The sequence below is a fragment of the Emys orbicularis genome, chromosome 1, assembly GCF_028017835.1.
Source record: "Emys orbicularis isolate rEmyOrb1 chromosome 1, rEmyOrb1.hap1, whole genome shotgun sequence".
NCBI classification, from domain to species: Eukaryota; Metazoa; Chordata; order Testudines; family Emydidae; genus Emys; species Emys orbicularis.
The window spans coordinates 275,304,334-275,448,512 of record NC_088683.1 but is presented as its reverse complement, the minus strand read 5'-3'; positions in this window follow the sequence as shown (position 1 = coordinate 275,448,512).

Sequence of the window (144,179 nt, the reverse complement as noted above, 5' to 3'; positions counted from 1 at the left end):
AATAAAATGGATAGTGGGTCAGAGGAACAGACTAATGAGTCAGGGCTGGTTTTTTGTTTGTTTGTTTTTCCTTTCTCTCTCTCTCTCTTTGCTTTTTGGACTTTGGGTTAAACAAATTGCACGATATGATATGATAAAATAGAAATCCCCACCAAGTATTTATAATTCATTTCTAATTAATTATCTGACTATACAACATTTTAGGACAGGATATGAAGAATAAAAGCAAGGGACTATTAGGTAGGAAAAATGTACTAAGTAATTAAATTTAATTTTTAAAAGTCATCTCTTCTCTGGCTCCCCTCCCCCCCCCCCCCCCATTAAATGAAAATGTGTGCGATCACAAACCTAGGAAGTTAGGCAGACACTGAGTTGTTGGCATTGAATATCTCTCTCTCTCTCTCTCTCTCTCTCTGCCAAATTGTGGGGATTAGTGGGTGAAAAGTTAGGTGTATCAGTGGCTGGAAGGAGGCTAATTGGTTTTCCTGATATCACCCTCAGCCTACATTCACCGGACTTTCATGAGCATGGGCTGAGATTCTAAAACAAATCAGAGCTCAAGCCCTGATGGTCTCTTCAAGTCAGTTTCAGAATCTCATTATATCTGACTTAGTATAAAATGAGTCATTTAAACTTGAGTGCACCTCCATCATTTCAAAGCCCCCCAAATCTTTAGGACAACCCTGTGCATACTTGTGTCATCATGAAGGACATTGTTTCTTTTGGGTTATATTGTCCCAAAAATTATTTTGCAGGTCTACTCAAAATTGCTAACATTGGATTTGTTTTCTGATTCTGAACTGTGAGGCACACATAACAATGGGACACCTACTGGTTACAATTGACTGAATATAAAGCACAAGTGCTTTAAATACTCCCACACACACATACACAACATTTTAAATTGTTCTGGGTTTGAGTTGATGTTTGATGCCATTAAATATTAATACAGTAACTTTAAAACTACTGAAACTAATTTTCTTCAAACTTAGCTGTCATGCCAGGTTTCACAGAGTTAGAAATCAAGCCAAGATCGAAGACTCATACTGAACTATAACTTATTGTATAAGTTTGTATAAGAATTTCTAGTTTGTTTTAATTTGCAAATCATTTATATTGTTAGATAAAATCTATATTTTATATTAGCATAACTGAAGAAAGTTAAGGTTGAAATTTGGTTACAAGTTTAACAAGGCTTTCAAAGGTATTTTATGGTCAGAGGCTCTGCCTGTATCTGTCTGAAGCAATATGTATTTTCAGACAGATACAGATAATATGTTTTGCAAAATTATATTTTCAAACTTCAAAATTATAATGTATAGATCCTAAATATAAATGTCCTCACTTGTTTCAGATGACATGGTAGCAGTAGTTTAAGAAACAGTAAACAGCTTCCAGCAAGTCCAAAGCAGCTGGATGATCATTATTACCATGTCTTAAGGGCTTAAGACGAGCATTACCATATATGTGTTGTGATATGATGCCCTTTCAATAGCTAGTTATTTAGATTGGCTATGTTGAATAACATGTGAACAATTGTGACTATCCATCACATCATATTATATTATTAACTTTCTATTCTATTAGCAAAGTTCAATCACAACTTATTATTGTTGTGTTAACACTGTAATCACATTAGAGATTTTCATACTGTATTACTCAAAGCAAATATTTAAACAATAAAATACGATGAAAAACCACAAGAACAGATTAGATGCTTCGTACATGGCATTTGTTATGGGAACACTTTCTGGAAAAAAGTCTGTCTGTTCTGTCTCACTGACCACACTATGTGTGAGTAAAAGAGAAGGGATGAGATTCATTATGTTCTCTATTTATTTTGTAAATATAGACTTCCTGCATTCTACCAGACAGTATAATACTTTATTGCCTAATCAGATTCCATCCAAACTAATGTTTCATGATGTTGTCAGATCACCTGCCTCATTCTGAAATAAGGTTGGACTTTGAGAGGATGTATGCTATTACTGTATGAGTCAATGGTACCCATTCAGCAGAAATTCCATTGCAAGTGTAAGTGCCAACACCATCCAAGAAAGAAACATATCAGCTGTAGAGTGTTGTTGCCAGGGAGATACACAGATATTGTGAGGGCAATTAATCAAGTAAAATAAAAAAAATGAGAGGAACAGCCAGGACCTGGAGCTACTACAGGACAATTACAACAAAGTAACGTTAATTAATTATTAATTTATTTATTATAATAACAAGCATTTTTCAGAAAAAAATATTCCTATAGAATTTAAACAAGCATGATCACCTTTTAATCGGTCTACAAAATTTAATAGAAACGTATATCCCTCTTACAGAATTCTATAAAGTGATTCATCCCTGCTGAAAACATATCATTCGCCATTAAATTGTGTGGGTTTTTAGAGTAATTTATACTGAACTATAATACATTTCTATAAAACTCTATTGGCTTACATTAAATTCTGTTGGACTTTCTATAAAGGACGTTATTGTACTGTAATTGTATTGTGAGTTTTCGGAATGCAGCTTTAAAGCACAATGTGTGATTGAATATGCTGAGTCATGGATGTTTAGGGTTATTAGACTTAGAGAGAAACTCACACAATAAACGAAGAATTAGAGATAAGACAAAGTTAAATATGATCTAGATCAAGTCAAAACTAGCACAGCTCTGACCAAACCACAAGGTTACTCTTTTTTTGTCTTCTCCTGTCTCACAAGCACCCTACCAAATGCTGATGGAAATATACTGCATGTGTCACATTCTGTGGCAGCTGTTCAGAATTTTGCTGCATAATAACATGTAAAAGAATTTCATTCCCCTGCACCACATGGTTGAAAGAAAGGGAAAGGAAAACATTGCTCCCCCCTTCCTGCTTACCCTCAACTGCACAATTTCATGTTTTTACTGGAGGAATGGTGAACTTGGATACACAAAAAGAATTCAGTATCCATACAACTGTCCTATGGAAGAATAAGGCTAATTTTGGATTCACATGAAAAAGAAGATATGGGTGTGATTAATGATCATTTTTGTGTTGTATAAAAGGAAAAGATTTGGTATATAAGATAGAAAGTTGTTTGTATGATATAATGGACGGGGAGAAAAATTTAATTATAGGCTTGTTATTCTTTACCAGAACTACTTCAATCCTGTTCATAAGGGAGCAAGGAAGACAAGACTAGAGAATTTGCACATCTCCTTGCTGCTCTTTGCATCCTAATAACAGACTCAGCTTTTAGAAAATGGTCACTAATTCACTGATTAATATTCTTCTAGAAATATTTTTCCTTTATTCAATTTCCTTGTTTTGTGCCAATTGTGGTTTATATTGTATCTGGAAAAAGGCCAAAAGGAAAACCTTCAATCCAAGTCCACTTCCATGTCCCCATTCTCCCACTCAATTTTAAGAGTGGGAGATGTTTAAAATGTCAGTACCTAGACCCTCGCCAATCTAAGGTTGTATCTAACGTTAGAACCAGGGCCAGCTTCAGGCACCAGCTTGGCAAGCAGGTGCTTGGGGCAGCCACTCTGGAGAGGGGCGGCAGGTCCAGCTATTTGGAGGCAATTCGGCGGACGGTCACTCACTCCCGCTCGGAGCGAAGGACCTCCCGCCGAATTGCCGCCGCAGATCGCAATCGCGATCGCAGCTTTGTTTTTTTTTTCCGCTGCTTGGGGTGGCCAAAACCCTGGAGCTGGCCCTGGTTAGAACTAGCCTGTTAGCACAATTCTGTTAGCATGAGCTGCACACTGAACACACTTTTAGCATTTGGGGTCAAAATCTCACAAGATTTTAGCACTACTTAACCTGAATCCTAACCCTATTTAATCGTCAATTCCAGATACAAATTTAACATAGTCTGTATTCAGATTCATATGCTTCCCCTTAAACCCATCTCCAGTCACATTTTATCTATTTGATCTGTTGCATTGAAAAGCGATAATGTTAAAGTACATTTGGGGCCCAGTTTATCTAAATAATGTAATATGACTAATTTTTATTTACAGTCAACACACAAATATACAGCCACCACAGGTCCAGCAGGATATGGCACTGGACTTGAGATCAGGAGAGTAGGGTTCTATTGCTGGTTCTTCCAATGATCTTCTGTGTGTTCAATGACCAAATAGTCTGAGTGACTTAACTGTAGGAAAAGGGCTATCAGTGAAGCTCAAAATTCTACAGTTTTGACAGAGAGACTGTCGTAAGTTTCACCCCCACTCTGAACTTTAGAGTACAGATGTGGGGACCTGCATGAGAACCCCTAATCTTAATTACCAGTTTAGATTAGTATGCTGCCACCAACAAATCGTTTATGAGTCATTTGGAAACTCTGTCTTCCCCCCAAAATATCTCCCTCCCAAGTACTATAACCCTTCCCTGGGTAGCCTTGAGAGACTTCTCCACCAAGTTCCTGGTGAACACCGATCCAAACTCTTGGACCTTAAAACAAGGAGAAATTAACCATCCCCCCTCCTTTCCCCAACCAATTCCTGGTGAGTCCAGATCCAAACCCCTTGGATCTTAAAACAAGGAAAAATCAATCAGGTTCTTAAAAAGAAGGCTTTTAATTAAAGAAAGAAAGGTGAAAGGAAAACCTCTGGGAGAGAGCATACAAGCTTCTCTCACAGACAACAAATTCAAAACACAGAAGATGTTCCCCTGGGCAAAACTTTAGTTACACAAAAGAAATCCCAATTTGATTATCCCTCTAATGCACAAGACAAGTCACAAAAGAAAATAAACATAACCCTATTTATTTCTTCTCTAATACTCACTACTCTGATAAGAGGCTGATTCCTGGATCTTTTTTTTTCTCTCCGGCACAAAACTTAACTAACACTGAGACAAAGGAAAACTTCCCTCCTTCCTCTTGAAAAATCTTGTCCCCCCATTGGTTCCTCTGGTCAGGTGTCAGCTAGGCTAGGTGAACTTCTTAACCCTTTACAGGTAAAAGAGGCATTAACCCGTAACTGTCTGTTTATGACAGACATATAAACTCCTGGCACTGGACTAAACACTCACATCCTAGGAATGGTTTTAGAGGTTGGACATTCCTTTTGTTGTAAAATATCTGACAGGACCCTGAAGGGAAACATAACAAAGAATATATAGGTCAGTCTACATTCCTGGCAAAATTTCAAGAATTCCAGAGCCATTGTCAGATCATTATATATAGAGAAGCCACTCATGAAGCTTAAACTCATGGTTTGATGCAGTCCAACTCTAGTGTACAACAGCAGACTCAAAATTATTTGTTGTTGTCAGTAAACACCAATTTTACATCATCCCTATTAAGGTGCAGGATGCGCTTCTTTTTTCTGCTGGTTTATAGCCCCAACTACCTTCTGCTGCCACTAGTCCCACCACATGGGAGAACTAGCTCTGAAAAATTCTTGATGCAATTGTAGTCAACTTTCCTTGTTCCTTCCACCTACTATGCATCTGCACAGGGTACAACCACAAATTGGCCCTTTATAATAGAAAAAAAAGTCATAGTCTCACTAGTGTGTCTTAACCCACTAAGCCCCTTTTTGTGTCCTATGACTGCAGAGGTCTTAACAGGCCTCTTCATCTTGAATGATCTTTGATGGTATGTCTACACTGCAATTAAAAACCTGCAGCTGGCCTGTGCTAGCTGACTCGGGCTTGTGGGGCTTGGGCTAAGAGGCTGTTTAATTGTGGTGTAGACATTTGGGCTTGGGCTGAAGCCCAAGGTCTGGGAGCCTCACCCCTTGCAGGGTCCCAGAGCAACATCTACACCACAATTAAACAGCCCCTTAGCCTGAGTCCCATAAGCCCTAGTCAGCCGCCATGGCCAGCCACAAGTGTCTAACTGCAGTGTAGACATACCCTTAGAATATGTGTGAACTACTTATGCGAAACAATCTGCTCCACCTTGTATTTAGCTGTGACACTCTGTGTACCTTTCCCTGACCAGAATAAAAGCTCTGTGTAGCTTGAAAATTTGTCTCTTTCACCAACAGAAGTTATTACCTCACCTGCTTTGTCTCTCTTAGGCCTTAAAGAAAGATACATAGTCAAACTATGCAAGACCTGTAGTTTGGGTGCAACACTAGGAAATAAACAAACCCATGTAGGTTCCCTCTGAGGTTCAAATTTGATAAAGTAAATCACAAGTAACACAAGTGATTTATAATAAGGGCCTAATGGGAGAATGAAAACATTTATCTTCAGTTCTCCAGGGTATTCATGAGCAAAAGGAAAAAACATTCAAAGAAGGTTTTGGAAAACAACCTAAAATAGCTCCTACACTTTTGTTAATATCTGAAATCTTCCCTTTTCCTAAGTATGACTAGAGAAAAGGAGAAAGCTAAGGGAGAGAGGTTTGGTAATTTCAATGAGAATTTTACCTAAGGCCTGTATCAGAGCATCAGGATTTGGCCCCTATTGGTTAGAAAGGAAATATCTGCTATCAGGCTGTGTTTAAGGGGGAAATACAGTTTGCTTTGCAAACTAATAGTTCAGGGAAGGGGGAAATTACTGATACCATAAAACAATTTAGAAATTCACCTAATCCTAAAACCTTTGGTTGCAGACATATTTGGATTCTGTGTGCATGATCAGAGGAAAGGGGAGAGTCAAGACAAATTATTGGATCATTTTCATTTCAGAAACACTTTACAAGACTCACAGTGAGATAGATTCATTTGTGGCTTAGGGAACGAACATAGCCAAAAATATCTACTGTCAGAAGCTGAGCTCCTATTTAAGAAAGCAATAGAGATTGCAGCTATAATGGATGCTGCCTCTAGAGAGGCTTTGGAACTGCAGGGGAGATATTCCAGAGAACAGCTCTCTGTGTGTTTCATAGCAAAATTGTAAACTATCCTTGTGGTGCCAAAAGATGCTATAGATGCTAAAGACAAGGACATAATCCTCAAGAATGTAGTTCAACTGAAGAGTTGCAATTGTAACCAACCAACTAAACAAAAAACAACAACAAAGACCACCACCCAACAATAAAAACAGTTCTAGCAACAGCAACAGAGGGAAAAGGAGGAAAACTGAGCTTAAAAGGAAAAGCAAAACAAATCATTTATATTAAGCTACAAGACTGTGACAGTGAGCAGAAAGCACAGTCCTAGCAACTTGTGTACACAATAAAGCAGCACAACTGGGTTCCACCATGTTTCCATCCAGTAAAATTTACAACTATAAGAAGTTTGTTGTGAGTTAGGCCTGGAAAATGAGCTTTGCATGAAGTTTTTAAAGGGATGGCTGTGAGTATAAATGGGAGATGTAGCCCCAAACATTTGTGCTAGAAATTGCACCCTGCAATGCTCTCCCCCAGGGACCAACCCACACCATTCGCCCTGCATTGATTCTTTAGACCAGCCATACTACACACAGAAGATAAATAAGCAGTCACTTGACAGCAGTTTGTGGCTATTTTACACCACAGAAGCAGCATACTCCCATCTTACACTGGGGTCAACTTTAAGTTTTGAGATTATGGATAAAAGGAGGTAGAGAGCCATGGGTCCTCCTATGAATGGAGTCCATATAAACTCTATCCCCATAACCGGATTTATAGACTATAGATAAGCTGAGTCCATTTCTCACTAGTGCAAGTCTGGCAGAGGTGCAAGTGAAAGGCACAAGTGACCCTGAATCCCTGTGAGGAGTTAGCAGATGATCTTGAGAGATGCATACACTGTAGTATATGGTGGATACAGTCATTATCCAGAGGAGCCTGGCAACAGGTGCGCATCAGAGATGGATCCAGGGATCTGGCACCATCCTTATGTTCCCAACTATACAAAGTAATTTCTGAATGTCATATTTAGGAAGTAGTTTATCAGAGTAACTCAAACACACACACATATTTCACCAACAAAAAATATGAGAGAATTACTTGACAATATACTTTTCCCAATCTGTCTCATGTTTTTTGACTGCACTCATGTTCCTGTCTGGGAATGAGGAATCAAATGAGAACCAGAAGGGGTTATAGTCTGTCAGTGTACAAGTCCCCTGTGATGCAAAACCTCTATAGAGATGTTGTGGCAGAGTAACAGACAAATGGTAAATGCAAACAGGAATGGTTAATCATGCTAATGAGAAAATTGCATATGCACAAATTTGCAAGCACCTGCAAAAAAATTCCTAATATGAAATTTAGCTAAGGTTTTGTGTATATATTAGGCAGAAGTGCAAATGGGCATGCAATGCAGCCATTCTGTATGTGCTTGGGGCTGCACCACTTAGTGCTTTCTCTCCTTCAATGAAAAGCCATCCCTTCCAGCAGGCCTAAGAGCTTCCTATGTTATTAAGCAGGTTGCTCTCCTCCTGATATAGTAGATTTACAAGTGTAAATCCTAATCTCACACAAAACTTTATCAAAAATAAAGAATTTACCAACACCACAAATGCAATAGTAAAGTGACAATAATAACTAATGGGAATATTAAAATATAAGAATGAGAAAGAAGTTCATTATCATCATTCTCCCCCCCCCTCCCCCCCCGCCCGTCAGGTCTCACCTTTCCTCTAAACGTTTTCCTGCTCATGCCTTTAACTTTCATGTCCTTCATTTACTACTTATCTCCTTGTTTTTATGGGTATGAGTGTTATAAATAATGAGATAGATAACTACATTGTTGTTACTGATGACATCAATATGGGCAAGTTATTTTGAAACTAACTAGGGTGTCAATGTAAATCTATTCTACATCAGCTGCCCATTCCATACTAAGGGCTAGTCTACTCTAGAAGTGCTACATCGGCGCAGCTGAACCAATGCAGTTGCGCAGCTGTAATGTGTCTGGTGAAGATGCTGTATGCCCATGGGAGAGAGCTCTCCTGTTGGCATAATTACTCCACCTCAATGAGAGGAGGAAGCTATGTCGGGGGGAAAGCATCGCCCATTGACATAGCGCTGGTATGGACAGCGCTTAGGCTGCTGTAACTTGCGTTGCTCAGAGGGGGTGGCAGTTTCACATCCCTGAGCAACGTAAGTTATATCAATTTAAGTGGTAGTGTAGACGTGCCCTAAGTGTGCCTTTTCTGTAGTTTAGCTTAATCCACTTCCAAACTAGATTGAGCTACACCGGACAAAGCCCTCTCACTGCAGAATGAGAGGGTTCAAAAGGAGCAGCTATTGCAGAATAGCTGGGTGAATTGATTTAAATCATCAGTGTTAATGATTATTTAAATCAGCAAGCAGGAAACCTTGATTTAAATCATTGTTTTTAATTGTGTATTGCATTTGTACTTTTTAATTATTTTCCTAAATAAAGGTTGATTCTGATTGGTTAGTAACCATGAAAACATGTTGATGTGGAACTAAATATAGCCTTTTGGTGCTTTTTTTTTTTTGCTAACCAGGATGATAAATACATCTTTATAAACGTAATGTAAGTAATTATATCACTTAAACATACATTTAATCAGATGCTTCAATTTTACATTTTGTATTATGCTAGAAAACAGTGAATGATGCATTCCTTATTTACTAGATGCTAATTTTTTCCCTTGTGATTTGTGTCAAGCTTTATCTGGATGAAAAGTCAAATTGAATTAAAATGTACAAAAGCAGCTCTTTTTTGTAATAAAATTAACTTAAATGTGCTGGATACATAAGAAAAAAAGTTTATCAAAACACGTTTTGCATTTAAAACTAATTGATTTATTAAACAAAGGAATTAACTAATTATTATTAGTGAATTGAAATGATTATTTCTGATCACCATGTCCTTCAGTATTTTAGAATTAGTCAATTTAATCCTTTCACACAACATTTTTATTCACAGATTGGAAGAGAAAAACAACTTCCCTGATTTTTCAACTCTACTCAGTTTCTTAACTTTTTAATGAACTAGTCATTGAGCTGAAATGGTTGAATAAACTGAACTGAATATATATATGTATATATATATATTCTCTCCTCACCTGCAGGAGAGGCTACTAATGTCAAAAGCTGTCTTAGCATTTCAACAAAACCTGGTTCCAGGTTCTTAACTAATGATTTCCACCAGTTCAGTGATTTGTCTCTCTTTAAAACTTGGTAACAAATATGTACTACATTATATTACTTTTTTATTTAATTTCAGTTATTTTAATAGATCATGATAAGTTTAGACCTGAACATAGATCAATTTCAATTTTAATTTTAAATAGGTTTAAAAAAAAATCCTGTATTTAAGTTATATAAATATCAGTTTTAAATTTAAAAAAATATGATATTTTTATTTTAAAAAGCATTGATTTTTATCCATCCTGCAGTGATTTTTATGAATCCAATTTGTTTCCCCATGAAGACAATGTTTTAGCAACTAAAACTCATTTTAAAATTGTGCTCATTTTGGATTTGTTTTAATATGTCATGTTGCTCTTGGAAGAAATAATAGACTTTGTATTAGACCCTGAAAACTAAGAGACCTGATCTGAGTCTTGGCATTGGAAAATGCATCAGTTAAAGTTGGGAGAGGATTAAGATAACCTGCCAGCCCTTGGTTCACACATTGAGCTAGAGATGATGGAAGTACAATAAGGACCCCGGCGTCCATGCACAGTCCCACTGAAATTAATGGCACTCTGCACATGTGCAATATTTTAAGCTAGCAAGTTGTGATGCAGAATGTATCACATATTCATTTGGTTACAGTAAACATCCTAATGTTTGAACGTTTATCCAAAGTTTACCAGAACTCCTCCAACATCTCCCACCAAAATAAGGCTGGGGATGTGATGTGAATTTGTTATATTTTAAAATTTCTAGCAGTTTTGTTTCCATTCTTGGCCGGAAATACCAGAAGAACATTTTTTCTGATGATAATTTTGTCACTTCTGGATCTGGTCCCAGATGGAAACCGCAATAGGAAATAAAAAGCACATTGAAACAATTCAGGGTCTACAAAACTGGCAAGAATTCAAGACTGTTTCATATCAAAACAGTTCACCTAGCCCTAGTTTTCCTATTTCCTTTTTCACATAGCCAGTATTGAGAAAAAAAATCACCACAGAACATTCTTGTTTGTAGATGTACTATGCTGTAACTTAATCTTGTGATGCATGTCTAGCACACTTTGTTAAAAAAAATAAGTTGCAGGAGAAGATTCTCAAAGGTACCTGCTTAAATACATATGTAGGCACCTAGATAAGTAGCCTGATTTTCAAAAGTGATTAAATCAGTAGTAGATTCTGGGTGCTCAACTCTTCTGAAAATAGCCCCCCTATCTGCATACTTAATATGGTTTGGGGAGCCTAATGTTAGTCAGATTTTCCACTAGTTCCAATAGACACTACAGTTTAAGGGTGTTAAGATATACCTCTAAAAAAAAAAAGATGGCTTTTAAAGGGAGTAGTTTAGAAATAAATATCTTTGAAAATTCAGAATATTTGTATTTATTTAACTACCACATTCCTAGGAAACAGTTCCCAAAATGACAATATTAGAGAGACAGGCAGGTCAGGTAAGCTTGCAAACAAAATACCCGTGGGCGTCTCCTAAAATCTGGAGACGAAGGCGGCAATATGTCCCAGAACCTTAGCTGCTGAAAACTGGTATAGCTCCATTGGTATCAGTGAGCTATTGTGTGTCTCATTTCACCACCTGTTTTAAAACCATATTAATTATTAATTAATAAAATATAATGTAATAATAAAAATAATATTAATAATCAAACTTCCCTACCTCACATGAGTGTTGTGAAGGCAACCTCAATAATGTTTCTGAAGCACAGATACTATAGTGATGGGGGATATATAAAGTATCTGGATTTAGAGAAGGAGATTTTTAGAGACACAAAAGGCAGCTAGGGCCTAACTCAGACTGAAAGTCTATGGGGAACTGGGGTCTAACATTGGAAAATCCGCCCAGTTGTTTATTTCTGAATTAAAGACAGAGAGAGAGAGAGAGAGAGAGAGAGAGAGAGAGAGAGAGAGAGAGAGAGAGATTTCTTTAAGGTGGCTATTTTTCAGTGCCAAAATCAAAAGATGTATAGAAACACGCAGAACAGTTTGGGGTATTGTGTGCATTTTGTATCTGAATACACTTTAATAAGCTTTTCATTAAAGAATTGGACACCGTACATCTGAATCATCAAAAAGTACTAATCCTATCACTACCAGGCTCCATACTTAGTAGAAGTGTTTATAGTTTCAGAGATAAAACTGTTAAAAAAAGAGAATATATGTAAAACGAAAGTATCCTTATTCAGCTCAATTATAATGCAAGGGAGTCCCCTGCTGGCAGAGTTTTATAAATGCAGTCAGTGCTTCAGTAGTCTAAGGCCTTGGCTACACTGGTGCTGTACAGCGCTGCAACTTGCTGCGCTCAGGGGTGTGAAAACGCCCTCCCCCCGAGCGCAGCGAGTGCAGCGCTGTAAAGCGCCAGTGTAATCAGCGCCTGCAGCGCTGCACGCTCGCTCGCAGCGCTGCAAGCTGCTCCCCTCGGAGAGGTGGAGTACTTACAGCACTGCGAGAGAGCTCTCGCAGCGCTGGCGGCGCGACTACACTCGCGCTTCGCAGCGCTGCGAATTCCCAAGTGTAGCCAAGGCCTAAGCAAGCTATTTACTTGATGATCAGCAGTGAGGTGTATATCCTGCAGGAGCTGCATCTTCATCCCCACCCTTTCATCCTTTGCGTCAGATAGTTCATAGAGCCACTGTTTGTGTACATACATATGCTTCAGAACCCAGTGTTTCAAGTTAGTACTGCTACTATGCAACATCCTATTTGAAAGAAAACAGCTTCTGAGGAGAAAAATGGTATTCACCCACTTCCCATGCTTAGAAATCTGAGGTAAATGTTTAACACTTTCAAACAACTGAAAGCTGCAGCTTCAAATGCCATTAAAAAAGATGAGCAAATACTGTAGCTAGGTGAAAGGCTAGAAAAGCTCAAGAGCTTAAAAAGGAATTAATAGCTGTTTATGTATACATCACAAAATATAAATAATATCCTTTCAATTTGATTAAAACATCTAAATGATATAATGTGTGGGTGGTCTGTGTTTTATCGGACTTCCATTATACATGTATATTGTTTCTCCATTGACTTTGTACAATAACAAGAAAAATAAGAAGAGCATTTGGATTCTGAACAAACCTGTGCAAAGTGGGCCAGCTTCAAACCTGAATGAAGGCTATTCACAATATTGCAAGTAGGGTACAAATAGGGCCCTTTATTTTCAGTTTTTTTCTGAAAATTCCCAAGATTTTACAGAAGCTATTCTTCATTTTTTACCAATTTTCATCCAAATATTGGACCACTTATGTACATGAAAATGTTAAGAAAAGCTAATGCATTACATTAGGCAGATGTGATTACCATGCTTTAACAGGCACTTCACATTTACACTTAGACTAATTTATTATTAATATAATGTAGTGATAGATACACACACCCACACCCACACCCACACCCATGCATGTGTGAAGATGTTTGTACTGCTAATATACAGTTCATAAAATAAACCATAGCATTAAACTGATTTAACTTTCAATACTCTTACTTTTCTATATTTGTTGCTTTTTTTCTGTCCTCCTGTCTCCCAGTAGTAACCATAATATTTACCCACAATACTGTGAAGTTAATTTGTGCACTGATTTTCACTCATTTTTACTGATAACTTCCAGGGAAATTTTAAACAAAATAAAAACCGGGCGGGGGGGGGGGGGGGGGAAAGAGCCTTAGGTACAATGCATGTAGTTAGAATCTCATCATTACAGGCAAATAAAATTGTTTGCCTGTTCTTTTACATTAAGTTGTTGAAGAGATATAAACCCTCTATCTTCAGCACTTAAACCAACAGAGGAAGAAAATGTCCCTGTGGGCAGATTATTCCATTATTGTGCACTGTGGATTTTCTTGCACCTTCTTCTGAAGCATCTGGTGCTAACCAGTGTAAGAAGCAGGATGCTGGACAATCTGAACTTCTGATATGGCGTGCACTTCATTATGTGCCTATATTTTCCATGATTCACCAGGGTCTTATTAGAACACTATTTAATTTCAAGAAGAAAAAGCATAATATCAAGTACCAAAAAACCGTAAAACAAAACAAAAACCCCACCCTGAGTCTGAAAGAAAAAACAAAAGCACATGTTAAATAAACAGAAAGAGTAGAGCTGGTTGAAAATGTTCAAACATTCAAAATTTGGATGAAACTATTTGCAAAAAGATTGAAAAAAATCCAGCATTTACTGACCAATACAAAAAAAAAATTAGCAATTAAAGAAGATTCCATTGCTATGGCAAACAATTGGCAACTGATGACCCCTGCAAGTGAGATCCTGCAGATGGAGCTGCCTCGGTGTAACCTACCCTTTAGAGTCAGATGAAAACATGTAAATCTACAGACTGCCATCATGCATGGGAACCACCACATTGTGGATACACCTGAATTTATGAGAATAGATGTCTCTGTAGTTCAACATCTCAATTCTTATTTTTCTTTTCTTTTAGATTTTTTTAAAAATTTCCATCTCCTGTTCATTGTTGAGGAACCAAAAGGGAATTGTTATGATGAGACTTATGCATAAATATACCTGTTTGTTTTTTTCAAAATAAAGTTCACACCAAAATTCCATTTCTGGCAATCCTTCCACTTTTTTCCACTATCACCCCCCTCTCCCGCACCAATCTTTTTAGTCTTTCCATGAAATGTTGAGGTAATGGCTATTATTATTGTTATGTAAAGCCCCCTCTCAAATGTGATTGTAAGATCTGTAACTTGTATCATTAAGTTCTGCAACCTTTTTGCAGACTTTGTAACTTCAGTGATTGTTAGCATAGCCTTTGAAGTTTTGTAACCTTTGTAAGCTCTGTAACCTTTTCAAGTTACCACTTGTATGAACTTCTGAGCTTTGTAATATCCCGTCACTCAATCAGAGAGAGTGTGAACGAGGGAGTGTGTAGGGAAGATAAGGGGGTGTGAACAAGGGAGTGTATGTGGGACTGGGCGGAGAGGAACTGCAAGGAGAAGAGAGCCCGGAGACAGGAGACAGGTGTGCCTGATGTATTCTGCCCTGAGAAGGCAATCACGGAGTGCTGTAAGGAAAAGATGCATGAAAGGAACAGGGACTGGGAATGCTTCTCGGTGATGGACACAGAAGAAAAATTCAGTGTACGTGACAGTAGTGCCCAGTTCCAAAATACAAGGAACCAGCCATGCACACAAGTGGCTGCTCCTTGAGCTGCTCAGCAGCCTGGATTCGTGACCGCAGGTGGACACACCAGATCTACCATGCTTCGGCTTCTCGGCCTTCATGCTGTCTCCATGCTGTCTCCAGTAACTCTTCGCCTGTGTAAGTGTGTGGGTGCATGAGGGTATGAATGCAATGAATGTGTGCATGCATGAATAAGCTCTATCTCTTTTCTATCTGACCTAACAGCAGCATTGTAATAAAACTAATACAAGTGTGACCCTGGGTTGGTTTTTAGGGGAACAGAGGTAACAATTATTACATCAGGAAAAGTGTTGAAAAGTCACTTTGGCATGAAACTTTGTGCTGAAAAAATGTTGAACCAACTAGGATAGTGAACCACTCTTCTGAACTTTTATTTTGTGAGACAAAAGGGTGGGGGCGGAAATAGCATAGAACACATGTTGGGTTACATTCACCTGTAGCTTAAGCAGGCACAGCTCCAATGGCTTTAATGGAATAAGGAATGAATTTGATCACTAATCTACACAGAGATTTACACACAAATTATTTTGTGTTGATGAGTAGGAGGAAGAAGCTGAATTGAAAAGCGGCTACAAATGTAACTGACACTGGAAGAGAAGGGGCAGAGTGTACAAAGTGAGGATATTTAAACTTGCATGAGGAATTGGGCTTATGATGATATCCAAACTGAATAGAATATGGAAACGAGAATGGCCATGGTCCTGGGCCCTGCATAGGGTCTACAAAAACACAGCTGCACCTGATAAACACCCACCAATAGTGTTACTTTGCCACGTATCTGGATGCCCAGTCACATACCTCATCAAGCCCCTATTGTAGATGCATTTACCTAGGATAAAGTGGTAGGGCTAGCTGCACAGGTAGAGTTAGATGGATCTCACAGATTTGCTTGCAAGCAGCGTATCAGTCATAGGACTAAAAATTAATACAAAAATATAATAAAATAATATTAAGAAAGTGAAGCTGCAGTAGCAGCAAAACCACGCACCTTCACAACAGGGTAGCCCAAGCATTTCAGAGAACAAAACTTTCAGTGATAGACCAAATAAGTAATGTATACAATTAAAGTAATGGGAATGAAAAGAAAAAATGGGGCCATAGCATAATCATCACAGAGATGATTTATAGATATAAAGGATCAACCAAATGCAACCCTTGCTCTGGTGCATGAATATCATGGGTGGGGGAAGGTAAGAAGTTTTTGTATTTATGGCTTATAGGAATATGGAGAATTTTTGAAGGTGACTTATAAAAAATGGACCTTGGGAGAGGCAAGAGGAGCACATTTATTCCATCTCAGTTATTCCATAACAAATTTGCTCATTTTACTAATCAAATATTGTTTCTAGTTGGTAGTCACACAAATTCAGCCTTGGAGGTGAATATCAAGTTTTTGCATCATCACTAGTTTCAACAATTCTATGGATCAAACTCTGCCCTCAGTTATACCTGTGTGACCCTCTTGTCTTCAAATTATGCCCTCTGTTACACCTGTGCAATCCCAGTGCCTTCAAACAGGACACACAGCCTTAATTGAGGGCATTATCTGAAGACAATGGAGTTTCACATAGGGCCCTTCAATAGGAATTTAGTTCACAGTTCTGTTGATAGTGTGGGAGTCAGCTCAGCCTCCCAGTGGCATGTAGCTTCCACAAGGATGCAGTAGTAAAAAACAGCAAAACTTGTTTTTATTATTAAACTACGCAGATATGCTTTGCATCACAGAACTACTATCCTGAACTATTTTTTTTTATCCTAAATGGACAAATATTCATGTTTTGGTTTCCATTTTATTGCTTACCTTTTCTTTATTTGAGAAGAATTATTGAAAGAATTTATCAAAACCTTGACCAAAGAGAAAGTTGTGGCTATGCAAACTTAATACCCCTGCTCCCTAGGTTTGAATCTGATGCATCCATTTAACATTCACAGTTTCCAATTTCTCAAAAAAAAAAAATAATCAAACATGGTATTACAGAGAACAGTCTTTAGTTGTATCTTTTTTGAAAGTTAAAATGTAAAGAACAAATTGATTTTTTAATATTATCTTTTATTCATTATTAGCGAAGTCAAAAAGCCAGGCACCAGATATATATTTGTATAGTGACCTTTTGTTATACAAATGTACACACTTTTAGGTCAAATCTGGAAATCTTCACTATTTCTTCTTTGCATTAGTTCTGTTCCAGGGTTCTTTTCTTTGTTGTCATTTAGAGGTACTTCCTAGAAATTTAGGTTCTCCCCAAAGAATTTTTAGTAGCTGATTGCAACATATGTGCATCTATAAATAATACCTCTGTGATGAGTGTTCTGGTATTCTGCTTCTCAATACTTGCTTGAGTATTCTTAGCCTTTGTTGATCTAGGCCCTGTGAAAATTTTGCTTACAAGGTTTCTATTATCAGAGGGGTAGCCATGTTAGTCTCGATCTGTAAAAAAGCGACAAAGAGTCCTGTAGCACCTTACAGACTAACAGACATATTGGAGCATAAGCTTTCGTGGGTGAATACCCACTTCGTCAGATGCATGCCACATGTGGGTATTCACCCACGAAAGGTTTCTATTGTGAAGGGATCATCATTGAAGAGACCCATTTTGAGTGAGTGGCATTCATTTTCTTGAGCTGTAATTTGAAAATGTTAATGTGTGCAATTATTATTAATGGATAGTCTATTACAGCATCATAGACTTGATGGATGAAATTCAAAAAAGTGAAACAGGGTAGTATGTTAGACCAACATACAGCACTGATGCCTTTAGACATACATTACACTTGCTCTGCTAATGTGCAAGGGTGTCAAAGAGCTAACATACACATTAAAGAACCGGAATATGGTGTAAAATGGCATAAATAAAGTAACACAAACCATGTTTCAATTTATTTTTTGTTCTAGCTCCTCATCAGGTAAGTTACATTAACTTATAGAGTGGTGGAGTGGTTATAAGTAGGTGTATGGGAGTCTCTGTCAGTATAACCCAGGGGTCGGCAACCTTTCAGAAGTGGTATGCCGAGTCTTCATTTATTCACTCTAATTTAAGGTTTTGCGTGCCAGTAACACATTTTAATGTTTTTAGAAGGTCTCTTTCTATAAGTCTATAATATATAACTAAACTATTGTTGTATGTAAAGTAAATAAGGTTTTAAAAATGTTTAAGAAGCTTCATTTAAAATTAAATTAAAATGCAGAGCTCCCCGGACCGATGGCCAGGACCCAGGCAGTGTGAGTGCCTGTCAGGGTTCCCTCCCCACTCTGAACTTTAGGGTACAGATGTGGGGACCCGCATGAAAGACCCCCTAAGCTTATTTCTACCAGCTTAGGTTAAAACTTCCCCAAGGCACAAATTCTCCTTTGTACCTTGGATTAGGTAGACGCTGCCACCACCAAGCGATTCAAACAAAGAATCAGGGAAAGGACCACTTGGAGTCCTATTTCCCCAAAATATCCCCCCAAGCCCTACACCCCCTTTCCTGGGGAGGCTTGAGAATAAACAAGATGAGCACACACCAGCCTTGGGTTTTTAGGATTCTAAAAAACCCTATCAGATTCTTTAAAAAAACAGAACTTTATTAGAAAAAAGGTAAAAGGAGTACCTCTGTAAGACTAGAATGGAAGATAATCTCACTGGCAATTAGATTTAAAAAACAGAGGATTTCCCGCTAGGCAAAACCTTAAAGTTACAAAAAGAAAAAAACAGGAATACACATTCCCCCCCAGCACAGAGAAATTCACAAGCCAAAACAAAAGATAATCTAACACATTTTCTTGCTAAATACTTACTAACTCTATAGGAGTTGGATTGCTTGCTTCCTTGATCTGTCTCTGGCCTCCCCCCTCCCCCGATTTGAAAGTATCTTTTCCCCTTATTGGTCCTTTTGGTCAGGTGCCAGTCAGGTTACTTGAACTTCTTAACCCTTTACAGGTAAGAGGATTTTGTGCCTCTGGCCAGGAGGGATTTTATAGTACTGTATACAGAAAAGTGGTTACCCTTGCCTTTATATTTATAACAGTGCCACTGAAATCAGCTTGCGTGCTGCCTTCAGCATGCATGCCATAGGTTACCTACCCCTGGTATAAACATACAACTTATGCGTCAATTTATAATTTATATAGCTGGTTGGAAAAGGGCTTTTTTCCACGGAAAATTGTAAGTTTTTGATGAAAAATTAAAAACTGATTTTTTTGGCCATTTTCTTTTCAGTTCAGAAATGCTGACATTGTGCCTCATGGGAGTTGTTGTTTGGGTGTATCATACTGCCATTCTCCTCTATAGGCCAGGCTCCCTTATCAGACCACATTTCCCATGAGGCTTCACAGGCTAACCTTATAGTTAGGGAAGGCAGTTGTATCATGGCTGTCCCTAGAGGGCCAAGGGCCAACCCATAGAAGCACAGGAATGTGCTGAATGACCCAACTCATGATGTGAGAGGAAATCAGCATAGAAATAGATTTTAACTTATCTGTAGAAAAGCATTTTTCATCCCTGTACAATCCTCTAAGATTTCCTAGTTCTCTAAAATCATCCCAGCTTGCTCTGATATAATGGGCATCAAGATACTTTTAATTGTTCATACAGCCTCTTTGATGGGTCCAGGAGCAAAGGGGACACCCCACTGCCCTCTGTGTGGTGAGACAGGGAGAAATCTCAAGCAGGAGAAACTGGAAGCAGCACTACATGTGCTCCCCTTGGTTCCCCATCACTGTGGCCTACTGTATATTTATATAGTAAGGGGAAGGGTCCTGCTTCTCTTTTTATTCCCTCCACCCCTTCACAGCTGCCCACCCCACCACCACAACCCCACCTGTCCATGTTGCGGTGCAAGTTGGGGGGCAGGCTAACTCACATGGCATTCAGATACTTGAGATTGTCCCACCTATTCTTGCTGCCACTGGGCAGCCTGGGTCATGGTGGGTCAATGGATTGGCTGTCATCTACTGTGGTGAGGGTTGGGGGTGGGTTTCTGCTTGCTGTTGCTTCTGGTTAATAGCCAGATCAACTCTGTCACTGTATCGAGATTGTGCTGAATGAGAGTGTGGAAGTGGGCATTTCTGCTGCACAAGTGCAACCCACCTGCTTATTCTGTGGACAAGGGGGATCCAGTGGATACAGTGTATTTAGATTTTCAGAAAGCCTTTGACAAGGTCCATAACCAAAGACTCTTAAGCAAAGTAACCTATCATGGGATAAGAGAGAAGTTTCTCTCATGGATCGGTAACTGGTTAAAAGATAGGAAACAAAGGATAGAATAAATGGTCAGTTTTCAAATGGAGAGAGGTAAATAGTGGTGTCCCCCAGGGGTCTGTACTGGGCCCAGTCCTATTTAACATATTCATAAATGATCTGGAAAAAGTGTTAAACAGTGAGGTGGCAAAATTTGCAGATGATACAAAACTACTCAAGATAGTTAAGTCCCAGGCAGACTGTGAAGAGCTACAAATGGAACTGGGTGACTGGGCAACAAAATGGCAGATTAAATTCAATGTCGATAAATGCAAAGTAGTGCACATTGGAAAACATAATCCCAACAACACATATAAAATGATGGGGTTTCAATTAGCTGTTACCACTCAATAAAGAGATCTTTCAGTCATTGTGGATAGTTGTCTAAAAACATCCACTCAATGTGCAGCGACAGTCAAAAAAGCAAACAGAATGTTGCTAATCATTAAGAATGGGATAGATAATAAGACAGAAAATATCATATTTCCTCTATATAAATCCATGGTACACCCACATCTTGAATAGTGTGTGCAGATGTGGTCGCCCCATTTCAAAAAAAGATATATTGGAATCGGAAAAGGTTCAGACAAGGGCAACAAAAATTGTTTGGGGTATGGAACGGCTCTCGTATGAGGGGAGATTCATAAGACTGGGACTTTTCAGCTTGGAAAAGAGATGACTAATGGGGGATATGATAGAGGTCTCTAAAATCATGACTGGTGTGCAGAAAGTAAATAAGAAAGTGTTATTTACTCCTTCTCATAACACAAGAACTAGGGGCCACCATATGAAATTAATAGACAGCAGGTTTAAAACAAACAAAAGGAAGTATTTTTTTTCACACAATGCAAAGTCAACCTTTGGAAATCCTTGCCAGAGGATGTTTTGAAGGCCAGGACTATAACAGTGTTCAAAAAAATAACTAGATACATTCATGTTGGATAGGTCCATCAATAGCTATTAGCCAGCATGGGCAGGGATGGTGTGTCCCTAGCCTCTGTTTGCCAGAAGCTGGGAATGGGCTACAGGGGATGGATCACTTGATGATTACCTGTTCTATTCATTCTCTGTGGGGCACCTGGCATTGGCCACTGTTGGAAGATGGGGGATGGACCTTTGCTCTGATCCAGTATGGCCATTCTTATGTTCTTAACATGTGACTTTGTTTGGCCTAAAGAAAGGCTGAGAAGCAGTGGGGAGGAGATGTGAATTCTAATTGGAATAATCTGTTTCTCTGCAAAACACAGCTAGAAAGGCCTAGAAACATCCAGGTGTAGGGTGACACAGTTATCTGACATGCTCAATAGCTGCTCTGAGGTTGTATACAAAGTTTTTATTGTGGGCAATCCACTTGGCAGGCTATATCCTAGTCACCCTATGAGAGCTGAGCCAACCAGAGCACAAGGGGGGACAGGAGGGGAAGGTTATAAATATAGGAGTTAAAGACAGCCCTGTGGAATCAGCGGCTGAGTGATGCAGGTCCAAGAGATATGGCTGCTATGACAGCTAATCCTGTATGACTTTGGATACTAGTTAGTGTTATCCAGCTGCATGTACTAGGGAAACCTTCCATTAGGATAAAGTTTGGTCCACTGTGGATAGTGTGTTTTATGGACATACAGAGAAAGCACTGGGAAGGGAGCATTTGTTACTTGTGGAGGCTACATACTCTATGGAGTTTACATTTAGCTATCCACTTTAAATTGAGATTCTGTCTTAGCTAAAGTGAACAGGGTAGAATTCCATTAGGAGAAGGTCTGTAAATTCTTGCCTGACTTATCTGTGTATATGGGGGAAAGATAGTGCCCTGTAGAGTGAGAGACTTACAGAGATCCGGGGAATTAATATTTTCTATGCTGTTCCCCAAACTTGTACTACTTAGGATACAACAACTGAAAGGACTGGTCGGCTATTAACCCAAGGCCTCGGATGCTGCTAGCTGCAGAGCTCCCCAGAATGTTTGTTTGCTGACGGGGTTCTGAGAAGTTTGAAAGAACTGAGATGCTGCTATTTTCCCCAAGCTCAGAAGAGTCCAGGTGACACACAGTAAATATTATGACCACACAATAAAGATTAATCCTGGAGAAATCCTGTCTGAAAGATAATCAGAGGGGAACGTTTATATGCTGAAGTAAGAAGTAGACATGTTATGTTGAAACCTTGCATTTGAATATATATAACAGCAGCAAGAGGGAAAGTATTTATGAGGAACATGAGTAGATTTGCTGTCTAATAGTCTTTGTTTAATAGTTATTCATAGTCATCCAAACACTATTTACAACATTTTCTGTGTACATTAAGTAGGGTTTGTTTACTAAGAAGCTGTACAGTACTCTATCTTTGCACTTCACTAGGAACTATTAATATCGGTTATCAGGGTTTTACATACAATACCCCTGAGGATTAGCTCTCTGAAATGCTTTCTGAAAAGTCCTGAAAAGACAGAATTCTGGCCTGTGCTTATTCACAGGGCCTGCAAAAACCAGCTAGACCCCCCTTCTGCTCTATAGCAGGCTGTTCTCATTCCCTGAAGGTGATCGTTATTCACCTGGGGGTAGAATGATTTACACATAGCATAAGGGGTTAATTCGATTAGAATAAAGAGGGATGGGATTGGACCCACTTCCGTTCATCTCCAGCACTCCTAGTAGACCATTTGAGGATTAGCTCACCACGTGGTCTGATGCCCGTTCCTGAGGTTGATCAGCCTGCCCAGCCTCTCTCATTCTCCAGGAGCTGCAGCATTTTCCTCTTCATGGCTTAGCCCCCATCCACTGTATTATCAAAGTCTCTTTCCATACTTTCCCCGGCAAACCCCAAATATGCTGACCCAGCATGCTACTCCTAAAGTGACTTATAAGGGAACCTGAGTGCACTCTCTATACCGGGTTCCAATCCAGGGACTCTTAACTCAGCAGCTCAGGTCTTTATTCTCCCAGCCCTTACTGCTCCTTCCAGGTTTCTACTCTTCCTCCCCTTGCATCAAGGAGTGTAACTCCGGGCCCTCCTTCTCTGCTACCAGCTTTCTGTTTCTGCCTAGGTGAATTTCATCCCTCACTGCATCCTAGCTCCCTTCCAGGCGCAGCCTATGGCTAACTGGCCTCTCTGGGCCAGTGTAGGGTGAATGCCCCGTTACAAGGGACATCAGCCTTTTTCCATTGAGAGTTGTTGGTCTGTCCGAGTATGCTTTCTACCCAAGCATGGCAAGGAATAACTAGACCTGCCAAAATCAGTTGGAAGGAAGTGAACGAGGAAATTGATATGTGTGTGATAACAATAGGGGGTACAGTGATTTCCCACATGAGGATTAAGTTTACCTCCCCAGAACTGTTCAGGGAGGATGGAGTACATCTATCCGACATGGGGACAGATATTTTTTGGAGAGTCCCAGGTGGTGGGTGTATCCCTTTCTAGCTGCCTGGCAGAGTGGATGTCTCATAGACTCACAGATTTTAAAAAGGCCAGAAGGGACCATCATGATCATCTAGTCTGACATTCTGCATGTTGCAAGCCACAGAACCCCACCCACCCACTCCTATAACAGACCCATAACCTCTGGCTGAATTACTGACATCCTCAAATTGTGATTTAAAAGGCTTCAAGTTACATGCAGTCCACCATTTAATCTAGTTTAAACCTGCAAGCAGTGCTTAATTTGTACCAGGACTCAGCCCTGGCATCTTGAGGCTTGGCAGTTCATATCCCCAGCACTTCTGGGCTTGCCACCTCAATTATAACAGTAAAAAAATTGCATGAGCCCTGGCAACTAATTGCTTGAGCCTCAGAATCTCTTTCATTACAAATTAAGCACTGCCTGCAAGTGGCCCATGGCCCATGCTGCAGAGGAAGGCAAAAAAACAACAACAAAAAACAGGGTCTCTGTCAATCTGACCTGAGGGGAAATTCCTTCCTGAACACAAATATGATGATCAGTTAGACCTGAGAATATTGGCAAGACCCACCAGCCAGACCTGGGAAAGAATTCACTGTAGTAACTCACATGCCTCCCCATCTAGTGTCCCATCTACAGCCATTGGGAATATTTGCTACTAGTAGTCACAGATAGGCCACATGCTATTGCAGACAATCTCATTATACTGTCCCCTCCATAAACCTATCAAACTCAGTCAAGAAATCAGTTGGGTTTTTTGCCCCCACTGCTCCCCATGTAAGGTTCTTCCAGAACTTCACTCCTTTGATGGTTAGAAACAAGCCTAAACTTGTCAATGGCCAGTTTGTAACCATTTGTTCTTGTGTTAACATTGACAAGTAACTTAAATAACTCATTTCCCTTCCTGGTATTTATCCCTCTCGTGCATTTATAGAGAGCAATCATATTTCCCCTCAGCCTTTGTTTTGTTAGGCTAAACAAGCCAAAATCCTTGAGTCTTTTCTCATAAGGCAGGTTCTCCATTCTTCTTACCATCCTAGTAGCCCTTCTCTGCACCTGTTCCAGTTAAATATAGGCATTAAAGACAGCCCTGTGACAGCAACTGATTACTGCAGGACCAAGAGAAATGTCTGCTATGATGGCTAGGTCCTAATCCTTGTACCACTTTGTTGTCATACCCTCTGGTGGGTTCCAGTGTGTTGGTGGGTTAAAAAGGGTCCAATATGAGGTCCCTGTAACCCAGTGGGCTGCTTAAGCATGCACCCTGAGATCAGGTTGGAACTCTAGAGCATCCAGCCATGGTCCCTGGACAGGCCTGAGGGTATAGAGGGGGCATAGATCTCATACCCTCACTCAGGTATGGTGCCCAGTTGTAGACCTCACTAGAACAACCCTGCTATGAGGTTGGGGAAGTGGTTCCCTGTTGGTTAAGAGTTTTTAATAAAGTAATGGCTTCCACATTTAACCATGGCACATGTGTCTCACTGTCCTGTGTCCACATCAAATCTGTTATCATAGCAGGGAACATATCAGGATGTCATTAGCAAATCAGGTATTGCTAGAAGATTGCACATAGGAGAATATAATTTTATAAAGAATGTTAAAATGTATTTCTATGCTGAATGCCCCAAACTGCATAGTTAATGGGGGCAGTCAGCATACATTTGTAGGCTAACCTCAATTTTAATTTCACATTTGCAATTCACATTTAAGTTATTAACTTCAAGAGTTGTAAGCCCTAAGTCTTGTTATATTGGTTCTACTATGTTTGTCTTTCTGTTTCAAGGTTTTGAGTTGACAATGAATTATAAGCAAAATAATTTATCTTCTCCTTTCTCTCTTTTAAAATTTATTTTGTGGTTGTCACAATTCACATGTGGCATTTCCCTGCATTGCAGACTCTTGTGTATTTCAGTGGGGCAGTCAAGCATGCTGACACTGATGTGTAGTTTATATTGTTCAATGTACTTCCCCTGCACATTTGTGAAGCTTGCACTATTACTCAGTACTTTTCCTATGGTTTTGCTGCACCTATGTTACTTTATGGTCTGCTGAATGCACACTGGGAGTGGGGAGAATTCAGGACTACTCCATATTTAATGAAACTACATTGACCCCTTTCTGGGACCACTAGGGTTGCACCTAATTTTTATAAATATATACAGACAACCTTAGCAGCAGTGGGCATGGAAGAGAAGCCAACTGTTAAGAAATGCAGGTTTTCCCCTTTATAATATATGACAAGAATGAGAAGGTAGCTGCTTAACTCAATAATCCCGAGTCTGAAATTAAAAAAAATAACAAAGGCTCTAATTGTGCACTGAGATACATGTATGCAACTCCCACTGAAGTCAATGAGAGTTGTACATCCATATCTAAAGGCCAATTGGCCCAACATGTTGTTGATTGACACTGCAACATTGGTGATCAAAAGGAGTTGTAATGTATTATAATACAGAACTCAGTCTATTATCAGGCAAAGCATCAGTACATGTATATCAAGTCAGATATATGTAACAGATCACTACCACAAGGGAGCAAAGGGTTTGATTGGTAATTTTCTATGTTGTAGGGTGAGGGGGTCAGGGTATCAATAAGTGGATGGGGCACTGGACTGGGAGTCAGTGGATACAGGTTTTGTTCCCTTAAGCAATTGCTGTACCTTCATGTGCCTTTTTCCCCCCTCTCAAATTTTCTCTGTCTTTTCCGTTTACATTGTAAGCTCTTGGAGGAAGGGACTTTGTTTTGCTGTATGTTTGCACAGTGCTTTCAAAATGAAGTCCCAGTTGTGGTTGGTGCTCTAGACGTTACTGTAATTAATAAATGATAATCATCCCAGGCATGAAATGTCACCTTTGCCAATTATTGCCACCCAAAGTATGAATTTGCTATGATTTGATGGATCAGAGAAATAGAAATTGAATGATTTCCTTTATGTCCAAGTCAGCTGAAATCACAAGCACCAGAAATAGAACTGTTTGGGAATTTTCCCATAAAATATTTTTCCATCAGAAAATGTCAATTTGTTGAAACCAGAACTGTTTAGGGGAAGGGCTAGTTTCAACAAATCTCCTGATTCAAAACATTAAAATAAAACCAAAAGCTTTCAATATTGTCAAAATGTCCCATTTTGATATTTTCTGAATAACTTTTTGTTTCTAAATTTTAATGCATTTATATTAAAAAAACTTTTTAAAATTTAAAAGGTTGAAATCAAAATGAAACTTTTCATTGGACCCAGTCTGATGGGAGGTGGGGGAAAAAAAAGAAGAGAAACGGGACGGGAGAGCCCCAAATAACCAAAACATTAATTTTCTTAAACTGAATAGAAATTGGTTGTGTCACTTTGTTGAAAAATAGAAAAATGAACATTTTCATATTGTCCAAAAAACATTTTAACTTGGAAAAAAATCAACAAAAAAAATTGAACTGCCGTAAAATTGTAAAGGAAAATGAGTTAGTATTTCAGATTTTTAAGAAGCCATTTTTGTAATAATCTTTTCTGATGTTACTTTCTTATGGTATTTGTCATAGGGCACCTTTGTTGCTCCCCTGTATACCTTATTGCCTGGTCAGTTTGTGTGGTCTCACAGACACAAACACACACAGCAGGTTGTTAGTCTTTCACCATGTATGTATTTATTCTTGTCTTACAAAGTAGCACAGTACAACACAATCTCAGAGCAAGAAGAGATTCCCTGCAGCCTTCACTCTTCAGCTCAGCCTCCCCTTGCTTCCTGTTCTTTCCACTTATATCCTCCCAATTACAGCATTAGCCCAGTGATGAGCAGGTGCTCATAATCCCCCAACAGAAAGTGTTTAATTGCTCATAGCTGAGCCTGCAGCCTTCTTCATTTTGCAGCAACATCAGTGAGCAGGATGCTACTAAATACTGCCCTGTCATAGTATTACACATGGAACCATGAGAATACATATACACTTAGGGAAGTCAAGCTGTGCTTACAGAGGGGCCTGAGCTACAACATTTGTATCTATATTTTGAGCACCCTGAAATTTGGTAGTTTGAATCTAAGAGGTTGATTTCAGTTGATCCATTATGAAGTTGCAAAGTAGCGTTCTAAATATAGGCTCAGTTTCTGAACCCTTTCAAAATTTGGGGTTCTCAGACTAAGACTTTGTAGCCCTGACAATCTGAATGTGAGAAATCTCAAACTGTGTATACCTATTTCAAACACACAATAAAGCCTTCACAATTATCATCTATAATTTGTATTATGGCAATGCCTAGAAGCCCCAGTAATGGATCAGAGCCCCATTTTTTGGGCATTCTACACATAGAAAGCAGTGTACACTCTAAGTCTAAGATAAGAGACAACAGTTCGATGTAACACAAGGGCAGTACAAGAAAATATTGAAACAATATTGTTTACTGTGATAAGCAGCAGCCATAGCACACTTGCTGCCTAGCCACACCAAGAGGAAGACTTTTAAAAACCTGCCTTAGATTAATGTAAAATGAGGCATTTATCATATAGATGCATGATATTCGATACTTGGAGTTTTATAGGTTATAATACTAGTTTGATTTTTTAATTTTTCCAAGTGTAAATAATCTTTCTCCGTTAAATTGTCAAGACAAGGTTGCAATGAGAGCCAAGCTAAACTGAACAATGACTGTGTGGGAACAAAAAAATACCGTGCAATTAAAAAAACAAAAGAGAGAGGAAAGTAAAATTATTAAACATATGTAGTAGACATTTTAGTTATAATTTGTGTTCTATTAAACAATTTATTACCAGACTAGATACTAGATCAGGGGTAGGCAACCTACGGCACGCATGCCAAAGGCAGCACACGAGCTGATTTTCAGTGGCACTCACACTGCCTGGGTCCTGGCCACCGGTCGGGGGGCTCTTCATTTTAATTTAATTTTAAATGAAGCTTCTTAAACATTTTAAAAACCTTATTTACTTTACATACAACAATAGTTTAGTTATATATTATAGACTTATAGAAAGAGACCTTCTAAAAACTTTAAAATGTATCACTGGCACGCAAAACCTTAAATTAGAGTGAATAAATGAAGACTCGGCACCCCACTTCTGAAAGGTTGCGAGATACTAAACTACAGTTCTACTTTGAAGTTCTCAAACATGAACAAACCACTAAGGCTTATTCTCCTGGTTTATGATACTAACAGAAATGTAGTTTCATTACATAATTGGGGATAGGAAGATTTACATTATTATTTATATTAAAATAAAACATTTCAGATTAAATAAGGAAAATATGTCAGATATGACCTTAATTTGATCCACATGATGGGAATTAAACCAGGAAACAAAACAAACAAAAATTGCTGGGATTCATTAGTCGTGACCTGTTAAAGTAAAAACTATTGAAAACAATTAAAATGGGACTTCACAGAAATAGAAATATCATACGAGGAAGCACAAATTAAGTCTAATTTCATAAGTCTGAGATCCTGCATGATAATTTTAACGATATTTACCTTAATATTTCAGAAATAATAGACATACCATATATACTTTTATAAATGCATCATTGTTTTGTTTGTGGATAAGCTGCCATCCACCATTAGCACTCTCAGGCAATAAAGTGGTTTGCATGTGAGTAGCAATGACATGGGGAAATAATAGTTCAATGAAACAGTGAACAACTGACAGGGCTGGCTCCAGGCACCAGCTTGCCAAGCAGGTGCTTGGGGCGGCCACTCCAGAGAGGGGCGGCACGTCCAGCTGTTCGGCGGCAATTCGGCGGATGGTCCCTCACTCCCGCTCGGAGCGAAGGACCTCCCGCTGAATTGTCGCCGCAGATCGCGATCGCGGCTTTTTTTTTTTTTTTTTTTTTTGCGCCGCTTGGGGCGGCAAAAACCCTGGAGCCGGCACTGACAACTGCAACAAAAAACAAAAGGCAAACTAGAATTTATGGCCTGAAAGACATACAACTTTGGGGAATGCTGCCTTCAGGTCAAAAGCAATAAACAAATATATATAACTCTCTATATATCACTAATTCATATTAAATTAATGCTAATGTCATAATGACCCCAGACAAAATTGGGATTAAACCAGTAAAATCATATGTACTATATTCAAGGGTAATAGTCAACAGAGAAGACTAGGAAGTATACTTCAAATAAGAAAACAGGGCCTGATCCTGCCATTGTTTTGTATGCAGAAATTCCATTGATGATAAATGGATATTTGGCTGCTTATCAGCCACTTCTGTGTTATAGGATCATTAAAAAAAAAAAGTTGCTCATTTTGCTTTGTCCAAACTTCTTTTTTCAGCCTTCCTTCCTAATCAGATGCATTGATAACACTTCACTATCAAATATTCTCTTTAGGTCAGTTAAAGCATAGAATTCCCTACAGTTAAAGACATCTGAGAAATAAGACACATCTTATCTTATTTGCATATACTTATGAGGGGCTGGGATCTAGCTGCTGGCAACGAATAAAATCAGGATCCTTGTTGAAGTCTGGAGAAGGAATTGTTGTTTTTGTCACATTTTTTACATAGTAAGCATACCGTTGACACTCAGTAAAGATAATAAAAGTTATTAAAATGCAGTTAGAAGAGTGCCACTGAATATGATTCTATATTACTCTCTTAATGATTCCCATATTTAGAGTGCTCCATTTGTAAGAGAAAGAAATGACTTTTCTAACTGCTGACACTGAAAATTCAAGCGGGATCTGTGTTCTATTTAAGCCACTTACATTATACCCATAAAAAAAATATTGCAATTAGAGCTTAGTTAACCATTTGGGGATAATGCATGAGTCAAAAGAGCAAAAGGCAAAAAATGCCATTTGTGTGGTGCTACTGTGGGGGTTTGCAGGCACATTGGGAGAACTTTTGAAGATATGCATTTTTTCGAAAAATTTGCTCCTAAGTTTGTCTGTCAGTCTTGATCTCTCATCTGCATCTTGAAATGGATGGACAATTATCTTGTAATAATATCCAAATGATCTTTTCATTGGACACTGAACATCAAGCTCCAAATGTTTGGTGGATTATTTGTAGACCAAGGAATTAAAGCTACCTCCCTTTATATCAAAGATATATAACTACTACTATTTGGAGAACTATTGCATATTCATTATGTCCCCTATTGAAGCACACACATGAATTTTGACATATATATAGTCCCATTCAAGACAGTGGGATTACTCATGCAAATAAAACCACACACATACTTCAGTAGTGTGTTGAATTGGTGCTAAGTGTGTGCTATAAGTACTGTGCATACCTATACATTTATTACACTGGAGTCCTCCACCTCTGCTGCAGTAGCAACACACTGCAGTTAGGCTGCCTATAGTATAGACCCTGCAAAGCAGATTAATTATTTTACTAATTTGTAAAAGCCAAGGAAACATGGGGCACTGAAACCAATAACTATGTACCTTGAGGGGGAAAAAAAGCTGAGGCATATAAAGGAGGTCAAGCATGAAGAGAATCCATTAAAAATACAAATCATTCATGACTAACAACCCAAGAGGTAAAACTGTCAGATGGAAACTAAGAGCCAAGGCCTAAAATAAAAGTGCTGAAAGCAATAAAAAGTCTCAGGATAATCCACTGGTGAGACCGACTGGAGAAATATGTAGTTAAAACAAACTGCCTTTATTCTTTTTAAGGGTATGGCACAAACAAATGCATGTAAGAAAGTTAACACAACAAGGAGTCCAGTGGCACCTTAAAGACTAACATTTATTTAATAATAAATCTGTTAGTCTTTAAGGTGCCACCAGACTCCTCGTTGTGTTTATGTGGATACAGACTAACATAAGGAGGAGGGAGAAAACTTGTTCACCTTAGCCTCTGAGGATAGAACAAGAAGCAATGGGCTTAAACTGCAGCAAGGGGGGTCTAGGTTGGACATTAGGAAAAAGTTCCTAACTGTCAGGGTGGTTAAACACTGGAATAAATTGCCTAGGGAGGTTGTGGAATCTCCATCTCTGGAGATATTTAAGAGTAGGTTAGATAAATGTCTATCAGGGATGGTCTAGACAGTATTTGGTCCTGCCATGCGGGCAGGGGACTGGACTCGATGACCTCTCGAGGTCCCTTACAGTCCTAGAATCTATGAATCTATGAATCTATGGCTACCCCTCTGAAAGAAAGTTAAGACTCCCACCTTGTGCCTTTATCTTCTTGTGCATAATGAAGCATATATTGGGCATGATTCTAGTCTCACACTGCTTTTAAACCAGTATGCATACATTGAAGTCAATGGAATTACTCCTGATTTATCCTGGGGAAACTCTGATCAGAGTCAAACTGAGGATATCTATAGTCACCAACTGTTTCAAGAACTCTTCCTTCTTCCTGGTATTAACAGCCACCTCAGTGGACTATAATTGTTAAAATATCTAGGCATAAATTGCAGATGACCTTATTATCTTAACTCATTATTTCCTTGCTTTTCTAAGTTTGGGCCTCAATAACTGTTGTTTTAATACAGGGGTCAACAACCTTTCAGAAGTGGTGTGCCGAGTCTTCATTTATTCACTCTAATTTAAGGTTTTGCGTGCCAGTAATACATTTTAATGTTTTTAGAAGGTCTCTTTCTATAAGTCTATAATATATAACTAAACTATTGTTGTATGTAAAGTAAATAAGGTTTTTAAAATGTTTAAGAAGCTTCATTTAAAATTAAATTAAAATGCAGAGCTCCCCGGACCGGTGGCCAGGACCCAGGCAGTGTGAGTGCCTGTCAGGGTTCCCTCCCCACTCTGAACTTTAGGGTACAGATGTGGGGATCCACATGAAAGACCCCCTAAGCTTATTTCTACCAGCTTAGGTTAAAACTTCCCCAAGGCACAAATTCTCCCTTGTACCTTGGATTAGGTAGACGCTGCCACCACCAAGCGATTCAAACAAAGAATCAGGGAAAGGACCACTTGGAGTCCTATTTCCCCCAAATATCCCCCCAAGCCCTACACCCCCTTTCCTGGGGAGGCTTGAGAATAAACAAGATGAGCAAACACCAACCTTGGGTTTTTAGGATACTAAAAAACCCTATCAGATTCTTTAAAAAAACAGAACTTTATTAGAAAAAAGGTAAAAGGAGTACCTCTGTAAGACTAGAATGGAAGATAATCTCACTGGCAATTAGATTTAAAAAACAGAGGATTTCCCGCTAGGCAAAACCTTAAAGTTACAAAAAGAAAAAAACAGGAATACACATTCCCTCCTAGCACAGAGAAATTCACAAGCCAAAACAAAAGATAATCTAACACATTTTCTTGCTAAATACTTACTAACTCTATAGGAGTTGGATTGCTTGCTTCCTTGATCTGTCTCTGGCCTTCCCCCCCCCCACACACACACACACACAGATTTGAAAGTATCTTGTCCCCTTATTGGTCCTTTTGGTCAGTTGCCAGTCAGGTTACTTGAACTTCTTAACCCTTTACAGGTAAGAGGATTTTGTGCCTCTGGCCAGGAGGGATTTTATAGTACTGTATACAGAAAGGTGGTTACCCTTCCCTTTATATTTATAACAGTGCCACTGAAAATCAGCTTGCATGCAGCCTTCGGCACGCGTGCCATAGGTTGCCTACCCCTGTTTTAATATAATGGGGTTCTCAAACTGGAGGTTGTGTCTGCTGGAGGGATCCCTGGAGGTGTAAACAGGTCACAACCACCCTGTGCTTCCCATACTGCTAAACAACAGGTGAGTCTGAGCTTGATCCCCATTACATGGGAGGGATGTCCTGGCAGGACTCCCAGAATAGAAAAGGTCGAGAACCGCTGATATACAATATTTTGCTGCATGATTCAGCCTATTCCCAGTATAGACAAGAGGTGTATTCTCATGTCTGTCAATGAGATAGGTAATAGTTAGTCCCAATAGAGATACATCAGACCCACCAGTGAGCTTTCTGGATATCCCCTGTTGCAGGTCAACAGTTGTATCCTGCTATAGTAGTAAGAATCAGCTAATGCAACTGCATGTGCACAGCTTGCCTGCAGTAGATTTAAATCCAGAAAAAAGATGAATATGAAATAATTTTCAAGTGCCAGGAGGTAAAATCTTCTTTCTGCAAAAATATCCCCCTAGTCTCAGTCAGAGTTCATTTTTGTTCTGTGTGAGTGGCCAGAATAGTGTGTGGCTCCCATGGACTTGTCACAATGGTTTGCAAGGAGGAGCTGGGTAAAACTTTGCTTGTGAACTAGTCAGTAACTCAGGCACCATTGAGGAGGAGGAGGAGGAAGAGGAAGATAAAGCAGAGGAATCTCCTGCTGGAATCTCCTGCCAGATCTCTGCCTAAATGATCCATCACCACTGGTGAGTCTTTAAGCCTAAAGGCCATTCTCTGGATCGACACAACCACTGATGGCTCTCTTTTATCTCCCCGCTGGAACAATTACAGGTCCTGTCTTCTCCTCAGGAAGGTGCCTAAGAAAGCCACCTTCACTTTAGCTCCTCATCCTCCACCCTTTCTAGAAATTTTAGAGTCTCTCTTATTGGTTGACCCTGTTGTTTCCCATTCATCCCCTCTACTTAGAGGCCATAAATGGCATAGAAGAGGAATTAGATAATACAAAAATGAGCAGAATGTGGGTTCAAACTTGTATCTTACATTGACTAGATCAAAGCAATTTTGATTCTTTTCAGATTGATGCAAATTGAAATCATAGAAGATTAGGGTTGGAAGAGACCTCAGGAGGTCATCTAGTCCAACCCCCTGCTCAAAGCAGGACCAACACCAACTAAATCATCCCTGCCAGGGCTTTGTCAAGCTAGGCCTTAAAAACCTCTAATGATGGAGATTCCACCACCTCCCTAGGTAACCCATTCCAGTGCTTCAGCACCCTCCTAGTGAAACAGTGTTTCCTAATATCCAACCCAGACCTCCCCCACTGCAACTTGAGACCATTGCTCCTTGTTCTGTCATCTGCCACCACTGAGAACAGCCGAGCTCCATTCTCTTTGGAACCTCCCTTCAGGTAATTAAAGGCTGCTATCAAATTTCTCCTCATTTATAAAGACATTAAGGTAAGGCAATCAGAGTTAACAATGGAGATCACAATGTAACTTTAATTTAGGCAGAAGAGTATGAGTAAAATGTACCTTTCCTTAGAACTGGCAAGGTGATTATGGAGAGTGCATACAGTGAATTGACAGCAAAGATTCCACAGCAAGGTCTGTCCATTTATTATGTTTCCAACCATTAGCATGGGGGTTTTGAAATGTAACTAGAAATACAATATTCTTAGTAACATTATCCTCTTCATTGATTTTTTTAACTAAAAGTAAAACAAGTCACAATAATTTAAGATTGATGACTCCCTAGGCCAGATTATGTAAAATACCATGAGCATCTGTTAGTCAGCTAAGAGATATTCTGTTTCAATAATCTGTTCTGCATTCATAAAAGAATAAAAGGGTTTAAGTAAGTTTATAGAGATGACTGACTGTGTGTGTGCCAAGTCATTGTGGGCAACATGAACAATTTGTTTTGGGAGAAAAATTGTATAATCTGAACTCCACTGAATTTAAACAAGTTTACGAAATGTTACACTAAATCATTTATATTAAAGTAGTACAGTAAAAAACTTGGATTCTCAAAATATTTGCAGAGCTTATTCCTAATTAAGGTAAACAAGAAGTCTGACATGGATCTCCGAAACCATGAATGCAACTTTTCAGTTTTCCATGAAAGGAAATAAAGTATGGATAAAATTCCCTTTTCTTTGATGGAATTTAGCCACACAACTTCCACTGATATTAATGGAATCAACACAACTACATGATGCTTTGAAAATTTACACAAAAGAACTTAACATAGACTTCTGTAGGAATACAGAAAATCAGACAACTACAAATTAATAAAGAATAGAACATAAAGACGATGCTGCAGGTCCTCTCCATAGACACTAGTGCAGGGATCGGCAACCTTTGGCACGCGGCTCGCCAGGGTAAGCACCCTGGCGGGCTGGGCCGGTTTGTTTACCTGCCGCATTCGCAGGTTCGGCCAATCGCGGCTCCCACTGTCCGTGGTTCGCCGCTCCAGGCCAATGGGGGCGGCGGGAAGTGGCACCGGCCGAGGGATGTGCTGGCCGCCGCTTCCCGCTGCCCCCATTGGCCTGGAGCAGCGAACTGCGGCCAGTGGGAGCCGCGATTGGCCGGACCTGCAGACGCGGCAGGTAGACAAACCAGCCCAGCCTGCCAGGGTGCTTACCCTGGCGAGCTGCGTGCCAAAGGTTGCAGATCCCTGCACTAGTGTGAAGAACAAAGTAAGGAACAAAAATAAGAACATAAGAACAGCCATAATGGGTCAGACCAAAGGTCCATCTAGCCCAGTATCCTGTCTTCCAATAGTGGCCAATACCAGGTCTCCCAGAGGGAATAAACAGAACAGGTAATCATCTAGTGATCCATCCCCTGCGGCCTATTCCCAGCTTCTGGAAAACAGAGGCTAGGGACACCATCCTCCCCATCCTGGCTAATAGCCATTGATGGACCTATTCTCATGAACTTATCTAGTTATTTTTTGAACCCTGTTATAGTCTTTGCCTTAACAACATCCTCTGGCAAGGATTTCCATAGGTTGACTGTGAGTTGGGTGAAAAAATACTTCCTTTTGTTTGTTTTAAACCTGCTATCTATTTATCTCATCTTGCTCACACAACAACATCAGTCTGGTTTATACACTTGGGGCTAGATTCACAAAAGGACTTAACTGTCTAACTGCTGCTTTAGGCACCTAAATTCCAGAATCAGACTCCACTGAGATTCACAAATCCCCTGCTCAGTTGCCACCATACCCTGTAGGTAACTAAACTCTCTTGGTGCTCAAATTTTTGCAATAAAAGTTCCCTAGGCTTGGACGTTAATGCCTCTGTACATGCGCACTGCAGCCTCGAAACAGGCCTAAGCCCCAGAGCAATGCATGAACTGGGGAAGATAGACATCCCTCCACCTAATTCGCCTGGGGGACCCAATCTGGAAAGTGTGAGCTTGCCTAGGAGATTGGGACTCAATAGATGAGCTTGCACAAAATGGCTCACAGGCACAGGCACTGACTTTTCTTTTTCCCGGTGGATGCTCCACCCCCGCTCTACCCAGAGGCCTCACCCTCATTCTGCCTCTTCCCATACCCACTCCTCCTGCTCCCCCAACACCCTCCCTTACTCCTTTCTGCCCCCTATCCCCCAAGGTGCTTCCTGCCAGCCTCGAGGCCCTGCTGAACAGCTGATCCACAGTCAGCCCCAGAGCACACCAAACAGCTGATCTGCAGCCAGCCCCAGGGCCACAGAAGCACTGCATCTGGTGGGTAATGAGCACCCCCTATTTTCTTGTTGTGGGTGCTTGAGTCCCAGAGCACCCATGGAGTTGGTGCCTATGCTAGAGGGAAGAGTTCAAAGGGCTGAAGCCAGCTGACTTGGGTGGGGGGGAATAGTGATTGGGAAGGAGAGCAAATGCTCACTGTGAGAAACCTGGCTGGAGCTAGGGAACTGAGTTGGACTTCTGGCAGACAGCCTCCTCTGAAGGCAAGCAAGCAGACCAAGGCAGCTAGGGAGGAAAGCTGTAGGAAGTGAGTCCACCCAGGATTCTCTGAACTAGTGGAGGGGCCTGCAGGGAGCAGGAAGATTCCTGATGAGTCAGGGACTGTCCTGCCAGGGGAGTGAAGAAAACTCTCTTACAGCAGAATCAGTGGAGTGGTAGAAAGGGCTAAGGAACTCTGCAGTGAGGCTGGAGAAGAGGCTCAGAGAGAGTGACACTGACACATTCTGACCTTAGCATGAGACTGCGGAAAAGAACTAAGACAGGGAGGTAGGAAGTGGTCCAGGGAGGCAGCAAGGGGTCTGTGAGATTAAGCCTTGAGTAGTAAATTGTTCATTAAAAGGATTTTGATTATTAAAAGGGGCCCTGGATCAGGACTCAGTGGAGAAGGATAGTCTGGGTTCCCCTACTGCCCCTCTGAGGAAAGTGGGATGAAAATCCCCTTGTGCAAGGGTTAAGCACTAGTGAGTCTGGACTTAGACTAAAAGCCTCAAGTGAGGTGGGCAAACTATTTTTTTTTAGATTCTTGGTCCACCGTGGAAAGGGTGGAACTATATAGAACCCAGCGGGAGGGCTGTGTTGCATGATGAAGCAGATTGCTGCAGTAGCTGCAAATAGCTGGTTTCAAAGGAGGAGAGCCTTCTGTCCCCAATGGTCCCTGCTGGTCTGGCTCTGAGCCTGTCCCTATAAAGTGCTGGGCGGTCAGTGGGTCAAAGTCCATGTCCCCTGCAGCTTTTCCTGGATCCTCCCTCTCTTCTGAGCTGACCTGGGGCTAGGGCCCTGCAGAGCTGCTCTACCGGCCACTTCCTGGGCTCCTTTCCTGTCCCCTAGGGACACAGCCCCCTTGTAAGCATCACTGACTGACAGGCCAAGGAGTGAGTGGTGCCTGCTCAAGGGGGAGTGGAGAGAATCCCTGAGAGCTGTATAAGGCAGCAGCAGGAGCCTAGGGAGCTGCATAAGGCACCAGCTCTGGTAGAAGCTCTATGTCCCTCAGTGACTCCTCCAATTTGGCTTTAAAAATCCTTTCCCCAGTTCCAAGATCCACTGCAATCTCCCGCACTGATCTTTTGCTTGTTACTTTGCAGTAAAGCATTCACATAAGGCTTTGAACAGCTAAAGACCTTGTTTGGTGTACAGAACATGGTGTAAATGTTAACCCGCTGCTTCAGAATATAATCTTTCAGTTGCTAGAACAAGCTTTTTTGTGACCATCTTGGAGATAAGCACATCATACTCCAGCCATAAGAATGGCCATATGGGTCGAACCAATGGACAATCTAGCCCAGTATCCTGTCACCCATTCCCAGCTTCTGGCAAACAGAGGCTAGGGACACTTCAGAGCATGGTTTTTCATCCCTGCCCCCATCCTATCCATCCTTCATGAACTTATCTAGTTCTTTTTTGAACCCTGTTATTGTCTTATAGCCACAACTCCTCCCTGCTCCTCCCTTTCCTGACATGTCTCCTGCATGCACTACACTGGCTCTCTACTTTCTGGGAAGTCACGTAGGCTGGGTGGAATACCCAGCTAGAGAGATGTAGCCATCTCTTTGCCTATTGCACTGTCTGACCAGTGGAAAGTGGGGCAGCATTACCAGTACGGTACCCACAAGTGTACTTAAAATACTCTTGTTAGAAGGAAAAATAGCTTCCTTCCTTTTCAAATCCTTATTAATATGTTATATTTGTGTTATGGCTACAGGGCAGACTATGGTTTAGACCCTTTTTAGTCCCTCTTGAGTACATCCCTTTGGTTACAGGCCTGGCTTCTTGTACTTCACTCTGAGTGGAACTATGTGGTCCAGTCACTCACAGACTAGATTTCCCACAGAATCATAGAATAGAATAATAGAATATCAGGGATAAAAGGGACCTCAGGAGGCCATCTAGTCCAGGCTAATGGGGGCTACGGAAAGTGGCGTGCGTGGAGGGATGTGCTGGCTGCCGCTTCCCTCAGCCCCCAATTGGCTGGAGCAGTGAACCGCGGCCAATGGGAGCCGCGATCGGCGGAACCTGTGGACACGGCAGGTAAACAAACCGGCCCGGTCCGCCGGGGTGCTTACCCTGGTGAGCCGCGTGCCAAAGGTTGCCGATCCCTGATCTAGTCCAACCCCATCTCAAAGCAGGATCAATCCCCAACTAAATCATCCCAGCCAGGGCTTTGTCAAGCCTGACCTTAAAAACCTCTAAGGAAGGAGATTCCACCACCTCCCTAGCTAACCCATTGCAGTGCTTCACCACCCTCCTAGTGAAAAAGTTTTTCCTAATATCCAACCTAAACCTCCCCCACTGCAACTTGAGACCATTACTCCTTGTTCTGTCATCTGGTACCACTGAGAACAGTCTATATCCATCCTCTTTGGAACCCCCTTTCAGGTAGTTGAAAGCAGCTATCAAATCCCCGCCTCATTCTTCTCTTCTGCAGACTAAATAACCTCAGTTCCTCAGCCTCTCCTCATAAGTCATGTGCTCCAGCCCTCTAACCATTTTTGTTGTCCTCCGCTGGACTCTTTCCATTTTTCTCCCTCATCCTTCTTGTAGTGTGGGGCCCAAAACTGGACAGAGTTCTCCAGATGAGGCCTCACCAATGCCGAATAGAGGGGAATGATCACATCCCTCGATCTGCTGGCAATGCTCCTATTTATATGGCCCAAAATGCTGTTAGCCTTCTTGGCAACAAGGGCACACTGTTGACTCATATCCAGCTTCTCATCCACTGTAATCACTAGGTCCTTTTCTGCAGAACTGCTGCCTAGCCACTTGGTCCCTAGTCTGTAGCAGTGCATGGGATTCTTCTGTCCTAAGTGTAGGACTCTGCACTTGTCCTTATTGAACCTCATCAGATTTCTTTTCGCCCAATCCTCTAATTTGTCTAGGTCCCTCTGTATCCTATCCCTACCCTCCAGCATATCTACCATTCCTCCCAGTTTAGTGTCATCTGAAAACTTTCTGAGAGTGTAATCCACGCCATCCTCCAGATCGTTAATGAAGATATTGAACAGAACCGGCCCCAGGACCGACCCTTGGGGCACTCTGCTGATACCGGCTGCCAACTAGACATGGAACCATTGATCACTATCCATTGAGCCCGATGATCTAGCCAGCTTTCTATCCACCTTATAGTCCATTCATCCAATCCATACTTCTTTAACTTGCTGGCAAGAATACTGTGGGAGACCATATCAAAAGCTTTGCTAAAGTCAAGGAATAACACGTCCACGGCTTTCCCCTTATCCACAGAGCCAGTTATCTCATCATAGAAGGCTACAGTCCCCTGACTCCCAACCCTGTTAATGAGATAGGCCCAATTTGGTTTTGGCAACTGTAAGAGTTAGCAATGACACAGAAACAGCATCTTGAAAACAAATAATTATTTATTCATTTATCAGAGATACAAAGCTTATAGAACAAAGGGTAAAACAATGAAAGACTGATATGCCTTGATTGTATTTACCATTTTCCTTGCCAGCTTTTGTAAATACCCCACAACCCCACTGACTCCATTACTGGCAAGGAAAAGCAGGCCTTGCTCCTTCTTTACGTGTTTTCCAGCCTGTCAGCTTTTCACTGAAACACCCTGAACAGCCTCTCCAAGCTCAGACAAAACTCCTTCCTTTTTCTACGGTCTTTCAGGTTTAGGTTGCACTTTTATCCCAGGCTTCAGCCTGGGGAAGAGCAAACTTTTTTTAGCTTGGATAGAGCCAGACGGAGAGTTTCTTCCCCAAATGCCTTATCTTTGCCATTGTTACATTTCCTGCGTGTTCCCTTTTTAGGGTTGCCAGGTGTCCGTTTTTTGACCTAAATGCCCTGTTGAAAAGGGACCCTGGCGGTTCCAGTCAGCACCGCTTACCAGGCCGTTAAACGTCTGGTCGGTGGCACAGCAGGACAAAGCAGGCTCCCTGCCTGCCATGGCTCCGTGCAGCTCCCGGAAGCAGTGGCATGTCCCCCATCCGGCTCCTACTCATAGGGGCAGCCAGTGGGCTTTGTGTGCTGCCCCCACTGCAAGCACCGGCTCTGCAGCTCCCATTATCCGGGAACCATGGCCAATGGGAGCTGCGGGGGCGGTGCCTGAGATGGAGCAGCGCGAAGAGCCGCCTGGCTGCCTGTATGTGTCAAAGCCAGAGGGGGGACATGCCACTGCTTCCGGTAGCTACCGGTAAGCACCACCTGGAGCCTGCACCCCTGAACCCCCCCTGCATCCCAAACCTCTGCCCCGCCCTGATCCCCCTCCCTCCCTCCGAACCCCTTGGTCCCAGCCCCTCTTTCACCCCAAACCCCTCATCCACTGCCCCACCCCAGAGTCTGCACCCCCAGCTGGAGCCCTCACTGATCACCCAGGCCCCAACCTCCTGCCCCAGCCCTGATCCCCCTCCTGCCCTCTGAACCCCTCGGTCCCAGTCCAGATCACCCTCCTGCACCCCAAACCCTAATCCCCAGCTCCACCCCAGAGCCCACACCCCCAACTGGAACCCTCATCCCCTTCCTGTGCCCCAACCCCCTGCCACAGCCCAGAGCACCCTCCTACACTCCAAACCCATCATCTCCAGCCCCACCCCAGAGCCTGCACCCCTAGCCAGAGCCCTCACTGCCCACCAAGGCCCCAACACCCTACCCCAGCATGGAACCCTCTCCCGCACTCCAAACTCCTCAGCCCCAGCCCCCTCCTGCACCCCAAATCTCTCAGCCCCAGCTGCACACCAGAGCCCACACCCCCAGCTGGAGCCCTCAACGCCCCCTCCCCCCCCCCCCCCACACACACCACCCCCTGCCCCAGCCCGGTGCAAATGAGCAAGTGAGGATAGGGAGAGCAAGCAACAGAGGGAGGGTGGATGGAGAGAGCAGGGCGGGGCCTTGGAGAAGTGGCAGGGCAGAGGGTTTGGGCAAGGGTGTTCAGTTTTGTGCGAGTAGAAAGTTGACAACCCTATCCCTTTTACAGCTTCCTTTGAGTTAAATCTGTCCATTCAGGCGGCTTATTCTCACGCAAATAAACTGAAATGCATATGATATTTATATAAAATAATATAGATGTTTCCCAGTTCTCAGCAAGTTGTTGGTATTTTTATCAGATCCAGTGAAAGCCAAAATCAGTTTTTATAATTAGATGACATAATTATAGAAAATGGAAAAAAAAAAAAAAAAGAGAATGCTAGCATTTTATATTTTGGCAGGGAGTTACAAAGACAGGAGTATACATTTAAAAAACATAAAGATGTCTATCATTAGAATCCTGGAATTAGTAATGATTATTTAGTTTCATCTTAAATCAGGCAAGATTTAAGGAACTTGTTATGGGAAGAAGTGATAGAAGTAATACAGGAGAGATTGCTAGTATTACAGCTGACAAGAAAATTTAAAGTCTACAAAGCTACTTTCTGTTGCCAAAAAAAAAAAGAACAAAAACCGTACAAGACTTTAAAATCTTTATTGAATATAATTGTAATAACTGTTTGTATAATCAGAAAAATGCATATTATTTGGGGTAATATCCTCAGCTTCTGTGAGTCAATATAGTTCCATTAAAGTAAACAGTTATGCTAATTTATACCAGGAGAAAATATGTTCCTTTATTTCTGGATCTAGAGAGATGATGAAAATAATCATGTTAAAAAAAAAAATTGTTCAACAAATAATGCTAATTTTATCACACATATTGTTCTACATAAACTAATTGACTAAATCTATTTGAATGACAGTTTGTATTTACAGTTGCTTCAGTAATATTCTCATATGGTAATATAAAGTAAGATTTTGGGGAAAGAACAAAATCACAACATCCTTCCATTGGTAGTGAGTCTTTTGTGAAGGTACAGAAAATCTTTGATTTTTCTGTGACAAAGAAAATGAATCCAGCAATTCAAATGTTAAAACTTTGATAAAAATTCTGCCAAGCCTAGGGCTCTTGCCTAAATATAGTTGATGTACTGGTGTGGCATATCATTTTTATGAAGTGGGAATATTGCTACTTTTGTTGTGACTGCACCATTTTAAACTCCTTGCCTACATTTCTCAGTAAAAATTGATTGGAAGCCCAAAGCGTTCTGGTTTACATGCAATAGAATTTTATGAAAAAAGAATTTTGAGTGTCCTGGAGATATTGACTATCAAAATGCAGCTGAATGTGCAAACTTGCCAGCATCCTCTTACATGCTTCAGATATAAAAGATACTCAATATTTTTGCCCCATTCCACCTCCTTATATCATGGCTATGTAGTTTTCATTTAAACCAATGTCATCATGTCATTTAGTATGTCTGAGCCTGAACACAGACCCTGTGACTTTTGAATATTTTAAAGTCAAACTCTTACAATGTTAGGTGGGTAAACTCATCTTAGCGTTGAAACTAATGATTCAGCACTGAGGTTACTGCACACCCACAGAATTGTTACTGCACACCTACTGACAATCAGAATTCTAATGTGAAGAGGTGACTTTCAGTTTATAAAGTGGACATTGTTCTTTAAAACACCAGACTATTTTAATACACTTTTTTCAAAAGTACTTTTTCACTCATATATTCTAATGCCAGAAAGGAACATTGTGTTCTTCTAGTCTGACCTACTGTATAGCACAGGGTGTTGAACCCAAAATAATTCCTAGACTCCTACAGCATACCTTTAAAGGGAAAAAAAGTCCAATCTTGATTTAAAAATTGTCTGTGATGGATAATCCACCATGACCCTTTGTAAATTGTTCCCATGGTTAATTACACTAAAACATTTATACCTTATTTCCAGTCTGAATTTGTCTGGCTTCAGCTTCCAGTCATTGGATCATGTTGCATCTTTCTCTGCTTGGTTGAAGAGTCCATTGTCAAATATTTGTTCCCCATGTAGGTACTTATAGACTGTAATCAAGTCATCCTGTAACCTACTCTTTTTGTTTAACTAAACAGATTGAGCTCATTGAATCTATCACTATAAGGCAGGGGTCAGCAACCTCTGGCATGCGGCTCGCCAGGGTAAGCACCCTGGTGGGCCGGGCCAGTTCGTTTACCTGCCGCGTCTGCAGGTTTGGCCGATCGCGGCTCCCACTGGCTGTGGTTCACCAATCCAGGCCAATGTGGGTGGCGGGAAGCTGCGGCCAGCACATCCCTCGGCCCGCGCCGCTTCCCGCAACCCCCATTGGCCTGGAGCGGCGAACCGCGTGCCAGAGGTTGCCAACCCCTGCTATAAGGTATGTTTTCTAATCTTTTAATCATTCCCCTGGCTCTGAATCCTCTCCAATTTATCAATATTCTTCCTGAATTGTGGACACTAGAACTGGACACAGTATTTTAGCAGTGGTTGCGCCAGTGTCAAATACAGAGGTAAAATAACTTCTCTACTATTAATTGAGGTTCCCCTGTTTCTGCATCCTAGAATTTTATTAGCTGTTTTGGCCAAAGCATCACACTGGGTGCTCATATTAAACTAATTATTCACAACAACCCCAAAATCTTTTTCAGAGTCACTGCTTCTTGGGATAGAATGCCCTATCCTGTAAGTGTGCCGGCATTCTTTGTTCCCATATGTATACATTTACATTTAGACATATTAAAACACATGTTGTTTTCTAGCACCCAGTCTAACAAGCAATCTAGATCACTCTGAATCAGTGATCTCTCCTCTTTATCACTCCTCCAATTTTTTGTGTTATCTGCAAACCTTATTGGTGATGTTATCTTTTCTTCTATGTCATCTCATGAGAGATGGGGCCAGATGCTCCATTCCTCTTTTTCCAAGCTCACTGCAGAAAAATGGGGGAGAGGGGTATCACTGGCTTTAAAAATCATAGAATCATAGAAGAGACCTCAGGAGGTCATCTAGTCCAACCCCCTGCTCAAAGCAGTACCAACACCAAATAAATCATCCCAGCCAGGGCTTTGTCAAGCCAGGCCTTAAAAACCTCTAAGGATGGAGATTCCACCACCTCCCTAGGTCACCCATTTCGGTGCTTCACCACCCTCCTAGTGAAATAGTTTTTCCTAATATCCAACCTAGGCCTCCCGCACTGCAACTTGAGACCATTGCTCCTTGTTCTGTCATCTGCCACCACGGAGAACAGCCTAACTCCATCCTCTTTGGAACCCTCTTTTCAGGTAGTTGAAGGTTGCTATCAAATCCCCCCTCACTCTTCTCTTCTGAAGACTAAATAAGCCCAGTTCCGTCAGCCTCTCCTCATAAGTCATGTGCCGTAGCCCCCTGAGCATTTTTGTTGCGCTCTGCTGGACTCTCTCCAATTTGTCCACGTCCTTTCTGTAGTGGGGGGCCTAAAACTGGATGCAATACTCCAGATGTGGCCTCATCAGTGCCGAATAGAGGGGAATAATCACTTCCTTTGATCTGCTGGCAATGCTCCTACTAATGCAGCCCAATATGCCGTTAGCCTTCTTGGCAAGAAGGGCACACTGTTGACTCATAACTAGCTTCTCATACACTGTAATCCCCAGTCCTTTTCTGCAGAACTGCTGCTTAGCCAGTCGGTCCCCAGCCTGTAGCAATGCATGGGATTCTTCCTTCCTAAGTGCAGGACTCTGCACTTGTCCTTGCTGAACCTCATCAGATTTCTTTTGGCTCAATCCTCCAATTTGTCTAGGTCACTCTGGACCCTATCCCTACCCTCCAGCCTACCCCTATATCTACCTCTCCCCACAACTTGGTGTCATCCGCGACTTCCTGAGGGTGCAATCTATCCCATCATCCATATCATTAATGAAGATGTTGAAAAAAAACGGTCCCAGGACCGACGCCTTGGGCACTGCACTTGTTACCGGCTGCCAACTAGATATCGAGCCATTGATCACTACCTATTGAGCCTGACAATCTAGCCAGATTTCTATCCACCTTATAGTCCATTCATCCAATCCATACTTTTTTAACTTGCTGGCAAGAATACTGTGGGAGACTGTATCAAAAGCTTTACTAAAATCAAGATATATCACGTCCTCCACGTTCCCCATATCCACAGAGCCAGTTATTTCATCATAAAAGGCAACCAGGCTGGGCAGGCATGGCATGTCCTTGGTGAATCCATATTGACTGTTCCTGATCACCTTCGTCTCCTCCAAGTGCTTCAAAATGGATTCCTTGAAGACCTGCTCTGTGATTTTTCCAGGGCCTGTGGTTCCCCGGATTCTTCTTCTTCCCTTTTTTTAAAGATGGGCACTATATTTGCCTTTTTGCAGTAGTCTGGGTCTGGGACCTCCGCCAAGTGCCATGAGTTTTCAAAGATAATGGCCAATGGCTCTGAAATCACATCAGCCAACTCCCTCAGCACCCTCGGATGCATTGTATCTGGTCCCATGGACATGTGCATGCCCAACTTTTCTAAATAGTCCTTAACCTGTTCTTTCACCACTGAGGGCTGCTCACCTCCTCCCCATACTGTGCTGCCCAGAGCAGCAGTCTGGGAGCTGACCTTGTCTGTGAAGACCGAGGCAAAAAAGATCATTGAGTACTTTTTCCACGTCATCTGTCACTAGATTGCCTCCCCAATTCAGTAAGGGTCCCACACTTTCCCTGACCTTCTTCTTGTTGCTAATATACCTGTAGAAACCCTTCTTGTTACCCGTCACATACCTTGCTAGCTGCAACTCCAATTGTACTTTGGCCTTCCTGATTACACCCCTGCTTGCTTGAGCAATATTTTTATACTCCTCCCTAGTCACCTAAATTTCCAATTCTTGTAAGCTTCCTTTTTGAGTTTGAGCTCACCAAAAATTTCTTTAAGCCAAGATGGTCACTTTCCATATTTGCTATTCTTTCTGCACATTGGGATGGTTTGTTCCTGCACCCCCAATAAGACACCTGTGTACCTTCCTAATTCTGGCTTCAGTACAGTTGCAGTCATCACAAAACTCATTCCCCCAACAAATCTGCTATGGTTTAGATTGCCAGGTGCCTGGTTTTTGACCGGAACGCCCGGTTGAAAAGGGACCCTGGCAGTTCTGGTCAGCACCGCAAACTGGGTTAAAAGTCTGGCCAGCGGCACAGTTGGGCTAAGACAGGCTCCCTGCCTGCTGTGGCAATGCGCAGCTCCTGGAAGCAGCAGCATGCCCCCCCTTTGGCTCCTACATGTAGGGTCAACAAGGGGGCTCTGCACGCTGCCCCCGCCCCAAGCGCCGGCTCCACAGCACCCATTGGCCGGGAATCTCAGCCAATGTGAGATGAGGGGGTGGTGCCTGCAGACAGGACAGCCTGAAGAGCTGCCTGGTCACGCCGCTGCATAGGAGCCGGAGGGAGGACATGCCACTGCTTCCAGGAGCTGCCTGAGGTAAGGGCTGCCTGGAGCCTGCACCCCGATCCCCCTCCAGCCCTCTGAACCCCTTGATCCCATCCCAGAGCACCCTCCTGCACCCCAAAGTCCTCATCCCCAGCCCTACCCCAGAGCCCGCACCAGAGGCCAGAGCCCTCATCCCCCCCGCACCTCAAACCCTCACCCCAGCCCAGAGCCCCCTCCCACACTCCAAACCCCTCAGTCCCAGCCCGGACCCCCCCTCTTGCACCCCAAATCCCTCATCCCTGGCCCCACACCAGAGCCTGCACCCACAGCCATAGCCCTCACCCCCCTACACCCCAACCCCGTGCCCCAGCTCAGTGGAAATGAATGAGTGAGTGAGGGTGGGGAGATCGAGCGACAGAGGGAGGGGGGATGGAATGAGCAGGGCGTGGGACCTCAGATAAGGGGCAGGGCCTCAAAAGAGGAGTAGGGCAGAGGTCAGGGCAAGGTGTTCGGTTTTGTGTGAGTATAAAGTTGACAACCCTAGCTATGGCAAGGACAGAGAGGTCTAAAACAGACTCATTAGGCCAGCATCACACCATCCAGACAACCCACAGCGTCAATTGGGGTTTTGAGTGGATTGGGAAAGGGTTAATTTACATCTCCTTGTCAGAGTGATGTAAAGGGGCTACATCCTAAAGGAAAATCAAGGGCAGTGACATAAAAAAATCAATATTGAGAGAAAGGGTGGTCCAGAAATCTCTTCTTTAAAAAAAATATGTTTTGACAGGAATGAAGATGCAGTTAGAAAACATGTGGAATATTACAATGAACCTCAACTGAAAATGCACAGATGTCAGAGACTGGTGTTAGAGTGAACAGACTAGTCAAAAGGGACTACTGAAAAATGAATTGTTTTTATTCTCAGTCCTGAGAGATTAAAATGTACTTTTGTTTTTGGCAAAATCAAATCTTGGCATTAGTCTCTTTGTTTTAATTGCTTCATAATTTATAAATGAGATTCCATTTAATTTCACTCTGCAGAATCTGTAATGGAAAAGTACAAGTTGATAAACAATGCACAAAAAATATGAAACAACCATCTTCTCTGTTGAATGTAATGGTCTTCAATGGGACATAACAGAAGGCTATTTTTGACATTATGTATTCAGTAGAGATCCAATGAGATATTGTTATTCATAAGCCATAATGGAAGAAATAATAATAATGAGGTTAAATCAGACTTTATGAATAAAGAATAAGCAACTTTTATACATATACAGTACAGACCAGCAGAATTCCTGTAAACAGCACCAGGAAGTGACTCTGTGTTATTGGTTATCAGTAGAAAGCACAAACACCTTATTCTGTTCACATCAGAGTGCTTTTAAAGTAATATGAGGGAGGGATTCTGTGATTTCAAACCATGGATTATTGATTCTAGAGTTTGGCAGTCAAACTCTGTTTAGAGTTTTTATTTTTTTCCCTAATAAAACCTTTTTTATTGTTCTACCTGTTGGACACACTAAAAGCAAAGATGGAGGTCTGAAAGCAAAGTTATGAGAGGTGTTAGTGCCAAAAACATCAACATTTTGGGGAAATAACTGTGTACCTCTTGCTGCTTGTATTTGCTTAGCACTGGTGAGCACTGCAACACCTGAATCGCTTTGTGGATTTAGCACCTTGTTCTTGAATTTTTTTAACCCCTTATTATATACCATACAGATATGCACAAGTTCAGATTTTTGGGTGTTTATCCAAATTGAACTGCCAAACTTTTTCAACAGCTTTGTCTTGCAAGTAAAGAATGGAACTATTCACAAATAATTTTGACTTACGGAGCCCAAATTCAACTTATGAGCACAGATCTCTTAAGATCAAGGTTAAGGTCATAAATATTAAGATATCTGAGTGATCCTTGGTCTTCCATGACATCCACAAAACTTGATCCCAATTGCCAGGCAGCTTTTTAAATGAAAGCACGATTGGTTTGGGCATCCTGTACCATGCTTGTTCCTCACTCATCTGAGGCATATGGAAACTAGTAATAATTACTGAAGGACTTCTTGTAACATAGTTACGAAATTCCCTTGACATCCATACTAGTATGCAGCATGGAATACAGAAGGGTAATTAGCAATGAGCCAGCTGCGACATATTTAGGAGCTATGTTAAGGCCACATTATCTTAGTCCAGATCCAAAAAAATTTAGTAAAGAAACATTACAGACAAAACACCCATAGATCTGAAACTACTGGAACTTTTCTGCTGAATAAATAATTTAGTTATGAATATTTACTCCAGAGATGATCAGAAACTTATCAATGGATGCCTAGGACAGATCAAGGAATAAGTCAAGTCCTCCATCTTCTCTGTCCCAAATGATAAGTAGGGATCAAATAGAGGATTTTTTAAAGTTGTTTTGAAGATAATTATGGTCTGAATATGGGAAACATAACAGTGGAAGCATAGGGAGCTCATGAAAACATGGGCCATATTGTATGCTCATGCAGCTGTCGTTGAAGAGAGGATGCCATACATCCCTGTAGCTGTCCTTAACAAATTCTTCCCATGGCTGGTCCATATTTAATTTAGGTTTGGGAGTGATGGAAGACTATGTATTATTTATATATATATATTATCACTAGCAGCAGAAAGCCCATGCTGTTGCAGGGGAGTGGCAGTTGGGTGAAGTAAACCACCAATCTGTCCAGCTTCCTTCATACACCCAATTAAATTGTTACATGCTAATTAGCTGTAGAGTAATGGTGGTGATTAGTTGATACCTCTAATATCACAATGTTCTCAACTCTTGGCTTGTCATAGATATGTGCCTTATTGTAGCTATATACCACACAACTATAATTCATAAAGTCAAAATTTCTGAGAACTTAAAAATTGGATGGCAACAGCCCACATATCCCAGTGATGATCCAACTGGTGATATTCTGAACAAAAAGAGCTGTCAGCCATGCTTGTAGCTGTTTTCATCACTTCACACTGACTCAACGGACATTCTAGGTTTCAGAGGGTATACAGACAGGTGACAATCCTAGAATCTTATTATATATATTAATTTACAATTTGTATTGTTACCCCTTTTGACCCAAGCAGTTAGGTAAAGTTGATGTCTTGTAGGTTCTTCCAGTTAGGAACATAAGAACGGCCATACTGGGTCAGACCAAAGGTCCATCTAGCCCAGTATCCTGTGTTCTGACAGTGGCCAAGGCCAGGTGCCCCAGATGGAATTAACAGAACAGATAACCCTAACCTGAGGTCCCCCAGAGGGAATGAATAGAACAGATAACCCTAACACACACACACACACACACACACACACACACACACGTCAAACAATAGGGTAATTCAAATTCCAGGGCAACCTTGTACTTAGATTTGTTTGAGACAGAGACATGTGCCTGTGTTTTGGTTTTGGAGACTATTATTTCTGTTATATCACACTTATTCCCAACCAATATCAAGGTCTAACACAACCCATTACAATATTATGGTAGCACCGAGAGTTCCCATAGCTGAAAATCAAATTTAAATGAAAGGACATCAAAAAATGAAATGTTTTTGAAAAAATCCAGATGAAATTTACAAAAAAATTAAAAACTCCCATTTTTGACCAGTTGTATTAAGTATATATGTGTATAGTTCATTGTTATGTTGTAGAGTGTTCCTGAACAGCCACTGGGAAAATGTATGAGATATAGTTGAAGTCTAGAGCCCATCTCATAACCCTTACTTATGTGAATAATCTTTAGGCATTGAAATTGATGGGTCTACTCTTAAGAGCAAGGATTATTGATATGTATAAAGGTTGCATTATTTGACCTTTATTTCGGTGTTTCGAACAAGCTGAACCATGACAGAGATAGATGAATTCCTCCTTATATGAAGGGAATATGGCCCCAGAGTAGAACGTTATAGATTATTATTGTTGCCCTTTTATATATCACAGTTTTCCTTCAGGAAGTTCATTGATCTTCTTTGTTCCTGAACTACAATAGATTGTGGCTTTTACTTTATAGTGACATTTTTTCTGTCTACCTCCAGAGAGGCCAAAATATTGGAAATAGAGATTAAAAAACACAATTAGTACACACAAGACAGTGTAAGAGAAAAAAATGAAATATGCCTTCCCATTTTAATGCACAGAATGTTTATATATTGCAGGATCAAAAGGAGTTTGATATCTGTAGAAGATATAGTGGTACATGGCTGGAACAGAATGTCTTCAGAACTGATACTGTACATGAACGACAACTTAAAGGAATGTCATGTAGTATATACAGAATTTTCAAGCATTGTATGAAGAGCCACAGCTGCTTTCACACTTATTTTCAACACAGTATTTATATTGCAGCAGACCACCATCCTTGGCAATGTTCTTTCATTGTAATGATTTCTCATGTGGATTTTTTTCTCTCTCTAACCTATAGCACTTGCATGATATAACTGTCTATTGTGTATATTAATTGCTTCATTTTGTATTTTACCTCTTCAAGGTCAACCACTGGCCAAGCGCAGGATGAAGGTTGTGTGATGTGAACTTTGCGGTCTCATATGAATAAATGAGAGTGTGTGATATTTTCTTGAGTCTTATTTCTTTCTTTGAGACTGCTGAAATTATGCCAGAGAACAAAGATATTCAGTATTGTAAATTTAATTATATAAGATGTTCCTTGACAAATGGGAATTCTTGGTTGTTGGTTTTTTCCCCTGCAGTTGATAGTAGATGGTTACATTGAACCAATGTGTAGATTTTAGGGAACATCGCTGTTAATGGTTCAATACAGTTTTGCCCCTATATCAAGTTAAACTGGCAGCTTCTTATCTTTTCAATATGAAGTTGCATAGATACTAAACTAAGTAACTTAGTATCTCTGATTATTTTACTCTAGGGTTATCTTAAGTAATTATTGGGAGTTTTCCCATTGACTTCAAAGGGTTTTGGATCATGGCCAGCAAGACCATGTATGACTGTCTGATTGCTAAAGATCTTGGTAGTGATTTATAATCTGTCAACACAACAATATTATCATTCTATAGCCTTGCTATAAATCAACTTGGATCATTATTGTTTCTGGTATTGGGTTGGAACTCATGAGATGTGGACTTACTTCCCTGCTCTGTAACAGGGAAAAGCTGTGGCTGAAACATGATAAATTATGAATATATTTCTACAACAGATACAAGCGGTGACATCCTGAACCCATTGAGGTTAATCAGAAAACTCCCATTGACTTTAGTGGACCATGATTTCACTTAAGGATGTTTGATGGGTGTTATTCTGAGCTGATTAATCATAAATGAATTATACATATAACACAGTTAAGTCCAAAATGTATTAATATCAAGTATATTATGTGGTGTACAAGATCCGCTGTGCCAACGCATCCTTTGGAAGACTACACAAATGAGTCTTCAATGATAGGGATCTGAAAACAGGCACCAAGATCTTGGTTTACAAGGCAGTTGTCATCCCCACCCGTCTCTATGGGTGTGAGATCTGGGTAACCAACAGACGACATCTCAAGCAGCTGGAGTGGTTACAGCAGCACACCTCAGGAAGATTCTCAGGATCAGCTGGGAAGACCAATGCACTAACATCAGCATTCTTTCTGCAGCCAACATCAGCAGTATAAAAGTACTGGTCATGAAACACTAACTCCGCTGGGCTGGCCACTGTCTACGGATGCCTGACATTCACGTCTCAAAGCAAGTACTCTTCTTTCAGTTAAGTCAGGGAAAAAGGGCTCATGGAGGGCAGTGGAAGTGCTTCAAAGACACATTGAAAATACACCTTAAAAAGGGACTCATCGACCCAACAAACTGGGAGGACTTGGTGTGAACAGAACACAGTGGCACCACACCATACACCAAGCCACAGCTCTCTTGAGGAGAACAGATGTGCTCATGAGACAGAAGTGACAAAGGATGAAGGAAAGGGCACAACACTCCAGCCAACAACTATGTTTCTTCCAAGATCACACCCATCACTTCCATGGGAAAATCTGCAGGGCATGAATTGGGCTCCTCAGCAACCTAAAAACCCATCAATGAACCCCCCTTGGCAAACATCATCCTTGCATCAAGGAATAGCCAAAGATTATGTGGTCTAACCCAATGATGGCAAGGTTTAGCTCTGAGTGACAAAAACAAAGCTGTTCTTGGACTGAAGGCATATTAATAAGAATTCTTTAAAATAAAATTACTTTATTACTTGCTTAAAGTTATTAGCTTCTGCTACAGGAGATAATATTAGATAATAACCATCAAATTGTTTGGAATCACCCCATGTAGCATCACTCCCACAGTATTCTTGCCAGCAAGTTAAAAAAAGTATGGATTGGATGAATGGACTATAAGGTGGATAGAAAGCTGGCTAGATCGTAGGGCTCAATGGGTAGTGATCTTCAGCTCGATGTCTAGTTGACAGCCAGTATCAAGCGGAGCCAGTATCAAGCCCCAGGGGTTGGTCCTAGGGCCTGTTTTGTTCAGCATCTTCATTAATGATCTGGATGATGGAATGGATTACACACTCAGCAAGTTCGTGGATGACACCAAGTTGGGGGGAGTGGTAGATACTCTGGAGGATAGGGATAGGGTCCAGAGGGACCTAGAAAAATTGGAGGATTGAGCCAAAAGAAATCTGATGAGGTTCAGCAAGGACAAGTGCAGAGTCCTGCACTTAGGATGGAAGAATCCCGTGCACTGCTACAGACTAGGGACCGAGAGGCTAGGCAGCAGTTCTGCAGAAAAGAACCTGGGGATTACAGTGGATGAGAAGCTGGTTATGAGTCAACAGTGTGCCCTTGTTGCCAAGAAGGCTAATGGCATATTGGGCTGCATTAGTAGGAGCATTGCCAGCGGATTGAAGGAAGTGATTATTCCCCTCTATTCGGCACTGGCGAGGCCACATATGGAGTATTGCGTCCAGTTTTGGGCCTCCCACTACAGAAAGGATGTGGACAAACTGGAGAGAGGCCAGCGGAGGTCAACGAAAATGACTAGGGGGCTGGAGCACATGAGTTCTGAGGAGAAGCTGAGGGAACTGGGCTTATTTAGTCTTCAGAAGAGAAGAGTGAGGAGGGATTTGATAGCAGCTTTCAACTACACCTCTACCTCGATATAACGCTGTCCACGGGAACCAAAACATCTTACCACGTTATAGGTGAAACCGCGTTATATTGAACTTGCTTTGATCCACCAGAGTGCGCAGCCCTGCCCCCCCCCAGAGTACTGCTTTACCGCGTTATATCCTAATTTGTGTTATATCTGGTCGCGTTATATCGAGGTAGGGGGTGTACCTGAAGAGGGGGTTCCAAAGAGGATGGAGCTAGGCTGTTCTCAGTGGTGGCAGATGAGAGAACAAGGAGCAATGGTCTCAAGTTGCAATGGGGGAGGTTTAGGTTGGATATTAGGAAAAACTATTTCACTAGGAGGGTGGTGAAGCACTGGAATGGGTTACCTAAGGAGGTGGTGGAATCTCCATTCTTAGAGGTTTTTAAGACCCGCTTGACAAAGCCCTGGTGGGGATGATTTAGTTGGTGTTGGTCCTGCTTTGAGAAGGGGGTTGGACTAGATGACCTCCTGCGGTCGCTTCCAACGCTAATCTTCTATGTGTAGTATATGCCAATCAAAGGAGCACTTGTGTGTCTTTGCTGGCATATGCATTAAGGGCCTGATCTAATGGCACTGGATTAGGTCCTATGATCTAAATTCAGCACCGATGTAACTCCATTTACTTCAGTGGAGTTGCACTCTTTTACACTAGGCTCTTTTTGGCCACATGAATTATTCTAAAACCTTTGATCTTCAACCGAATCGAATAGGATTTACTTCAGTGGATTGATGCTGACTTACACCAGCGGAAGATCTTTCTCTCTCACTCTCTAAATACATATATAAGCATTCCAAAACCATTAATGAATAATTTTTCAACATGCCTATGAGGTAGGAAAATATTATCACGATTTTATCGATTGGAAAACGAGTCACAGAGATTAAGTGGCTTGCCCAAGGTTATGTTGGAAGTCTGTTGCATAACAGGGAAGTGAGTCCACATCTCGTGAGTCCCAACCCGATACCTTGAACAGAAGCCTATTCTGTCTCGTTGCCTACTGTAGAGTATCTCATCTACAGAAATTGGAGTTCTATACATGCATGGTACCTACAAAAATCTTGTTAAGCTGCTGGTGTGTAGAGAACATAGCCCATCATGCTGACCCATATTGTCTCATTGTTTCCTTGTACTCCCCTATCTGTCTTTATCTCCATCTTTTGTTTCTTGTCTCTTACTTACATTGTAAACTCTCTGGGGTAAATTCTCTGTTTTGTTTGTATAGTACCCACCACAATGAGGTTCTGGTCCTTAATTTGGCCTCCAAGGCACTGTGGTAACACAAATGAATGATATGTTGTGCTATTTCGCTGCACAGGTGTCCAAATTAGAAGCAGGGTGGAAGGAGACAAGCACAAGCACATTTTTTACACTTCCCTCAACACTAGTGCCATTAATCACCACAGAGTGAAATTACACCATCCTAATGGTTCACTTAACCAAAACTCTGGATCCAAACACCTCCAAACTTCAGAACGCTAAGGATCCATTTCTACTAGTACTTCAGTAACTCAGGGGTGCTGTGACAATTAATTAATGTTTATACAGCATTTCAAAGATGGACAGTATGTAATACAATCTAGCTATTGTATAATAAACAATTATGCTTTGTCTAGTTTTACTTTTATAAAATTTAAGTTGTAACATGTTAAAGTGAAATAAAATCAAGCAAAATAATAGAAAGATATTAGAAAGGCACTACTAGGAACTGTAACTTTCTAACTGGAAAAAAAAAAGGAGGTAGTCACAGTTTGCAAAGTTCCCCCTTTTCCAGCCTCCCTGGATATTAATTTCAAGTTGTAAATTGAATTGACATCTGAGGTTCGATGTTTTTCTTGATTCGCCACTGTCTTGCCCTTTTTAGTCAATTACAGTGGTGCAATGTGGGTATAAAATGCAACCAAAATAGAATTGGCAGCATTTTACATGCAAATAACTATACCCAGTGCAAGTACAGTAGAGAATCAGACCTATTCATGTTTAGCAGTAGCTCTTGAAGGTTATGAATTATTGGTTTACATTGCACACTTGAGACTAAATCCTTAGACATGCTGAGTATCTGCAATTCCTATTGATTTCAAAAGGAACATGGGATCTGTTGTACAAAAGGGAAATATACAATAGATTCAGTATTTATTGTTTTATAAAATAATTCTATTTTAGCAGGAGACAAAGTTTGCAAAACTTTCTACAAAAAGTGCAAAAATTCCGTGAAGACATCTAAACTAACATAACCTGCTGCTTGTCTATACTCTGGTATGTTATATCCATTTGCAATTTCAGGATAGGTTTATTCATAGACTGATAGATTCCAAGGCCAGAAGGGACCATTGCGATCATCTAGCCCGACCTCCTGTATAACACAGGCCATTGAACTTCCCCAAATAATTCCTAGAGCACATCCTTTAGAAAAACATCCAATATTTATTTAAAAATTGTCAACCATGACTATTAGTAAACTATTCTAATGGTTTATTACGCCTCACTGTCAAAAAATGTATACTTTATTTTCAGTCTATCAATTTATAGACCCGAATCAGAACTTCAGAGGTTCTTTACTGTTTGAGCCCTCTGAGAAGTCTCAGACCCTAAAATGTAATGAGTCTCTCTCTTTCTCATGTAACCTTTCTGCCAGGTGGAGCCAGCAGCAATCATGGTCTGGTTCAATATCTAGGGGTTCCTTTTCAACAATACAACACAGAACCAGCTTGAGCTCCCACCCAGTAACCTGGGGAAAATACACACGACCCCTGGATGCCTCTGAGAGGCAATACTTCCCCACTCACAAGCACAGAGTCTGAGTGTAGAAAAGAAACTTTTCATGCAAGGAGGGAAGTCACGCAACATTAATTAGGGAAAATGCCACAACTGGGATTCATAATCATAAAACTATGATCGGGACACCCACCCCAGAGTGCGTGGGGCAGTGCCTTCTGCCTCATGTTCTTGAGTTCTACAACCAAAAGTTCTGTTTCTGTGCCCCTCTCTGGTCCCTCACCATACCCCACTCACAGTGGTTGTTGTTGGTCAGAGACACCCAGGGGTCAGAGGTACATCTGTGTGAGTTCACCTCCCGCCTAGGGAAGAAGGCACCTTACTTGCCCCACCATCTGAGCACTTGCTCTGGCTGGCCACCCTGCCAGCTGCTGCTCCTCGCCACCTGGCCGCCCAGCCAGCTGCTGCTCCTGACTGCCTGGTCATCCCGTCAGCCGAGGTTACTTGTTGCCTCGCTAGCCACTCGTTCTTTAAAAGCTGCCTCCTTTAAATTGAGGGATCATGAAGCATCAGTTACTAATGTTCTCTGGCATTTTTTTTTGTAGATACTGGATTTTTAACATTTATTTCAACAAGGTGGCTACAAAAGCATTTTAAACACTCTTCCAATTATAACTACAAAATGACTGGCAGAGGGCCATGAGAAATGGCAGCTTTTGAATTTCAATATTATTTTATATGCATCTCTGCTGCCAAGGCTAAAGTTGTAATTAAGTGATAATCCCACAGCAGCATCAGGTGTACAAGGGAGTAAGCACTTCCTAGGCTCATGTTTATGTAGGCAGCTATGTGCATTCCTGAGTTATGCAGTGTCTCTGTTGAGGTTATCACAAATCTATTACAAGTTTTAATAAAGAACTTAATAAGCTAGATCGAAAAGACTTCTTTATGGCCTTTTTCTGAATACCTTACCCAGGCTAAACTTCCATTGAAGGGAAGGAGCCATCATGATTCCAGAGCTCCTTTCTGAATGCCACTTTCCGTTTATTTCTGTCTGTATTTTTTGCAACTCCCTCCCCTGTTCCTTTATTGAAACCAAAGTGTAGCACAACAAAGGCATGTGGGAAAGGTATTCAAAGGATCTGTCAGATTTCTCTGCATGGAAAGTTTTCTTGTCATCTTACTTGGTTGTTTTTTTGTTCTTGAAGCCTCTAAATTCAAGAGGAGGTGAGACCTAATTCTTAGTGTGCTTTGATGATTAGTGTATAGTGTTCAGTGGCTTAGTCCTTGCATTCTGTCAGTTTCCCTTGACACAAAGTTCTGATAAATGTGCTATGGGGAAATAAAGCTAAAGAAAGTGTGAAACGCCATCTTCTGTTTACCAGCAACTTCTACTTGTAATATAATTAATGATGCCTCCTGAGGGCCTGAACCTGTAAGGTGCTGTGCCTTGCACCTTCCAGGATTGAGGCCAAAAGAACGCCAGTTTGTGCTATGTCTTGACTCCCCATAAACAATTTTGTACTTTTTAAAGATACAGAACATGAGAGTAGACTGAATTTTGCTATTCCATTTTGTCAGTGTATTTCTCTTTGTGACTCACTGTAGCTATTATCTGAAAAAGTGATTACTCAGAACAGGTGTCACAGCTGGGACCCTGACCAATGTACAGGAAGCAGACATATGAATCCTGACAACGAGGGATGTTAGCACCTAGTAGGAGAGCCATAGGAATCAAGCAGAGAACTTGATGAGCTAGGAAGATACCCCATGTGCAGTAACTCCAGGGCATGACTTTTTTTACTTTCATAATGGATCCATCTGAATGGATTTAATGATAGGACCAATGGCTCTTATTATTTATTGTCCTACTTTTATTGCCCCATAACAGTAAGAAAAATAATTTAACAACCATAAAGTTCTCAGTTGTGGTAAGCATACCCTTTAAGGAAGTCTCTCCCAAGACCTCATAGTTCCTTTAGTCACCACAAAAGTAAGGAATATATAACGCTCAACTTTCTCTCTTGCTGCTCCCAAAATGTTAAGCAGAAAAGAGAAGAGCCAAATGTCAGAGCTGGTTAAAATTTTTCCATCAGAACAATTTTTACTGAATAGCTTTTGACCAAAATGAACCAAAAAAAAAAATCTGGCTTCTATTTTTCCTTTTATTTTTTTTAAAAAAAGGAAAATCTTGAATTTTTTCAACATTTCCTGTGAACAATAATGGGCATTGTGCAATCAATTCTACAAAATGGTGATAAGTTACATAAGAAGAATAGAGTATCTTTACTATCTGTAGGTACTGTATGGCTTACATTTTTCCAGCAATGGGGGAAAAAAGCAGATGTGTGAGTAACAGTAGTACTGAAACTACCTAGCTTTAACATTGTGCCAGTAAAACAGTGGTTGAATTCATGCAGAAAATAGTAGCTACTTCCATGGCTAAGGAACTGAAAGAAAACTTTATAAATAAACGATTATTGCCACTTGAAATAGGCAGGGTAATTTTGAAGTCTATGGTTGGTTGATGCTCTTCTTTTGCTGCTGTTGTGGAGCAATGAAAGCACAGCAAACACCTAGTTTCTGTGTCCCCAATAAATTCTTCCTCTTCGAGTATCCTATGAACATCACAATTATATTTTTATACGTTAATTAAGAAGAGACCAAGACCTCAGCTGCACCAATGAAAATCTAGATGAACTCCACTCTTGGTGTGCCTGAGGCCTGGTCTACACTACGAGTTTAGGTCGACTTTAGCAGCGTTAAATTGAATTAAGCCTGGACACGTTCACACGACGAAGCCCTTTCTTTCGACTTAAAGGGCCCTTTAAACCGGTTTCTTTACTCCACCTCCGATGAGGGGATTAGCAATAAAATCGGCCTTAGCGGGTCGGAATTGGGGTAGTGTGGACAGAATTCAACGTTATTGGCCTCCGGAAGCTATCTCACAGTGCTTCATTGTGACCGCTCTGGACAGCACTCTCAACTCAGATGCACTGGCCAGGTAGACAGGAAAAGGCCCGCGAACGTTTGAATTTCATTTCCTGTTTGCTCAGCGTGGAGAGCACAGGTGACCACGCAGAGCTCATCAGCACAGGTAACCGTGATGGAGTCCCAGGATCACAAAAGAGCTCCAGCATGGACAGAACGGGAGGTACGGGATCTGCTCGCCATATGGGGAGATGAATCAGTGCTAGCTGAACTCCGAAGCAGTAAACGAAATGGCAAAATATTAGAAAAGGTCTCCAAGGCCATGAAGGACAGAGGCCATAACAGGGACGCACAGCAGTGCCGCGTGAAAATTAAGGAGCTACGGCAAGCCTACCACAAAGCCAGAGAAGCAAACGGAAGGTCCGGGGCAGAGCCGCAAACATGCTGCTTCTACGCGGAGCTGCATGCCATTCTAGGGAGTGCAGCCACCACTACCCCAACCGTGTGCTATGACTCCCTCATTGGAGAAACACACAGGGAAGCGGGTTCGGGGTACGAGGAAGATGAGGATGGAGATAATGTAGATAGCTCACAGCAGCAAGATAGTGGAGAAACCGGTTTCCCCAACAGCCAGGATATGTTTATCACCCTGGACCTGGAACCAGTAACCCCCGAACTCACCCAAGGCGTGCTCCCAGACCCTGAGGGCACACAGGGGACCTCTGGTGAGTGTACCTTTGTAAATATTACACATGGTTTAAAAGCAAGCGTGTTTAATGATTAATGATTAATTTGCCCTGGCAATCGCGGCCAGTACAGCTACTGGAAAAGTCTGTTAATGTGTATGGGGATGGAGCGGAAATCCTCCAGGGACATCTCCAGAAAGCTCTACTTCATGTACTCCCAAAGCCTTTGCAAAAGGTTTCTGGGGAGGGCTGCCTTATCCCGTCCGCCATGGTAGGACACTTTACCACACCAGGCCAGTAGCACGTAGTCTGGAATCATTGCATAACAAAGCATGGCAGCGTATGGTCCCGGTGTTTGCTGGCATGCAGACAACATCCATTCCTTATCGCTCTTTGTTATCCTCAGGAGAGTGATATCATTCACGGTCACCTGGTTGAAATGGGGCGATTTTATTAAGGGGACATTCAGAGGTGCCCGTTCCTGCTCTGCTGAACAGAAATGTTCCCCGCTGTTAGCCACGCGGTGGGGGGAGGGGTGAAGTGATCATCCCAGAGAATTGGGTGTGGGGGGGAGGGGGGTTAGTTGGGTTTGTGCTGCATGTTAACCCGGAAACCACAGCCCCTCCTTTTACATTGCAAACCCATTTTAAATGGCCAACCCAATGGGTGCTTGATATGGGAAATGAGGGCGCTGCTGTTTGAAACCATTCCCACATGTTAAGAAGGTTAAAAAAGCCAAAAGACTGTGTCTTACCATGGCTGCCTGCAAGCCGAAATCTGTTGCCTGGCACTGCGTGAGTGATCTCTCACACCAAACCGGCAGGCCCTCAATATAAGAGGAAAAATGCGACCTTGTAACGAAAGCACATGTGCTGTGTAATGTGAACAGCAAAATTTAACGTGAAAGAGTGTACCCATTGTTCTCTAAAATGTGTCTTTTTTAACCACCTCTCCCTTCTCCTCCACCAGCTGCAAATGTTTCTCCTTCACAGAGGCTAGTGAAGATTAGAAAGAGAAAACGGAGGACGCGGGACGATATGTTCACGGAGCGCCAGATGTCCTCCCACGCTGACAGAGCACAGCAGAATGCGTGGAGGCAGTCAATGTCAGACTACAGAAAAGCACAATATGAACGAGAGGAGAGGTGGCGGGCTGAATCGCGGGATGAACAGAGCAAGTGGCAGGCTGAAGATGATAGGTGGCGTCAGCTTGCAGACAGAAGGCAAGAGTCAATGCTCCGGCTGCTGGAGCATCAAACTGATATGCTCCAGCGTATGGTTAAGCTGCAGGAAAGGCAGCAGGAGCAGAGACCGCCGCTACAGCCCCTGTGTAACCAACAGCCCTCCTCCCCAAGTTCCATAGCCTCCTCACCCAGACGCCCAAGAACACGGTGGGGGGGCCTCCGGCCACCCAGTCACTCCACCCCAGATGACTGCCCGAGCATCAGAAGGCTGGCCTTCAATAAGAGTTAAAGTTTTAAACTGCAGTGTGTCCTTTTCCTTCCCTCCTCCCCCACTCATCCCGGGCTACCTTGGCAATTATCCCCCTAGTTGTGTGATGAATTATTAAAGAATGCATGAATGTGAAGTAACAATGACTTTATTGCCTTTGCAAGCGGTGCTCGAAGGGGGGAGGGGAGGGTGGGGTGGTTGATTTACAGGGAAGTAGAGTGAACTCGGGGGGGGGGGGCGGAGGGTTCATCAAGGAGAAACAAACAGAAGTTTCACACCATAGCCTGGCCAGTCACAAAACTCGTTTTCAAAGCTTCTCTGATGCGTACCGTGCCCTGCTGTGCTCCTCTAACAGCCCTGGTGTCTGGCTGCATGTAATCAGCGGCCAGGCGATTTGCCTCAACCTCCCACCCCGCCATAAATGTCTCCCCCTTACACTCACAGATATTGTGGAGCACACAGCAAGCAGCAATAACAATGGGGATATTCTTTTCGCTGAGGTCTGAGCGAGTCAGTAAGCTGCGCCAGCGCGCTTTTAAACGTCCAAATGCACATTCCACCACCATTCAGCACTTGCTCAGCCTGTAGTTGAACAGGTCCTGACTCCTGTCCAGGCTGCCTGTGTACGGCTTCATGAGCCATGGCATTAAGGGGTAGGCTGGGTCCCCAAGGATCACGATAGGCATTTCAACATCCCCAACGGTTACTTTCTGGTCCGGGAAGAAAGTCCCTTCCTCCAGCTTTCGAAACAGAGCAGAGTGACTGAAGACGCGAGCATCATGTACCTTTCCCGGCCATCCCACGTTGATGTTGGTGAAACGTCCCTTGTGATCCACCAGGGCTTGCAACAGCATTGAAAAGTACCCCTTGCGGTTTATGTACTCGGTGGCTTGGTGCTCCGGTGCCAAGATAGGGATATGGGTTCCGTCTATGGCCCCACCACAGTTTGGGAATCCCATTGCAGCAAAGCCATCCACTATGGCCTGCACGTTTCCCAGAGTCACTACCCTTGATATCACCAGGTCTTTCATTGCCCTGGCAACTTGGATCACAGCAGCCCCAACAGTAGATTTGCCCACTCCAAATTGATTCCCGACTGACCGGTAGCTGTCTGGCCTTGCAAGCTTCCACAGGGCTATCGTCAGTCGCTTCTCAACTGTGAGGGCTGCTCTCATCCTGGTATTCTGGCACTTCAGGGCAGGGGAAAGCAAGTCACAAAGTTCCATGAAAGTGCCCTTACGCATGCAAAAAAGTTTCGCAGCCACTGGGAATCGTCCCACACCTGCAGCACGATGCGGTCCCACCAGTCTGTGCTTGTTTCCCGGGCCCAGAATCGGCGTTCCACGGCATGAACCTGCCCCAGTAACACCATGATTTCCACATTGCTGGGGCCTGTGCCTTGTGAGAGGTCTATGTCCATGTCAATTTCCTCATCACTCTCGTCGCCGCGCTGCAATCGCCTCCTCGGCTGGTCCTGGTTTTGCTTTGGCCTGTCCTGGCTCTACATATACTCCAGGATAATGCGCGTGGTGTTCATAGTGCTCATAATTGCCACGGTGATCTGAGCGGGCTCCATGATCCCAGTGCTAGCTATGGCGCCTGGTCTGAAAAAAAGGCGCAAAACTAGTATCTGACGGACCAGGGGAAGGAGGGAGGGAGGGAGGGGCGAGTGACAACATGGTGTACAGGTACAGGGAATTAAAATCAACAAAGGTGGATGTGCATCAGGGAGAAACACAAACAACTGTCACACAGAATGGCCCCCCCCAAAGATTGAACTCAAAACCCTGGGTTTAGCAGGCCGTTGATTTCACGGAGGGAGGGGGAAGCTAATGAATACAGAACAAATCTATTTTTTACATCTTGAGCTGGCAGCCGATGGTGCAGCATGACTGATAGCCACTGCAGTACGATGACGACGGATACCAGTCGTAATATACCATCTTCTACCAAAAGGCAAGGGGCTGCTGCTGTGTAGCAATGCAGCCCCACGTCTGCCAGCCCCACGTCTGCCAGCACCCAGATCGCCCTCAGCCTCTTCTGGGTGCTTAGCAGAAAATACTGGGCGCTTGGCAGAAAATAGCATACTACGACTGATAGCCATCATCGTCAAGACAGTTCAATAGGACTGAGCATGTCTGCCCAGGTGCCTCTGATTGAACCGCAATATGACGACGATGGATACCAATTGTAATATACCATCTACTGCCAAAAGGCAAAAGGCAAGGGGCTGGTGCAATGCACCCCTATGGCTGCCAGCCCCACGGCTACCAGTCATGCTGCACCGTCTACCGCCAAAAGGCAGTTAGCTGCTGCTGTGTAGCAATTCAGTACCACGTCTGCCGGCACACAGATGGCATATGGTGACGGTGAGCTGAGCTGAGCGGGCTCCATGCTTGTCATGGTATGTTGTCTGCACAGGTAACCCAGGTAAAAAGGCGCGAATCTATTGTCTGCCGTTGCTCTGACGGAGGGGGAGGGGCCTGACGACATGTACCCAGAACCCCCCGCGACACTGTTTTGCATCATTCGGGCATTGGAATCTCAACCCAGAATTCCAATGGGCGGCGGAGACTGCGGGAACTGTGGGATAGCTACCCATAGTGCAATGCTCCGGAAGTCGACGCTAGCCTCGGTACTGTGGACGCGGTCCGCCGACTAGAGCACTTAGAGCATTTTATGTGGGGACACACACAATCGGCTGTATACAACCGATTTCTATAAAACCGGCTTCTATAAATTCGACCTAATTTCGTAGTGTAGACATACCCTGAGATCGGAATTGGTCCCTTTGTATTGTGTTTGCAGGTGAGATATTCAAGAAAATGGAGAGCTACCTCCAGAGCTGTCACAGGTTCTAGCCGAAGAGTGTCTTAGATAGCCGAACGCAGTTTGTCTCTTTATGTTTTTTAAGAGTTATGAAAGCTTCTGATTCCTAGAATATTTGGAGAGAGGATAGTAATTATGATATTGAGCCAACAGTGCTGCAAACATCTGGAAGCAGGTCTAAAAAAGCACCAGATGTGGGGAGTGGGGAGGGAACTGTATAAAATGTAGGTTTTTTGGTTATCATAGCAGTTGTCATATCCTCTATCTTCAACTTCCAGTTCATCTGGGTTCACATGTTGAGTCATTTCCAGTTTTAGTTTTTGAATAAATCTGAAAACTCCAAGCAAAATGTAACTTAACTCACCAAGTTTTACCTGCTTTAAGGTTGAAACTATTAATCCCTCCCCTGAAATGACAGGGTAGGAAGGGTGTCAAGTGAAACTTGCCCAGTGCTCACTTAAAAGTTCTCAGCATCAAGAATCCCTTTTAGGTTTCCAATTAAAAAGTTTCACCAGATTTTGAAAATCTTTTGTAACTCTACTAGTGACTGGCACAAAAGTTGGCTAACTAATAATGAAATCCCCTGTATTATGCAAGTGACATTAACCCTCACTTTTGTGCTGTAAAACTGGTTTTCAGCCTGGCTTCCTTGACTACTTTTTGCACATGCTGTTTTACAGGTGCAAAGAATTGCAGATCCCATTCAGGTCACTGAGACACGTATGCATCTGTCTGGCAGGCAAAATTAGGTACCTAATTTAAATTACACAAATTGTACCTTGAGTTGTTAGAACCCACAATCTAAGAATGGACACTGAAATGGCAGGCATCATTCAATTATCTGGGCCAAAATGTAGAGTGCTAGCTGACATTTTAGGTCCACTTCAGTAGTAACATATGCTACGCTCAGGGTGAATTGCTCATAAAGGGTTTGATATTCTGTTTAGGCATAGACTATGGAAAGTGGAAGTGTGGAACTGGAACATGGTAGGGGGAACATGGGACGGTATTGCCTCGGACAGAATACCTTCTGAATTATTGGCGGCTACACACCTACTACATGAACCGTACAACTTACCTGATCAATGCATGTAGGAGAAGGAAGCCATGTCCTGACTCCTACCACCACCCCTCTTGCAAAGTGTGCACCCAAGGGAAGTAGGGAGGGATCATTCCCTGTTCTCCTTTGTGTGCAGAAATCAGATCCTATCTCACCCATACATGGGCTGCAAAAATAAGGAATGGTCCTATGCCCTCCCTATGACCCATGCACATTTTCATAAAGTGCAACCAAGCAAAATCTGTCCCAAATGAATGTGACATTCACCAATTGATTTACAAAATGAATGTTAATGACCTGCTGAGGATGTGGAAGGGGCAACCGTAGCAGAAAAAACCACTCACAGCCCTTATGGATTCCCAGCAATGTAAGGGACAGACAGTGTCCGACTGTCAGAGCATATTATTAAATTGTTAGAAATCAATTTATACTCTAATTTATAAGAGTGGCCAGCAATTTCCAATGTTTTTAGCTCACTTTAATATCCTTTTCTGTTTTGCTACAGGTTCTTCTAAGTCTTTTTGTTATCGCTCTATGCATGTTGCCTCACAACTTCAGTGCCCAATTTTGCAAACCTCTAGAGAAGGGGAGCCAAATACAATCAGCATTTGAAATAAACAGCCCTTCAGCTAGCAAAATATTTGTCCCTCTGACAGTTTCCTGTGGTCAGGTCCTTTGCAGCTTGCAGGAATCAGGATCTGAGGTGCCAGAACCCCTACACCAATTAAGAATTTTTAGTGGGTCGATGGGAAAGAATGTACAGATATGATTTTCCTTATTACTTGAGTATCAGAGGGGTAGCCATGTTTGTTGCTTTTTACAGATCCAGACTAAGAGTCCTGTGGCACCTTAAAGACTAACAGATGTATTGGAGCATAAGCTTTCGTGGGTGAATACCCATGCGTCTGACGAAATGGTTATTCACCCACGAAAGCTTATGCTCCAATACATCTGTTAGTCTTTAAGGTGTCACAGGACTCTTTGTTGCTTATTACTTGACTTACTCCTGTTTCTGCTGAAAAGAGGTGCAAATCTTCCTGGGACTCTTTTTTCCAAAAGAGGAAAAAACAAGTAATATTTTTCTGCTACTTCTCCCCTCTGAGAAGAAAGGAGAGAGCGCCTTGGTGAATCTGAAGCTAAGTGACTTACCAAAGGTCATTTTGGGAAGTCTGAGAAAGGGTGGGAAATTGGACCTGGGTCCAGAGCCCTAAATTAGTATTCTAACCACTTACCCTTCCTTTTACTGCTGGCCAATGATTAAGCAAAGTACCAAGTTTGATATATATTTACACCTAGAGACATTAGATAAAAAAACATAATGGAGGGTTGCAACATAACACTACTTAAGGTGCTGGATTTTAAGAAATAAAGACACAAGAACCAAAGCAGAGACACAATACAGGCTGCTCCTTAAGGCAGAGAAGTACAACACACCCCACCTTGCTCTAGGCTGGTTCTTTGCAAATTGACTGCACCTAGATTACACACTTCCCTACAGAACTCCCTAGTCTACAAGCAGGACCAAGGACACTTAGGCCTTGGCTACACTTGCGAGTTACAGCGCTGTAAAGCCACCCACAGCACTGTAACTCAATGACCGGCTACACTGGCAAGGCACGTACAGCGCTGTATTTCCCTGTGTACACCGCTGCAGGTACTCCACCTCCCTGAGAAGCATAAGAGATACAGCGGAGTGGCTACAACTCTCCCCTGTGAGTGTGTACCAGGAATCAACCTGCAGCGCTGTACTGATCACCTTGTCAAGTGGCCAATCCTCTCCATTGTTGTGACCGGCTGCAGGAATGCGGAAGTGCCGGTTTCAAAGCTCAAGCTCGTACCACAGAGAAAAAGCAAATAGTTTGCTGTTTGCTTTGAGTGAGTGAATGAATGAGCAGGGGGCCGGGAGTTCGGAACTTGCAAAATAGAGTGCTGATGCTCCAAAAAGCACTCTCTCTCCCCCACACTCCACCCCACCCAGTTTTGAAAAGCACGTTGCAGCCACATGAACGCTGGCATAGCTGCCCATAATGCACTGCTGCCCATAATGCACTGCTCCCAACACAGCTGCAAATGTTGCAAATGTGGCCATGCCACTGCGCTGGCAGTGGTCAGTATGGACAGACTGCAGCGCTTTCCCCACTCAGCTGTACGAAGACAGGTTTATCTCACAGCACTGTACAGCTGCAAGTGTAGCCAAGCCCTTAGGCTATGTCTACACTATAAGTTAGGAGTGAGATTCCTGGCTCATGGAGACATATTTGTGCTAGCTCTAATCAAGCTAGCATGCTAAAAATAGTAGTGTAATCACAGTACCATGAGTGGTGGCAAACAGTGGCATGTGCTAGCCACCCTGAGTACGTACCCATGGGATAAAAGTGATTAGTACTCAGAGAAGCTAGCCCATGGCACCCATCACCACTGCCTATACTACCATGGTTATGCTATTATTTTTGTCACACTAGCTGGATGAGTGTTAGTGTGAGTATGTCTTCACCAACTGGGAATCCCATCCCAGCTCCAAGTATAGATGTAGCCTTAATTTTGTGGGGGGAGAGATGCAAACAGTCATAATGTCTCAATATCTTACTGATAAACAAAAAATTAAATAATCAGTGTAAAAAAGTGCATGCAGTAGAGAGAAATGTATCTGTATCTTTCATTTAACTTCATATTAAAATGTTCTGTATAATTTCATTCAACTGAATTTATTCTTATATTAAGTCCATATTATCAATTAACAAATTAAGCCAAATATGTTATATCCTGACTTTTTAATATAAATCTAAGTCCTCCATTAAACATGGGAGTGAGAGAGGGGCAAAGTTCACAGGGCATATTATTCCTAGCTTTCCATTTAATTATTTCATTTATTAATAGGAATTCTGTTTTAAATACTAAGTGACCCTAGTTGAGACTTTTCCACTGAAACTGTTTTTCTAACTAAATGAATGTTTTCATGGAAAGCGTCTGCTTTTTGGGAAAAATTGTGACTTTGTCAAAAAAAAAAAAAAAAAAAAAAAAAAACCCTGAAATCTTCATTCTTCTGCTCCCAAAATAAATAAATAAAAATTGTTGGACCATAAATTCTGAGTTTTCATGTTTTGGGTTCCCCCGCCCCTTAAAATGAATTTTTATCAGTTTTGTTAATTTTCCATAGAGGACACTCTTTTTCTAACCAGTTCCAATGATAATGCCTGGCCTAATGACCCTTGCTGTTCTGGAAAGATAGATTGATAGGGATAAGAGGAAGTGACATTTAAAGCAGTAGGGTTTATAACTTTATTGAAAAATGAACACTACACAACACCTTAAAGGTCACATTTTTTCAAAAATTAAGTACACTTTTAGTATTTTCATCTGCATTGTGACCCCCACTATTATGAAAAACAAATGAAAATTATGGCTATCTGTTTTGCCCCTCTAGTTAATGTTCCCTTTGAGTCACTATCACTGAAGGGATTTTTGGCATGGCTGTTAAATGCAAATTACTCTCACACACAGTAAATGAAGCATTTTTTAAATTTACATTTGTAACCCTCTCTGAGAGGAGGATTGCAAATGAGCCAATCGGAATGCTGCATTGGACTTCTCAGCCTTAGATTCATCTTCTGAGGTAAATCAAAAGATGTTCTTATCCACCTAGCTAACCCTGCTCTACAACCAAAATGCTTCTGAAATAAATGTAGTCAAACTTTACTAATTCTGGGTCACAGAGAACGAAAATGATGCTTAAAATTGTTGATTGGCTCTAGTTTTCAAGATATGCTATTGGGTCAGTATATAAGACCCTTGACTTGGGAATGGCAGAGGATAAGTGAGTTATAAAAGGAAGGGATCTCAATTTAAACCAGAAATGACTAAAATACATCTTTGACTGGATCTATGAATAAATCTATGACTGGGTTTGGACAGTACTTGCTTTTTAGGCAAAAAAATGAATGATGCAATCTGAAGCTGGTATTGCGTCATACATGATATGAATTGCATCATGTTATTCCTAGAAGTCATGGATGATGCAATCATAATGAAGTTTACATCACTCTGCTGAACAAATTGCCCTATATCAGCTCTAGAAATCATACAGTGTCGTGCTCTCTTATTTGTCAGTGTTTGATTTTGCAAAGGGACACATTTCTGTTTAGCCAAAGTAAGCAGAGATGCCTCGTACTTGTGTGAACAGTGCAGATAACTTCTGCTATGTTTGTGGTGAAGTGACTTTTGCATCACAAAAGCGCAGTATAACCACTATGGTTAAGAAAGCCTATCACCTTTATTTTGGCTGCAAAATTGGAGATCAGGACAAGAGGTGGGCCCCACACATATGCTGCAACACTTGTGCATCAACTCTTCGCCAGTGGTTGAACAGGAAAAGAAAATCTATGCCTTTTGCAGTGCCAATTATTTGGAGAGAGCCAACAGATTATACCAGCAATTGTTACTTCTGCATGGTGCCTCCAGTTGGGAAAGGTGTGTCAAAGAAGAAAAAGTGGACTGTGCATTGTCCAAACATCCCATCAGCTATACGCCCAGTACCCCATGGAGAAGGACTGCCGGTTCCTGATGCACCAGAATCACTCTCACTTGAGTCAGACGAGGAGGAGGAAGAGGAAGAAACTTCTGGCCCTGAACCATCAATGTCACAGGACCCACATTTTCTCCCATCCTCCTCCTCTGAACCACACCTCATAACACAAGGTGAACTGAATGACCTTGTCAGGGATTTGGAACTACCCAAGAGTAAGGCAGAGCTGTTGGGCTCCAGACTACAGCAGTGGAATCTCCTGGCAGGTGATGTTAGGGTTTCCATGTTCCGTGACCGTCAAAAGGATCTTGTCCCATTCTTCTTCATGGAAGGTGATCTTGTAGCCTGCAACAAAATCGATGGTGTGATGGCAGCCCTCAACATCGTTCACGATCCAGATGAGTGGAGACTGTTCATTGATTTATCGAAGAAGAGTCTTAAAGTTGTTTTACTGCATAATGGCAATGTTTTGCCATCAATTCCAGTTGGTCATGCAGTCCATATGAAGGAAACCTATGACAACATGAAACAACTTTTGAGATGCATAAACTATGACCAACATCAGTGGCAGCTTTGTGGCGATTTGAAGGTTGTTGCTCTATTGCTTGGTCTGCAGACTGGATACACAAAGTACTGCTGTTTTCTCTGCGAATGGGATAGTCATGCAAGAGATTCCCACTACATCAAGAAAGATTGGCCACTCCGACAGTCATTGGAGGCTGGGAGGAAAAGTGTTCAGCATCCACCACTTGTTGAATCAAGGAAGATTTTGTTACCACCCTTACACATCAAGCTGGGTCTGATGAAGAACTTTGTCAAGGCCATTGACAAAACACAAGCAGCTTTCAAGTACCTCCGTGGAAAATTTCCAAGGTTAAGTGAAGCTAAGATAAAGGAAGGTGTCTTTGTTGGTCCTCAGATTCGTGAACTTCTTCGAGATGATGCATTTGACCATGCACTGCGTGGCAAGGAAAAGACGGCATGGAAAGCCTTCCAGTTAGTGGCAATACATTTTCTCGGAAACAACAAGGCAGACAACTACAGGTTGTTGGTGGAAAACCTCCTCAAGGCATACAAAAGCCTTGGTTGCAACATGTCACTAAAGATCCATTTTTTGCACTCTCATCTAGATTTTTTTCCACCGAACTGCGGAGCAGTGAGCGACGAGCACGGCGAGCGATTTCACCAGGACATTGCAACAATGGAGAAACGCTATCAGGGCAAATGGAGCCCATCAATGCTTGCAGACTATTGCTGGACAGTGACAAGAGATGCTCCATTTAATGAATACAAGAGACAAGCCAAGAAGCGCCGAGTAGACACTGAATAGGACTAAACTATGTACAGAATAGTTTTTTGCCTTTTGTTTCATAATACATTTTATTTATATAACCCTTTTGCTGATTTGTAAAGTGTTACATAAACAGGACAGGTGAAATATTATCATGTAAAGCAACTATAAACACATGAAATGACCTAGGTTTACAATTTATGATTAAAACTCTACTATCTACACAATATACAGACATAAAATGTAAAAACTTAAATATCTTAGAAACAGTAGCCAGTTGTTTTAATTGTCATATTTGAATTCAGCACATCAAAATACATAATAAATAGCACATTTTATCTCTGAAGGAGACGACTTCTCAAAAATTGTAGACCAGTGTAATTAATAGTTTTCTCCAATAACCCATTTGATTATTTATTATTAGACACCCATATATCCAGTTGTCTTAGTTACTTACATGGCTCCATTACCATAGTATCTGAGTGCCTTTGTATTAAGTTATTTATCCTCCAACATGCCTGTACATTAGAAAAATACTATTATCCCATTTCACAGTCGGGAAACTGAGGCCCAAATCCTCAAAAGTATTTAGGTGCCTAACTCCCACTGATTTAAGAGGACCGATTTCAATGAGCGTGAGGTGTCTAAAAGTCTTTGAGGATCTAAGCTAAGTGACCTATGGTTACAAAGGGCAAGCAGAGTAGGAGGTATGTTTACTGGGTAGGTTTTGTTTTGTTTTGTTTTGTTTTTTTAAATGGCGGTGCAGTTTGCTTCTAACTGCGACTCTTGTCAGCGTTCCATAAGTGCACTCCCTTCTGCAGGAAAAAAAAAATTATATTATATATATATATATATTCTCCGGCTATTTCCTTACTTGTGGCTCATGTCTGTGAGTTTTAGATATTGTAGTGAGGCAGAGTGGCCTCCCTTAGGAAGGAACTGTCCCACACCATGTGGTGGGTGGAGCCATGCCTGCCTTGCCCCGAGACGGAAGTGAAGGGATGGGATAGAAAGTTTAAGAGGGAGGCCTTCCAGCTCAGTTGGCTTGGAGTCAGATGCTCTACCTCACTGAGGAACTTCGGACCAGAGACGGAGCTGTGTAGCACCTTGCCCCGGAGGAGATGACTGTAGAGAGGAGTTGAGATTGCCATCCACCATATACCTCGAGGATCTATGGACTACGAGTCATGCCAAGGAAGAGCAGTAGGAAGTAGCCCAGGGGAACTGGACATTAGTCCAGTTGTGTGGCCAGGAAATGAGTTAGTGTGTTTTAGTGGCTTCCCCACTGACTCTGGCCTGGATCCCCCTTCCCCCTACTGCCAACCCCACCCCCGGGGAGATGGCCTACTCAGGAGGCAGCAAGTCTTGCCCTACCCAGGAGGCAGCAAGTCCCTTGAATGTGATTGCTGTCTTCTCCAGCATGAAGGCTGAAGCTAAAGATTGCTCCTTGCTCTTCCCCACCCGAGGGTCAGAACCCCAGATTGTGTTTGCTCTCTGCTCCAGCCCAAAGATACAGAGGGCTTGTGGCTCTTCCCTGCACAGAGGGTCAGAGCCCCTAGACTGTATATTACTGTCTGCTCCAGCCAGGAGTCTTTGGGCTAAAGACTGCCCCCTTGCTCTGCCCTGCCTGAGGGTCAGAGCCCACAGCCAAGAGGCTTAGACTAAAGACTGCTCATTGATCTGCCCCACCCAGAGGGTCAGACCTATACACTGTAGATTACTACCTGTGTAACCCACATACCTTCTGGGTGTGGTGTTCTGGCCCATCTAGTGGCACTGAGAGAGAGAGAGAGAGAGAGAAAATGAGTCTGCTCTAAAGCCTTCGTTAACAGCCAGTTGGCTTTTAGCTCATGCGGTAGAGGCTCATGCACTAAGCTCCAGAGGAGCCCGGTTCAATCCCACTTGCAGACAACTGCAGTCTGTTGGTGTTACACCTGCTTCAGCCAGGAGGCTGGGCAATATACTGTGTGCTGCTCTGCTCTGCCCTGCCCTGACCAGAAGGCCAGAGCCCTAGACTGTTAATTGACTATTTACTGTGTGAGGCAGAGTGGTCTCCCTCCAAGCTTGACAGGAAGGGATGACCATAGAATCACTACAGATACACCTCTACCCCGATATAACACGACCCGATATAATACGAATTTGGCTATAACACGGTAAAGCAGCGCTCCAGGGGTGGGTGGGGCTGTGCACTCCAGCAGATCAAAGCAAGTTTGATGTAACGCGGTTTCACCTATAACACAGTAAGATTTTTTGGCTCCCGAGGACAGCATTTTATCGGGGTAGAGGTGTATATAATTAACGCAAAGACGTTATCTACATGTAACTACTCCATGTCCTTTAGCATCATGAAGATGTTAATTACATTGTCCTAACCATTTTTTTAGTCACTGCAATCCCCATTTTCCAGGTATATTTTGCATCAAATTAAACCCTCTTAAAACTTTTATCTGTTAATTTTCAGAGGGGTAGCCGTGTTAGTCTGGATCTGTAAAAAGTTACAAGGAGTCCTGTGGCATGCGTCTGACGAAGCGGGTATCCACCCAAGAAAGCTTAGACTCCAATACTTCTGTTAGGACTCCTTGTCACTTTTTATCATCTGTTAATTTGTTATCTATGCCCCCTGTTTGTACTCTTTTGGCCCATTATCCAGTGATCAAAGATTTTGTTAGGAAAATGGAACATTTAGCTGTGTTTAAAGGCTATAGTCAAACTGTACAGGAGAGAAAGGAGGATAATGCTGAGAAAGAAAAGTGATGTTTGTTTATTTATTTCCAATATACTCTGAATAATTGCAAATAAGGTTCTGGCCACAGGTAAACCTGGGACTACACAGCCATTTTATAATTTCTTTTCTAAATTCTTTTCCTGAATTTATTACACTTAGGCAGCCAAGGAAGACATTCCACACTCCACATTTATTCATTTTTTATACAGTGCCTAATCAGTAACAGGCATCATTCTGCATGGTTGTGTAGGCCTATGGGGCAAATTTGGGCTAACTAGAGCCTGGACATTGCACATATCTTTGAATGTCTTCATTGCCTACCACCCCATAACCCTTGTCTAGGTGTCCTGTTTTTATTTTGCTCCAAAGCCTTAGAAATAATTTCCAATTCACTATGAGTATAGCCCAGTAATCTTACCCAGTGTTCTTTTGAGTCCAGGCACAGATAAGTGCTAAAACTGCTGCAGTCATCTGTCGTTTTCTGATCCTGGAGTAGGGCTGGCAGAAGGGTATACTGCAATAAGCATTGCCTATCCCACTCCAAAGAGAAACACCAAAACTACAAAACCAACAAACTGAAATGTCTCATTAGTATAAAACAAAAAGGGCCACTGCCTGTATTCCCACCTGGCCACTTTACGTCATTCTTATTGTGCCCAAGTGCCAAATCACTGCCTTAAGTCAAATGGGGATCCCTCAGCTATTTTAGTATCATGTCAGGAGAGTAAGGGACTAGGTCCAGAGCATCTTTTCCATGACATATATTGAGGACTGTGTTGGAATTGCAAGCTATCATTTTAAGGGTACATTTGCCCTGCAGCTGGGAGTGTGCCTCCCAGCTCGGGCAGACAGACATGTAGCTGGGGGTCGCATGGGCCAGCTACCTGAGTAAAAACCTGCCTGGACTGCACCCATCCAGCAATGGATTTAGGAGACTAGCCTGAGCCGTTGCCTGTGTTAACACCAGCTACACTGCTACTTTTAGAGCTCCACATGAGCAAAGCTAGCACCGGTCTACCTGAGTTGGGAGGCTTGCTCCCAGATGCAATGTAGATTAACTCGAAGACCTTGTCTATGAGGCAGCATATAGGGTACATGTAACTACTTGGTGCAGTGAAAGGCTCTGGCAAGGGGCAGGCAGCAGAGAAAAGCTCCAGCTCCTCCCTGCGGTCATGACACTACACTGCTATTTTTAGCAGTGTAGTCATGGGAGGCATTATTTGAGCATGTAGAGAGCTGTGTAGGATTGTAGACGAGTAGACTCACCCCTGCAGCACCTCCTGCTGGTGACTTCCAGGAATTAGCTCATTCCAGCTCCGGAGCGCCCTCTGCAGGCCAGTGATCCGCCTGCCCTCTGGCCCCTGTGTCCCTTCCTGGACCCCAGTGCCCTTTTTCCTCCCACCCACTATCCCACTTTGCCTTAGTCTTGGCTACTGTCCAGTCTCCATCTAGCCCCCATTTACTGGGGCAGTCTGCAGTATCAGCCACTCATCACAGACAAAGGGGTTTGGACCTGCAATCCAGTACCTAATAGGCCTTACCAGACCTGCAGCTTTCCTAGGTCAGAGCTCCGTGGCTCCCTTGGCCATTCCCCAGCCTGCTCCACTCTAGGCACTTAGTTAAGCTCCCTGCAGCCAGGCCCTTCTCTCTCTGAATACAGACAGAAACTTCTGAATGCTTGGCTCCCAGCCTTTATATACAGGCAGCTGTGGCTTGATTGGGGTGTGGCCCAGCTGCAGATGCTTCCCCAATCAGCCCAGCTTTTAGAGCTGCAGCCCTCTGCAGGGCTGCTTTTAACCCCTGCAGGGCTTATTCAGGGCTGGTTTCAAGCCCTTCAGGATAGGAGTGGGTGTCCACCCCACTACAATGATACATACCTTTTAAGGTTCTGCTGTGTCTTTACTCACCTAGGCAGTTCTTTGCCATAGGCACTGCTATTTATATCTGTGCTAAGGGGATGTGCAGTGTCTGTACTCTATAAGCTGCCATAAGTGTAGCCTGAGAGTGGGAAGGAAATGGTTTCCTGGTCATGCTTCTAGCCTCGAGGGCTCTGCAGGAAAGCATGCTACCAGAATCAGTATAAAAAGGGCCAGCTTAAAACAAGGTAGGTAAAGTTGTGCTTCTGTGCCTTAAGGAGCAGCCTGTTTTCTCTCTGTGTTTAGGGTTCTTCTGAATTCTAAGAAATAAAATAGTGTTATTTTGCAAACTTCCAGCAAGTGTATTTATTCTATCTAACTTCTCCATGTGTATGCTGTGAGCATAGCACTCCAGCAACTCCTGAACCTGGCAGTCATTTCCAGCAAAATGTTGATTTAGGCTTGTTCTAAAAGTACACTCAGTCCCTCTAAAAATAAGATTTTAAGAAGAGGCTATTGTTTCATGCCTCCATTCAGTTTTCAGCAACTAATTTAAGAAAAAAGCTCTGTGAAAATACTGACAGAACAAATGCAATTTTGGTAACTAAACAACTGAAGCCAGATCCTTAGGCAGTGTAAATTGATGTTACTCAGGGGAGTTATGCTGATTGATATCAGCTGAGGATCTAGTTTCTGACATTGTATATAACTGCTACAGTAAAGCTGTATAATTGGAAAGATTGACATTCACTTGAGCTCTTGTTTTTAAATGATGCTGATGATTAACCAATTGCCACTTTCTGGGTTTTTGTAGCTATTTTCTGAAGTCATGTATTCGTGTTTTAGACTTTTCATTGGGATTTCTTATCAAAGCATCTGAGCATGTCACCAACTTTAATGAATTCATCATCTCAATGTCCCTGTGAGGTAATGTTCTTGTGGAACCCAGCATCATAATGAGGCTTTAAAACATCATTTGTTCTCTTATTGCCAAATATGCTTTTCAATCCTTTGCATTGACAGATACAAAATAAATAGGAAACAAGGCTCAATAAATTCAATTCGCTTTGATCAATAGAAGCGCCAAATCTGAGAACTACCTAGCAGCCTTTCTTTTCTCCTACTTATTCTTCTCCAATGTTGCAAAGAAATGGTGAACAAAATCATTGTCATTAACAAAATGTACTCCAACTCTGCTCATTGCTTTGACTGATCATGTTATGTTGGCAACTTTCAAAGGGCAAGCATTTTAAAATATCTTGTCAGAAAACACTTCAGTCTATCAGATGATTAATTTTATAGTCTTCCTTGCCATATTATACATACACATCTATGGGTGAGGAACACTGTTCTGTAAAAATTTGAGTGATCCCATAAGAAAGTAGCAACATTGTGTGTTTCCCCGTAGGGTAATTCTGATTAATGTTGCATAGGACTGTTAATTTTAACTAACATCAGTGACAAACAGAAAGCTAACATATTCGAGCACTGTATTTTAATGTAGCTCCAATTGCCAATTCAATTCACTCAATAGGTGTTTAATTGAAACATTTGTTTCTTCCCATAGATAATGTATTAACATGTTCTTGGAAGCTAGTGTTTTGACTTCTATGTAGCAACATTTTGAAGATGCATAGTCCAGATGTGTCCTGCAGTTCAACTGTGCTAGTGAAATCTCCTTTTAGTTAAACTAGAGAAAAACACTTGTCAATGCTGACAGCATGTAGGTCTGAGATACTTGAAGAATATAAGCAGAATAACACACAGCTAATGATCTTTGATAATAAAAATAAAGCAAACAGTACTATAATCAAAAGATTATCTTTATAATTGGTTTTGGCAGCATTTGCAGAAGGATGTACTGCTGTAATGGTACTGTAAGCAGGGTCTGAATGAATGCTGCCCTAACAGCTAGCTGGAAGGGGGAAAGAGACCCTGGGTGTGTTTATGTAAATACATTGTGCTCCTGCTTTGCTTAGATGTGCTAGATATTCAGCTGATGGAGTGCTGTTTTGCTCATTGTAATCAACTTGGCTAGTGTTGGGTCACAAATTAAGTTAGTACTGAATCCAGGGGTAGTGAAATATGGTCACCAATGTTTGTAATTATTATGGGAATACAGAAAGACTGTGCTTAACCTGTCCCAAAGGAGGGAGCCACTCTCAGTTTAAAAAGCCTCAGATGGACAAGGGCTCGAATGTCAGAGCCCTGCAAAAGTTAGAGGGGAGAACAGAACTTTCAACTAGCAGGTTGTGTCTCCTGTAGGATTGGGTCAACCTATTTCTCCCCACTGTTCAAAAAAATAAAGCTAAATGGGTTTTATTAGGCACTTTCTTCATTATTTTTAAAGTGCAGAGCAGCTGGCAGAAGCAGCAAGCATGGTGGTGTTTGTGCCTTCCCCCCCCCCCCCAACACTAATAATAAGAGGAGAATTCATGCATATGTATCTATACACTCTGGGTCTATGCTGACCAGACACAACTGTGAGTGGGGTGTTAAGGTATGTTTATGGATACTGCCTGTGCTGTTTTTTCTTAGATTAATGCTAGGTTACTTTTATTAAACAAACTCTTTCTACCTCAGGCTCTGTGCTTGCGAGAGGGGAAGAATTGCCTTTTAGAGGCGCCCAGTGGATAGAGTGAAATGTTCTCAGGTTACTGGGTGCGGGCTTGAACCAGTTTTGGTTATATTGCTGAAAAGAAACCCCTAGATTTTGAGCCTGGCCCTTCTTGCTGTCCACTGCAACTGGCAGAAGGGTTACAGTATTACTGTGACATTAATATATTTGATATTTTAAGTTGTAATGGGTTTCATGAAAAAACTGAAAATTATCATTTATCATGAAGATATTTAAACCTCCTTGAAAAATAAGGAATTCACATTTCTGACACTTTTTCACTCTCTGCACATATGCAGAGAAAAGCTTGAGAGATGTGATCAACCAGTGGGTTTCACTGATATATTTTCGTGCTGTGCAGGGTCCTTATGAATTGCAATTGCCTGCTTTCAGTCCAGCTGTGAATAACCATCTAACCTGCAGATGAAATGTGGAGATCACAAAATTGGGGTTTGAAGCAGCACATGCTCCATTGTGAGTTAGAACGTACATAAATGAATGGGAAGCAGTGGGCACTGACTTGTACAGATACGTTCCTAGTCTGGTAATTATTTTATGGTTTCCTAAAAAGTGTAAGAGCCACTGTTTAGTTGTGCTGCAAAGATGGAACTTAGAGAATAGAAGTAGAAAGCCTAAAGAGAGTTGGAGAAGCAGGAACCTCTGGGGATCTTATATGAAATGAAACCTCATCACTGGCAGGTTTGCCAATCACTAAATAATTACAAAGAGTCCTGTGACACCTTATAGACTAACAGACGTTTTGGAGCATAAACTTTTGTGGGTGAATACTCACTTTGTCAGATGCAAGTGAGTATTCACCCACGGAAGCTTATGCTCCAAAACGTCTGTTAGTCTATAAGGTGCCACAGGACTCTCTCACTTTTTTACAGATCCAGACTAACACGGCTCCCCCTCTGATACTTAAATAATTACACTTCTGCATAATAATCAACCAGCATAAGAGAAAACAATCCATACCAAAGCCCCTTGAAGAGTTAGAATCTACTGTAAATATAGAACCCAGCAAGGCTGCAAGCCGTGCAGCTGGAGAAGGAGAGGAAGAATGGGCCTGTCAGAAAACTTGCCGAAGAACTGGGACTCCAGCTGATAGGCCTCACATTCATTTCCTTCCATGGGCTATAAACACACTTTCATCCCTGCAAAACTCCTAGGAAGCATCCAGTTTATAGCTCTCATGGATCTGATCCACTGAGATCAACAATAATCCTTCCATTGACTTCAAAGGATTAGGCCTGCAGAGAACTAGCTAATTCTAAAAACAATTACACTGAACTCAATTTGTGCATGCATGCAGGGAATTTTTTTAAGACATTTCTATACTGCCATGTGTTTGAAAAAGCAATCACAGGCAGCTCACTGGGGCTCAGTTCCCATATATCAGTGACTCTTGTGCCTACAAAGAGTGCATCACTGTATAAAGGGGTAATATTCCACTCCTGGTTGCAAAATGCTATGGTAACTGTTGGATTTGTTAAAATAATCACTGGTTTATATATTTTTCATAAGAGTGCAATCCCATTTTCAATCCTCTCTTCCCTTCTGGATCACCCCAGAGCAGGTATATGTTCACCTGTTGCCTGGGTGCCTGATGTTCTTGAGGATAATAGAGAACTTGGGGAGTTCCCAGAAGTGATGTTGGATAGGTGGGAATCTTTTATCCACATATCTGCAACACCTTTCTGTTCATAGAAAGAATAATGGTTGGCAGTGCTTCCACCTGTGTATGCAGTCTATACCGTTCTTAAGGTAGCTTCCAGGAAGAAAACTCCAGCCTAAATCATCCAATAGACCTAGCAAATAAGGGCAAATGATACTTATTGCTCTAAGGAAAACATTGAACACCCAAGTGGGAGCAAGGAAAGCTTTACTTAGAAATAATATAGCAGGGGTGGCCAAATTGTGGCTTGTAAGCCACATGTAGCTCTTTTACAGTTAAAAATGTGGCTCACGGAACTCCCCATTCTCCATCTACCAGACTGGGGGGGTGGGAGAGCTAGGGGCTTCTGACCTGGGGTGAGGTGGTCAGGCTAGGGGCTTCTGCCCACTAGGTAGGGGGTCTAGGGGCTTCAGCCCCACTCTTGATAAAGCCCTAAGCACCAGCAAGGGTCTTCCATGGGGCTGAAGCTTCGAGCCCCACCACCCTGCCACAGGGCAGAAACCACAAGCAGGTGAGCCCGGCTCTTGAATTTCTGAAGATGATCATATGTGTCTGGGAGGTTAGTAAGTTTGTCCACCCCTGTAATATAATAGAATAGCAAAATACAAAGAGAATGCAATAGGATAAAATAGAGTACCTACTGTAATGAGTGGGACTAGTCAATAGGTGGCATTGCAACAGTTCAGCTAAGAGTGGTGACTTACAAATATTAAAAGCAATTTAACCACGACTCACTGCAACCGAGGTGCATGTTAAAAATTGTTAATGGTGAATGTTCTTGTGTAAATTCAACATTATTCAAATTCAACCCCTCCTGCAGTGCGCACTCCCCTGTAGTTTTAAAATTCCAGGCACTTTCTTGTGATTGTGCTTGATGAATGGGAGTTAACGGCAGCACTAGGTATCTCTGACTCAGCAGAGACAGTCCAGATAATACAAGTTAGACACTTTTGTATATGGCAGGTTAAGATTGACACAGCAGTACTTGGTAATAATCTCCGCTATAAAACAACATCCACCAACCCTACACAGGCAATCATTTTTTTACAAGATGCGTGGTCTTCATGTTGGCTGGCCTGCAATGATAGTCTTGCTAGCTCAAAGACTTTCACAGCAGACCACCAAGGGGACTGACAGGGTCTCCCCAAATGAGGATAACCTCTGGACAGTCGCACTTTCTACAATGGCCTGTGGGCACATCTCAGGATCTGCTGGTACAACCAGTCATTTCTGGCTACAGCTTTCAATGGCCATTTGCTGAGAAGGAGTCAATGGGCTGAAGCTTGCAGTGTGGCCTTAATACCAGTCATTTGCTCTCAGCAAAGATGGCTTGACAGTGGAGCCTCCCAAATTTCCAGATCCAAACACAGGCAACTGCCACTGGCTTCTTTCCTGCCGAACACCCGAACCTGGAAAGGCAGCACCAGAACCCAGCTCAAGGCCCAGCTTTCTCTCTCTCTCTGATACCCTAACCTAGATACAATCCCTGTAGGATCTCCTGACTTACTACTTCTGCCCAGATATAGGATTACAGAACAAAGTTCAAAGTGTATCCCTCGGAGGACAACAAACAACTTTCTTTTGATTTAAGTTAATTCTCTTAGTATATGCTGGAATTCTAAAATAATAAATACATATATCATTGAAATCCTCAGAATAGGCTTTAGACCGCTCATTATTAGATTAGAATGCTGAAATACTAGGCTATAAAATGAATTATTTATTTATAATTTTATAATTATTATAGCATCCTAGAGATATGCTCATGTATGTATTGTTTTTATTCTTACTACAATCACTTCAGGAAACATACCTTTCACTTAGTGGTCAATTTTAATCAAGGTTTATTTATTGTCCAGGACAACTATCTGAGGCACCTAATAGAGTATAAAATGACCTCTAAGCACCTTCAGGCCAGTTTGAAAATGCATCTATGTGCATTGAAAATATAACAAGCTCCCTATTTGGTAAAATCAAAGTGCAGCTGTTACAAAGGGGATTCTGGTGAGTGACAAGTTTATCTAGGAGCCTCGGGGCCATGATGGAAAAACAAAATAAAGGGTGAAAATTAGTTAGCCATTGTCTTACTGTGAGACCACTGCTGTTGGGCCACTGCATATGAATACATGTGAGTCTTGTCATGTATTACATCTAATTGCATGTAGTGGAGTTCTTTAACAGCCGATGCCTTAGGTATTGGGGATACCACTAATTTGTACTACCAGAGTAGAAAGCCCATTTCGATAAATACTGGTCTCTTCTAGCCTGGAAACATTGCCAAATGTATGACTTCTTCCATATAAACATAGGTCTACTATATTCTAATACTTGGCCCTGACTTTTTTATTTTTTATTGGTTTGCATCATAGTGACAACATGTCATGAAGAATACCCAATAGCCATCACCCATACACACTTCCTGTTTATAACAAGGGAGTTCCAGCTTGAGTACCACTGCTGACCTCAACTGTGGCAGTATGACATCAGCAGGGAGACACTGTTCCAGGTATCCAGGTCCCAAACCATTTGGCTACTCAGACTCTCCAGTGATAATAGAAAGACTCACACTGTCATCAGTGGGCTATGGATCAGGTCCATATAGAGTGAGAGAGTTAGCTGCCCTTCATATCTTAAACCAGTTCTCATTCACGGTCAGTAGTCATTCCCCATATATTCAAAGGGCCACAACCATGCAAGCAACACTCATTATGAGATAGGCTTCTTAAGTCTATGCCCTTTGTATCAGGAAACCCAAATGCATATATCTGAGAGACCCTTACTTCACCAGGTTGAAGGTATTTGTCTCTCCAGTACAGTCTGCATAAAATTCCTAAAGCCTAAAACTCAAATGTTGTCATTAAATATGAGATTTATTTAAAACAGAAAGATAAGAACATATTAAAACAGAATAAATGGTGGCTCATTGGGCTAGATTTTTAAAGTTATTTAGATACCTAGTGATATTTTCAAAAGTAATGCGAGCTAGGTGCCTAGGTGCTTTTGATAGTCTCAGTAGGCACATAGCTGTATCTTGAGGTACTTAACTACCATTAAAAATCAGCTCAAAATGTCTAACACCCTAGTAAACTAAATGAATTCACTTAGGTTAAGTTACGAAGCCTTTCTGTCTCCCCTCTGACCTCTTTGGCCAGCCAGTTATCCATAGCTCCCTCCTCTTCACCCCATGTCTCATCCTCAGTTATAGTTTGTGATCATTTTGATCCTAAAGGACATACAGAAATGTGTGATCATATCAGGTAAGGTTTCATCAGCATTTCAACAATGTAACATTTGATGTGGTGCACCCTCCAGCAGGGGGAAGGTAGTAAGATTTGTACAATGGTTATTGTCCCCTAGATCACTCAACATCCTCCTGTCTAGCACAGGAAGTAAATTTTCTATCTTGGAACATAGCATTTCAAAATCATTTTTGATCTTGTCTGCACCGTGGTTAGCCAAAAAGAGCAAGTTGTCTGGATACTAGTTTTCAGGTCAATTAACCTTGGCTGGAGGTATTCCTTTACCAATATTTCTATTCCATATCAAATGGAAACCACTGACAGCTTGAAGTACGCATGTTGTAGGTGAGTAAGGAGATAGACAGGTAACAATTTGAATTCTACCTGGAAACTTACTATCCATTAGTGTAGATCCTTGGACTTCCTTAACCATGGGCTTTGGCTTCCTTGAGCATAGTCTGTTGTTCTGGGAAGAAGGATTGCTAAGCAGAGGTGGGGTCCACCTATCAAGGAAAGGGAAGAGAATATTTAGATGCAGACTGGCTACACTAGTGAGAAGGGCTTTAAACTAGGTTTGATGGAGGCAGGAGACAAAAGCCCACAGGTAAGTCAAAAACATGGAGACCTGGGAGAAGAGTCGGAATCTGGGAGGAGCATGGACCATTGTAGCAGGGATAAGGGAGAGACAAGAGAGAATATAGAGGAGAAATCAAATTAGTAACTTAGATGTCTGTATACTAATGTGAGAAGTTTGGGGAATAATCAGGAAGAACTAGAAACGCTAGTTAACAAACAGAATTATGACATAGTTGGCATCACAGAGACTTGGTAGGATAATAAACATGGCTGGAATATTGGTTATAGCTTGCTAAGGAAGGACAGGCAGGGGAAAAAGAGGAGATGTTGTCTTATATATCAAAAATGTATACACTTGGACAGAGATTGAGATGCAAATAGGAGACAGACTTGTTGAAAGTCTCTTGGTAAGGATAAAATGGGTAAAAAAACAAGGGCAATGTCATGGTAGTGGTCTACTACAGACCAGCTAATCAGGAATAAGAGGTGGATGATGCTTTTTTTAAACAACTAACAAAATCATCCAAAGCACAGGACTTGGTGGTCATGGGGGATTTCAACTACCCAGGTACCTGTTGGGAAAATAACACAACAGGGCACAGATTATCCAACGAGTTCTTGGAATGTATTGCAGATATATATATATATTTTTATTTCAGAAGGTGGAGAAAGCTACTAGCGGAAAGGTGGTTCTAGATTTTATTTTGACAAATAGGGAGGAACTGGTTGAGAATTTGAAAGTGGAAGGCTGCTTAGGTGAAAGTGATCATGAAATGATAGAGTTCATGATTCTAAGGAATGGTAGGAGGGAAAACAGTAAAATAAAGTTGCTGGATTTCAAGAAGGCAGACTTTAGCAAACTCAGGGAGTTGGTAGGTAAGATCCCATGGGAAGCAAGTCTAAGGTGAAAAACAGTTCAAGAGAGTTGACAGTTTTTTCAAAGAGACATTATTAAGGGTACAAGAGCAAACAATCCCACTGCATAGGAAAGATAGGAAGCATGGCAAGAGACCACCATGGCTTAACCAGGAGCTCTTCAATGATCTGACACTCAAAAAAGAGTCCTACAAAAAGTGGAAACTAGGTCAAATAACAAAGGATGTGGTTGCCCTTGAGGGTGAGCTTACCAGCTCCAAGCCATCCCCTCTCTTGAAGCAGAGACCCACATCTCTCTCCTTCCAGACTAAGGGGTTAGGTTTGCAGTCCCTCTGCATCTCAATATGATTTCCCAGCAGGTTTGACTGAGATCCAGCACCTGTGGTTAACTATCTCTCCAGGGCTATAAAAGTTCACAGCAGTTACATACCAACCTTCAAAAAGCAAACTGCATTTTTTCTTAGGGCAAAAGTTTACAGAGAAAACATAAAAAATACAAGAACCTCCCAGCATGCTTAAAGCTTACCAACAGTCAAACCCAACTCCAGCAGAGGCTGTTGGTAGCCATCAGTCTTTCAAACCTCACACATGATTTTGCCACCTTAGTTACAAGCTCATGTCAGTTTTTTAATTAGGAACCAATCCCCAACTGGACAGTTCAACTTTTTCTTTATTCATCTTGGGCCTTTGATCTGCAGTCTCCTGGAAGAGGTAATGGCCCACGCCTCAGGAGTTAGGTTCAAAGGGGCTGGGATTTGGAAAACAGGATTGTGGAATGTGCATTAACCACTCCCCCATGGATTCCCCAGGAAACCCATTTATTGTACCAAAAGTCCATTCGTGTCTGGAACATTTCAATGCCGTTTCAACTCTTACGCTTCCTTGATCTCACATCTGTCACACTGACCAGCATGCAGACTGCATTGTGAAAACAGCCACACAGGTCTGGCATAGGTAAGGCTTTTCCATGGGGATGCTCCATACATTTTAGCCTAGTCTGGACTAACTCCGCAGTGAAGACACAAAAACCTGTAGTTCTGGAACCGGCGCTAACACGGAAGAAGAAAAGTAACAAGTTGGAAAACTTATTACAAAAGGAAAACCAATGAAGGGATGGAGAAATAAAAGGATCACAGGCAATATTCCAAAAATATTGTATTTCAAAACACTATCGTGTCCACTCAAATCATTTTGATAATGCTCATTAAATTTAAAAAAAAAACTACTTTGAAACATATATAAATGCAAACAAGCTTTGAAACAGGAAAACACTGATTGTGTTTTCAGTTTGATTTAAGAACAGACCAATTTAAGCTAAATTTGGCATAAAATTAAAACTGATACTCTTTGTGCCAAATTTCAGCTAAGAGCAGAGATTTACAGCCAAGTTATAAACCCCTTAAAGATTCTATTATAATGGAACTGCTGGGGTATCCTTAATTATAGTAGTGCTAGGGGCACTTCTATGGTAGGTTTAGAATGCATTTTTAAGCTTATGTGAATTCACCCCGCTAGAGTCTCAACTACAGCTGTGTGAAGTGACTAGCTTTTACTCTGTGCAACATGTATTAATTTAGATTTCGAAAACATTATGATGCATTCCTACAAAAAGATCTAGGCACCTTACCAATTAATTAAACATAATTATGACTTCCCAGCAGCATTACAGTTAGCCAATTAACTCAGCCAACCAGCAGCATTAAAAACTCAGATACTGATAACCACAACCAGTCAATAAATCACAGAAAAGTTCCCTTTCAGCCCACCCCCAGACATACCTGCAACCTTCTCAATCTGTCCAATAGGTGGGTTTTGCTTCAGGTCCCAGAAAGGTATTAAGTTCAGGCTATTATGAACCAATGACTCAACTCTGCACTTTGACCCCTATCAAGCAAAGCACTTAAGCACATGCATCACTTTAAGAATGTGGATTCAATGGGCTTAATCACATACTTAAAATTAAGTGCCTCCATAAGTGATTTGCTGGTTTGGTGAGGGAGGGCTCATCATCATGAATAATTGAGCCATAAATGAGGGAGCAAGTTCCAGAGCCACCAAAAATGCCCTGCCATCAGCACTCCTCTCTTTTATATGGCTGTGTGCTAATATGAAAAACCAGTGACTTTCTACCTGGGAAAACAATTATTTTTGCCAAAATGTTGTAATGAGAGGATTTTCCACTGGATTTGCAAGGAATTTTGTATCCTCTCGTTAACTGCCCTCAGCGATACTGGGGCAGGGAAAAGTCTTTCAAGGTTTATTTATCTCTGCTGCTTCAGTCATCTAATAGCTTGTTATTTACAGATGAAAAAGCGGTTTCACTTCAAATGCAAGCCTGGTAAAAATGAGTACAAAATGGACAGGCAATGACGTGATATGACTGAACTTTTCCTATCTACTTCATATTGAAGTGTCAAGAAAACAGATGAGCAACTTAAGCTCCATAATGGAGAGCTTCAAACAGACCAGCAAGCTTTTTAGCAAATGCTGATGCTTACGGGAGAGAGAGCGGCTTGGAATTAAGAAATGCAGCTTTTATTGGAAGCATCTGGCTGTACAAATATAAAAAACATTCCTCTAATAAAACTCACCGTTTCTGCTATTTTTTCTTGTTAACTGATTTTGTTGTAAATTTACAGTGTGTCCCCTCTGTGCTCTATAAGCTCATAAGATGTACAGTGAAACCTGCTCAAGCTGTCAACTACAAATCATAATCACCTGTCTTAAAGGCTATAATAACTCAGTCCCTGCTACACTACTGTCTCCACTACATTTCCTCCATAAAAATTACACTGCCAGTTAAGGCCAGAAAAAAACAGCAACTCTGATCATTATCAGGTTTCACATAGTTTTCTTCATTATTTTATTAAGTTTGATTTATTAGTTTCAGGAGTTCAGTGGACTGCCAGACACTCCATTTCCACACACAAAACCCACTAACTTTCAGTTAAGATTACTTAAATGCCTTTCCTATCAACACAGTCATTAAAAAATCCAGGAAAAGACCAGTTGAGACAACATCCACATGCTCAGCAACTTCAATTCACATGCCTCAACCAGCCATCATCATAGTACTAAAACACACTTGTAAACTCTCTTTTCATTCTGATAGGTGACCACCCACAATGCATACATCCGATACTTCACAAATACTCCAACACAATTCCTGAACTCTGACCTCATACAGTTTCACATACAAATAACTCACTCAAGGCATTACCAATATAGGCAAAATTTTATAATATACGGTAGTTCAATATGATGCCTGGTCTTATAGGCTTATCTTGTGCCTTTTCCCTGGGCTTGTCTATTTCCTATATACAATGTGCCTAAAAGTGAAGGGCCTGAATCTCCTCTCATGTGAACCAATGTTAATTCCATTGGCTTCAATGGAATTGCTCCTGCTTTGCACCAATGTGAATGAGAAGATAATCAGGCCTTATCTGTTATACTGCTCCAGTGTCACAGGTCACATTTTCTTTCTATCCCTAATGTTTTACATTTTTAAACTTTTTCAGGCTGCTGTCATCTTCAGTGTTTTCTCCTGTTGGCTGTCTGTCACAGCATGTTGCTGCGTTCAACAAAGACATTTTCATCACCATATCCATGCTTTAAATCCTGAAGTGATAGGAGATTGAAGGAAATGTTGAGGAGTAATTGCTCTGGCCTGTTTATAACAGTATCATATCATTAGCATTCTTTTGGAACATTGCTGTTGGACGGATTAAATACGAAAACATAAATGCACTCATTATAGTTGGAAAGCTTAGAAAAGAAAACGTTTGAATTGCAAGGAAGTAACATTTATTCATACAAGTGAAGTTTCACTTTGAATACAGCCCATACAAACTGCCTGAATGTAACCATAGTCTGTTCTGTTTCAGACATCTCATTAGGTACCGTATTACGCTTTTGCTAAATATTCTTGGGTCTCAAAATGGAGACGTAATGAAGCTTAAAATTCTGAACACTTCAATCTTTTCCTAGAGGTTGGTTAAGTTGCTGTAAAGCCATGTGCAGTACTTGCAAAGAGTCTGATGTGATCGATATTAAAACCTTAAAGCAACCAGTATCATTGGGATTCTGCTTTTTTATGTATTTGATATTATCTATTAAAACAGTTTACATATAAGATAAAAAGGTATCTTCACATTTAAAATATACTTACATTTTAACCGGAGTTAACTTGGTTGTATTTTATTATTATTACTGAACATTGTGACATAGGTAATGCCTCAACTAGGCCACAGCTCCATTGCGCTAGGTTTTGTACAAATATATTCTAAATGGTAATCCCTGACCCAAAGACCTTATATTCTAAAGAGAAAGAAGCAAAGAAGCCTTACATTTCTATAATGTAATAGAGTTTTAGTTATTCTTTATTCCATAATGCTGTATCTCCATAATTAACTATGATGTAAAGGAATAAGAAAAAAGCATTAGTATTGTAAAGAACTTATCAATGGGCAGGGCTTGCTATGACTGAAACTGATATAAAAACAATATAAAACAAAGTGCTATCTGGTAAATCACAAGATGTAGTACTGGTGTAGGTCTGCTACCGACCACCAAATCAGACAAGGGAACTGGATAAGTAGCTCCTTAAACATCTATCTATAATGTGTAGAGAGAAAAATTGTGTATTCATGGGAGATTTCATTCTATTGGACTTATGCTAGAGGTCTCATGCTGACACTAGTCATATATCTTTGGAGTTTCTAAAAGTTATGTATAATAACTTTCTAACACAAAATATTGAAATCTACTTGGTGTAATGTTATATTAAACCTCAATCTGCTAGATAAAGATAAATTGATCAATGAACTAAAAATTAATGATTGCCTAGGTGCAAGTGATCATGATCTAATTTCATTTGCTATGTGCAAAGAGAATACCAGCCCAGGCAAAAATATATATGTTTGTTGCTTTAAATAGGCCTGATTCCCAAAGCTGAAAATAATCATAAGCAAAATTGAATAGGAGGAAATATTTAAATATAAAAATATGATTAAGAATGTTTTATTAGATGCCCCAAAAACACAGTTCTGCAATCATGGAAGATGGCTTTGTTGTTTAAAAAAACATCCAGGCTAAAGGGGATCTTAAGTCAACAAAAACAACAAGCAAACAAGCAAACAAATGGAAAAATAGTGAAGCTGTTAAGAAAGAGTACAACTCAGCAGTTAGAAAATGAAGACAATTGATAAAGGACGCTAAAGTTATCAACAAAATCTACTGCCATTAGGATTGAGGCAATAATAATGAATTCTTTAAATATACCAGGATCAAATAAAATCCTAATACTGGCATAGGTCCAAAAACAACAAGGAGTCTGGTGGCACCTTAAAGACTAACAGATTTATTTGGGCATAAGCTTTCGTGGGTAAAAACCTCACTTCTTCAGATGCATAGAGTGAAAGTTACAGATGCAGGCATTATATACTGACACATGGAGAGCAGGGAGTTACTTCGCAAGTGAAGAACCAGTGTTGACAGGGCCAATTCAATCAGGGTGGATGTAGTCCACTCCCAATAATAGATGAGGAGGTGTCAATTCCAGGAGAGGAAAAGCTGCTTCTGTAATGAGCCAGCCACTCCCAGTCCCTATTCAAGCCCAGATTAATGGTGTTAAATTTGCAAATGAATTTTAGTTCTGCTGTTTCTCTTTCAAGTCTGTTTCTGAAGTTTTTTTGTTCAATGATAGTGACTTTTAAATCTGTAATAGAATGACCAGGGAGATTGAAGTGTTCACTTACGGGCTTTTGTATGTTACCATTCCTGATGTCCGATTTGTGTCCATTTATTCTTTTGCAGAGGGACTGTCCGGTTTGGCCAATGTACATGGCAGAGGGGCATTGCTGGCACATGATGGCATATATAACATTAGTAGATGTGCAGGTGAATGAGCCCTTGATGGTGTGGCAGATATGGTTGGGTCCTCTGATGGTGTCGCCAGAGTAGATATGGGGACAGAGTAGGCAACGAGGTTTGCTACAGGGATTGGTTCCTGGGTTGGTGTTTCTGTGGTGTGGTGTGTAGTTGCTGGTGAGTATTTGCTTCAGGTTGGGGGGTTGTCTGTAAGCGAGGACTGGTCTGCCTCCCAAGGTCTGTGAGAGTGAGGGATCATTTTCCAGGATAGGTTGTAGATCGTGGATAATGCGCTGGACAGGTTTTAGCTGGGGGCTGTATGTGATGGCCAGTGGTGTTCTGTTTATTGTCCTTGTTGGGCCTGTCCTGTAGTAGGTGATTTCTGGGTACCCGTCTTGCTCTGTCAATCTGTTTCCTCACTTCCCCAGGTGGGTATTGTAGTTTTAAGAATGCTTGATAAAGCTCTTGTAGGTGTTTGTCTCTGTCTGAGGGGTTGGAGCAAATTCGGTTGTATCTTAGGGCTTGGCTGTAGACAATGGATCATGTGATGTGTCTTGGATGGAAGCTGGAGGCATGTAGGTACGTATAGCGGTCAGTAGGTTTCCGGTATAGGGTGGTGTTTATGTGACCATCACTTATTTGCACTGTAGTGTCCAGGAAGTGGATCTCTTGTGTGGACTGGTCCAGGCTGAGGTTGATGGTGGGGTGGAAATTGTTGAAGTCCAGGTGGAATTCTTCAAGGGCCTCCTTTCCGTGGGTCCATATAATGAAGATGTCATCAATGTAGCGCAAGTAGAGGAGGGGCACTAGGGGACGAGAGCTGAGGAAGCGTTGTTCTAAGTCAGCCACAAATATGTTGGCATACTGTGGGGCCATGCGGGTACCCATAGCAGTGCCACTGACTTGAAGGTATAAGTTGTCCCCAAATCTGAAGTGGTTGTGGGTGAGGTGAGTGCTCGCTTACAGACAACCCCCCAACCTGAAGCAAATACTCACCAGCAACTACACATCAGTTGAACATCAGCTCCTAGTATAACTGTAATACTTTGTCCAGTTCTGATGTCCATACTTCAAAATAGATGTTGACAAATTGGAAAGAGTTCAGAAAAACACTACAACAATCTGCAGACTGGATACACAAAGTACTGCTGTTTTCTCTGCGAATGGGATAGTCGTGCAAGAGATTCCCACTACATCAAGAAAGATTGGCAACTCCGACAGTCATTGGAGCCTGGGAGGAAAAGTGTTCAGCATCCACCACTTGTTGAATCAAGGAAGATTTTGTTACCACCCTTACACATCAAGTTGGGTCTGATGAAGAACTTTGTCAAGGCCATTGACAAAACACAAGCAGCTTTCAAGTACCTCCGTGGAAAATTTCCAAGGTTAAGTGAAGCTAAGATAAAGGAAGGTGTCTTTGTTGGTCCTCAGATTCGTGAACTTCTTCGAGATGATGCATTTGACCATGCACTGCGTGGCAAGGAAAAGACGGCATGGAAAGCCTTCCAGTTAGTGGCAATACATTTTCTCGGAAACAACAAGGCAGACAACTACAGGTTGTTGGTGGAAAACCTCCTCAAGGCATACAAAAGCTTTGGTTGCAACATGTCACTAAAGATACATTTTTTGCACTCTCATCTAGATTTTTTTCCACCGAACTGCGGAGCAGTGAGCGACGAGCATGGCGAGCGATTTCACCAGGACATTGCAACAATGGAGAAACGCTATCAGGGCAAATGGAGCCCATCAATGCTTGCAGACTATTGCTGGACAGTGACAAGAGATGCTCCATTTAATGAATACAAGAGACAAGCCAAGAAGCGCCGAGTAGACACTGAATAGGACTAAACTATGTACAGAATAGTTTTTTGCCTTTTGTTTCATAATACATTTTATTTATATAACCCTTTTGCTGATTTTTAAAGTGTTACATAAACAGGACAGGTGAAATATTATCTTGTAAAGCAACCATAAACACATGAAAAGACCTAGGTTTATAATTTATGATTAAAACTCTACTATCTACACAATATACATAGACATAAAATGTAAAAACTTAAATATCTTAGAAACAGTAGCCAATCAGTTGTTTTAATTGTCATATTTGAATTCAGCACATCAAAATACATAATAAATAGCACATTTTATCTCTGAAGCAGATGACTTCTCAAAAATTGTAGACCAGTGATATTACTCAGTAAAAGGACTGTTAATTTTAACAAACTACTCATCATTACAAAATGTATGTAACTAAGGCTATGGATGTATTGGACATTCCTGAAGGACCATTAGACTGCCTTAAAATTATAGGATATAGTTTTATATTTTATAGGATAGGATGTTCACAGGCACTCAGTGTTGGTAAATTTCTGCTCCTATTGAAATCAATGGAAGTTTTACCATTGATTTCAATGGGAGAAAAGTGAGTGCTTTTGAATCCCACAATATCCATACTATTTTACTTTGTCTTGGTTGATCAGATATTTTTTTCACCTGTACTCTGTTGTAATTTAGACGGTTATCACTTATGCGTGTTAGCCTAATTTAAAATAACTAAATATGCTTTTTGAAAACATACATGAAGAAGGCACTTTTCAGTCGCCAGACAGTTTTATGCTTTATGCACTGATACAGCAGAAAGCACATAATCCTGATGGTATAAGACAGCACTGTGTTTTGACAAATGCTAAAAGCTAAGGTGCTTACAAATCCTAAAAGTTGTTTTTATTCTACTGGTGAATTGGATGTATTGTGAGACCATGTGGGCCCCTGCCCCGGGAAACTTCAGAAGAGAAAGGCTCTTCTTACCACTTCCCACCCTCCCTCAGAGAAAAAAGTGGGGAGAAAGAGAGCAGCCGGACATTCCAATAATTGCAAGGGGCAGGTGAGTGAATGTGGTTCCCTGCCACATAACCTCCAGACCCTTTAGACATGTACCTAATATCACCTATAACAATTTTAGGCTGGTTGGTGTCTTTAAAGCCAGATTTTTCCAGGCCCTTAGGTATGTGCCTATTGGCAGAAAGGTCTGAAAGAGTCTTGTGCGGTCCATAAAAAGGCTAGGCAGAATTGCAGTCCCTTAGCTCAATGGAGTGCAGGGTCTGGTCCCTCTCTATTTTCCAGTGCGCAAACTGGGCCCCCCAAATTCTGCCCATTGAAAGTTGTTTTTTTCAAATGTAAGCCCAAAGGTTAGTAGGCATTATAAAAGCACTTCACTCAGATACCAGCTATTCTTGACTCCAATACAGGTAAAAATACAGTACTCTGTGAACATCCAGGTAACAAGTGACTGATGATCATTCCTTTCTGGACTGAAGTCTGCATCATGAATCAGCAATGATTAGTTGATAGAACATAAAGTTACTGAGTTACTGCTCAGGGGAAAAAGAATAAAAGAGAAGAGGCTACCTTCCACCATCACTCTAGTATAATGATCATGCAGAGTTATCAATGCTAAGTGTGCTTTCACATTTCTTGCAATGTTTTATTAGCAGAAACAAACATGTACTCCAGTTATGATGCTAGCTTTTAAACTTAGAACAGAAAAAAAATCCTAAAAAATATACAACTAAAAATAGCTCTGTACTTTCAGATCTTAATTATACAGTTCCCCTTTTTATTGTTTGCATCAGCTACAGTATGTGAGTAATATTTTCAGTTAATTTCAATGCAAGATATTGAAGTGGAAAGATGCATAGTAAACTTTGCATACCATAAAAAAATAACAGACCATTAAGTTACCAGCTACAAAACATGACATTAAGGTTCTTTTACACCGCTGTATGCTCAGCAAAAGTCAGTTTGTTGCAAATGTTTTTAAAGTTATCTTCTAGCATGACAAATTTGGCTCATTGAGTTTAAGACCCAGGAAATGGAGTATTTGTCTGAAGCATGACTGAATGGAAACTACCAGAAGCACCCATTGTTAGAGATACAAAAACCGCATTCCCGAGGAAAGGCACTACACAGTCTGCCAAAATGAACTACTACCCTTTAAAGGGGCAATTTCACAAACAGATTTTCATTAACAGGAGGCAGTAACAACCTGAACAGCTTGATTACTATCCGTGCTTCTTTGGTTGGATGATAACTTTAATGGTCCCAAGACTCCTCTGATTTAAACACATTAATAAAAAAAGGTTGCTGAACAAAGCTGAGATGTAAACTTACAGTACAGAGTATTCTCACAGTCTTCAATTCCAATTAAAAGTAAGCATTAGATTGAATTAGGTTAGACTTGATTTATTTTTGGTCATACCTGAAGTAAAATAAAAATTTTATTAAGAAAAGGTTTGTTAATTACATATCTATTGTAAAGTTCACTGTGTACTCATGCTATTCTATTACTTAGTTCAAGAATCATCACATTAATCGGGAACTAAAATTTGTTTTCCAACTGCTGGATTTTCTGGGCCAATAATTTGCTAGGGGTTATTGCCAATTATACACTTAACAGACTACATTTAAAGTTATGACTATCAGATTATTCACTTCAACTAATCATGTTTGGTAATTATACTCTCCTGGGAAGAACAGCATAACTACTTGGACACACAGTATATTTTCCTTTTTATATAAACAATCTCTGAAAGTCCTTAGATAGTGTATCTAACAAACACACTCTGTAAGAATATGAATTTCTCTTGACTTTGCTTCCAGACAATCAGAAGAATCTCTTTAGTTTCAAATCATAATTCATGCCTTCAATATTTTATTTCTAGATCTCAAGATGTCTTCTATATAGAGCTAAGTAATTTCCTCTCAAAGCGTGCACATAACTGATAAAGACACACTGATAAAAGAGAGAAATTTTCCCATGTCTAGGATTTATCTGAGTCTTGCAAAACAATAGGAAGAAAATACAGGGTGATTGGTTCTGAAACTGCAATCCATGAACCATCAATGGTCTACAGAGTCTTTCCTGGTAGTCCACAACGATGTAACATTGTGAAACATAAAAGATAGATAGGGACATTAAAAGAAGGTTGTCTTACCAACTAGCCACAGTAAAAATGACAATGGTATAACATCTTAATGAAAGGGCTTTTTTTTTTTACTCTGAAGACTTATTTGTGACAGGCGGCCGAGGGCCTATCAGTAATTTATATTTCATCATAATTGAATACCAATAAGGCAGCTTTTTTAAAAAGGCAAATCCATGCTCTCTTTGACTTGATAAGACAGAAGCTGAGTATATCAGGCATATGAATGCGATCTAACCCTCATAGCCAAAACCATGGACATGCAAACAAAGAATCAACTTTGATAGGTGAGCAGTGTCTAAGAAAGTGGCAAGCAAAGTGGCTTTTGAAATGCTGAACTTGGAGACAGGAAGGCTGACGAACCTCCCAGAGACAGAGGTAATAAGGGTCAATAGTCCTTGTCTGGGGGACAACACATTGGCATTTCATCTTAATCTTCTTAATTAATTTTAGTCTTAATCTCCTTTTTGTTATTGCCGATTTAACCTCATCCCAATATGATGATTAACTCTAACTCTTGGGACTAGATAAGCAGGTTGGATGAGGACTAGAGGGGAGCTTTCTCTGGGGACTGCAGTGGGATGCTGTGCCAGGGATGATTAGAAAATTATCAGAGATCACTGATTTCTAGAAGTGTTAGATAGTGTGAAGCATATCTCACTGGACTCTACAAAGTATTCAGATGTGATATGTTATGCAAAGTCTTTATTTTGTTTTACTACCATTTTCCCTCTTTTTAAATTATTATTGTTCTTAAGAAGACTCCTGTTGTATGGATAATTTCATGCAGATGATCCCAGAGAGACTAAAATCCATCAACCTCTGAAGACTGATGCCAAAAGGAAGGCGTTTCTGGAGCCTTACTCACTCAACTCTTGATCTTGGTCATACAGGACATGGACAGAGGTGCCCTCTTTCACTAGGCTCTCACATCTCTGCAGAAGACAGAGCTTTCTTAGAGCTTGGCCTATGACTGTCCCCTAAGGGCCATCACAAATCTCACTTTCTGCTCTAAGTGCAAGGTGCGTTTCTTTGACCTTCCCTCCTTTAACATAAACATAGCACACTCTCACTTTCTCTCTGAGCGTGTGTATATATACATCCCTACACCACATTCCACTACATAAACTTCTCCCGCTGGTGAAAGAATGAGAGAAAAAACATGACAAATATTAGTCCTGTTGCTTAATGCATTACAGGCAAGTGCTCAGATATGATAGTGGTGAGGAAATATAAGAACTTATATACAATAGAACGTGTACTGCATTTCCTAGGGCAGTTTTCTGTTTTTCATACATTTTAGTGACAACAATTAAAATGTAATTACGCATGAAATGATGTTTGATTTACTTATAAACTGAAATGAAGAACCCCTTATATGATATCTTTTCCTATTTTAGCAATGAATTCTACAGCTGCATTGCTAATATAGTTCATCAACAAGATCTCATCAGAAATATAGCAGATATGAAAAAAAAACACTGACTACAGGAGGGAGGTAAAAGGAGGACTATTTTCTCCTAGACACACATGTGCAATTCCTATCAATCAAAAGCAAAAAAAACTGATTTTCCCTAGCAGCTTAGCTATGCATATATTTCCGTTGCAGGCAAAGTGCAGGATGCAACCTATAGTTAAGGCTGCAAGAAGGTTTCCATTTTAAAAGGTTATTTTCAGATACTTAGAACTTTGACAATCTATTTTATGATGGAAAAGATGGAATTTGTTGAGTTTATAATTCAACCAAGAGCAAATTATTTCCTTGAAAACTTGAGTTAAAGTGGTTCTGCTGTTTTTTGAAAATGAAGGAAGTAGAAAAAATATATTTTTGACAATTTAACATAAGTGCTTGCATCCTATTTTTGAACAGCAGTTGAACTTGAATGATACAATACCTGCTGGAAAGTTTTACATTTAGCAGGGACATTTGGTGATTTGTGAAAATATTTTTTTTCATTCGGCTGATTTAAAAGGTTTTAAAAAATCCTTTGTGCATGAGGATTACAGATAGATGACAACAATCAATGGTCCACCTAAACTTCATGCACATCATACATATCTGTGCCTATAAATTCAGAGATTTCCATTTCAATGCTGACATCTAACAATTACACTAGGGTGGTGTGTATGTGTAAAAGGAAAAGAATTAAGAAATTGATTTTAAGATGAAGTGTATCAAATATGTTCTGTTATGGGAAGTGTGCATAAGGAGATGTGTTGTGATTTTCTGGGACAACAAATGCAGGGGTTCAATGTGGAGGAGGACTATTACCAGTGGGTGGTAGAGGGAAGGGGAAGGCAAGTCAGGCATCCGTAAGAACATCTGTGCAGTGGGAGGGGCATTGGCTATGGGAGTGTGGTGTGTGAAGGACTAGTGCTCCAGTCCTGCAAAGTTGCTGAGCATTGTACAGTGGGACTGGAGATCCAGCTCTGCACGATTCCTGCATTAGGGAGAAGTAGGGAGCAAGATCTGTGGAGGAAACATTACTGTAGTTGCCAGATGGTGTTGAGTGAGTATTAATGGGATCAGGGGAGGGTGGAAGGAGATGCAGGCTGTGCAATTATGAAGGTACTTCAGATTGTAGAAAAAGTGGTACTTTCTGATAATATATTGTATAATTTCAGAAATAACACAGCAACAGAGAGTCCTGTGGCACCTTTAAGACTAACAGATGTATTGGAGCATAAGCTTTCGTGGGTGAATGCCCACTTCATCACCCACGAAAGCTTATGCTCCAATACATCTGTTAGTCTTAAAGGTGCCATAGGACTCTCTGTTGCTTTTTACAGATCCAGACTAACACGGCTACCCCTCTGATACTTGACAGAAATAACACAATATGTGACTGTCTTCTATTTGTACCATAGTCCTTCTTACAACATGCCACAAATGTATATATAGCTTTATGACATTCTGCTGAATTATCTGAGAAATAATCTGACCATGAAATAAAACATCAAATCATAATTCATGCACAAAAGAGGGAGAAGATTATTCCACTATTTCCTGATTTATAAATGCTTTGATTTGCAAACTCAACATTCACATCATGTAATTTCTCATACAGAATTCTATCCTATTCTGTCCTATTTATGAAGTGCCAATCTCTGTAGTATTTAGGAGTCAAAACACAGTATTTGAGAATCATATCTATATTAGAAATAGCATTTAGCCACTTCCATTTGGAGTTTGTCTGTCTGTTGTCTTTTCCCCTCATTTTTCATACTTTTTTCATTCTTCCCCTCTCTTCCTTGTTACTATGGGAAAGCTTCTGCCAAAAGATGAGTTTTGCTACAATTAAAAATATCCAATTTAAAACAAAGCAGTAATTTAAACTGATGATGTAACAAAATGCAATATAAGGTCAAAGGTTTTCCCATCAAGAAAAAGTCAATATTAGTTAATTTTTTTTTCTAGTTCAGAGCATGGATTTTTAATTTTGAACTCCATATGCAATTTGCTCTCACTCCATTTTATGTCCATCAAATTGCATTGTCTGTTATGGATGAGTTTTCAATTGAATCCTAGTGCAGGGTTCCTGTTAAACTCCACATCAATTAGATCTGTCTTGTGTTCCATTCTAGTCCACATTTAAATGATTATGAGAGAGCTAAGCACTTGAATGGGGCCCACACAGGTGACTTTTAATCTCTGACCATCATAATATACTTCTTTATAGTCCAATTCACTCAACATCCAATCATCTTTACGTTTGGTGGAAAGGGGATTTTAATAATCCAAAACACTTCAGCATCATACCTTCTCCATTATAAGTCAGTCATGCACAGGACAAAAGGGCAGAAAACACTGCTAACAACAGTGCTTCTCACTGGCAGCAGACTCCTATCATAGAAAGCAAACTTTCAAAATGTATGAGAAAAATTAGATTTCTTTTAAAACACTAACTTTTATTATATCCTTATCCCATGTGGATGGTTATTCCCTGCTCAGTTTAACAGTAAAGTAGTCTCACTTTTCTAACATACTAGTGCTTTATGAAAGTTAATATGCCAAGTTATTGTTAATTTTATTATTGGAGATAAATCTGAACCAAATGAACACATCCAAATTTAAAAAAAAAGTCCAACCACTTTTGAGTTATGATACGTTTAATATATAATTCCAGATTTCTAGAACAAATAGGCACTATTTTTATGAGGGTAATTAACCATTGGAACAATTTACCTAGAGATGTAGTGGAATCTCCATCATTTGAAATCTTCAAACCAAGATTGGATAACTTTCGAAAACGTGGAGACTTGGGCTCTATATCTATATCTTGTATCACCCCTTCCTTCTCCCCCATATTTACAAACACCCACAACAGCCTATAAAGACTCATGCCATTGAGTTGAGTGAATACTGGTGTGGCAGAGGGGTGGGAAGGAATTGTCAAATATGGGGTTGAATATTTCTGATCAATTCACTATGAGCACACACTGGTTGTGTTCGCTCTTATAAACTTATAAATTATTGAATTTTACTAGCAGGAATGTTAACTTCAAACTCTCATGCACAAATATTTTAAAACCAGAACTTTAAATGTATGTGTGTAAAGTATTTGCCCCAGAAGTACTTGCCCACTCTCATCCAGTCATGGAACTAAAACAACTACCCATGATATGGGCTCTTTTTCTGCTCATGGGCCACATGAACACAATCTCCTCAGTCCATCTCTAGTGCAGAAAAAAAATCATTCAGGTTGTAGTTAAAACTAAGGGGGGAGGGGGGAACAGAGGGATAAGACAGGACCTCAGAATGCAAGGCTTCCCAGAGGCTGTTTTTCATCAGGTCCAGTCCCTGGAGAACTATGGCAACTACAAGGGTTACATTGTAGTTAGAAAAGCAGTTTGGGAGGTGAGGGGAAAAAAACATGGGTTTTTTGCCTGAAATTTGAGATGAAAACGTGTGCTGAACTGTACCAAATTAAGAGAAAGTATTCTCCCACTGGGTACAAAGATAAAACCATAAGATTGTTTTAAATTATTAACTAATCTGGATTTTGCAGAGGTGAAAGGCTAATGTCAATTGAATTTTTTGCAATAGGACAAAATTGCACTTGGATTTAGATAAAAGACAAACTTTCAAAGTAGTATCCTTACCAAATAACTGGATTACAGGTCCATGTAATGTGGTGTGGTGTCAACAAGCACACTCTCATTAAATTATGACTCAGGTTTTCAGTAAACCATGATGAGTCATTAAATCATCAGATCTATTTGTGCATAGGTGCAGTCCATAACACCTTTTTCATATAATTGTTTATTTTTGTAGATGGGATGTGTCTGCATATTTGCACTAATCACAGTAATCCAATATGAATTGACTAATACTGAGTTTGTGTTTATGAGGAACCTCAGTCCCTGGAAGCCAGCTCTGTAGGTGATATTAAAATTCAACTCACTTCCTTTGCACCTATAGCAGCTGGTAAAGCTGTTCTTTGACTTGCAGGCTGACATGATTACCTGAACACTGTGCTTTACACCTGGGGATTAATGCTAATGAATTTAACATTTATCAGTATTTCATTTCATATTTACTTAATGCCTTAAAGATCCCTAGGCATATGGCTTGATCCTGCAAGGAGTTGAGGGCTGTCCACTGCAGTTGAAGCCATTAGGAGTTAAGGTTGGTCAGCACTTCAAAAGAGAACTCAGCTCTTTGCAGGGTGGAGTCCATAGAATATATTTCCAGGGCAGCTACCCTAGTATTATTCTGGTTTGCTCACAGTAAGTCTTATCACTTCATGGGAAAATAATGGACTCTTTCCCTAAGGGCAATGACACATAAAGAAAAGATAATTTTTAAAGTAAAACCTTAATGAGACCAAAGCTTAGAGCAGTACAGAAAGAATGCTGACTTTGATAAAGCAAAAATAGGTGCTTGTTCTGTTCTAGGCATAAGCCTAGGTCTTGCAATTAGATATTGAAAACAGTAGTTGAAGTGGATGGATAAACCACCTGGGCCACAGATTTTTTGTTAAAGTACCCCCCACCCCACCCATTAACTTAAATGAAATTATGAAACAACCATTATATTGGTGACTTAATTCATTCCAAAAGAGAACATTTCTACACACCTTGGATACTGAAAAAAGATGCTTTACTGATAACAGCCAGGGGAGACATTCCCCCTAGGTCATAATTTAGAGCAGCCTCAGAGTTGTTGTAAATTGCATCTAATTATGATGGACCCATAGGATGTGTTATGTTGGTGGGGACTACGAAGCACAGTGAGCTCTAGCCACAACTCCTCCCCCAGCAGGCATCCCCTTGACATGCACTACATCAAGGCAAAGGCTGGGAATCGGCAGCATAGAACCAGCTATGCCTGCACTGTTCTAGCTGGGGTTCCCTCACATACAAAGAATTCTCAGCAGTCAAGTTGGTCAGTGTTAAGTCACTATTGCATCAGGGCAAAGGAAAATTAGAAGGGATGATTATCTGGCCCTTGGATTTTTGTGGATAACAATATATTTTATATATAAGTATATGATTTAGTACATAGCCCAAAAAATCTATCTCTACAACTTAAACAGTACGATTTTTACAAACCAAAATGAAGATGATTATTCTTTTGAGATGCCTTTCTGTCTGTAGTATGATGAATAGAATGGGGGGGGAGATTGGATTACAGGATAAACCCATGTTTTTCAGGGACAGAGGCTCAGAAATGCAAGTGTGGTGCTGGAACACATATAGCAGAGGTTCATTCTGAAATACTGGCCTCTTGGCAGCTTTAATAAAGTTCTCTTTCTGCCTGCTCATCACAGCACTGGTTGCTAGTGAAACACTCATAAAAAGCCTCTGGCAGACCTGAGGGAATCCTGTCCTATGAATAAGTGAAATTAACAGAACCTCCTCCCCCCAACTATAGAATAAATAATCTCTGAAAGTTACAAAAGAAATACAGAACCTGATTCTGTTACCCTTACTCACTCTTGGTGTGATAAATGAAAGGGGGCAGGGGAAAGCTCCCTTTTATGGACACCCAGCCAGACAGTAGCTATAAAATCCCCCTTAGGGTATGTCTACACTACCTGCCGGATCAGTGGGCAGCGATCGATCCAGCGGGGGTCCATTTATCGCGTCTAGTCTAGACGCGATAAATCGATCCCTGAGAGCTCTCCCGTCGACTCCTGTACCCCACTTCCGTGAAAGGTGCAGGCGGAGTCGACGGGGGAGTGGCAGCAGTCGACTCACCGCAGTGAAGACACCATGGTACATCGATCTAAGTACATCGATTTCAGCTACATTATTCACGTAGCTGAAGTTGCATAACTTAGATCGATCCCCCCCACAAAGTAGACCGGGCCTTAGCAGTTGTTCTCTAATTGCTCTATCTGCAAAGGTTAACAAGTCTCACTGCTATGTATAGGTAAAAGGAAGTGAGTGGGCACCTGGCCAAAAGAGCCAATGGGAAGGCTAGAACTTTTTAAAATTGAAAAAAGACTCCCCTTTTGTCTGTCTGTGGTTGTTCTCCTGGGGAGAGGTGGACAGCGCAGCAGCTATGCTGTAAGAAGCTTGGGTCAGGTATGAAAAAATCATCAGTATCATGCCTAGAAATTACTAATTTAAATCCCCAGATATGTAAGCAGATGAGGAAATGTCTATGAAGACACGATTAGGTTTATCCGTTTTATTTTGTTATGGCTTGTGGATTCCACTGTGCTAACCCCAGGTGCTTTTGTTTTGCTTGTAACCTTTAAGCTGGACCTCACGAAAGCTATTCTTGGTGCTTAATTCTTGTAGTTGCTCTTTTAAAATCTAGCAACAGCCTGAGTTCCCAGATGTATTTTCTTTCTTTTTTGAAATAAAATTTACTTTTTTAAGAACAGAATTGGATGTTTGTGTCTTAAGAGGTTTGTGCACATGTTGTTTAATTAGCAGGTGGCAACAGCTGATTTCTTTTTTTCTTTTTCTTTCTCAGCTCTTCCCCAGAGGAGGTGTGAAAGGGCTTGAGGGTACCCCACAGGAAGGAATTCCCAAATGCACCTTCCTGGGCTCTCAAAGGGGTTCTGCACTTGGGTGGTGGCAGCATCTACCAATCCAAGGTCAGAGAAAAGCTGTAACCTTGGGAGTTTAACAGAAGCCTGGAGTGGCCAGTATTAATTTTTAGAATCCTTGCGGGTCCCCACTTTCTGCACTTGGAGTGCCAGAGTGGGGAATTAGCCTTGACACTTGGACATATAGAATGTTATATAAATGCAATAAATAACTAAATGAATATGTTTATGATATATGGACATTTCTCATCTTAGGATGAGCCTTATTTGACAAGCACTGTCAATGATTTTGCTATGTACTGGAATAATATTTTTGCATTGCATCATATTCATATATGCCAGATCCTCAGTTGATTTAAATCAGTGTATCTCCATGGTCTTAATGGTTGTATGCTGGTTTAGACCAGTTGAAGATATGGTGCATTGTATATACTATATATCAGTGGAATAAAGAGAAATTGTTAGTCCATTGACTTCCTCCAGATCAGGAACTGCATGTCAGAGCAAGTCAGTCACTAGCTCTGCACCTATGGATGACCTCTGCCTCAGGCAGGAATATGAAAAGATTAATCTGTTTTAAGAAAAAACTAATCTGACCTCAGTCTGTCATGAGAGCAAAACTCCAGTTTTATAATACAGTATTAAGGTCTTTCATGATAAGTTTGATACATTTTGTGAGGAAGGCAGCTCTAAAAAGCATAGGGAAGAGAAAAAGACAAAATGATTAAAGTTGAGATGTGATATACAGGATTTTTTAAGTATCAGGGGGTAGCCGTGTTAGTCTGTATCTACAAAAACAACAAGGAGTCTGGTGGCACCTTAAAAACTAACAGATTTATTTGGGCATAAGCTTTCGTGGGTAAAAACCTCACTTCTTCAGATGCATAGAGTGAAAGTTACAGATGCAGGCATTATATACTAACACATGGAGAGCAGGGAGTTACTTCGCAAGTGGAGAACAAGTGTTGACAGGGCCAATTCAATCAGGGTGGATGTAGTCCACTCCCAATAATAGATGAGGAGGTGTCAATTCCAGAAGAGGAAAAGTTGCTTCTGTAATGAGCCAGCCACTCCCAGTCCCTATTCAAGCCCAGATTAATGGTGTTAAATTTGCAAATGAATTTTAGTTCGGGTGTTTCTCTTTGAAGTCTGTTTCTGAAGTTTTTTTGTTCAATGATAGTGACTTTTAAATCTGTAATAGAATGACCAGGGAGATTGAAGTGTTCACTTACTGGCTTTTGTATGTTACCATTCCTGATGTCCGATTTGTGTCCATTTATTCTTTTGTGGAGGGACTGTCCGGTTTGGCCAATGTACATGGCAGAGGGGCATTGCTGGCACATGATGGCATATATAACATTAGTAGATGTGCAGGTGAATGAGCCCTTGATGGTGTGGCTGATGTGGTTGGGTCCTCTGATGGTGTCGCCAGAGTAGATATGGGGACAGAGTAGGCAACAAGGTTTGCTACAGGGATTGGTTCCTGGGTTGGTGTTTCTGTGGTGTGGTGTGTAGTTGCTGGTGAGTATTTGCTTCAGGTTGGTGGGTTGTCTGTAAGAGAGGACTGGCCTGCCTCCCAAGGTCTGTGAGAGTGAGGGATCATTTTCCAGGATAGGTTGTAGATCGTGGATAATGGGCTGGAGAGGTTTTAGTTGGGGGCTGTATGTGATGGCCAGTGGTGTTCTGTTATTGTCCTTGTTGGGCCTGTCCTGTAGTAGGTGATTTCTGGGTATCCGTCTTGCTCTGTCAATCTGTTTCCTCACTTCCCCAGGTGGGTATTGTAGTTTTAAGAATGCTTGTTAAAGTTCTTGTAGGTGTTTGTCTCTGTCTGAGGGGTTGGAGCAAATTCGGTTGTATCTTAGGGCTTGGCTGTAGACAATGGATCACGTGATGTGTCTTGGATGGAAGCTGGAGGCATGTAGGTACGTATAGCGGTCAGTAGGTTTCCGGTATAGGGTTGTGTTTATGTGACTATCACTTATTTGCACTGTAGTGTCCAGGAAGTGGATCTCTTGTGTGGACTGGTCCAGGCTGAGGTTGATGGTGGGGTGGAAATTGTTGAAGTCCAGGTGGAATTCTTCAAGGGCCTCCTTTCCGTGGGTCCATATGATGAAGATGTCATCAATGTAGCGCAAGTAGAGGAGGGGCACTAGGGGACGAGCGCTGAGGAAGCGTTGTTCTAAGTCAGCCATAAAAATGTTGGCATACTGTGGGGCCATGCGGGTACCCATAGCAGTGCCACTGACTTGAAGGTATAAGTTGTCCCCAAATCTGAAGTGGTTGTGGGTGAGGACAAAGTCACAAAGCTCAGCCCCCAGGCGTGCTGTGGCCTCATCAGTGATACTGTTCCTGACAGCTTGTAGTCCATCCTCATGTAGAATATTGGTGTAAAGTGCTTCTACATCCATGGTGGCCAGGATGGTGTTTTCAGGAAGAACCCCAATGCATTGTAGTTTCCTCAGGAAGTCGGTGGTGTCTCGAAGATAGCTGGGAGTGCTGGTAGCGTAGGGTTTGAGGAGAGAGTCCAAATAGCCAGATAATCCTGCTGTAAGAGTGCCAATGCCTGAGATGATGGGGCGTCCAGGGTTTCCGGGTTTATGGATCTTGGGTAGCAGATAGAATACCCCTGGTCGGGGTTCTGGGGGTGTGTCCATGTAGATTTGTTCCCGTACTGTAGCTGGGAATTTCTTGAGCAGATGGTGTCGTTTCTTTTGGTATTCCTCAGTGGGATCAGAGGATAATGGCCTGTAGAATGTGGTCTTGGAGAGTTGCCTGGCAGCCTCCTGTTCATAATCCGACCTGTTCATTATGACTACAGCAGATCCTTTGTCAGCCCCTTTGATGATAATGTCAGAGTTGTTTCTGAGGCTGTGGATGGCATTGCGTTCTGTACGGCTGAGGTTATGGGACAAGTGATGTTGTTTGTCCACAGTCTTTCATTTCATCATTATCTTCAGCAAGTGAATTTATTCTGTATTGCCAAAGCATGGTACTCTTGCATGAAGGACACGGAGATATAGTAAATGCAACTCATTGCTCTGTTGGGGCTAAACCACAGTGCAGCTTTCTAACCTCAGGATGTGTTCTCCATCTAATGGATGAAAACTATGTACTGTCTACTAGGAGAGTTGGTTCCTCTTGTCCATTCATTTATTCCAGTTATAAAGGGGCTCTGGAAAGAATCTTGCCACTTAAAACAAACTTAAAATACTAATAGGATGGGGATTGCTGCTTTTAGAATCCTGACTTGACAGGAACACAGCTTTCAGTACCTCTTCCATTGATGCAGCCATGACTTCTATGTTATATTAGAACATTCTGTTTTCTAAGGGTGAGGCTGACCTTCAGATTCAGCCTTGTATATGTGGGTGGCACACAGTTGTCTGGCCCTAAGAGTAGCAGCTGGAAGGGATTGTGACTCAGCCTCTCTTTCCCTGCAGTTATGGGGGCGTAAATTAATTACCTTATCCTTTTTTCAGGGTGCAGCTTTCCCCACTTGTGCCTGGCCAGCATATATGGGTAAAGGGGAATACAACTGTCTCAACTACCACTCTTCCCACGCCTCCCCCTTGCTCTAGTTTGCATGGAATGCATCCAGAATGGTCTCCTCTCTAGGCTTCAATCTGCAATCTGGGCAGCCCTAACGCAGCTGCATGGGGTGAGGAGGCCTTATTCCCCTGTTGGCCCTACATGGCTGCATTAGGGGTTCAGGATAATCCAGTCCCAAATATAATTGAAACTTCTGCCTGACACAACATAATGTTTTAGGGTCTAACTCACTGGCCCTCTCTTTACAAATAAATCCCATTTGAATCATACCTTTTCTCCATCTTATTTTTTCCTTTATTTTTCTATTACACATCAGTCCATACTGAACAAGAAAATTATTTTAGCTCATCATTGTTTTAATTCAAAACAGTAATGTAATGAGCAGGGTATGGTCAGAAATAGGGGGTTAATTGGGTGTAACAAAAAATGTCAGATAGTTTTTTTTTTTCTGGGTTGGATTACATTTTATTCAACCTCTAGGTCACAATTTGCAAACCTGGTGCTTACAGCTAGGCTCCTAAACCCATATTTAGATATTCAAAGAGAAGCAGTCAAATAACATACTGAGAGCAGATTGGCAAATGGATCCTTTTTTCTGGCACTCTAATTTGATGTTCTGTTTAGAACGTTAGTCTAGAAAAGAGAAAGCTTGTTAAGGAATTCATGCCCATAATTCAAGGCCCTTATTCCCTTCACATTGATTGGTAGTACCGTCTTCAAGAAAGGAGTCCTACTGGTTTCAAGATGCTATTCTACATACATATGGACCAGTGGCTCTTAACCTTTTCCATACAGTGACTCCATATTACATTACAAAAAGAAAACTGGGAGCCCCCTCCCATCTAGCCACAGAGAAAGAGTGTAGTTATATGACTCGCTAAAATCTGTTTATATCCCCTAGGTTGTAAACCCTTGATACAATATATTGAGTGCTTATTTCTGGGAACATCGTGATTTATTATCCCTCAAGGTCAATACTTCATTCTCAGCTCCATTAATCATGATGTTCACTTCAGCTTAAGTGGCCATACTGCAGGAGTATGGAGACTTCATTTAGAGAAACCAGCTAAAGGCTTCCTGAGAGCAACTCAAACAGAAAGGTGTTCAAGAAGTAAGTGTGTCTGTGACCTCCACTTCCACCCCATACCCAACACATTGGCCAGCAAATTTGGCCATCCCCAATGGTAGGAGTATATGCAACAGCCATTAAAGGGGTTGTAGCAAACTACTGCCCTACCCCAACTCCAGCAGAACAAGGAATGTTTCCTGATAGTCCACACCACAGGACCATCCTGTTCTAGTCCATAATATATATTTAGCTACTCCTACTTCCATTAGATGGGGAACAAATCTACTTGTAGGGGATAACATTTATTTTGCTATCACCAGCATGTATAGAACAATATAAAATGCATATACACTATAATTATTATCTTGAAATCTATTATATCTATTATGCAGCTGAAACCATTTTTTGTCTACACCCTTCATGTCTACACTGTATCTACCAAGCTTGAATTGGAGTTAAAAAACCAAGGGGAAATAGGCTCTTTCAAAAAATTCTATTCAGAGGGTTAGATTGTCAGGTTCTAATTTGTAATTCTCCTTTTGAGAATGTCAGAGGCCCTTATTGCATCTGAAAGGTTTAATTACTACTATCGCCAGGGTCATCACTAACTCACTGCAGGGAAAATGAAAAGTACGGAGCTGCTAAATAAAAGATAGCTGTTGGAATTATTTTTAAAAGGAGAATTATGACAAAAAGTACTACTGTTCTCTAGGGTGAAATCTTCATGTCTCATCTGAATCTCTCCTCTCATTCAGAATGAAATGTTCTATCTATTTTCTGTACTTAATGTCTTTTGAAATAGTCCCATAATTCAAAGTCTTTGTTACCTGCAGCTCAGCTCTAGCTGCACTTTCTGAACTGAGAGCCTGTAAATGAGGAAATTCTATGCAATTTCTTTTTAAAATTAGAGCTGAATAAATAGTGGGGAAAGTTTCCACAAATATTTAATCATATTCACACATGAATTTCAGTTTGGCCCTGTTCACAACCCTTTCCTATTTCATCTCTATGAATATCTGGATATGCAAGAATTACTAGCAAATATGCGCATAAAAATTAATACAATTTTTGCCAAAATTTTCACCAACAGTAAATTTAGGCTAGTATATTCAGTTGGAGAACTCACAGTTCATGCTGTGCTGGTTATTTACATAAGTTGTCTATTCAAGGAACTGCCACAACACAACATGGTTTATGTAACTAACCAAACAGTGCAAATTGTAACCAAATCTATAATCTGAAATTCTTATAGTGTGGGTTAGTTACAGGAGTCAAGAGCAAATAGTTTATGCAAATAGCAAACAGTGCACATTTCAAAATGTATATTTGTAATTGGAGCTGTAAGAATAATGCATTTTTTGATTTGCCTGCAATTCCAAAGAATCTAAAAAATCATTTTGGGTTTAACATATTTTCATTTAGAGAATTTTTAAACATTTTAAAATTGTTTTTAATCAAATGGAAGGACATTTCAAAGTGATAAACTGAAAAATCAAAACTTTTTGTTTTGAAAATGTTGAAACAAAATGTTTTCATTTTTTTTCTCTCAAAACAATGTGATGAAATTGACACAAGCCCACAAAACATTTTGGAGATGTCAAATCTGCATTTTTTGCCTGAAAAAAGTTTCAGGTAAAAACTTTTACTCCAATCTATGTGTAAAATTCATGTTGCATTATGTCTTTTAGTTAAGGTAGCAACTATCCAGTTGGACATCTATGCCTAGGATAATGCTGCTTAGTTTGTGCACCCATATTCCTGCAGGATCACTACTGGGATGTGGGTGGTTGGGCCTAACAATCAGAGTCATAGGTGTGACCAGGCCTGGAGGTTAGAACAGAGCTGAGTCAGAATACAAAATCATGGCCATGGGACAAACAGGGGGCATAGTCAAGAGCAGAGCTGAGGGTCAGAGCCAGGGATTGGAAGCAAAATGCCAGAGTCAATTTGTGAGCGAGAGATGTGTCCAGGAAGCAGAGCTGGGGGTCAGAACTAGGGGTGTCAAGAATGAAAATGGGAAGGAACTGGAACAGGCACAAGCACAGTCTGGGCAGGAGCAGTCATGGGTTGAATGGAAGCAGGGGCAGGATCAAGCACAGCTGCAGTGTGAAATGCAGTGAGCTGCCAGTGAGCTCTGGCTGCTGCTGGATCAAGTAGAAGCTGAGCGCTGTGCCTTCACCAATCAGGAAGTTTGATAATAAGGAATAAACATGTAGATTACCAAACATAGGATACACGATACGGTGGATATATCAAGTTAGCAGCAAGTACGTAAGAGTTATGTCTACTCATAAGAATGAATTAAATAGATTACCTGATGTACAATCAATGCTCCAGCACAATTCAATGTTTGATGTGACTTCCAATCAAGCAATGCAAATAATCAGCATTAAAGGATAAATGGCTTAGGTTATTATATATAGCATCAAGCATAAGTCAAATCACAGTTGTCAAAGCAATAATCTCAAATGTTATCCAAACTAACAAGCTTTCTTTTTTCCAGGCTAACAAGTCCTCCCTGCTTGTACATATTGTCTCTACATGCATGACTGTTGCAGTACCTCCTGAGTGGTACCAATTGGTAACTGGATATTTGCATGCCCTTGCATGCCCAGGCAAATTCTTCAAGGGATTTTGGAGTAGCTTGGGGCCCCAGAGATGTACTGAACAGGACCAACAGTATGTGAAATATGCTTGGACACCCACTAACACATACCCTTAGCTACCAGGTCAGTAATAAAGACCTCAGCAGTTTCTGTGGCAGCCAAGGGTGTTTCACTCTACAACAGCATAGAAAGTGGACTCAGGCATAGCAGTTATCTGCTACTATAGAGGGCCTACAGAAGATTCCACATCAATGGCCACAGACTGCACACTAACCCTTATCAGTTGTCTTGTGAATTTGTGCCACTGGAGCACAGGTGAACAGGCAAGAGAGTGTGGATGGTGCGACACAAGCCATTACCACCGAAAAAAATTATTGTGTGTGTTCTAACGATGGAGGCAAATTTTTACAGTGATGGGCGAGTGGCAAAGAGACAGATGTGGTGACACTGGTGGTGAGAGTCACAGATGTTCATGTAAGCAGCTCACAACACCAATTATAATAGTTTCATGGAATGTTAGGACTCTGTGCAATAACCCTACCACCAGCTGACCTGAGAAAGGGACAGCACTTGTTGTAAGAGAACTGGCCTTTTATAAGGTTGACATTTCTCCAGTCAGTGAAACCAGACTCTCTGACAAAGGGTAAAGTGCAGAGATTGGTGCAGGGTACACATTCTTCTGGCACGGTCACCCATCCTAATTGGATTTTGACTTTGCCACTAGCATCTTCATTGCTTCCAAGCGCAAAAGTCTACCTAAAGGCAGAAGTTATTCTCTTATGGTTCTACAATTGCCATTGAAACATATGTGGTATGTTACCATCGTCATCACTTATGCTCCTACCATGACAAATGTCAACAATGAGAAAGAAAAGTTCTATAGTGACTTAGACAAACTCATCATGTCTACACTGGCATCAGATAAAGTGACTGTCATGGGACTTTAATGCAAGGCTTTGGAAGTAATCGGCTAACCTGGCAGCCTGCCACCAGACAGCATGAAACTGGGAAAGGGAATAGCAATGGAATTCTGTTACTCAGGATATGTCTACACTACAAAATTAGGTCGAATTTATAGAAGTCGATGTTTTAGGAAGCAATTTTATACAGTCGATTGTGTGTGTCCCAACTAAGCGTATTAAGTTGGCCGAGTGCATCCACAGTAGCGAGGCTAGCATCGACTTTCGGAGCGTTGCACTGTGGGTAGCTATCCCATAGTTCCCACAGTCTGAGCCACCCATTGGAATTCTGGGTTGAGCTCCCACTGCCTGATGGGGCAAAAACATTGTCGCGGGTGGCTTGGGGTACATGTCGTCAGTCGCCCCTCCCTCCATCAGAGCAATGGCAGACAATCATTTCGCGACTTTTTTCCGCACAGACGCCATACCACGGCAGCTCAGCTCAGCCGCCGCTGTTGTGTCCTGGGTGCTGCTGGCAGCAGACGGTGCAGTAGGGCTGCAAACCATCGTCACACTTCTGCTGCCGCTCTGCTCTCCTGCTCTGGCAGCAGACAGTACAATAGGGCTGCAAACCACCATCATTGAACGACCGAACGACTGCTTCTGCTGCTGCTCTGCTCCCCTGCTCTGGCAGCAGACGGTGCAATAGGGCTGCAAACCATCATCACACTTCCGCTGCCACTCTGCTCTCCTGCTCTGGCTGCAGAGGGTTCAGTAGAGCTGCAAACCATTGTCACGCTTCTGCTGCCACTCTGCTCTCCTGCAGACACCATACCACGGCAATCATGGAGCCTGCTCAGATCACTGCGGCAGTTATGGGCACTGTAAACACCTTGCGCATTATCCTGCAGTATATGCAGCACCAGAACCTGCAAAAGCAGGTGAGGAGGCAATGGCAGTGCGGTGACGAGAGTGATGAGGACATGGACACAGACTTTTCTCAAAGCACAGGCCCTGGCAATTTGGACATCATGGTGGTAATGGGGCAGGTTCGTGCCATGTAATGCCTATTCTGGGCCCGGGAAACAAGCACAAACTGGGACCGCATAGTGATGCAGGTCTGGGATGATTCCCAGTGGCTGCAAAACTTTTGCATGCATAAGGGCACTTTCATGGAACGTTGTGACTTGCTTTCCCCTGCCCTGAAGCGCAAGAATACCAAGATGAGAGCAGCCCTCACAGTTCACAAGCAAGTGGCGATAGCCCTCTGGAAGCTTGCAATGCCAGACAGCTACCGATCAGTCGGGAATCAATTTGGAGTGGGCAAATCTACTGTGGGGGCTCCTGTGATCCAAGTAGCCAATGCAATCACTGAGCTGCTGCTATCAAGGGTAGTGACTCTGGGAAATGTGCAGGTCATAGTGGATGGCTTTGCTGCAATGGGATTCCCTAACTGTGGTGGGGCGATAGACGGAACGCATATCCCTATCTTGGGACCGGAGCACCAAGGCAGCCAGTACATAAACCGAAAGGTGTACTTTTCAATGGTGCTGCAAGCACTGGTGGATCACAAGGGACGTTTCACCAACGTCAACGTGGGATGGCCTGGAAAGGTACATGACGCTCGCATCTTCAGGAACTCTGGTCTGTCTGAACGGCTGCAGCAAGGGACTTTCCAGACCAGAAAATAACTGTTGGGGATGTTGAAATGCCTATAGTTATCCTTGGGGACCCATCCTACCCCTTAATGCCATGGCTCATGAAGCCATACACAGGCACCCTGGACAGTAGTCAGGAGCTGTTAAACTATAGGCTGAGCAAGTGCAGAATGGTGGTAAAATGTGCATTTGGACGTTTAAAGGCGCGCTCGCACAGTTTACTGGCTCACTTAGACCTCAGCGAAATCAATATTCCCATCGTTATTACTGCTTGCGTTGTGCTCCACAATATCTGTGAGACTAAGGGGGAGATATTTATGGTGGGATGGGAGGTTGAGGCAAATCACCTGGCCGCTGATTACATGCAGCCTGACACCAGGGCGGTTAGAAGAGCGCAGCAGGGCATGCTATGCATCAGAGAAGCTTTGAAAACCAGTTTCATGACTGACCAGGCTGTGGTGTGAAAGTTCTGTTTGTTTCTCCTTGATGAAAACCCACCCCCTTGGTTCACTCTACTTCCCTGTAAGCCAACCACCCTCCCCTCCCACTTTGATCACTGCTTGCAGAGGCAATAAAGTCATTGTTGTTTCAAATGCATGCATTCTTTATTAACTAGTCACAGAAATAAGGGGATAACTGCCAAGGTAGCCCGGGAGGGGTGGTGGAGGAGGGGAGGAGGGAAGGACAAGACCACACTGCACTTCAAAACTTATTGAATGCCAGCCTTCTGTTGCTTGGGCAGTCCTCTGGGGTGGAGTGGTTGGGTGCCCGGAGCCTCCCCTCCCCTCCTTCCCCCCCGCTTTCTTGGGCATCTGGGAGAGGAGGCTATGGAACTTGGAGAGGAGGGCAGTTGGTTACACAGGGGCTGCCGCGGCGGTCTGTGCTCCTGCTGCCTTTCCTGCACCTCAACCATACGCCAGAGCATATCAGTTTGATCCTCCAGTAGCCTCAGCATTGCATCCTACCTCCTCTCATCACACTGCTGCCACCGCTCCTCTTGCTCCAACCATCTATCCTCTCGTGTGTCCCTCCTGTCCTCGCGTTCATTTTGTGCCTTCCTGGACTCTGACATTGTCTGCCTCCATGCATTCTGCTGGGCTCTTTCAGTGTGGGAGGACTGCATGAGCTCAGAGAACATTTCATAGCGAGTGCGTTTTTTTTCGCCTTCTTATCTGTGCTAATCTCTGGGACGGAGATGTTAGGGGGAGCGTTGAAACATTTGCAGCTGCGGGAGGGAAAAAAGGGAGAGTTGGGTTGACCATTTAAAATGGGTTGGCCATTTAAAAGGAGGGGCTGCAGTTTTTGGGTTAATGTGCAGCACAAACCCAACTAAACCCCCCCTCACACCCAATTCTCTGGGATGATTGCTTCACCCCTCCCTCTACCGCGTGGCTAACAGCGGGGATGATTTCTTTTCAGCCACAGGCACACAGCCCAGCAGGAACGGCCACCTATGAATGTCCCCTTAATAAAATTCCCCTATTTCAACAAGGTGACCATGAATGATATCACGCTCCTGAGAATATCACAGAGAGATAAAGAACGTTTGTTGCTTGACTGCATTCCAGTAGCTTTACTGGCCGCGAATACATCCCAAGTCTTCAGGGCAAATTAAACACGCTTGCTTTTAAACCATGTATTATAGTTACAAAGGTTACACTCACCAGAGGTGCCTTCTCTGCCTTTAAGATCTGGGAGCCCGGGTTGGGACGGTAATGTCTCCAGGGTGATAAACAGTTCCTGGCTGTCGGGGAGAACGGTTTCTCCACTTGCCTGCTGTGTGCTATCTTCAACCTCCTCCTCATCATCATCTTCCTCATCCCCAAAATCCTCATCCCTGTTGCGTGAGATTCCCTTGCAGGAGTCCACATACAGGGGTGGGGTAGTTGTAGGGGCACCCCCTAGAATTGCATGCAGCTCATGATAGAAGAGGCTTGTCTGGGGGTCTGACCCGGAGTGGCCGTTTGCCTCTTTGGTTTTTTGGTAGGCTTGCCTGAACTCCTTACGTTTCACGCAGCACTGCTGTGGGTCCCTGTTATAGCCCCTGTCCTTCATGATCTTGGAGATTTTTTTCAAATATTTGGGCATTTCATCTTTTAGAATGGAGTTCTGATAGCACGGATTCGTCTCCCCATACAGTGATCAGATCCAGTATCTCCCGTTCGGTCCAGGCTGGAGCTCTTTTCCGATTCTGGGACTCCATAGTCACCCGTGCTGATGAGCTTTGCATGGCCACCTGTGCTGATCAGCTTGCCACGCTGGCCAAACAGGAAATAAAATTCAAAAGTTTGCGGGGCTTTTCCTGTCTACCTGGCCAGTGCATCTGAGTTGAGAGTGCTGTCCAGAGCGGTCACAATGGAGCACTCTGGGATAGCTCCCAGAGGCCAGTACCATCGGATTGCGTCCACACTACCTCCAAATTCGACCCGGCGATATCGATTTCAGTGCTAATCCCCTCGTCTGGGAGGAGTACAGAAATTGATTTTAAGAGCCCTTTAAGTCGACAAAAATGGCTTTGTCGTGTGGACGGGTGCAGGATTAAATCTAACGCTGCTAAATTTGACCTAAATTCGTGGTGTAGACCAGGGCTTAGTGAGTATGTCAAGCAGTAATTAGTGATCACAAATACCATTTTTTCCACCTATCAGACAAAACATCATGGCTGCACCTAAGATCCAACAATGGCATTTTATCAACTGCGCTTATGAACAGCTCAACATAAAGGGATTACAAGTTAAAGCTACAAAAGAACAGCTGTGTAATAACATTACAGCTGGCTTGACTGCTAGTGCTAATGTAAACAGCAAGTGGACAACTCTTCATGACATAGTACATCAAGTTGTTCTTGTCACTTTGGGTATAGCAAAATGATGTCATTAAGACTGGTTTGGTAAGAATGATCTAGAAATTCAATAGCTACTCACTAAAAAACATTGCATGCATTGTCAAATACTTGTATCCAGTGTCCCTGTAGGCACAGTTATAACATACAGGAATCTGTAATGACATCCAGTCTATGGTTGGAGACATGCAGGATCAATGGTGAGAAGCAAAAGCAGGTGAAACCCAGGGCTATGCTGACCGTCATGAAACCAAATATTTCTGTGCTGCTTTGAAAAACATATATTGTCCTACACATTCCACTACAGTGCCTTTGAAGGGTGCTGACAGCGTAAAGCTGATAACAGACAAACAAGCAATCCTTCAGAGGTGGCGACATTTCAATGAACTTTTGAACACACTATCCAACGTCACAGACAAGGCAGTAATAAAAGTAGTGGATCAGCCAATATGTAATGACAACATGGATGCAGCCTCATTCCTTGACACAGTCAGAAATGCAATAAGTGCCAGGAAGAACTTCAGGGCACCCAGGTTTGTTGGCTTTCCTGCAGAAATATTCAAGTATGGAGGTGATATTCTGCAGAGGCAATTGCATGGATTATTTCTCAAGATATAGAGTACTGAAGACGTACTGCAATATTTCAAAAACACCACCATTGCCACCATATACAAGAGGAAAGAAAAGTCCAATTGTGGTTGTATCGCAATATCTCATTTCTCTCCATCACCAGAAAGGTTCTCATTACAGTACTCTTTGATCGTCTGCTACACAAGATTGCTAATTGTGTGCTACCAGAGTTGCAATGTGGTTTTAGGCCAATGTGAAGAATGGCAGACATGATATTTGTAGCCTGCTAGATGCAGGAGAAATGCAAAGAACAGAAACAGAACCTTTACACAGTCTTTATTGACCTGACTAAATAATTTGATGTCATCAGTAGACCTGGGCTTTGGCAATTATTATGTATATTTGGTTGTCCAGAAAAATTCACTAACATTCTGAGGCTATTTCATGATGGAGTGCTTGGACGAGTCTGCATAGGTGATATTTTGTCTGACCAATTTCCTATTACTAATGGTATTAAGCAGGGCTGTGTAATTGGTTCACTCTTGTTTAATCTCTTCTATGCAGCAGTTCTCAATTCTACAAGAGACCTGCATGCTGATATCAGCATATGTTTTCTGATCCTCTGGAAAATTATTTAATCTGAATATGCTGTGATCTTCCAAGAAGGATTTTTGAAGCAATTGTTCATGAGCTGTTTTGTGCTGATGACTGTGCTCTAGAGGCACATACTCTAGAAGTCATACAATTGATTATAGACAGATTTTCAGAGTCTGCAGAAAAATATGGGCTGGCAATCAATCTGAAAAAGACAGATTTCTCTATGTCAGAGAAACCCTACACGAAACCAAAAGTCACCATCAGCAGCACATAGCTGAATGCTGATACAGACTTCTGCTGCCTTGGCAGTATATTATCAATTGATGTTACCATAAATAAGGATCTGACAAGTTGTATCAACCAAGCCAGTTTATCATTTGGCAGACTATCAGGCAGAGTCCGGCAGCACCATGATATTAAACTTCAAACCAAGTCTTGTCTATAAAGCAGTTGTTCTGTCCAACTTGTATGTGTGCGAGAACAGGACCTGCTACAAGCATCACATTAAGCTTCTAGAAAAGGTCCATTTACAACATCTGCATGCCATACTCTCTATCAAATGGCAGGATAAAGTTACCAACAATGAGGTTCTGGAACATAGTCACGCCACAAGGATCAAAGCCATGCTTATCACATCACAGTTATGCTGGGTTGCTCATGTGTTGAGCATGGACAACACCAGAATGCCAAAGCATTCTGCTATATGGTAAAAGTGGGCTATATGGTGAAAGTGGGCAACTGCATACAAGACAGCCAAAAGAAATGCTTCAAAGACACAATGAAGCAGAACTAGAAACAGTGTAACATTAGTATTGACAGCTGGGAGTTGTCAGCAACAGGTAGATATGCTGGCAAGCAGTAGTCAATGTTGGGGTCACCCAGTTCAAGATTAACTGTTATGTGGATCTTGAGGCACAAAGCCTGAGTCATAAACAGTGGCAGACTCAGCAGGCACAGACTGTAATCCCTTCTTTGTCTTCAAGCTACCTATGCACCTCATGAGGAAAGGACTGCCTCTCATGCAAGGGTCTTTTTATCTACAACTGTAATCACAAGATGAAAAACCATCATCAGTGTCATCTTCAGTCACAAGGGACAACAACCACCATCAGCACAAAGGGTTCTTCCTAGTAGCATGGGCCCTAGAATGACTTTATACCATTACCAAGCCCCTGTGCATCCAGCAAAAGCATGTGCTACTGTATGCTGTAGGGAGGAAGTGATATATCTGGTGAGTGAGGGGCAGGAGGGTGCTATAATGCAGGTTGCCAAACAGTCCCCTTAAGACTGTTGCAGCCATGATGTACATTAGCACATGTTCTTATTTATGTAATGGGGCAATTCAAACTTGAAATCACCAGAAGGTCAGTGAAACTCCATAAGGTTGTAGTCCAGAATCAAGGCCAAATATTAGAAATAGCTGACCTGGAATAACTCAGTTGTCTCGCTGAAGCAAACTATTGCTTTTGCTTAACTAGCAAATTAGAATTGTATTTCTCCCAGTCATGTTCCTAGGGACAGATGCAGGTAGTTAATTTTAAGCATATTGGACAGTCTCCCTTATTTAATGTTGATTAATTGGCACTAATTCCTTAATTCTTGTAATGAGATTGAAAAGGGTAAGGGAATTCAACAAACAGGTAAGAGTAATTATGGATAATGGTTAAACTAAAAGGGCTGAATATTTCAATCTGTAATTTTTCAATTTTGTAAGTCTAAGTGGACGTATACAAAATTTCCATTCAGAAATAGTTTATTACTAAAATACTTTGATGTATTGCTATTCATATTAGCAGGTACTAAATACCCTGATGTTTTTCTCTTGGGCCAATAAAAATGGGCAAGTGCAAACACCTTGGTGGCGTAGCTATAAAATTATTTGAATAAACAAATGTATTATTGTTGTTTATTATGAAACTTGCTATGTATGGTGATGCAGAAACACATTTACTTTCAATAAAACATTAGCCCATTAGAAAAATGCTCTCTTTAAGACTGTTATATCTTTTTTTTTTTTTTTAAATCAAGCCTTGAAATATAGAGTTATGGACTTAATACATAAAGGAACAGATTGTGTCTGTTCGGCACAGCCCTTGTTTGGGGGGACTGCAACACACACACACACACACACACACACACACACACACACACACAGAGGAGACTGCTGCAGCTTTCTACCTGAGAGATACAGAATGCATATTGGAATATCCTGTGGGCAGCCCAGGCTTTAAGGGGTACAGAAACATCCCCTTTCCCCCCTTGATACAGGAACGTCCCCACCTCTGTATTCATACCCAACACGCTATTGTAATAACCTTTATACAAGGTATACCTTGTGAGGTATAATTTGAAAACTCATAATTTGCTGGTCAGTGTTGTTCTGATAAAATATGTGTGGCAACATTGTCGGTGAAGTTATAAGATTTCCCTGTAGGATGTTATTAACACGTGCCAAACCCCACAGCCCTGTCCAAACAGAAGTTGGCAATCAAGTCTGACCTAAATACAGGAATGAGTGCTTGACATAATTTGCATTTAAGCAGTAAACAGAGTCATCAAGCAGGAAAGGAAACAAAGAAATCTCAAAGAGGTGAAAAAAGCCAGCAGGAAGTATCCTTCCTCACAGACTCTTTGTATCTAAGTCCTCTGTTGGAAATGTTTTTTTCAAGAGGGGGCTTGAACTATAAAAAGCAGGGTCAAACACCCAAAGACACCTGCCTGTCTCTCCCTGACCATTGCATTCACTTCACCCAAGAAGGCAAAATGAAACAGCTGTTAATCTTCTGGGGAGGGGTCCTCACCTGAAAGTTTGGTCAGTAATCTTCTGGAGCATGTGATGAGAAAATTTCCTTTGCAACTAAGATAGTTTCTTAAGTAGATTCAAGAAAGCATTTTATCTTTATTTTGTAACCATTTCTGATTTTTATGCCTCATTACTTGTACTCACTTAAAATCTATCTCTTTGTAATTAATAAACTGGTTTTACTGTTTATCTAATCCAATGTGTTTAAATGGAAGTGTCTGGGTAACTCTGAGATACTAAATTGGCATATTATTCCCTTAAAGGAATAACAGACTTAATATGTTTGTCCTGCCCAAGAGAGGGCTGGGCAGTACAGGACATAAATTTGTGGAAGAAAATCTGGGATTAGGGTGTGTTGGGACACCCAGCAGTATAACCAAGACTGTTGAGTGCCAAAGTGTAACTGGCAGGCTACAGTTACACTTAGAGTGTGGCTTACATGCTGGAAGGCTGTTTTGAGTGGCCCATGTGGGAGCTACTTCAGCAAGGCATTGTAAGAAACCCAAGGGTGCAGGGCAAGGGTGACACAGCCCCCTCCCCCCGCCACACACATGCACACAAACACACACTGGTCTGAATTGTACCCCAGAATGTCACACCCATGCTGGTTCATCTGGTCATCTCTGCTGGCCTGCACATAAAGGGGGAAAATCCATGCCTCTTCTTATGCCCCACTCACTTCAGGACACCATATCCCCCCCCCAAAAAGTCTTAGTAGAAACACTGCTCTCCTGGGAGTACAAGGGCTAGAATTCTACCAAGCCCTTATGTGGGCTGTGTAAGTGGGGAAGAGTTCCTTGCTTGATCCTCCCACATTCCTGTGGTCCCCGTGGTCTAAAGGATAAGCCAAAGATTGTGAGTTCAAGTCCCACCTGGAATGAAGAACTATTTCCACTATTGCACATCTGTGAAAGGGCAGTAGAATTTAGTCAATGTTGAACAATGACACTAACCATCAAACCACACCTTTTGTGGCATAAGGGAGTCATCATTGTAGGGCTGGCCACAACTACACACAATTTAGAGGCAGAAATTGATTAAGCGCATTTTATTGAATAAAAGCTACTGAGACTGAAAGGAATCCATATTGGAAATTGAGGCGGATGTTGGAGTAACTGCTATTACTTCTTTTGTGAAAAGTGACATTTTGATCACTAATCATAAAGAGATTTAAATGTAACCACCAAAGTGTGCTCCTTTAATGTGCCTACTGTGGCCCTGAGACTTCTCACTCTGCATCACTTTAATTTTACAGTATAATAGTCAAGCACACTGTCACCTCCTTCCATTTACTCCTATTCTGGCAAAGGGTTAAAAATTGGAACAGAGGCAGGATCAGATCTGGCAAATAAGGAACAACGTAAGAACAGATTTTAATTGTGTTTTAGATGCAGATAGGGTCCTGTGGGGATTTGAAAAAAAAAAATCTGCTACATTTTGTATAAACGGTTTTTGGAACAGGAACTTGAACTTTGGCCTCCTAATTCCCAGGTGAGTTCCCTAACCACTAGGATAGAGAGTCATTCCTCTCACTTTTGCACACTCTGTCTTGCTCACTCTCTCACTCTCTTGCTCTCTCTTGGCAAATATTTAGAAATTTCATACAGAGTGGAACAACTTCAACAGGAGCACCTGAAAAAGACCCACTCCAGAATATCCCATAACCAGTAGTTAAAGCACTCACATAAGATGTTGGAGACCTGGTTTACTTCCATCCTCAACATCAGGCGGGGGGGGGGGGATTTGAATGTGGTCTCCTCTAACTTCAGGGCAATGGTTGTAAGGGCTCTGCCTCTTTTTTTTTTTTTGCAAGAAATGGCTTAGGTGCTATAAAGGGGTGTATTTGGCCTTTGTAGCTCCCTGTGAAGTGGGCCCATTGCCCTACTGCATCCTTCACCAAGAAGCAGCAAGCTGAGAGGAAAAAGAGCAGAAAAGGTGGGTCCTCCAAGCTTCCCTAGAGAGGATTCTCAAGAGCAGATATTTTGGAAACCATGGATATGGTTTTCCAACAGCTATAGGGGCCAGTAACAGACAATCAGGGCCCAACAGACTCAGATAAATGGAGCTGGAGAGGATTAGTAAGTCTAGAATTGGAGAAGGGTGTTCTTCTCTGGCCAAAGAAGCCTGACAAGTAGCTAGAGTTTAAGGCTGGCTGAACTAATAGTGTTCGGATTGCAGAGGAAGAAGGGCCTGAGGATGTTGGACCTGAGATAGGGCTGGTGATAAAAGGAACTGGTAGGAAGAGTCCTGGGGAAATAGCAGCAGAGGACTGGAGTTGAGAAGTATGTGGCTGTTTACAGGGTCCCTGGGTTAGAAACTGGAGTAGTGGGCAAGCCCAAGTTCTTCTATTGGCCACAGGTAAAATGGTGTAAACCCCAAAATGGAGCAGGTCTTATTTGGGAGCCTGAACAAAGGGCTGAATTTAAAGGGCCCAGAGCAGGACTGAAGACCCTAAGAAGGGTAAAGAGACAATTTTATTAGCTGGACTCCATAATACCCTGGAAAGGGTTCATTTGGATTTTGAGACTTAGCTGGATGGCCAAACTACCAAAGACCCAGGAAGGATGGGTGGCAGCCTGCAGAGGGAGTTGGGAACAAGAAAAGGAGTGCAATACCATACCCAGCCACTAGGAGGTGCTTTACAGGTGCCTAGAAGAGTATTCACAGCTGTGAATACTGAGTGGAAGGAGGTGCCTCTTTCTGTCACAGAGTTAGGTGCCTGATTCCCTTTGAAGGGCAGGACTTAGGTCTCCCCTCTCCTCAGTATTTCCTGCTGGCTAGTTTGGCAGCTCCTCACTAAGACTGGTAGTTTTTGTGACTCCCATTCTTAGGCACCTAACTTCTCCCATGCATTGAATAAGGAGCCTGGGCACCTAACTGTGGACAATGGATTCCACTAGATGGCAGAGTGCCTAAACATGAGGTATTGCAACATTGAAACTTAATCCCCTTTGTTGACCTACCCCCTCATTAGGTCCTTTTGAAAATCCCACTAGGTGCATACCTCTATCTTTAAGTGCCTACATATCTTTAAAAATCTGGCCCTAGTGCTTGGGCCCTTAAGGAATGATCCAGAGAAAACACGAGGCAGTGCAATAAGTCACTATGTGCTGCAGCCCTCAAACATTTGTTGTGCCAAATAATTATGTGTCAGAAAGACTGCATCCTTCCAGGCTACCCTAGTCCAGGGGTTCTTTGTTCAGTGCATGTTATTGTAATTATGCACCCAAGACCAGCTTCACTGAAGGACTCCAAAAGACATAATATTTCCATTTTAGATTAAAATAGCTTGTCTCTTGAGAAATGTATTTCCAGTGACATTTGCATGGCAAAATTGCATGAAAATAATAGCTCCTCTAAGCTGCCCAAGGAAAATGAATGGAAAATGTGAGAGTTCCAACAACTGCCGACTACTTTTCACTGACAGCCCTGTACAGGTAGATGTATTTTCTAATAATTCCTGACATTTTGCATATACTGTGTTTCAAAAACATAAGGCACTTTGTCTTCCGGAAAGGGATGATCATGCTGAATAAAACCCACCTATTTTATTAAGTGAAGGACAGCTGGTGAGCTTCAGAAAGTTCCATATTAAGTCATCATTTTTATTGTATCTAAAAATGTATTTTAACTGGCATACACTTGTTTTTTCTGCTTACTTAATCTCAAAAAGAAATGCTTGAATGAATATTTTATAATATGTACTATTTACCAAAGCAAAACTCTGATGTAAGTGAAATGCAGTTCTATGCATATCAGGTATTACCTCAAGCAATCTTTTATTCTTGACTTTTTAAAAACAGGGTTGTTTTTTAACATTAATGTGCTCATTGTACTGGATGGAGGAACTAGAAAAGTACTATGATACATGGTACAAAGTATACAGAGTGCAGGAAATTGAATTATGTATTAGATTACCTACTCATCATTTATTGACAGATATAACAACGTTATTTTTCTGTCACTTTAGCCAACCTGCCAGATTATTTTTTTTAAATTTATTAAATGCAAGTCATTTTAAGAGGGGCATCCAAAAGTTTGCATCAAAATTCACTAATGATACTTGAATATCTTGGCAAGTTTTACATTTCAAGAGAGCCCATTCTTTTCCCCACCTCTTGTCCTGTTCTCCTCTGTCTCTTTATGCAGGCCGACTGAGAGAGACAGTCATTTGTTTCATATATCTGGTGCCATACTTTTTAGCTGCCTCCCAGCATTGGTATACTCTTCAGGTTTCATAAAGACTGGTATTAAGTAAAGGCGTGACCTATGTTTAATGAAGATAATAGCAACTCCTTTACTGGCGTGATGCCATTCAGCAAATCTGCATTGCTTGAAGTAATGCAATACCACTAGGACTGTGCTTAAGGAATACAACTTCCTTAAGAAGAGTTGACTAATACTACAAGTGCAACTATCATTCCACTGACAGAAGTTAGTAGTTTGGCCTATGTACATACACAGAGAAATAGTATCTACATGTATCTTAAATGTGCTTCTGTGATTCATAAATAATTTTTTTTTAATTAAATAAAAAATTTTTCTCACAAAACTAAGTGATTGGGCAGCAAAATGGCAAATGAAATTTAATGTAAAGTAATGCACATTGGAAAAAATAACCCCAACTATACATACAACATGATGGGGGCTAATTTAGCTACAACAAGTCAGGAAAAAGATCTTGGCGTCATCGTGGATAGTTCTCTAAAGATGTCCACGCAGTGTGCAGAGGCGGTCAAAAAAGCAAACAGGATGTTAGGAATCATTAAAAAGGGGATAGAGAATAAGACTGAGAATATATTATTGCCCTTATATAAATCCATGGTACGCCCACATCTCGAATACTGTGTACAGATGTGGTCTCCTCACCTCAAAAAAGATATTCTAGCACTAGAAAAGGTTCAGAAAAGAGCAACTAAAATGATTAAGGGTTTAGAGAGGGTCCCATATGAGGAAAGATTAAAGAGGCTAGGACTCTTCAGTTTGGAAAAGAGAAGACTAAGGGGGGACATGATAGAGGTATATAAAATCATGAGTGATGTTGAGAAAGTGGATAAGGAAAAGTTATTTACTTATTCCCATAATACAAGAACTAGGGGTCACCAAATGAAATTAATAGGCAGCAGGTTTAAAACAAATAAAAGGAAGTTCTTCTTCACGCAGCGCACAGTCAACTTGTGGAACTCCTTACCTGAGGAGGTTGTGAAGGCTAGGACTATAACAATGTTTAAAAGGGGACTGGATACATTCATGGTGGCTAAGTCCATAAATGGCTATTAGCCAGGATGGGTAAGAATGGTGTCTCTAGCCTCTGTTCGTCAGAGGATGGAGATGGATGGCAGGAGAGAGATCACTTGATCATTGCCTGTTAGGTTCACTCCCTCTGGGGCACCTGGCATTGGCCACTGTCGGTAGACAGATACTGGGCTAGATGGACCTTTGGTCTGACCCAGTACGGCCTTTCTTATGTTCTTATGTTCTTATGTTCTTATTCATGTCACTAGTTACAATCTAGCATAACTCTTCCCCAATTAATCTACCACTAAAAAAGCTGCAGAGATTTGTTTTACAAGAGTTGCTTTAACACTTTGCTGTAAAGTTTATTTATATCCATAATGTTATAATTTATTCACTGATTGCCGCAGACTAACATAACATCTCTAAATACATAGCAAAATTCAGCATAACTATATTTAAATCTGATTAGCTCAGTCATTAACACTATATTATTGCATCAAAGGTTTTCTTTGTTGCTAAAACTCAGCTTCATTTACACTCTCTGTGGAAGGTGACAAATCTGGTGCAACCCTAATCAGCAAGATGGAAATCAACTTTGTTTTAGATTAAAAATAATGGAAGTAGTAGGAATCCATAAACCCCTCATTAATGGCCTGATCCAAATGCGAAGACACCCCCTGACTTCAGTGGGAAATGGACCAGGCCCTGTATGTTAGAAAGAGGTCCAAAACTGAGATTGTGATTCATTTGGAAAAAACTGGTCTGATAATAGAACCAGGCACCTGTGAATGGGCATAAGGCAGAACTATCATAACTAGCAACAGGAAGTATGAGAGTTAAAGGCATTAGAGGCTGTTTGCTTATTATGGCTTGGACTTGTATCAGACACAAACAGGCGATAGTGATAGTGACATGACTATTTCGCTCCTCTTACTAAACTTTATTGTTTCCCTCGGTGAGAGCCCAGGAAGCATTTAATGATCTGTCACCAGTAGCAAACCACAGGAGACTGAGCTGATTTCCAAAAGCACCATACCTGCTCTAGAAAGAATGGAAGGAAAACTAAGTAATTGAAATGAAATTGCTGCTGCAGTTGCTTTTATTTAGCTTTTCTTTGTTTGAGAGCTGCCTGGAGAAGCTGGAGGGACTGTTTAAGGATCTTTCTGCAAGTTAACATGTTTCCTGAACTGTGTAAAGGAGATAAGTACTGGAAAGATAAACAGCAGCAGGCTTTCAGAGTTTATTTTGCAAATAGCCTTGGTGATCAGCTCAAAAGAGGTGAAAGAATTTAGCACACACAGAGTTACCTAGAGACAAAAAAACTTCCCAGAATGCCTTGCCTTTTCACACTTTACTGAGGAAAGTCTTTTTGGCTCTCCCCAGAGTGGGACCTTTGGAAAAGACATCTCAGCTGCTAATTAATCGCTATTTAGTAAGATGGCAGCATCCCTAGGAACAGCAATCAATCAGTGTGGCATGAGAGCTGCTAGCAAACAGATGGGGATGGGTATACAATCACAAGTAGCAAAGTGCATTCTGGATGAGTTACTCCCACAGTACATTGTTTGGATTGTCACATAAATACTGTGATCTTCAATATTAGACTGTAGCTTTCTCTTATATCTTCATCTTTCCCTGCCTCTGGCTGGTGAGTCTTGCCCACATGCTCAGGGTTTTGCTGATCGCCATATTTGGGGTTGGGAAGGAATTTTCCTCCAGGGCAGATTGGCAGAGGCCCTGGGGTTTTTTCGCCTTCCTCTGCAGCATGGGGCACAGGTCACTTGCTGGAGGATTCTCTGTACTTTGAAGTCTTTAAACCATGATTTGAGGACTTCAATAGCTCAGACATAGGTTAGGGGTTTATTATAGGAGTGGGTGGGTGAGATTCTGTGGCCTGCGTTGTGCAGGAGGTCAGACTAGATGATCATAATGGTCCCTTCTGACCTTAAAGTCTATGAGTCTATAAAGCTGGTTTCTCTTTCTCCTTGGGTTTGGGGATTTTTGGTGTAATATAGTCAGACAGTGTCTGAACATGGGGGCTGCAAATACTGAAGAGCAAGCTGAGTTATAGTGTGAAGATAGTGTTATTAAGGACAAACACTTTTGTATGTCCATACAACCCCAGTTAGAAGCCCGTGAAGCTATTCAAGTGAGCCCAGCCAACATGGGAGCTATAGAGCCTGCAGGGGAAAGTTTCCATAGGCAGTTTCTTGTGTGGGCAAGAAAAGATAATTAATGTAGTAAGTGTGTTTTTTCGTTGATCATTGCCTGTCTGGTTAGTGAAGGCTAGACACACAGAACATCAACAATGGTTGTGTACTTCCCCCTCAGAAAAATCATAAGTCTGCTCATCTGTTGTAGGGATGACACCATCGCAGGAGAGACATGTGGTCTCAGCCATTGTCAAAAATTCCCATATTGGAATAAGAGCTCCAAAAATATCAAAGGTGCAATAGGGCTGGAAAACTGACAAAAAAGTGCTCACTGGCTACACTAATGAACACACAGAATGCTGTCCATACATTACATAAACCCTTGGGGAAGGGGGGGGAGTCCCCTTAATTTTGTATGTTTGTTTTAGTTTTACAAGGGGTGGGGGTGGGGCTTGAATAATCACAAAAATGCATTATGTAATTTATGGACAGCCCCTAAGTGTTCTCTGGGCTTTGGTCACAGTTCTTTCTGGGGTCCAGGTCTCCCCTGTAGAGTGCACTCCTCTAGCATGTGCTCATCTTCCAGCTCTGGTCGCTGAGACAGCTGCTCCAAGCAGATCTGCTCATTGTATCACCTTCAGTCTCTCTTTGCCAATGACTCTCTGGTCATCCTCAACCCCCCTGTTGGGGTTTGACAGGTTACCATGCCCCCAGAGACCAAATTGAAAAATTGGTTTGCCTGGGGCAATTGCAAACTCATTGTCCAAGGTGCTTTTCCATGAATCAAAGGACCAAGGTTTAATCACCCTCCCTTGCGAGCTCTGTGTCACAACCCCTTGTAATTGCACTCCAAGAAGCTGTTAAAAACACAGCTGTCAGGCAAAGGTCAGCCTTACATTCAATATGGAGGATTGCAGCTTGAGAAAGATACATACTGACTAGGGTTTATAATCTCAAACAGAATTCATAAATTGTATATAGACTTCTGTCATAACTATAAAGGGAAGGGTGACAGCTCTCCTGTGTACAGTGCTATGGAATCCCTCCTAGCCAGAGACTCCAAATCCTTTTACCTGTAAAGGGTTAAGAAGCTCGGGTAACCTGGCTGACACCTGACCCCAAGGACCAATAAGGGGACAAGATACTTTCAAATCTTGGGGGGGGAAAGGCTTTTGTGTGTGTCCTTTGTTTAAGGGGTTGTTCGCTCTTGGGACTGAGAGGGACCAGACATCAATCCAGGTTCTCCCCATCTTTCTAAACAAGTCTCTCTCATTTCAAAATTGTAAGTAAAAGCCAGGCAAGGCGTCTTAGATTTACTTTGTTTTCTCAACTTGTAAATGTACCTTTTACCAGAGTGCTTATCTTGTTTGCTATACTTTGAACCTAAGACAGAGGGGATTCCTCTGAGCTCTTTAAGTTTGATTACCCTGTAAAGTTATTTTCCATACTGATTTTGCAGAGATGATTTTTACCTTTTGCTTTAATTAAAAGCCTTCTTTTTTAAAACCTGATTGATTTCTCCTTGTTTTAAGATCCAAAGGGGGTTTGGATCTGTATTCACCAGGAGTTGGTGAAAGGAAGGAGGGGGGAAGGGTCAATTTCTCCTTGTTTTAAGATCCAAAGGGGGTTTGGATCTGTATTCACCAGGAGTTGGTGAAAGGAAGGAGGGGGGAAGGGTCAATTTCTCCTTGTTTAAAATCCAAGGAGTTTGGATCTGTATTCACCAGGGAATTGGTGAAAGGTTTCTCAAGGCTTCCCAGGGAGGGAATTCTTAAGATGGTGGCAGCGGACCAGAGCTAAGCTGGTAAATAAGCTTAGAAGTTTTCATGCAGGCCCCTACATTTGTACCCTAAAGTTCAAAGTAGGGATACAGCCTTGACAACTTCCCAAATCATCACATGCAATGATGCTACCATTACAAAGGCCACAGTAACCTGGGGAGTTGTTTCTAAAAACTGATGGCACAATATAACCACAGTTACAGTGAAGTTATACACAGAATTTGTTTTGTTTGATGTGCAGCTGAGTTAAGGAAGAGGGTTACACAAGTTGTCAAATCGTCCCTATGTCTGAAAATTACTTTAACTTTTAAAAGGGTTTCTTTTACATCTTTTATTCAAAATAACTTTAGATGCCTGTTTTGATCTCAGATATACAAATGAATCATGCATCTTGTAAAACCTTGTATGAATTCAGAGTAAGGCATAACATCCAGAAATATTCTTTAAAGACCCAATCTTGAACACAGTACTGAGCTATGTGGTACACAGACATCAGTGGGTCTACTCTGTCAAGGCTGTATCCCTACTTTGAACTTTAGGGTACAAATGTAGGGGCCTGCATGAAGACTTCTAAGCTTAACTACCAGCTTAGTTCTGGTCCGCTGCCGGCTGTATCCCTACTTTGAACTTTAGTGTACAAATGTAGGGGCCTGCATGAAGACTTCTAAGCTTAACTACCAGCTTAGTTCTGGTCCGCTGCCACCATCCCAAAGCTAATTCCCTTTCCTGAGTAGCCTTGAGAGACCTTCACCAATTCCCTGGTGAATACAGATCCAAACTCCTTGGATCTTAAATAAGGAGAAATTGACGCTTCCCCCCTCCTTCCTTTCACCAACTCCTGGTGAATACAGATCCAAACCCCCTTTGGATCTTAAAACAAGGAGAAATCAATCAGGTTCTTAAAAAGAAGGCTTTTAATTAAAGAAAAAGGTAAAAATCATCTCTGTAAAATCAGTATGGAAAATAACTTTACAGGGTAATCAAACTTAAAGAGCTCAGAGGACCCCCCTCTTCTGTCTTAGGTTCAAAGTACAGCAAACAAAAATAAACACTCTGGTAAAAGGTACATTTACAAGTTGAGAAAACAAAGTAAATCTAAGACGCCTTGCCTGGCTTTTACTTACAATTTTGAAATAAGAGAGACTTGTTTAGAAAGATGGGGAGAACCTGGATTGATGTCTGGTCCCTCTCAGTCCCAAGAGCGAACAACCCCTTAAACAAAGGACACACACAAAAGCCTTCCCCCCCCCAAGATTTGAAAGTATCTTGTCCCCTTATTGGTCCTTGGGGTCAGGTGTCAGCCAGGTTACCCGAGCTTCTTAACCCTTTACAGGTAAAAGGATTTGGAGTCTCTGGCTAGGAGGGATTCCATAGCACTGTACACAGGAGAGCTGTCACCCTTCCCTTTATAGTTATGACATACTCACATCACTAACTGCTGCAAGATGGGGCCCTAAATCTTAGTATTTCTCTAATACGTACTTCAGCAATTGCATCCAACATGTTACGTATGTCTTGCATTCAAAGTGGAGGATTTTGTACTTCAAAATGGTCTGTGACAAAGCTGTGAAATGTTAAAGCATTCAGAATAACCTGAACAGTCTGGGAAAGGTCAGAACAACACTCATTTCATCTGACGCATTTTAATACACTATAGTATTATTGTATATATTTTACATATGACAGCAAAAATCATATAGAAATCAGCTAGGCACCTTTTCCCCCTTATTTTTCACATCATTCAGCACTATGATAATGCTGTCTTTCCCATCAAGCTAAACAATCCTGAAAAATAAATGGTTTCTCAGGTTCTAAAGTTTAAAGAACAGTGAATCCAATAAATCTTGTTTGACAGTACATACTGCATGAATAGAACCTATTTGCCAATGCATCAGATAAGATAATCCTAGTCTTTCATACAAATACGAGGTTGGGAAATTGTAAAGATAAAAAGAAGTAATATGGTACACAAATTTCCAGTGTCTTATTTATTTAATGAAACTTACCAATGCAACATGACAAAGATGTCTGTATCAAGCATCTAACTTTATTTCTAATTCCCACACCGTGTCCAATGTAAATGTAAATTCATGCAACAACTATCTGAAGAACATAATGAAAAGAGGTGGAAAGGAGTCTTTTGTTTATTTTTTACTCATCAATTGCCTATCATATTTGTAATTGTGAGTGGTGTATGTCCAAGACAAGCCATTGTTCTTTAGATGAGAAAAATCCAGCAATTCTTTTGGAAAGATGGGAATTGGTAAATGATCAGTCTGATTTTTCTCTTTCTAGCTTTGTTAATCTACAAATAAAGACAAAGGTATGAACAACTGTCCCAGATACCTAACATTTTTATAAGATCCAGTAAGATATCTGAATAGAAACAAGCAATTAATGCATGATTAAGTGTTTATGCATACTAGTAAAGATTCTTAATTAACTATATAACACTGTATACATTGTTTACTTTAGGGCAGGTGTTTTTTAACTTTAAAGCTTTAATGTAATGTTTTAAAAATCCAGGGTTTTTTCCCTCATCTTTGAATTCATTGCACCATCCAAGATATTGTCTTGTGTGACATAGGTAGATGTCATTTAAAATTGATTTTACAGAGCATGCTTCTTCTACCCTTGCGCTTGCTGAGTGTACTTACACACAGAGTCATTGAAGTTAATGAGAGTACTTGCATGAATAAGTACTACTTATCATATGTAAGGGCTGCAGAATTAGGTTTACAGTTCATAGTTATTCTGTATGTGTACAAGGTTAATAACTCCAATTCACTGGTAATGTATAACTACTGAGCCTTTCAGTGGGTTGGAATTGCACATTTTCCATTATATGATTCATTTCAGATACCTTCTCCACTTTATACTTCAAGTGTCACTCACCACCTCTGTTAGTTACATAAAATGAATTGTCCTGTTTTTCAGGATTGCAAGCTGTAAAACGGTGAAGATTTGGGTAGCCAACATTGTCTTGAAAATGCTAGCACTTCTAATAGCAGGTGTGACACTGTGCCCCATATTCTTCATAGAAATATTGTTATAATATGATTACAGCATATCTAAGATGTATTTTATGCAAGATGGTCATGTGAGATATAATTGGAAAGGTTATGATTTACTGAATATGATTATCCTATTTGTATGCATGTATCATTTCTGTATAAGAAGTTAGTAATATTGACTATGTATCAATTACAAGTGGGTTTACACCTGGGGAATGCCCACCAGACAGAATGCAATCAGTCTAGATGGGCCATTAGGAAGAACAATAGGTCTTTGAAGATGCTAATCTCCCAGCTTCCTGAGAAGATTCCTGGGATGCTACAAATGGCGTTTGACTTATGGCTGCTTTGACTCTGCAGGGTCATGTGATCATGTCACCTGGTATTGGACTCCATCAAAGAATACCAGTATTTTTCCAGTGAGGGCGGTGGGAATCACACTGAAAAGCAAAGGATTTCCACCATATGTAAATCCTATTTAAGGCAGGGAAGTGAGTTAATCAGGGTTCATTCTTCATTGAATCCCCACCCAGGATGACTGCTGGAAATATCTAAGAACCAAAGACAAGGGGGCGGGGGAGAGAAGGACTGAGCCCAGACTGGAAAACGGGTCTGGCCTGTGAAAGAAATACCTGGGGTTGTAAGCTGCAAGCAAGAGCAGCTTGTCTTCAAGAACCCTTACAATCTGCCATAAAACAACACTTAGGGTGAGAAATTACTACTTCTAACCAGTTTATTTAGTGTATCAAGCTTAGTTTGCATGTTTGATTTATTTGCTCAGTAATCTGCTTTGATCTGTTCGCTATCCCTTATAATCACTTACAATCTAGTTTTGTAGTTAATAAACTTGTTTTTGTTTTCTCTAAACCCAGTTTGTGGAATTCATAACTGGCGGGGGGGGGAGGCAAAAACCTGTGCATATCTTCCTCCACATTGAGGGAGGAGGCAAATTTCAATAAGCTTACGCTGTACAGTTCTCTGTGCGGTGCAGGATGATACAATTTTGGGTTTGCACACCAGATGGAGAGTACACTTGAGTGCTGGGTAATTCCCTAGCTGAGTCTTCCCATACAGAGCTGATTTCAGTGTCTGTGTCTTTCTGCAGCTGGGTGTGTCCCTACCTGTGCTGGAGAAGGCTTGAGGGCCTGACTCAGTAGGACAGTGTAAGGGAGCCCAGGCTGGTTGAATAGGCAGGCTCAGTGGTACCTCAGTACATCAGTGGCACCCGGGGGGGAGGGAAGGTGTAACCTGTCACAGCAGGAAATGATGAAGAAGCCCTTATGTTTTTTGAAGTGAGGCTTTCTCATCACATATACCAGTGTTTCCCAAACTTGGGACGCCACTTGTTTAGGGAAAGCCCCTGTCGGGCCGGGCCGGTTTGTTTACCTGCTGCATCCGCAGATCCCGCTGATCGCGGCTCCCACGGGCCGCGGTTCGCTGCTCCAGGCCAATGGGAGCTGCTGGAAGTGGCGGACAGCACATCCCTTGGCCCGCGCCGCTTCCAGCAGCTCCCATTGGCCTTGAGCGGTGAACCGCTCAATTGACCTAAATCCCAGAAATCAGGCAGGATAGAAAGTCCACACTCTAGTGAATTATTGTCAAATGTATTGCTTTTCTGGCACACCCAACTGTTTCACTAAGAGCTTGTGTGCAGCATCTGGTGTGTAAATCCAGTGCACAGCAGCATGTCATGCACTAACTGTCATTATGAACCCTGCTGGTGTGCACCAAAAGTTCCCTTGTGCATATTAATGTAGTCTGGTTTCAAACAGCACTATTATGATTGGTGGGGATCTGAACTACGAGAGGAGAGAATGGCTATTTTCTTGCAGAGGGCTAAATTACAAGAAGTATGTGGGAATATTGAGTTTTTCTTTGAGCTGCTGACTCAGCCGGATCCAAAAGTGCAGAACCTGCTCTCACTAAAGTTTCTAATGACCTATCCTTAGCCAAATCTCAGTACCAGGACTCCATCCTAATCCACTTTGACATGTCAGTCAACTTGGACACAGTTGACCATGCTCTTTTTGTAATGTTGTCCTCCTTTAGCTCTGTGAGTCTGTCTTTTCCTAGTTCTCCTCCTCTAATCTCTCCTGCAGCCTGTCCTCTTCCAGTCTCCATGTTTCTGTGGGAGTTCCTCACAGATTTATTTTTGATCCCCTTATCTTCTCCCTCTACATCTTATCCACAAACACAAATTAAATTACTGTATGTTGACAACTTGGAGGTCTATCTTTCTACTCCTAACCTGTCTCCTTCTGTCCAGACTAAAATCTCAGCATGTCTTTCTGACCTCTCCTTGTCAATATTTTGCTGTCAATGCAAGCTCAACATGGCTAAAAAAAGCTCTTAAACTTTTTCCCCAAGCCTTCCCCGCAACCTCCTTTCTCACTCCTGTTATACAACATCACCATCCTGTCTGTCACGAAGGCCCATAACCTGGATATCATCTTAGCCTGAATGTGAGGTCCAAGTCGATGTCCAAGTCTTTAAGATTCTTTCTGCATGACACCTCTACAGTGCAGCCTTTCCAATTCATCCACACAGTGAAAACCCTTGTCCAGTCATCTCACATCTCAGTTACTTCAACATCCTTTTCTCTGGCCACTGCAGTCTTGTCCTGCTTGTATCCTTTCAGAAGGCTGCTGCAAGGATTATTTGCCTACCCTGTTGTTTTGGCAATGTCACTCTCTCTTTCAATCCCTCTACTGGCTCCCTCTTCTGTATCATAGCAAACAAGCTGTTGGTCTTCATTTTCAAGGTCCCTCATGGCCTACCCTTCACTATACCTATCCTCTCTCATTCAGTATTAAAAGGTCAGTTCCCACCTCCTATTAGCCCATGGTGACAACCTCAATCGCCCACTTGTTAAATTTTCAAGCAAGCATCTTTGTGCTTTCTCCTATACTGACACTCATGCTTGGGAGGTACTCCCCATAAACATCTATGAATTGATTTTCCTCCTTCAAGTGTCACCTTAAAACTCTCCATTCCCATGATGCCTACCAAAAAGCTTGACAATGGATAAGCTGTTGGTGTGCTGAGATGACAGCCCGTCATTTTGACCAATACTGCTTCCTTGTACTCCCTCAGCTATCTCCTTATACTTAAGTTGTAAGTTTTATGGGAAAAGGACTGTAATTTTGTTCTGTTTTACAGTGCTTGACACAATGAGGTCCTGGTCTGTGACTGGGATACCCAGGGCTTACAATAATAGGAATAATAAATAGGGTCCCAATGCAGTCACTTGATGCTTGTGCCTGAGGTCAGCCTCGTGTTGTTAAGTGCTAAAGGCTGGAATGTTGTTGCCATGCTAACACTATCCAGGGGCTGCTTTGAACTGTTACAGCTGTTCAGTGATTCTATTCCTTCAACTCCTATGTTATTAACACAAGCGTACAATGTGGTGTGCTAATTCAGCAGACCTCGCTGTTGTTCATCAAGAATGACCACAGGCATAGTTCAGTGACAAAGGCACACGGCCAGGTTTATTGCACTCAAGGCACAATATCAGCGGCCTGGATCCATGGTTACAGGTGCACAAACACAGGAGTGCCCAGTGGCAAGAAGTGGCTCAGGAGTGGCAGGAGTATCTGCTGTCTCCTAGGCCACAAAAAGGATTAAGGTGAGGTACCCCAACATTTATAGGCAGAGACAAACAATTTATGTACCACCTTATGTGTTTCATGACCTCTGGTTGTTACCTGCCCTTGTACCTTGCTCCAGGTGTCTCAAGCAAAACATCCCTATTCATTACTTCTGTCAAACCCTCTCATCTTCTATTAGGTCAGGAGGTACCATGCTTATATTTTGGAGTCTGTTCACACACATACCCCATATCTGCTGCTTCATAGGAATGTCTGTGTTCTAGCAACACTAGCAATACTGTTGCCAAGGTCATGTATCAGACAGTAAACTTGTAAGCATCTGCTTTAATACATGGCCTGACTTTGGTTCATGGCCTAACTTTACTGACTATGGTTCAGGCCTCAGATCTTACTCCAGACCCAGTGCTACAGGCTCTCTCTTTCTCCTACACTTTGATATGCCTTGTCCCATTCAGATCAATGCTTCTTAGCTACAGCTCTGCTGTTTAAGTAATTCTCTGTGTTGATGACCATCTCTTCCTGTGGAAAATAAAAGCAAGTGTTCCTGTTTCCAAGCATGTACTCTTTGTTAGCTATAATACAGTATGTGATAAGAATCACTGTTATCATTATAAAACAAGATTGTTTGTATACTGATTCATACTTATAAATAAGTGTTGGCATCAGGCAGATTTGTATGCAGTGAAACTTTCATTATGTTTAGGCCTTTTTCATCCACAGGTTCCTTAGAGTGCTGTTACCTTTTGTTGTGTTCTCTTTAAAGTCCACCGAAGACATACTGGATCCAAGAAGGCCTGTTGGCTTTGATATAAGATCAAGGATTTCTTCAATACATTTATTTTTGTGGGGAGCGGCACTGAAGTAAAAACTGAAAGCAAGAAATAATGAGTGTCTTATGGTATTCTGAATGATATAAGAAAAAAAAGCTGCCATATTTTTCAATAGGATAAAGTATTATTCAAAGACAAACAAAAACATTTATTGTTAAGAAGCCAACTGCAAAGGAGGGGGATCAAAGCATTGTTTCATACATCCATATTGAATTCACATAATAGGCCAAATACTCAAAGGGGCCTCCACTTAGCCTCTATTTGTAAATGTGCAAACTTTTCATCCCATAATCCTGGAAGCACAAATTAGAGCAGCCCTAAGGCCACTCTATCTATGCCAGCAGTAGAAAGCCCTTTACAGACTGTTCTGACAATCCAGCCAAGTCTCCAGAACAGGCTGTACACCAAGGGTTGGCAGGAGCAGGTGGAATATAGGTGACTATGCTGGCTTTATGCCCCTAGGAGCTTTCCCTATAGAAGGGGAATTCACATCTGTCTAACACAGCTATTCACCCGCTTGTTCTGCAAAAAGCAAAGCACGTGGAGTGGAGCAGAGGGTTTGAATATTTATACACATAGCACATTCATGTTTGATTTTCACACAATTTGCATGTAAATAGAGCTTATATGTGTCAATGTTATGTGTGCAAAAATCTGTGCGCACATGGTTGTATACACGAAGGTGCAAGGCAACAAACAAACCTGAGGTAAGTGGGGAAATGGGATCCTGGGAGGAAGCAAGAACAGGAGAGCGCAAGAGGGGAGGACTCCTGTCTAAGACTGAGAAAGAGGGACGATCGATGAGTTATCTTAAGTGCCTATACACAAATGCAAGAAGCCTGGGAAACAAGCAGGGAGAACTGGAAGTCCTGGCACAGTCAGGGAACTATGATGCGATTGGAATAACAGAGACTTGGTGGGATAACTCACATGACTGGAGTACTGTCATGGATGGATATAAACCGTTCAGGAAGGACAGAAAAGGTGGGGGAGTTGCATTGTATGTAAGAGAGGAGTATGACTGCTCAGAGCTCCGGTATGAAACTGCAGAAAAACCTGAGAGTCTCTGGATAAAGTTGAGAAGTGTGAGCAACAAGGGTGATGTCGTGGTCGGAGTCTGCTATAGACCACCAGACCAGGGGGATGAGGTGGACGAGGCGTTCTTCCAGCAACTAACAGAAGTTGCTAGACCGCAGGCCCTGGTTCTCATGGGAGACTTTAATCACCGTGATATCTGCTGGGAGAGCAATGCAGCGGTGCACAGAAAATCCAGGAAGTTTTTGGAAAGTGTAGAGGACAATTTCCTGGTGCAAGTGCTGGAGGAACCAACTAGGGGCAGAGCTTTTCTTGACCTGCTGCTCACAAACAGGGAAGAATTAGTAGGGGAAGCAAAAGTGGATGGGAACCTGGGAGGCAGTGACCATGAGATGGTCGAGTTCAGGATCCTGACACAAGGAAGAAAGGAGAGAAGCAGAATACGGACCCTGGACTTCAGAAAAGCAGACTTTGACTCCCTCAGGGAACAGATGGGCAGGATCCCCTGGGAGAATAACATGAAGGGCAAAGGGGTCCAGGAGAGTGGCTGTATTTTAAAGAATCCTTATTGTGGTTGCAGGAACAAACCATCCCGACGTGTAGAAAGAATAGTAAATATGGCAGGCGACCAGCTTGGCTTAACAGTGAAATCCTTGCTGACCTTAAACGCAAAAAAGAAGCTTACAAGAAGTGGAAGATTGGACAAATGACCAGGGAGGAGTATAAAAATATTGCTCAGGCATGCAAGAGTGAAATCAGGAAGGCCAAATCACACTTGGAGTTGCAGCTAGCAAGAGATGTTAAGAGTAACAAGAAGGGTTTCTTCAGGTATGTTAGCAACAAGAAGAAAGTCAAGGAAAGTGTGAGCCCCTTACTGAATGAGGGAGGCAACCTAGTGACTGAGGATGTGGAAAAAGCTAATGTACTCAATGCTTTTTTTGCCTCTGTCTTCACAAACAAGGTCAGCTCCCAGACTGCTGGACTGGGCAGCACAGTATGGGGAGGAGGTGACCAGCCCTCCGTGGAGAAAGAAGTGGTTCAGGACTATTTAGAAAAACTGGATGAGCACAAATCCATGGGGCCGCCTGCGCTGCATCCGAGGGTGCTAAAGGAGTTGGTGGATGTGATTGCGGAGCCATTGGCAATCATCTTTGAAAACTCATGGCGATCGGGGGAGGTCCCAGATGACTGAAAAAAGGCTAATGTAGTGCCCATCTTTAAAAAAGGGAAGAAGGAGGATCCGGGGAACTACAGGCCAGTCAGCCTCACCTCAGTCCCTGGAAAAATCATGGAGCAGGTCCTCAAGAAATCAATTATGAAACACTTAGAGGAGAGGAAAGTGATCAGGAACAGTCAGCATGGATTCACCAAGGGGAAGTCGTGCCTGACTAACCTAATTGCCTTCTATGAGGAGATAACTGGCTCTGTGGATGAGGAGAAAGCAGTGGATGTGTTATTCCTTGACTTTAGCAAAGCTTTTGATACGGTCTCCCACAGTATTCTTGCCGCCAAGTTAAAGAAGTATGGGCTGGATGAATGGACTGTACGGTGAATAGAAAGCTGGCTAGATCGTCGGGCTCAACGGGTAGTGATCAATGGCTCCATGTCTAGTTGGCAGCCGGTTTCAAGCGGAGTGCCCCAAGGGTCGGTCCTGGGGCCGGTTTTGTTTAATATCTTTATTAATGATCTGGAGGATGGTGTGGACTGCACTCTCAGCAAGTTTGCAGATGACACTAAACTGGGAGGCGTGGTAGATACGCTGGAGGGTAGGGATCAGATACAGAGGGACCTAGACAAATTGGAGGATTGGGCCAAAAGAAACCTGATGAGGTTCAACAAGGACAAGTGCAGAGTCCTGCACTTAGGACGGAAGAATCCTATGCACTGCTACAGACTTGGGACCGAATGGCTAGGTAGCAGTTCTGCAGAAAAGGACCTTGGTGTCACAGTGGACGAGAAGCTGGATATGAGTCAACAGTGTGCTCTTGTTGCCAAGAAGGCTAATGGCATTTTGGGCTGTATAAGTAGGGGCATTGCCAGCAGATCGAGGGACGTGATCATTCCCCTTTATGCGACATTGGTGAGGCCTCATCTGGAGTACTGTGTCCAGTTTTGGGCCCCACACTACAAGAAGGATGTGGAAATATTGGAAAGAGTCCAGCGGAGGGCAACAAAAATGATTAGGGGTCTGGAGCACATGACTTATGAGGAGAGGCTGAGGGAACTGGGATTGTTTAATCTCCAGAAGAGAAGAATGAGGGGGGATTTGATAGCTGCTTTCAACTACCTGAGGGGGGGTTCCAAAGAGGATGGAGCTCGACTGTTCTCAGTGGTGGCAGATGACAGAACAAGGAGTAATGGTCTCAAGTTGCAGTGGGGGAGGTCTAGGTTGGATATTAGGAAACACTATTTCACTAGGAGGGTGGTGAAGCACTGGAATGCTTTACCTAGGGAGGTGGTGGAATCTCCTTCCTTAGAGGTTTTTAAGGCCCGGCTTGACAAAGCCCTGGCTGGGATGATTTAGTTGGGAATTGGTCCTGCTTTGAGCAGGGGGTTGGACTAGATGACCTCCTGAGGTCCCTTCCAACCCTGATATTCTATGATTCTATGATTCTATGAAACAGCAACCACAATTTGCAGATGTGGACCATATATTTTATAATTACCTTCTGCAAGGATAGCATGCACAAATTCATATATATGATTACACATACAAATTTTCATCCAGAAAAATAAAGAACATGGAAATCTTGGCCCTGTTCTACCTATAAACAAATGCTACTTCAAAAGCCTCTCCCCTTCTGATTAGTTTTATTTATATGGCAATAACACCTAATAATGGCATCAAACAGGTCACAACCCTGTACAAACATATACTAAATTACAGTCCTTGCCTGAAAGAGCTTACAGTATAAAAGAGATGAATGGACATTTCTGAATTATGTAATTAAAGTGCAAAACTATGCATGGGAGGACGCAGAGTTGGAAAATATTTCAATGCATATTTGTGTAAAGCAAAATTAGAAAAGGATTGGAACAAGATGTGATGAGTTTTATAACTACAGCTCCAAACTATTGTTCTGAAGTGGATTGTAACATTCTGATGCAGATTGTAGCATGCTGACGCGAATTGTAGCATACATCTTTTTAGTGTCCTTATTGAGCTAGAACTTCAGATGATATAAATCAGTGTAGATACAATAAATAACTGGATCCATACTGATTTACACCATCTAGTTAATCTGGACCATTTTCTTCATTCACGTAGATTTGAATTTTCAAAGAAACCTCAGGGAGATGAGTGCCAAACTCCTCTTGAAATTGTATGGGATTTAAGTACCTAATTTCCTTAGGCTCCTTTAAAAATTCCAGCCATAATCACTCCAGGTATAAAAACTTCTCAATGTCCTTGGTACTGTATGAGTTGTTTCTGAAGTGTACTGCATCTGAGACATGTAATTAAAATTATTAAAACATTTCAAGGAGATCTATATATTGACTAGTCAGTGCCCGGAAATCTTGTAAATTAATTTTTCACTATCATCTATATTTATTTGAAGCTTTTTCATTTTTAATTCCAGCAAGATGTCTTCAACATAATATAATCAATATTCTCTTTGCTGCTGTCTTTTCAAATTTAACAACATCTGGGCAGGTCTTTACCAAACATTTTAGAAGTCCTTGATTAAGTCTTTACTTGATAAGTTCAAAGAAATAAAGCATGTGAAAAAGAAATGTAAATAATGCTTAATCAACCATTTTTTTTTCACTCCCCAATGATGGCTATGAAATGAAATTTTTGTTACATATTTCAGCTAAGATCTGAGTTGTATATTTAGGAATCCCAACAGACTGAAGCAAGCACATGCTTTACATTGTATGCATGATAAGCATTTTGCCTCCAGGATATGTCATTTGACTGCAAAACATACTAGACTTACATTCTGAATAAATAATCATCATTATAATGTCCCATACCAGTAAATTAAAATATAGAGGTTAGGATGGGAAAGCAGCAAAATAAAAATTCAGAATCAGTTTACTTCCATATTTCATACACTAAGAAAATACTTGGTCCTACATCCATCCAAGAAAATCCTAAAGGAAAACAAAATCTATAGACACATTTTCCCGTAAAAGACCTTCTTCAGTGACTTGCTTCCCAGTGTGTAGCAGTATCTCTCATTAGCTGTGGATCAAATGTAAAATTGAGGTTCCGACCACTGTGATAATTAAAGTTTCTACCAAATTTTTCACAAGAGAAGTCATATTAATCCTATGTTTTAGCTAATTTTCAATCTGGATAATTACATTCTGCCTGTCTGACTTCTGGGGTGTTCACTTCCTTTACTTTCTACTGACCGTTCACTTCCTGTCCTAAATTACTGGGTAGCGTTGAGCTCTAAAGAGCATTTGCATTCTATCCCAGCAGTAGCAATGTTTCATTGATGGACTACATGATTCCTGAATATTTGTAAGACACTTTAGGATACTTTGATGTGCCACCTCCTTGATAACAAGAGAAAACATAACAGCGATACTTAACAGCAGGAAGGAAGCAAGATACTGCAAGCTGCAGCATGGCCATTGTTTTTCTGCCAGTTTAAAAGGGTTAGCTGTCATAAAAGCATGCTGGAGAAGGATCCCAGAAAAGGATTCCCTACATTAAGGAGTTTCAGTGGACCCTGAGAAACTGAAAAGAAAGGTTTCAGAGTAGCAGCCGTGTTAGTCTGTATCCGCAAAAAGAACAGGAGTACTTGTGGCACCTTAGAGACTAAGAAATTTATTTGAGCATAAACTTTCGTGAGCTACATCACTTTTTAATGAAAAGTCTGAATTACCACTTTTTTTGAGAGCAAGACATTTGTTTGAAAAATAACCTCAGATTTTCCAGATTGGAGTCAGGAATTTGAAAAAGCTTTTAATTTTGTTTTGGCTTTGGTTTCCCCCCCCCCCCCATAATAATGAGGGCAATGCAATTCTGGCAACTTGCTGCATTTAGTCCACCACCTTCACTTTCCATTATAGGGATGAAAGGCCCTATAGAAATAAATTCCAGATTATTTATAATTGATAACAAAATGGTTTGGTGAGATGGTTTAGATTGCATTCCTCCAGCAATGAAATCCCTGACACGTTATCCTAGTACAGATAAAAAGGTATTGAATAACAGAAAGTGGGCAATGCAAGATGACACAATCAATGAGAGAATGGGAATTAATTATAAAAGCATGTAAAGTACTGAAAATTTCCTCAGGATCTGGAGGAACAATGTTTAGAAGTAAATCCAATTTGAGTGGAGGGCAGTTACCAGATGACCTATAACAACCAGCTTTGACTATATTTCACATCTTGATCTAAGCCCCGATCTTTCAATGAATTGTGCACAGACAGACCTGTGCATGCACACAG